The sequence below is a fragment of the Uloborus diversus genome, chromosome 8 (genome assembly GCF_026930045.1).
Source record: "Uloborus diversus isolate 005 chromosome 8, Udiv.v.3.1, whole genome shotgun sequence".
NCBI classification, from domain to species: Eukaryota; Metazoa; Arthropoda; class Arachnida; order Araneae; family Uloboridae; genus Uloborus; species Uloborus diversus.
In genome coordinates this window covers 50,972,044-51,116,222 of record NC_072738.1, presented here as the reverse complement: position 1 = coordinate 51,116,222, position 144,179 = coordinate 50,972,044, and the positions used below count along the sequence as shown (strand labels likewise).

The following is a 144,179-nucleotide window of genomic DNA, read 5'->3' as shown; positions in this document are numbered from 1 at the left end:
ATCTTCCCGTTTAAAGCGAGTCGTGTATTATATTATAGCAAAGTATAATATCACTAGAAAATCGCCTGTGAAAGTATTGAGAGGTGAAAATTGCTTCTACTCTTCTGCATTTGAACCTGTTGATGATATTTTTATAGTTGAAATTTTAACCCTAACACCAGTGGATTAACCCTTAACTCCAGTAGATAGCGTTAATTGTTTTCGTTTTTTCATTCTCCTGAAATGACATTTTTACCAGTAAAACAGTTAAGTTACCGGATCGAGTTCAGCCTTGTCACGATAAAGCTTTTCCCTGAATGATAAGCCTTACCAAAACATATTATCAAATTATTATGCCGTGGCGCGAGTTTCATTGTTGAAACACGCGGGTTACTCGATCATCGGCTATTATTTATGTGAAGATAGCTTTGCACTTTCCTGCGTTTCTAGGAAAGCTCCAAAAGCATTATTACAAACACGGCAAAGCTAACACGTAATTGAAAGTATGTATCAAGAAATTTACTCGGGTGCAATTCTTGCAAAGCTACGTAGTCCATGGACTAATTTTCACCCTTTGGACACCTTATTAGTCTGGACTGGTCACAATCGAATTGAAGCCGATGCACATTATAAATACGCTAAGCTAATCTTTAAACTGAGAGCTAAAAATATTTTTCACAACAGTGAGAAGTCTGCTTTAGTGCAATTTATAGCAATTCAGGAAACTTTTTAACAGTGATGCTTGATTTTTCCAGGAAGTGGATAAAAACCATAAAAATCCCGAAGCTTTACGCGGAAATACTCAGTAATGTTTCGGAATCTTTTTACAGTGAATTGAATTTTACCTTTCGCGAATGGGAATGCCGTTGTGTCGATCCCCGAATGCTTCTTGTCCAACAGCTTGACCATCCAGCAACTCAGCTTGTGCCAAACCAATGCAATCTACAAACCTAAAACCCAAAATTTAACGTCTTTCAAAATTAGGTTCATTCAAAATACTTATATATCTATATTTAAAAAAAATAAAACCTAAATGAAGAATTTTAATAACAATTCATATCAGTATGTTGTGATCAGGAGCGGATACAAGAGAAATATCATGACCCCTCCTAAACCGTTGACAAAAGTGAATGTTCACAATGTGTTCAAACGCTGAAGTCGAAAAAAAAGTGTTAGCGATTTATGTTCATTATTTTTTTTAAAGTAAATAGTTTGAAACATTCTTTTCATTGCTTATGAAATGTATTTTAAACGTTTATGCCTAATAGGGACCTTATTCCTTGCCGATTCGGTGATTTTTATTGACATCCAAGTAGTTCCAGAAATTTTTCGTACCCAAAAAAGTAGGTTCGTGTATGGGTGGGGGGGCGGTCATTGTTTAGCATGCCCCCCTAAATGGTAGTATTTACACTATAATTACTTTCGAAAATTACAAGTACAGTCAATGGCAATAAATTCAGACTTTCTTTATACTAGAATTTTTCGAGTGCACAACGTTCATAAAACGCGGAACATATTTGAATTAAAAGAATATCGAAATGTTGCTAAGTATTTTAGACGAGAAAGCCAACAATTTATTTGCTTTGTTTAGAAGAAAATGAAATTGATGGTCATGAAAAAATGAAGCAATTAGTTTTTAGGAAAAACGCTTACTAATATTTCAGTACTGTTCTGATTGAGCGAAATATATATGATTTTTATCACGTCTTGGGGCAATTTTGATTGTTAAAATTACATATTTCTGATTTTAAATCTTTTCGCGGTATTCTGATTATATCGAATTTGATGCTGAGGTAAAGATCTTTGAATGGCATTCATAAAGCAAAGATCGGATTTTCCCTATTCAATGGACCAAAATCATGCTGAGTATTATTTTTGTTGTTAACAGTTTGTCTTTTCGTTGTGAATTTCTCTTTGCCTGGACGCCAGCTCCGTTGCGGTCTTAAAAGCTATCAAGCAAGTCAAACAACAATTGAGATGTATGCCAAGTAATATAATATTGAGATATATGCCAAGTGGACTACTTCTTTTATTTAAACCCACAGTTGCATGCAGGGGTTTAGAAGCATGCTTCCAGCCGCCCTGAACCATAGACTGCTCAATCTGTTTACTGCCGATGTATTTAACCATACACAGGTGACGCTTCAACATACCATGACTCGCTGAAACATCGTTTTAAAATTCAATAATAAACTCTAATTAGTATCGAAACTAAAAAAAATAACCTTTAACAAGTATAAACCATTATTAGTTCCATAAATATAAAATACAAGTTATGAACGTTATAAGAATAATAATCAAACAGATGTGAACGCCTCGAAAACTCGGAAGAAATCTGAGTTAAAAACACAAATTTAATATATCAATGAATTATTTATGGTACTTTCAAATAAATACTACCGAACATGAATTTATGAAAGGTATATGATCCTTCTTTCAAAAAGCCTTTCGTTTCAATGTAATTTGGATTAAATTTTAAAGGGTGTAGACAAGCCTTGAAACAGCTTTCAAGATTCAAATCCTGATTCTACTGGGTGAGCAGAGCAATTTAACTTTCAACCAAGTGAATTTTCTACTCTGAAAGCACGAAGCAAGAAGGGGAATAAAACTTGTTTTACTGCAGTGCATCTCGTTCTATTCTGCACAAAGAAATACAAAATCACCTTAACAATCTAGTACGTAATAGTACAGTCCAAAGAAAACAAAATAATAAAGCAGTGCGATTTCGACCACTCCAAGAAGTCATGGTCAAAACCTCTTTCATGTGCACTGCCAAAATATAACCCTAGCTCGCTCTACTTAAATTGTAGCTCTGTGGTTAAAACAATGAAGCCACTCTTAACGCCAATCGCAGAATTCTTTACTCTGACATTTTGTCACACCCAAGCTTTTCCAAACCGGAATGCAGTTGAACAAATTTTTTGAACCACCCTACTCCGCCCTCCCACTCAGTTATGTGGACTTTTGCTCACTTTCGGAACAATAGGAAAGACCCCTTTTATAGCGAGTTGCGGCGCCAATAAAATATTCAAAATACGACTAAACATTTTGGCAAGAAAGAAAAAAAGCTAGTTGCCAATGAAGCTTATCTTTCCTATCTTGATTTGAAATGCTGTGGACAAAATGCAAAGCTATAAATATATACACCAAAAATTTTTTGAAAAAAAAAAAAAAGAACCGACTTCAAAATTGCTCTAAAAAGTGAAAAATGATTTTATTCTTTAAACACCATCGATAATACTTTTAAACATAATTTTTGAAGTTGGCGCAAAAACGATCGATAAAATCATTCACAGCCATAACTCAACTACAAGTATAAATTTTACCAGGTCCAGTTTCTTCACTACCACATGCATTACGCATTGATGACAGCATATTTGAGTAACGATATAACTGTTTCGTTCCTAACTTTGGATGATTTTTTGATAAAAATATGAACGAAGCATGGTTACAATGAATTTTATTTTTGTTTTTGCGCCAACTTCAAAAATTATGTTTAAAAGTATTATCGATGGTGTTTAAAGAATAAAATCATTTTTCACTTTTTAGAGCAATTTTGAAGTCGGTTCTATTTTTTTTTTTTTTTTCAAAAATTTTTTATTTCATTCTTTTTAGTGTAAATGTAGATATTTCAGTAAAGGTAAGAAGTTACCTAGTAAGAAGTTCGGCTCTATATCACTGTATTGCTTTAGAAAAGCCTTTATTCAAAATTATCATTACTATTAATATTACTGTTATATGGCACCAAACTTTTATAACATTTGTGAGTTTCATATTGTCGCGTAGATGAAGATAGCGAAGACAATGTGAAAGCCAAATGAAGCGAATACTCGTTATTCTCAACTCGAGATCTTTATTCAGAACCACGAATGAACGTTACATCTCCTTATGTACAACTTGAGAAAGTGCTGAAACTTTCCAGACTTGGAAAGATACAGAAATTAATAGAACATTCGAGAAAATACGGGAAACAGTAGAAACAAAATTTTAGTAAAATTCACTTTATCCTAGTCGGGATTTGAACCCAGGTCGCTCGTGTGGGAGGCGAGAATTCTACCACTGAGCCACCGTTATCCACGAATGAAAAGTGCGAACTTCGCCACAATATCATTTTAATTGCATAAAATTTACTGTTTTTTGCCCATAACTTTTTTTCTAAAGAACAAATATGGTCAAACAAAGTAATGGGACCTAAGTTGAGCCATCCCCTATCCATTAAAAAAAGAATCATCAAAATCGGTTCACTAGGTGAGACGCTATGAGTGGACAAACAAAAAAAAAAACATACATACGATATGAACTGATAACCGCCTCCTTTTTGAAGTCGGTTAAAAAAAAACATACATACGATATGAACTGATAACCGCCTCCTTTTTGAAGTCGGTTAAAAAATGAAGAGCAAATGGACAACTCAATAATAAAATTAAGATTTACTCACAACAAAGGCACGATGACCAAAAGAACAATAACAGCTTTCATCTTTGGTGGTTTTCTGCTCAGAGTATCAAAATGACAATGTTTGACACTCACCACTATTGGATGACATGAGTTTATTGAATTTTTTCTGCTATTTAAAGCAGAAAGCACGAACGCTTGTGTTAGTCATGGCAAATTTAATAAAACCGTAAATGTTGAGTTAAGCAACCGAATCGAATCAAGTTAATTTCATTGAAGAGACATGTGTAAAAACGACGCATGCAAGCATGCATGGTGTTTTATGTTTCTGCCTCATTAATATAATTTATCAGTTTCATCAATCATTGACTAATTCTACGCAAATAATCGTTTAAACATTGCCCAGAATTAATTTTAAAAATTTGAAAGAAAAAAAATCAGTTTTCTTCCTTTGTCATTCGAGAGATAATTAACTATTCGTTGTTGCAAAAGATACATTTACAATCTCCAAAATTATTTAGAATGCAGGTAGGGAATCACTGTAACCCCCCTTTTTTTGGACGAGGGGGGAGAAGGGGGAGTAGAAACAATAACTAAGTATTTTATGTAGCACTAGTGATACCCGCACGGCTTTTCTCGTATGAGAAAAATCAAAAGTTCTTTTGGTTCGCCTGTATATTTACAAATAATGTATGGTGAATTTTCTCGCCAGTTGGCTTGTTCCCATGTTACGGTTCCACGTTATGATAATTTCGTATCTCGCTAATTGGCTTGTGCCCATGTTATGGTTCCACGTTATGATAATTTCGTAATTTACTCGTCCATCTTATGATATTTTTTTTTCTTAAAATTGGAATAGAAAAAGAATCACATCGAATTTTCGATCCTACAGACATCCAGACATCCTCCGGACAGAGAGACTTTCAGCTTTATTATTAGTAAAAGATATACAGAGAAATTCGTTACCTTTTAGTATTCAGTGGTGAAAACTCATATACACTGGCATAAATAGGTAATAAGTAAAAAGTAATTTTCTTTTTTTTTTTCCCTTCTTTTGCAAAAATTTTTAGCAGTACTGTGCACTTCTTTTGAAGGAAAAATACTTTTAATACAAGAAATTCCATGTTCATCATCGCCCCTTTCGTCTTATATTCATTTCAGAGCGATGTCTCATTTGATATTCTTATTGTAGTTAAAAAAAAAAATGGTTTTTCTGTTATTTATTCATGGAAAAAAGTCAATTTTAGTAACTTTTTGATAATAAATTTTATGAAACACAATAAAAAACAAAATAAAGGCTTTCTCTAAACGGTCTTTTATTTCAACCCACTTTAAATTTCTTCCTCTTTCAGTTTCTAAACATAAAAATTGTAAGCATCCAATAGTTTAGCAAATAAAGATCCAACGTTTTTTCCTTGGTATAATAAATTCCTCTATAAATTGCCATTCGTTCGTTATTAATTTCAGAAAATGATCGTGTATTTAATGAAGTTAAAGTATATTCACAGTAAAAAAAAAGTCAGAAACGTTCTTTAAAGATGATGGTCGGCTGATGTGCCCAATTTCTGCCAGTAACATATCTGGCAAAAAACAGGAACATTTTTTGCTGAATGTCAGTAACCTTTCGGAAATTATAACTGAAACTATCTGAAGAAATTGGAAAGCTCCCCAATTAAAGTCATCCATGTCTAGGGAACCTTCAAGAAAAATTAAATACGTTTATTGAAATCTGATTAGAACCTTCCTCGTTTACCAAAAAAGCGTCAGACGCATTATTACAACTATGGCCAAAGCTACGACAGAATTGAAAGTAAGAACCAAGCATCTCCCTCATCCACAGTTTATGCCTTGCAAGACCCCAGCTATGATTTATTTGTTCTCAGTGGGAGATTAGTCAATATGAACGAGCCCTAACTGTGATGAAGGCTATACACTCATTAAACATCCTCAGTCAATCTTTAAATTAGTAGCTAAAACTTGTAACAATTCAGGAAATTTTTTTTGCAAAAAAATTTGATTTTAGGGGGAAATAGATGAAAACCTTTGAAATTCACAAACGTTCCATCGAAATAACTAGTGGCGTTTCGGAATTTTTTAAAAATGTATATCAAAACAATTCTACCGAATTTCTACCGAAACTCGTTTATAACTGTTAATAGTGTTCACGTTGTATGCGTTAGAGCGTGGTGCCTCCCAGTAGACGTTGATTGACATCTATTCCCTTTCTTTCTTAAAAGAAACAAAATTTGCCCGTTAGTGTACATCTATATAATTGAACAATTAAACGCCTAATATTAATTTGAAGTAAATGAGTATAAAAAAGCAATTTTGTCCAATCTCTCTCACACGAAAAATAAATAAACAAATAAAAGTGCCTTTTTTTACCCTTTCTTTCTCCCCCCCCCCTCCTCCTCACCGAATTTAACTGATTTGTATTTAAAGGGGCATTCCTATTTAACTAAGATTAAAGCGTACTTTAGACCGAGGAATGCCGATGGCCTTTGAAAAAAGAAAGAAAGGTGACAAATTTGAAAACAAGGGTGACTAAAAGGTGACAACAAAGTAACTAAAAGGTGACCAAAAGCAATTTGTTCAGAAATCAAAAAACAGAAAAGTCAGTTTAAAGGACCCTTTAAATTGACTTTTACAAAATAGTCTATATACTTTTTAAAAAGACTTTTGAGCATGAATATTACAGGGCTAGAAGTAGCAAAATAAAAATTTTAAGGCATTTTCAAAAAACTTTCGGTGTAAACTCAATGTAAAATTAAAACATTTATTTTAATTCAACATAATAAAGCTTGAAATTGTGAAGTAAAATGCAAGATGAGGTATTTATTGAACATACATTTTATAATCAGGGCTAGATTTAGCTTGTCGAAAAGTTATCAACATTATTTCTTTTATCATTGTAAATACGAAGCAGAAATATTCACTCAAAAGTATGAACGATAGCGAATGACTGAAAAAACAAATTTGAAAAATCAGAAACTTTGCCTGTAACAAAATGCCTACTTACAATGTAAAACTTCATTAATGTTGAAGTATGAAACTGAAAATATCAGTTCATATACCTGAAAATGATCATGTTTTTTTTTCTTGATTTTTTTTCTTTCTGTCTTTTTGGCAGGCTCAAAAAAATATTCAATGGCATGTCCATGGGAAGTATAAAATGTAGTAAATCAAGTTATTAAAAAAATATAGTAACTAACGTAAAAAAAAAGTTTATCCAAAGAAGTAATAATAACTTTCAAATTAAAATATATATATATATATATATATATATATATATATATATATATATATATATATATATATATATATAATATATATATATATATATATATATATTTGAAATGTTTACAGAATGCAGAAACACAGTTTTCTCTTCGGGGTGAGAGGGATCGTAGGGGATTTCATTGTAGGAGCTTGAAGCTTATAGGTCCAGGCCCAAATGGTACAAATCAAATGCAAAACAGAAGATTTCTCAGAAAGTAGTTTTTCATTCAAATCAGGAGGGCAGAAAAATGTTGCATTTTCATTATTATTTAGATTTTTGGATTTTTTTTATACTACAAAATGATGTGATAACATTTGATTTTCTTTTTTCTACTGTCATCTCTGAATTATTTCTACTTCTTTTTCCTTCACTTTTTTTTTCTGCCTGTTTACTTTCAACTCCCTCGAGCATAGCTTGAGCTTCTTTTGCTGCTTTAAAGTCATTTTTTTCCAGAACTTTTTACAGTTCCTGAGAAACTTCAGCAAACTGCTCTTCTATTGCTGCTTAGGTTTGAAGATGATGCTTTTTTTTTTTTTTTTCATTCAGAGGTACTTTCACTTTCAATTGATGATTTAATTTTTTCTATTTTCTTCATTTCCTCTTCACCATCCTTTCTTTTTTTGCTGATCTTTTTGCTTATGTTTCATATCCAATTCCCTTTTCCTTCCTCCGTGTGTGTATGTTGTGCAATTTGCGTGCGATTGTTGTAGACATTTAATCATTTCTGGACCAATTGACACAGAAAGCAATAAAAAGAGCTAGCTTATCAGGCGAAAAAACGCGATGCCCAGAACTACCTAAAACAAAGCAAGTAACGCGGCTGGCTAGGTATGAGCGCGAGAGATTCAGAGACTCCAAGGAATTTTATGAGCCACAAAATGATGATAACTGGGTTAATCATCGAGAGATGGCGCCACCAATTAAACCACTAATTCAAAGAATGGGCTCTCTTTTTCCGTAGTCCCGAATCCAATGCTTCACTGTGGTATCGACCAACTCATTTTATTAGTCAGTTTATGCAGTCAAACTTCCAAATCACACCCACTGCTGGGGCTTGGGCAAAGCGGGTAGGTACCCATTCTGCCTTTGTTTGCGCTAATTAGCTAACCACTAATCAGTTCAGCTTAGTTTTTAGTGGTTAGTAAACAAAAGAGAAAAGCGCCTCAAGGCAAGATTTAATTTGCATATCGCCAAGTTAAACTGACATATCAGTTGCCTCAGTCACGTGTTTAATGGTAACGGAGCCTGAAGTAACTGTTGTAAAACTGAGTTTCCTACAACACAACTCAACCTAAACCTACTGATTTAAATATCATTTTGTGCTGTGAGTTACGCTTTGGGCTTAACGCACTGGCAAAGTGGATTAAGATTTGTTTAATGACATTTGTATTTTAAAATATGTATTCACCTGAGTTGATTCTTTTAACGATGAGCATCACGGAAAATCATGAATAGATGCTAAGAAAATACCCTATGTAAACATAAACCATTTCTCTTTAGTAACAAATTAATGTACCTGATTGCGCTATTTCTTCTCTATTTCGTTGAAGTAAGTTTGAAACGAATACCATTTTGTAACAAATCCTAAATGAGCGCGGGCTTTTTCTACAGTAGACCGAAATTACCAACATTTGAGAGTCAGGGGGAATGTAGAATAATTTGGCATATTTGTCAAAATAAATATTAAACCAATGCAAGGGCACCCATGTGGTGGGGGGAGGAGTAAGGACTAAAGCGTCCCACTACTTAGAATTTAGAACTTCCTTTCTTTAAATACTTTTTTCTTTGCGAAAATGTAAAAACATTTATTCTTCAGCCGTTAATGAATAAGTTATTAAAAATGTCAAATTTTAATGACTCGAATCTACACTGAAATCAATTTCAGTGTGGAAAATATCCTGATAATCCATGAGAAAAATATCTTACAACTTTGCATATGGGTGCCCTTGCCCCAATGGCATGTACATTTTTATACATAGAGATGCCTTCCTTCACAAACTGTGAAGAACGGCTCACGTGAACACTTCTTAAATGGAACTGTTTTCGCTACGGGCTCACGTGAACACTTCTTAAATGAAACTGTTTTCGCTACGGAAACAAGAGCATTTGCTTACTTATTATAATGAAGTTTGATTTCTAACTGGTAGTAAGTAGAAATAAAGATATTCTACGAAGAATAGAAAAAATACATTTTAATTTTAAAGGCTACAAAGGTTTCGTGAAAATGTGTTATTAGGTTGAAGGGGAGTATATTTTGAAAGTCTAAAGTATTAACTCTTGTATTTATTTCATGATATTTGAAAATTGCCTAAACGCTAGTTTTATTCCTCCTTAACCTGTTCTGGTTTAGTTCTGCATAGGTATACAATATACATGCGTAGGTTTCTCTACGTACTAGCGACGAATAATATTAAAATGTTTTTGTGTCAAAGACACTTCAAGATCAAAACAAAAAAGATACGTACAAAATAATAAGTACGTGTACATATGCTCAGTTTTTAATTACGTAAGATTTAGTTATTAATTTTTAACTATGCTTTGGGATAAAAATTAAAAAACATTACATTGAGTAAACTGAGTTATTTAGAATCTTGTAAAAAAGTATACTAAATACTGTTTTTAATGCACTTGATTTTTTTTCCAATAATTTGCACTTTTGCACTTATTTTAATTGATAAATTAAAACATTTGGCGGAACAGTTATTTGATAAAAAATGTTTCAAAAAAGGTTGTTTTTGTCCACAACAGCCCCATGTCTTGGAGATAGTGTGGACATGATTGAAAACTAATTAAGCAATGTAAACAGGGGATTTAAAACATAAATAAATAAGTTTTAACCTAAATAGCAGATTCCTTAGCAAATGTTAACCATAACAAAGCATATTTTAATTAATAATAAAAGTTTAAGATATTAATTCGTAGCTATATGAATTGTCTAAAAACAAAGAAATTATTTTAAAGACAAATTAAAATGTTTGAAAGGTATTCACTATTGTTTAGATGAAAAAATGCTATTTTAATGTAGAAGAGATTTTTTTTTTCTACTTTATACTATGATTAACCATATCAGCATTAAATGTTATGCGAGATGCAGAGTAGAACATGCACTATAAAAACGATTCAGAGACGTTCCTGGAAATTAATGGGCAGCTCCATATGCCCAATTTCTGCCAATAACATCACTTGCAAAAACCAGGATTATTTTAAGCAGAAAATCAGTAACCTATTCTTTGAACTTTCTGAAGAATATGAAGATCCCTCCTTGAGAGATCAGCGCTAAATTGAGAGCTTAGTCAACCTGGACGGTCTATAATCACGCTTCAGACAGTACGCTTAATAAATATACTCAGTTAATCTTTAAACTGGTAGCTAAAAATATTTTTCACACCATTGAGGAGTTTACATTCGTGCAACTTGAAGCAATTCAGAAAATGTTTGTCCAGAGACAATTGATTTTACAGGGAAAAAAAGTGAAAACCCGTGAAATCTCGCAAAGTTCCACGGAAATAATTAGTAACGTTTCAGAATTTGTTTACAGTGTGCTACTGTTGTTTACAGTGTGCGGTGGTAGTTTCCCTACAATTTCATTTCACGATATTTGGGACATATATTTTCCGCAGTGAAAAAATAATAATATTTTGTGCTTCAAAGAACTATCTCGTTCACCTTTTCCCCCAGAAGAATTGCATAATGAAATCAGTTGATTTGCATATGGCCTCCATTGGTCCAACATAGTGCAAAAGCCTAATTCTTTCCATAAACTTGACCAACAAAAAGTCATTAAGGCTTATGTCATTGGTAATTTGAATTATAAAAAAAAATAGTTTAAAAAATGTGTGAAAATGACAGATTTCTTTGGTAAATTGATTTATCACCTTTCAATAAGCCTTTTTTTTTAGTAAGAAAAAGGCTTAAAAGCATGCAAAAACACACAGGATCCTTTCTAAATGTCCTCATTTTATCATTTTCAAAAAATCGTTTTATGAAGTCATTGCTAAAGAATAAAATCATAAAATTTAATATGGTGAATAAATAAATAAAATCATTTGTAAAGAACTCATCACTTTAAAGGAATCTATTTTATTTTGTAAATGAAACCTAAAATAAGGAAAAACAGGACATGAAATCCTTTGTAATTAAATGCATTTATGTAAAAATTAACCTAATCAGGCAAATAACAAACAATATATTATATTTAACGCCTTATTTTTTTTCTCACTCAAAGCTGCAAGGGATTAGTGTGTGTATAAGTCCGCAGAGGCATCATTACCATATGCCCACAGTAGCCCCATCACCGTGTGTCCACTCTAACCCCATGGGGCAGTGTTTTCTTTACCGAAAGATTATGAAGAAAAGATCACATACATTTAAATTTACAAATAAATTTCATCATTTAAAATCTCAAGAATCATGTGTATTTAGAGTAGTGGCTTAAAAAGATATGAAACGACTAATGTGTAGGGAAAGCAATGGAAGGTTTCAAATGTTTGAGCGAAAATTTATTCTTTAAATAGCTGTTTCGTGCAAATATTTTTAGAAATCTGCTATCAAAATGGTATTTGAATATTGGATTATCATTTAAGATTATGTTAAATTATTCTTCATACTTGATATGATAAAAGTTTAACGGTACATTCAAGTAACTTTTGCACGCCAAATATGGCATTTTCAAGATTTGTGAGGGACTTTCACACGTTGGCCTGCGCATAGCATAGGTGGCTATTACATTAGAAAAAAAGCGGAAAAAGGGGCAGGCAGGTTTGTTGTGCAAAAAGCAAAATTTCTTTTCGTTTAGAATCAGCAGTTGAATTTTAATGTCGTTATTGACTAAATGGACTTCACTAAAAGAAATCGGAACACGGCCTCAAAAATGGAAAATTTGGCCAACGTGAACTTCCGACACAAAGCTCCTTTTTAATTTTATCTCAAATAAGAACCTAAAGACGGGAAAAACACATACTTATTAAGTCAAACCTTCCTGCTTTGAACATGTGAGTTTATTCATCCCATCATTTATTAACTGATCGTTGATTTTGAGTCTAGAAAAGTGGAGTGGGAAGGCTTTTTATTTTTGAAAAAAAGGCTGGTCCCTCTGCCCCTCCCCCTTGCCTTTAGCTATAAACAAATGGGGAGGAGAACAGGAAAGACCAAAAGGGGGGGGGGGATTAAAAGTACAGAGAACCAACCCGTGCCACTTTGCGGTACGTGTATTCCACTAGGACAGTGGGCTCGTAACCTCTTTTTTAACCGCGAACCACATCTCATATTATGCTAATTCCCACTCGCCAGAACAGATGCAAGATTAATTGTGTTTTGTAAAGCTTTTCTGGATAGCAAAGAAAAATAAGAAAAATTAAAGATAATTACAAACCAAAAACTGCTGTCTTCAACTTTACATGTTCTACATGTTTTTTTAGGAACCACTTTATGACTACTTGATTTCAAATTTGCATGTTTAAATCTTGCACTCTAAATGAAGTATTTATTTATTTATTTATTTATTTATTTTTGTCGAGTAAAACTCAAAAATATGCTTATTTTCAGACACTAACTGCAGGAAAAACGAGCTTCCTACAATAGAGTATGGATTCACTGATTTGGATAGCATTGACTAGAGAAGCTGTCAGCTGCGTCACCGTCCAAGTTGGTTTAATTTGACTGCCTGCTTTGCCCAGATCCCGTGCACGCTTTTGGCCCAATTCACTGGAAAGCGGATTCTCAGAAGGGTTCAGTTTTTCGGTGATTTTTACATTAAAAACAAGTATTGGCCTGAATTTGTATTTTAAATATAAAAAATGGTAACTACTGGAAATTATGAATGCAGGAAAGTGCTTATTGTAAAAAAAAATATAAAGTTAGCGAACTTTATTTGAACGCACTTCCTTTGTTTGACGTCAGACCTGCTTCAAGAGTTGTTTCCTCCTAGGATGCAACCACAGCCCAGGAGGCAATTTTCTTTCCAAATCCAGGAGTCGGAGTCGGAGTCGGCCATTTTCTTTCCGACTCCGCAGTCCTGAACAGTATACGTACTTCAAAGACGTAAAAGAAAAATTTACAGTCCTTAAACATGAAATGCGTTTTTGAATTCTAAGATGTTCTGTATGTGTACTTTTTATTTTATCTATATATTTATTTACTGCTGCTATTATTACGTTTTCTACAAACAAGAAAAAAAAATTGAAACAAAGTATTTTTCCTCTTGAGAGATAAGGCATCTATCATAATGTTATGCTAATTTTAAATTATTTAAAGATTTTCTGAAGTGCCAAACTTTTAATATTATCATCAAAAAATATGCATTACAAAACAGATAAAAGAAAACATTCGTGCAAGCTTGCTTTTTTAACAAAAAAAAATCATATTTTAAAAGTTTTACAGTTATCGCTACCTTTCAAATACACTCTTATCGCTCTTTCAAATTAAATCTGGTAGCTCTAATAACTATCCTCAAATACATACTCAAAAAAAAAGCGGTTTACACTCAAAATAAAAGAGACATTTTATATCTATCGATTGATATGAGTTTTAATTCCAATTACCAAACTAAAAAATAAAAAAAAACAGACATTTCATGTCTTTCATGTTATGAGTTTTTATTCCAATTAAAAATGCGGTAAAACAATGATGTTACTTAATAAAAAGTGTATTAAATAATTAACCATGTTAATTGCAAATCTTTTCAGTAACTTCTGTATTTTAATTTATCTTCAGAAGTGGCTTAAATTCAGTTAAACTAATAAAGAAGCAAAAAAACCAACAAATCATCTCCTAATTTATTATTGAATTAAGTAATCAGAAAGACTGCACATTGATATCACTACTACCTCATCCTGAAAGGAGGAATAAACTATTGTCTTTGTAAGGTCAGACGAGTCACTTGACCACTTCTGTTGCGTACCGGATCCAGAAATATATTATCACAACTTTTTTTTTTTCAATTCATCGAATATTTGGATTTATTTTTCTACGATAGAAATTTAAAATTCTGTCCAAACACTTGAAGTAAATTTTAAAATTTAACCGATTTTGAAACTTTAATTCAAGAAAATACGCTTTTTCCACCATGACATTGAACCAAGATGAGAAATTTCTGTCTTTAATATCTTTTCACCATATAAGCATTCAAGTCTATGGGATAGAGCCGCGGTGTGCTAATCGGTAAAGAGTCGGGAATAACTGATGGGTTCCGGGTTCGATACCAGCCGGTATTAGATCATTCGTGTTCGCTGATGATGATTGGGGTACGTTAAATATATCGTGGTCATAAAGTCCTCCAAAAGAATCAATAGGTGCAGAACCAGGAGTTGTTCAGCTTCTGGTTTGGATCAAAACTATTGAAATGTTAATAGATGGTGCTTCTATCTTTTGTGCGCTATCTGAGCTAAATTGGACTTCCACCTTAGTGGTGCTCTATAAAGAAAAGCCGTACTTCTCTGCCTTAAGCCGGGTAGTATTGTCTACTCGGACTCGGATAACCGAGCTGTTTAAGAAACAACAACACCAGAATGTAGGAAAACTCAAAAAAATAAATAAATATATATATATAAATAAATAAATAAATAACTTGATCTTTTATTACAACCACGTGTCAAGAAAATGTCTTGTTCTGCGGTAATTTTTTAATGAATTCACACATTTATAGCTAAATAATATTTTTACTTCAACTCTAATTGGTTGTCTCTTTCTTTTTCCAAAAAAAAAAAGTTCACGGGAGAAAAAGAGCTCTTGCCATATGCACGTTATAAACTGGTTCGAAAAACTCTCACATAAATAATAGACGACGATCAAATAACGCGCGCGTTTCAACAATGAAACTCGCTCCAGGGCATGATAATTTGATAATATGTTTTGGAAATGCAGAGAAAGGCTTTATTGTGACCAAGCTGAACCCGATCCGAAAACTGAACTGTTTTACTGGTAAGACTTTTTCCTTTCAGGTGAATGAAGAAACGAAAAAGCGGTGAACTATGAACGCTACTTACTGGAGTTTAGGGTTAATCCACTGGAGTTAGGATTACCATTTCAACTATCAAAATATCACTAAACAGGCAATGGCTTCGTTCAAATGTAGGATCAATTTTCACCCTTCATACTTTGACGGGCGATTTTCTAGTATACAAAGACTTAATCAATCTAGGAGCTGGTTACAGTGTTGAATCAGAGAATGAACGAAAAATCTGGAGAAGTAAAGTAACATTTATGCAAGATTATAACATTCAGATATACGGAGTAATAACTTTGCTGCAATTCTGGATTGTCAAAACTTTCATTCGTCAGAAATAAGTACAAGTTTTTATTGCTAGTTTATACTAGCTGCGTTGCACGGGCTATCTAGAAATAAAAAACTTGTCAAGTGACGCATATTCAACAATCAGGCTTCATTAAAGAGGGAAAAAACTGCACAATTTCAAAGAAAAGAGCAGTTTTATGACTCAAAAGTTACCCTTTTAAAATCTTTTTTTTTTTCAATTCCAAAAATTCGATCATTGTTTATAATAGGAACTAGCCTGCGTACCCGGCGTTGCACGGGCTACTTAAAAAATGAAAGAGCTGTTCAATTGATGTTTTTGTATTATTCTGACATCAGTTTCTAAAGCGCTAAGGAGTAAATAATTACGCGTAATGCAAGGTTTGCAAAACACCAGTAGAGCATATTTTTGGCAAAAACCTCTTTAACGTTAATCATACTTATCAATAATACAAGTTATGAGTATTTTCAATTAGCACAAAAGATGAAAATATATGCATTCTCAACTATAATATGTGCTCACTTTAAACTGAATTAAATCTGATAGAATATATCTATAATATTTATGTACAATTACAATCAGCTTTTTACATAAAATGACACACACTTTTTTGTTGATTACGTGAAACTAAAGCACCAAGACTTATTAAATACCAATAAGCATTAATTTAATATCAAGCCATCAGATTCCAATTAAGCTTTAGTTAAAATCCTTAAAAACAATCTTTTTTGTTCAACTCTGTTTCACTTAAAGAAATCCAAACAATCTTAATTTAACATGTTCTTTTAACGATACAAACTGTATTGCAAAAATCGAAACAGGAAGGAAAAAGAGATTTATTACAATTCGAAAACTCACCCATGTGACGGAAAAAAGTCCAGCAAAATAAACATAATTAGTCGCACATCCTAAATGTACCCTGTACCCAAATATGAGGCCGGTGAATGATAAACTTACACTTCAATCCATAGACTAATAATAAAAGTAGACCGAGCTTTCTCATTCTTGCTGATAAAGAAAATTGGTTCATAGATGTGTCATGTGACTAGTGGAAGGGCTTGGCGAAGACTTTGGCAGCATGGTTGCTAGATGGCAGCATTATCTATAGTTTGGCACTCGACATGTATTTTAAGACTGTGTTTTCATTAAAAAAAACTTCCAGGTGCAGAGATTGAACTGCTTTTCTTTTAGTTATGCATTATTTTGACATTAGTAATAGTTTTTGATCAGTTTTCGGTAACTTTTATTTCATTTGGAGCTGTCAGCGTTGGCGTGAACGAAATGGCGTAAACGTTTTGCGTTAACGCAAAAATGGTACTAATCGGTATCTTAAATTGAAACTGTAGGTAAAAATTTTACCGTTTGCTGATTCCTCTTGGTCGCTTGCATCTTTTATTGCTTAGAGAGTTATTGAAATTGACTAAAGAAAATGCACAATACTATCTAAACGAAAAACTCACTATACTAACAAAATATTTACAACTTAGAATAACAAATTTACAAATCGGACTCCATAAAAGATCATTCTTCCATGTTCCATCAATTCTATTTATTTTATTTCGCGCTGGCGTTGATCGTCTGCTACGATTAACGCCCGCTGTTGCTAGGATATCCACCAGTCACATGGTTTGGTTTATGAGCAGCAAAAGGGTTGCCATAGCTCGGTCTACTCTTATTATTAGTCTATGCTTCAATCAATAAACATTACTAAAGAAACATTTTTCATATGCTGAAAAGAGTTAAGAACGTTGAATGTGAAAAAATAAGAAAGGACAGACGATAAATGTCCGAATAGAGCAACCAATTTTAAACTAATTAAAAATGAAATTCTAGATGGAAACGTTGTTTTAAGATTTGGACAGCAGCCAAAAAAATCTCTTTTGACACAATTATTAGAATTTTATTTGCTCACCCATATGCAAAATGGCAACAGGAAAGAAATAAAAATTCCTGAATAGCGTTATGTTAATTAACGTTTTAATTAATATCTCCGCTAATTAAAGTCGTACAATTATGAGATTGGTCCTATTGTTTTCTTTGGAAAATTTCGAATTGATCGGTATCTCGTTTGTCTCCCGATTCGCAGTGGTTCTCGAGAAGATCGATCTTCAGACAGACAGACAGACGGACGCGAACAGATTTTAATATTATAGTGGATAAACACTGTTTCGTGGATGTTCTGGAAAAAAAATGGAGCGGGGTTAACCCCCCAGGGGGTTGTAGCACCCAATAGGGAGACGAAAATACCTATGTGAATTCCTGAGCATCAAAGGACATTTGTGCCAAATTCCGAAAAGATTCGACGTAAACTGTGGACTTACATAATGAACCCTTTATGACTGAGAATGTTAGAAAAACACCTCTGACTGTCCCCTATAGGGAGGTGGAAACCTCCCACTGACCATTCCTGCGCATCAAAATACTTATGTACCAAATTTGGCAAAGATCCGACGTAAACTGTGAATTTGAGAAATTAAAACACTCCTATGGGAAGACTATCCCCCCCCCCCTAAAATATGAAAAACCCCTATGTGAATTCCTGAGCATCGAAAGACCTCTGTGCTAAAATTTTTAAAAATCCGACTTAAACTGCTAGTCGGTATAAAGAAAATACACACACACACACGTACAAATGAACTTCCTTTTATGTACTATATAGATTTCTATCAAAGATCTCTGGTTTAAATGTTATTTCCAAATTGCCTATTAGTAGTTGAATTTTTTTTTATTCCATCATAGTCTACTAATGGAATCTGTAGTGAACAATTTTCATTGCGAGAAAATTTTGTTTACTCATGCGTATCATTTTCAACTAAATGCAAAAACAATAAATAAATAAATAAAAGGAAATCATAATTTTTGTCACGCTAAATAACGTACTAATAAATAGACTAAATGAAATATCACGTTTATTACGAAATGTTTTCTAAAAATCTTTCAAAAGTGTGTCTGTTGTAAGAAAGTATTTCCTATATGTTGCTCAATTACTTTCGATTTGCTGTAGCTAAAGAAAATGAAGCATGTTTTTGAAAAAAAAAAAGAGATACAGTGAGAAGGGGGGAAAAGACTGAAAGTCAGATTTCGTAACGAAGCTCCTCAAAAGTATCTACGTCATTCAGTACAAAGCATTTGGCAAGATGAAATTGCATGATTCGCAATAAATGCTCAATTTTTTTAAACTTTATTTCCCAATACGTTATACCTGACTCAAACTAACGTACTGAATTAAAATACATAGTGTTTATTAAGCCTTGCACTGATAAAGAAAATATATTTAAAAAAAAAACTATTTAAGATTTAATATAATTTTCACTAAATCTCATCAAGTTTCTCGACACATCGGTGCATATGTTATAGGTATGCAGGTAGCGCCAGCTTTGAAAACTGAAAATAGTGCCTATGAAATAAAAAAATTCCAAAGAAATCCCTTTTAGGGTCAATATACCTCCCCTCCCTTAAACTTTTGGTTTTAACTACATTGTTATTTATTCTAAAACGAGACTTTTATTACCGCCTCATATTCTTTTAGTAGACAGATCAGCATATTTTTCATTTTTCCTTTTCTTGTCTATTGTACTTTCTCTTTATTGCACAATCTTGCTTATTTGATTTCCAACGAAGAAAAACGCGAAAAAAAAAATCTAATTTAACACATTTCTATATTGTTAGTATTAAATTTAAAATGCGTTTCTTCAAATATCTGTCGTTTATCTGCTCACAACAGTATTAGACTGTAATGACCAAATCCTCGCTCAAAGAAGGTAAATTCTGACTGCGCCAGTGCCAGATGTGAAGTTGAAAATCGTCTAAATCTTCACAGAGCTACGAAAGGTGCTCGAATTAACGTTGCAAAAAAAAAAAAAAATCTTGAGATTAGTATCAGAATAAAAAAAGATTAATGTTTAAATCTGAAGTAGTTTTGTTTTTCTTTTCGATAAAATTTCTTTATCAGTGTAAGATTTTATAAACGCGCTGTAGTTTGAGGAGTAGTTGTAGTCAGGGATGCGGAGTCGAAGTCGGACTGATTTTGTGGTAAAAAAGTCGAGAGTTGAAGGTTTTATGTTCCAAGCAGTGATATTCGTACAAGGTATATCTCCATATACGCCGTATACTCTCAAACATTTTTTAGAATTATAACGTATACCCTCAAGCTTTAAAAATTTTCATTTCTAGTTCAGATTCTATCATTGCATTTTAAAATTTACCTAAAGTAAAAATATACATTTACGTTTGTTACCACATTTTCCGACAAGTAACCTTACTTCTTAACACTTAATAAATCAACACCCTTTGAACGACTTACGGTCGCATACACATATTGATCGCACACACATATTGTGCATAATGGATTACTGGGAGTATACCCTCAGAAAAATTGATGGGAACATCACTGGTTCCAAGAGTATTAGTCGGAGTTGGCCAGCTTCCCTCAAAGTCCACAATTCTGTAAGTGCTTGTAAAGTCGGACTCGTACTGATTTTGGGATAAAGGAGTCTGAGTCAAAGGTTCTAAAATTTCCGGAATCGGTCTTTTTCCCTCTGACTCCGCAGCATTCGTCCAACATTATTTTCAAAATTATTTAAATATAATCGGAGTCTAAAATTATTCTTTATTAAGAGAAATAACCAGTCTTCAGCCTCGGTCACCGCCTTTCGATATGCATATTAAATGCTTAGAACCTCGTTATTGCATCCTACACTAGCTGAAGTAGTTGTGTGAGCTTTGGAATCTGAGTCGAGAGTCGAAACATAAAAAATTCCGCAAAAAATATTTTAAAATGTTTATCAAAATTTTCTCCAAATTACAGCAACCAATAAACCGACTAACTGTGCGGTTAAAAAATATCATTTACCAAAATCATTTACTCTTGTAAAATTTAAATATAAAAAATCTGTAATTTGGTTTTCTTGATAAAGGTAACGTGATTGCAGAAAAATCGTATCAATTACTTCTCCCTTTAATAAATCCTTTTATATATTGCATTTTTTTTCTCATGAAAGTGGGAGTTAAAGTAACAAATGTGAGTGATTTGTCAGTTGCATTTGCTAGAGTAAAATTAAAAATAAAAAACTTTTTTTTCTTAATATAAATAATGTTATAGCATTGAAGCTTATCAAACTCTTTTTACCCCAAATTAATTAAAAACTTTTTATGTATTTTTGGACGGAGAGTTTAGTGCAGAAGATGTGAGTGATTGGTAAACTGAATTTAAAAATCGAGCAGAACTTTTAAAACAAAAACAAAACAAAAAAAAAACTTTAAAATAAGTTGAATAAATATTAATATTAATAATAATTTGAAAATTTATGACTGCAAATAGATACGCTTAGCAAATACAATTCTGAATTTAAATCGCTCTAAACTTCAATACTATACAGGCAAAAGATCACAAATTACAGTGAGCCTATTAGTTTCCAGTTACCTTAAAATTAAAAAACCACAAAAAATGTTAAAATATAGTATTTCATAAAATCCCGAAAAAGTACGATATTTTTCGCTAAAATTAGCCTCCTAAAAATACAATAGTACCTAAACAAAAGTAAAAATATGTTTAACACATGCAAAATGCTTGTATATGTTATAATACAAAGTTTCATAATCATACATGGATATGAATTTTATGTAAGCGTACCTAAAGTTAAAAAAAAAAAAATGTGTTTTCTGAAAAAAGGGAAAACGTGTTGACCTTGATAATGCTGGTAAGCATGCGATACGCTTCCCAAACTGCTTGCGCCGAGGCATTTTCTAAGTTTACGTTATGTAAATAGAAAAAAGAGTAAAAGTAACTAAATCATGAAATATTTGATGAAAGAAAACATTAGTTTGTGTCAACATTCAATTCAGATACTATCCGTTAAAAAGGGGCGTGGCTTTTTTGTTTACATTTTAAAGTGTAAATTAATTAGCTTTCGGAATTTGATACCCACACAATACATACATTTTTGGAATCGGGGAAGTGTGCCTTATTTTATGCAGCTAAAATTGAAAAATCAATTTTTTGAACGTATAAAACGTCCCGGTTCCCTTAATGTCATTTGCAGTGTTTTTTTTTTTTTTTTCAAGAAAAAGAGAATAACCGCGCGGAACTAAACAACCATAAAATAGAATTTGCCTGTGTAAAATTGAAAGAAAAAACTGTTTTCTTTATTGAAATAATTTTATAGCAGTGAAGCTGTCTAACAGGAGCTTTTTTTCCGAATCATTTAAAATTTTACGCATCTTGTTGGATGGAGAGTTTAGTGTACAATACGTTCAATAGAAGAATCTGTAAAACTGTTTTCTTTACCGAAATGATGTTATAGCAGTGAAGCTGTATGAAATGAGATTTTTTCCACGAAGCGTTTCAAAATATTTATTGCACAAGATGTGGGTGATTCGTAAATTTTATTCTAATATCACAGAAAAAAAACACCCACGTAAAACATCATTTACAGTGCAAATTTAAAAAAGAAAGAAAGAAAGAAAGTTGTAGAAATTTGTTTTCTTCGTATAATCAATGTTAATGAAATCAAGTTTTATAAAAAATGATTTTCCCCTCGTGAGCCTTTTAATTTTTAAAAATATTTTGGGAGATAGGATTTTACTGCAGCAATTATAAATGACCAACGAAATATATTGGAATTTCATGTAGAACTAAACAAGCCAAAATAGTATTTGCCATTGTAAGATCCAAGAATATCTGTAAAACTGTTTTCTTGACCGAAATGATGTTAGAGCAGGAAAGATGGATGAAAGGCGCTTTTCCCACGAATCATTCAAAGTATTGTAAATTGGTTTCCTAAGTGGAATTAGTGTTATTGAAATGAAGTCTTATAAAAAAGATTTAACCCTCATAAAACCTTTTATTTTTTGAAAACTTTTGGGAGGTAAGGATTTTACTGTAGTAATTATGAATGACTAATGAAATAGTGTGAAATTTCGTGTAGAACTAAACAAGCCTAAAATAGTATTTGCCATTGTAAAATCCAAGAAAATCTGTAAAACTGTTTTCTTGACTGAAATGATGTTAGAGCAGGAAAGATGGATGAAAGGCGCTTTTCCCACGAATCATTCAAAGTATTGTAAATTGGTTTCCTAAGTGGAATTAGTGTTATTGAAATGAAGTCTTATAAAAAAGATTTAACCCTCATAAAACCTTTTATTTTTTGAAAACTTTTGGGAGGTAAGGATTTTACTGTAGTAATTATGAATGACCAATGAAATAGTGTGGAATTTCGTGTAGAACTAAACAAGCCTAAAATAGTATTTGCCATTGTAAAATCCAAGAAAATCTGTAAAACTGTTTTCTTGACTGAAATGATGTTAGAGCAGGAAAGATGGATGAAAGGCGCTTTTCCCACGAATCATTCAAAGTATTGTAAATTGGTTTCCTAAGTGGAATTAGTGTTATTGGAATGAAGTCTTAAAAAAAAGATTTAACCCTCATGAAACCTTTTATTTTTTGAAAACTTTTGGGATGTAAGGATTTTACGGTAGTAATTATGAATGACCAATGAAATAGTGTGGAATTTCGTGTAGAACTAAACAAGCCTAAAATAGTATTTGCCTTTGTAAATTAAGAAAAACTGTAAATCTGTTTTCTTTACCGAAAGCATGTTATAGCAGTGAAGCTGTATAAATGGAGCTTTGCCACCAAATCATTGATGTATGAATAGCTTTTCCCACAAATCATTCAAAATATTTAGCGCACAAGATATGAGTAAATTGTTAATTTTATTCTAATATTGAAAAAAAAAAAACGCATAAAACGTCATTTGCGGTGCAAATTCAAAAATAAAAAAATGGAAGAAAGAAACTTGTAAATCGGTTTTTTACGTGTAATTAATGTTAAAGAAATGAAGTTTTATGGATCATTCCCCTTGTCAAATCGCCTAAATTAAATCGGCCCTGTCATCATGTCTCCAATTTTTTCCATCATTTTTTTACGAATAGATATCTATGAGAATAGCCCAAATTATTTTTTTTAGATTTTTTTAATGCAAATTACGCTTTGGAGATTTTTTTCAAAAATTCGATTTTTGATCAGTTTTCGGCGTCACCGTTTTAGCATGAATTCAGAAAATCTCTCTAATTTCTTTATTTTTCAACCAATTAAACTGAATTTGGTATCAATTTCATGCTAATATTTTTCTCTTTCAGTGTGAGAGACAGAAAGTATTCTATGAACAGTAAGGTGTTACGACTCTTTATCTTGAGTCAGTTTTTATGTTTTTTCAATTGGGAGATGAAATAAGTTATATCTCTGGATACCTACTACGATCTGCATCAATTTTTTTGTAGCATATTTAAATCATTCTCTTGCTATGTAGGAAAAAGGAGAAGGGTGTTTTTTGTTGTTTTGAAATAAAAAAATAAAGTTTGTTTTGCAGAAAATACATGTTTTCTACTACTTTAAATCCCTTTTATGCTTCAAAAAAGCCAAAAACTTTTCAGAACAGTTAATACTGGACTCTTAAAGGATTTGTATCAATAGTTAATCCCTAAAAAGTTGTTTACTTTGGAAAAGAATTGTTCATAAATAAAACAACACTTTTGATTGAAAGTGTATAATTTGAAGAACAGTACAAAAAATATTTTTAATGGAATTATTTTGCTTTTTTTTGACATTAAAGGATGAAAATAAAACTGTTGAAAATTTTTTTAGCATAACTTGATTGAATTACGTTACACCTGACAATGAACTTCCACACTTACAGTAAGTACTCCACAACTCTAGATTTCTCTGAAGAAGAATATTTTTGCTGATTGATGTATATTTTAAAACCTCTTTTAAACTTATTGATAGAAATTCTGCCTTTTTTTATCTTCTGATACAAAGGAAATAGTATTTTTTTTTTAAATGCCGTCCGCAAAAGAATGCCTTTAATTTCCTATTTTATAATCGACGAAATCTATGTGTCGATTAACTTTCAAAGCGAAGTAAGAATGATGTGTATTACATGAAAATTGGAAGAGCGGAAGATCATTGTCAGGTGTTACGTAATCCAAACAAGATTAGCCTATGAAAACTTTTCAATAGTAATTATTCTTTTTTTTTCCACCTTTTATCGTCAAAAAAAAAAAAAAAAAGCTAAATAATGCCCATTAGAAATATTTTTATACTATTCTTCAAATTGTTGTTCTTAACTATTGATACAAATCCTCTGATAGTCCAGTATTAACTGTTCTGAAAAGTTTTTGGCCTTTTTTAAGCTTAAAAGGGATTTAAAGTAATAGAAAACATGTATTTTCTGCAAAACAAACTTTTTTTTCATTTCAAAACAACAAAAAACACACTTCTCCTTTTTTTTTCTACATAGCAAGAGAATGATTTAAATATGCTGCAAAAAAAATTTGAGGTACTCCAACTTATTTAATCTCCCATTTGAAAAAACATAAAAATTGATTTTAGATAAAGAGTGGCAACATACAATTGTTCATAGAATCCTTTTGTCGTTTACACTGAAAGAGAAAAATATTAGCTTGAAATTGATACAAATTCAGCTTAATTGGTGAAAAAAAAAGAAATTAGAGAAATTTTCTGAATTCATGCCCAAACGGCGACTCCGAAAAATGATCAAAAATCGAAATTTGAAAAAAATTCTTCAAAACGTAATTTTTATTCAAAAAATCTATTTAAAAAAATAATTTGGGCTTTTCTCATAGATATCTATTTGTAAAAAAATAATGGACAAAATCTGAGACATAACGGCACATGGCATTAGGCGATTTGACGTGAAATGACCGTTATAAGAAATGATTTTCCCGGAATTCTAATATCGGGAAAAAATACATAAAACATCATTTGCGGTGCAAATTTAAAAATAAAAGAACGGAAGAAAGAAAGTTGTAAGTTGGTTTTCTACGTGGAATTAATGTTGTTGAAATGCAGTCTTATCAAAAGGATTTTCCCCTCATGAGCCCTTTTTATTTTTTGAAAACTTTTGCGAGATAAGGATTTTACTGTAGGAATTATGAATGACCAATGAAATAGTTTGGAATTTCGTGCAGAACTAATCAAGCCTAAAATAGTATTTGCCTTTGTAAATTAAGAAGGAAAAACTGTAAATCTGTTTTCTTTACCGAAATGATGTTATAACAGGGAAGATGTATGAAAATAGCTTTTCCCACGAATCATTCAAAATATTTAGCGCACAAGAAATGAGTAATTTGTAAATTTTATTCTAATATCGAAAAAAAAAACAACACATAAACGCCATTTGCGGTGTAAATTCAAAAATAAAAGAATGGAAGGAAGAAAGTATTGTAAATTGGTTTCCTAAGTGGAATTAGTGTTATTGGAATGAAGTCTTATAAAAATGATTTTCCCCTCATGAGCCCTTTTTATTTTTTGAAAACTTTTGGGAGGTAAGGATTTTACTGTAGCAATCGTAAATGACCAACGAAATAGATTGGAATTCCACGTAGAACTAAACAAGCCTAAAATAGTATTTGTATTGTAAAATTAAGAAGGAAAAACTATATCTGTTTTCTTCACCGAAATGATGTTATAGCAGTGAAGCTGTATAAAAGGAGCTTTGCCACCGAATCATTTAAAAAATTTAAGTGTCTTGTTGGACGGAGAGTTTACTGTACAAGAAATTGAATACAAATGTCTTCCAAAACTTTTTTTAAAAAATGTCATTTGCAGTATAATTTATTTCAGAAAAAATATACATAGAATAAACACGCGGAACTAAAGAACTCTAAAATAGCATTTGAATGTGTAAAATCACAAGAAAAAATCTGTAAATCTGTTTTCTTTACCGGAAGGATATTATAGCAGTTAAGCTGTAGGAAAGGAGCTTTCCCTCCGAATCGTTCAAAATATTTATTGTATAAGATGTGAGTGATTTATAAATTTTATTGTAATATTGCAAGAAAAAAACATCTGAAGCGTCGTTTACAGTGCAAATTAAAAACTAAAATAAGGAATGAAGGAAGTAAAATGGTTTTATACGTGGAATAAATGTTATTGAAATGAAGTCTTATTAAAGATGATCTTCCTATCGTGAGCCCTTTTAATTTTTTGTAAATTTTGGAGGAAAAAAATTTTGTTTTAGCAATTTTGAATGACCTACGAAAAAGATTGGAATTTCATGTGGAACTAAACACTCCTAAAATAGCATTTGTCTTTGTTAAGTTAAAAAGGAAAAAGTGTACATATGTTTTATTTACCGAAATAAGTTTATAGCAATGAATATGTATGAAGGAGTTTCCTTCCCCTATGTGAATCATTTAAACCGTTTGGCTATTTCATTGAGAGAGAATTTAGTGCAGTAATTGCAAACTCGAATGTCTCGCTGAACTAACAAAGTCAAAAATGTCATTTGCATTGTAATTTTCAAGGGAAAAAAAAGAACTGTAAATTAGTTTTCTAGGTAGAATCAATGTTATGGCAGTCAAGTCTCACAAAAGTGTTTTCTTCCTTTAACGAATCTTTGAACGATGAGAAGTTTACGGTAGCAACTTTGAGCGATTACCGAAATTCATTCGAATTTCGTGCAGAATTAAACTTGCCTAAAACAGCATTTACCAATAAAAAATTAAGAAAAAAGTGTAAACAAGTTTTCTTTATAGAAATTAAGTTATGGCAGTAAAGCTGTAGGAAAGGCGTATTTTTCTCAGACAAATACTTTGCAAATGTTACATATCTTATGGGAGGGAGAATTTAGTGTAGGAATGGGAGAGAATTGTAAATTTAAATCGACTTTCATGTAGATCTAAACATGCCACACACACCAATTCAAACCTCGGACTCATAACTCAATGCTTTACTTTCCATCGGTAACTTTACCGAAAGAGAGAGAGAGAGAAAAAAGGAAGAATAATTATTATTTGAAAAATCTACGAATGTACTTAATGCAAATGCAGATTTTCATTTCAGAATAATTATGTCATTTAATGCAGATCAGAAACTTTTGTCGGGAAAAGTTGCGATATATATGGATTTACATTTCCTTTCATTTTCTCTGTTATTGTCACCCAAAGACATGTGTTAAGTTATTGCTGACGGTATTTGAAGTTCTGCTGAAAGAAGAGCAAACGCACTCAAAATAAAACTGATTATAATAGAAAATTGTCAAAAGAGCGAAATTTTCAAATGAAAAACCCAAGCTGGAGTGAATTTAGTAATTTATTTCTATGTTAAGCAATAGTCCGATTATTTCTATGTTAAGCAACAGTACTAGGCAGTGGAATATTGTTTATTTTAATTTAATGAGAGCAATTACTAACAAATGAACGTTTCATTCTTAGAAATAAGTGTGCCATTACAAAAATGAAGTTTTAAGAACGATCGTAATAGGAAGGCCGATAACTAATTATCTTGATTCCTTAGAAAAGGTACTATTGTCATTGTTAACGCAGCTAATTTGCAGCAAATATAACTGGTTTTGGAAAAACGCTTCGGCAACTGAAGGGAGAAAGAAAAAAAATGGATTACTGCTAACAATGAATTTTTCCTTTTCTTTCCATGTTACGGACAAAACAAAGCGATTACCAGTTTGTATATATTTTTGTTGATAAGTGTGAGGCACTTCGTACCCTACACGTGCTTGCTTGTCAGCTTAACTTTGTTTCGCGACTTAGTATTACAGGGTATTCCGCCGATAGTTGGTAAGATTTTTCAGATTTGAACCTAATCGTAGAAGAAAGACTACTCACCAAGCAAAAAAATGTACAAAGAATCAAATGACCATTTAAAAGCTTAAAAACATACATAGAGAAAATTTCAAGGAAACTAATTTTAATGTCTTCAGTATTTTAAAGTCTAATCTCTCTGATTTGCAAGCCGTTATGAATTTTTCTTCCTTCATTTTTCTTTTATTTCTCTGGGACAAGCGGTTGCAGCCTGTAGCTTTATCCAGGAGGCACGTATCTCTTGAGAATATCACATACTCCAATAGTATGGGGCCCTCACTAAATATAAACACATCTATATTGCAATGAATCAAATTTAAAAAAAGTTAAAATAAAGTTCAACTTCAAACACTGTGTTTGACTGTTATATAATAATTTCCAGCGTAAATGAAAGTACCTCTGAGAGGCAAAACTACTGCTGAAGCGCCTTTTGCAGCATTATTTATGGGGATTTCTATTTCGATTACAGCGTGCAGTGCCCCCTGTTGGAACTTTTTGTTACTATTTTCCAAGTTTCTGTACACGATTTTTATGCGTTTCACAATAAACATACACTTAATTTAATTCCAATATCGGCTTTTGTTTTCGTGATATTTAATTTTGAAATCAGTCTTTTCCTGGACACCTGTATGTATGACATTTCCGTAAAAGGCCATTTCCACGGTCACTTGCGGATACAATCCGACTCGATAATTTCACCACCATTTTGTTACAGATCTTAATATTTTAATTAATCAGGAGTAAGCACATTTTTAATCTTGACGTTTTATACGAAGATACTCCTAACACAGTATTATTTTTATTAAATACCTTTGTTTCTTAAAACTTAATTCATTTGCATGCGTCACGTTCGGGACACCCTAAGTCGACCTCTTGTTGTTTGCTAGATGCATTACTTAACTTTTTGCTCTATTAATATAGGAATGATATAAGAAATTGTAGTCTTTGAAAGCAATGGTTCCGACGTAAAGGAAACATACCCTCTTTGTTAAGAAATAATAATTTAAACTGTTGACAAAAAAATTATGTACATGGCCATTCCACTGGAAACGGCCATTTTGTTCCGCACATGATGGTTGTTATATTTCATAAAAAACATTAATAACTCTAGAAGGAACTAACAAATTTTTTCGCTAAAGAAAACAAACACACTTTTGTGATTTCTAACGCAAAAAAAATTTTTCATTACCCATTTAAATTATTATTTTTAAAGAAATGCATGAAGTGTCACGTGCGAAACAAAATGATTGTTTTCCGTGGAATAGCCCTAAAAGGTCTCACGAAAAGACTTTTTTTTTTTTTGAGCAATCACGAATTGCTTATTATCCTCACTTGACCAAAGTTGATGTTGCTCTGATTTTTCAGTTTGCCATGAAGATGGCTGTTTTTATTATTCATTTAGAGAGCGAGATTTTCTTTGTTATGGTTATAAATCGTATGCAGTTTGATTTTATTCATATTTTTTCAGAACTTAAATGAAGCAGACTTTGTATTGAAGTAAGAGTTTTTGTGCAAAATCACGTTTTCTCAGGAAAAAAAACATCGATTTAGGTGAACTAAAACAGTAAAACGTCATCTAAATACAAAATTTTCAGGTTACTAGTTCCCAGCATTTAAGATTGGTAAGAAACAAAATTAAATAATGTTATTCGCTTGAAATAATTTTTTTAATTAGTGTACTGTTGGATAGGTCATTAAATCTACTACCGCATCCTAATCACACTTTCTTTTTTACGGATATGCCGGGTATTACCTATTCTAGAAAATCACCAGTCATAATAATATGACAGGTGCAAATTTCTTGGCCATTTCCATTTCATTCCATTTGTAGAAACAAGAAACCCGACGAATAGGCTCCTATCGCAATTCGTGATTGCGAAAAGCATAATTTGAATTCAAGACTGCTGTTTTATTTATTTATTTATTTAAAGATTTTCAATAAGAGTTAACTTGAAAAGTAAAGAAAATTTGAGGCAGTGAGAAGCAAAGGGAGGCAGGTGGACATTTTCACGTTTTGAGTAAACTGCGTTTAAAGTTGCGGAGTTGGGTAGACTTTCATTGAAAAGTTTTAATCATGCTGTATAACAAGGCACCTGCTGCTGTACCATTAGCCCTGCTGTATAACATATCAGGGCTACTAGTACTATCTCTTGCCCCAGGACAGATGAGAGGTTCGCCAACCATTTGTACTGGTTATCTACAAATTTTTAATTTTGCAATTTACATCCCTTTGCTTCTCACTGCCTCATTTGAATTGTCTTTGACAAAATGTTTTGTAACGCGAATATATTCTCACGTATGTCGTGTATGTTTGTGTGAAAATTTATGTTTGAACAATAGCTGAACAATTAGAGTGAATTTTTAAATTTGTCACTTACATCCTTTCGGTTCTCACTGCCTCATTTAAATTATCTTTGACAAAATGTTTTGCAACGCGAATATATTCTCACGTATGTCGTGTATGTTTGTGTGATATTTTGTGTTTGAACAATAGCTGAACAATTAGAGTGAATTTTTAAATTTGTCACTTACATCCTTCAGATTCTCACTGCCTCATTTGAAATAAAATCTGTCACTTACATCCTTTTGTTTCTCACTGCCTCAGTTGAAATATCTTTGACAAAATGTTTTACAACGCGAATATATTCTCACGTATGTCGTGTGTGTTTGTGATAATTTATGTTTGAACAATGGCTGAACAAATCAAGTGAAAACAAACAATATCTCGTAGATGTAAGAGCACTTTAATACTTATATAAAAAAGAACAAATTCTGGTGATGAAACAGACACAAACATAGAACTGTATAAATTAGGCTGGCCCTCTCAATGTAGGCAGTGGCAATTACAACGTGGTTGGATTCACAGGTCAGATTGCAATAGGAAGAAGTTTTTCTTGAATGACTTATAATTCGATGCATTCACTTAGAAACAGAATTCGAAAAGGGAAGTTGCTAATTTTGAATTGCATGAAAAAAATAATTGCTTACTATACTTTCTAAATCGGCAAAACAAGTTTTTTTCATTAAAGCAATTTTTTTTTTTTTAAATGCAAGAAAATTAACTACAAAAATTACTTATAACTAAGATCAGTTCACTATTTGTGCTAGAGAATTCTTGAAGTCAATCACAGTTTTTCATTGTGCGCAATACAAGGAATGAAAAATTAAATACGGAAACTGATACAATCAGACAAAATTCTACCTCAGTTCATATTTGATATCACAACTTCCCTTTTGAAAACAAGAAATAACTACTTACGAGAAAGAACCAGATTTTACACTTCAGTAATGCCATCTAGTGGACAAAATATAAACAAACATGTTTTGGTGAATCATGAGGGAATTGAAATCTTAACAGATAGCTGTAATTCAAAGACTTTTGATTTAAATTTCGAATTAAAAAATATGAGGCAGGATATTTTTAAAATTTAATATATCTCATTTAATTAACTTCTCTCTTTGTTTTGTTTTATTAAATTGTAGTTCATGTATAAAACTCAATTATGATTCTGTATTTTCACTCTCGATAAGAAATATTTTTTATTTAAACTTATTTTAAGTCCTTTTTTTTAATATAGCCGTTAATTAAAATTTTAAGCAAAAAATTAAAGCTTATTTTATTAAATATGCATCAAACTTAAGAAATTATTCAATTAGAAATAAATTCCAGTTTTCAATAAATAAGAGTTTTTCTAAACGAAGTCGGTTATCTAAGCAATGGATAATTAGCATGTATTCTCAAACCGTACCAGCAAATAAAAGAAAATGTTTTATAAAATGAATGTTGATAGAATTAGTTAATGTTCCCAAAATTTTTGAAGCACAAAAAAATTATACAAAAGCTGAGCAAAATTGGTTTTAAAATTCTGAAAAAAGGTCGTTTGTTTATTCAAAATCTTTCTGACAGTTTTCAAAAATAGATTTTATAAAAAAAACATTAATTTTTCATGATGCATTCCTAAACATGATTTGTAGGGTTAATTATTAAATGCAAAGAATAAAATAAGTTTAGTTTATGTACAAGAAAAGGAAATAATAATTCTAATCATTAAAAAAGTATTAAGTTACAAGCAACAATAGATTAAAAAGGGTGTATCTGTGTATTTTTCTTTATTTAAATGCATAAACAATCATCTATGATTGACTTTCACTTCCACTGTACTCTTAAAAAATAATAAGGAATCTGGAGCAAATACAAATAATGCCCAAAATGTAGGACGTTAACGTAATGGTTTTTTAAAAAATGAGATTTCTAAAAGTTAGTAGTGGTTATCAAATGCAACTTCCTGAAGCATATATAAATGCATCATCAATGTTCAAATTATATTTTCTCATATAATTTGTGCAATATTAAAATAATTTTTGATCATTAATATTTGTTAAAATTAATTTTTAAAAAATGCACGAATTATTTCAAACAGGACAAATGATTTTGAATATTTTATCAATTGCTCATTTTTAGTTTAACTTTCATAGAAGTGTAACATTTCAAGCCATATCTTTCTACAATTCTTCAAAATGTGCACTTTCTTCCCAACTACCAACACATTAGCAAAACAATATACAAAGGAACATTTTCAATCACAATCCTTTTTGGCTACACTTCAATTACAATTTCTTATGTCCCTGTATCTTGACTCACATTCCATACAAAACTGCATTTTTCTCCACTTTCATGGGGGAAAATATAAAGGAAATATAAGAAAGAAAATGTTTATGCAAATGTGAATAATAAGTATTAAATGTGACATTAGAAAAGTAAGAGGAATGAACAAAACTACAAACATATGATTATTTGCCATAAAATATAATTAAGTTACATTGGTTAGTAAAATTATAGTAGTGTACTAACTGATATATTTCTCCAATCAGAGTTTTTTAAAAGCTTATGTGCATTAAAATAAGTTATTTATAATAAACTGAACTAAATTATGCTGTACAAATTTTAAAACTATACAAAATTTATCATAAAATATAATTTTATTTAATGGCAATAGTTTAAATAATTGTTTGTATAAATTCTCTCATTTTCAAATCCAAAATTTGGTTCGTTATGTAAAACATGGAAGTCTCATATTGTCTACTTTGGGCAATTCTGTTTCTCTCCAACCAGACTGCACTCCAGCAATAAATTTTAAAACGGCTCCGATTTCTAGTAAATGTTAATTTCAGTAAACAAACGTTATAAATAAATAATTAATGAATTATTCATTCATTTCAATGAATTATTCATTCATTTCAATGAATTATTCATTTTCGTTTATTTATAACGTTATAAATAATTTATAAATAAATGATTTTCTTAAATCATCGTTATTGGAATGAGAAGCTTGTAAATTGCATTATCATATAAAATTTTGACTAGCAAGCTTTAAATAATAGTACATCAAAAATGTCAGACAATTTGCACAAATATTACATAAGTGCTTCTCAAAATTTATAAATTAGAATTCTCATTTATGGCTGCATGAATTTTAACTAACACAGTCAGAAAATATTGCAAAACTATTCAACATTAATTAACCTCCATGCGTGTTAAAGTTACATCTGAATTAATTTAAAGTTGGAAAAGATTATTTAATTAAGATTAAAGGTCGTCTCATTTTAAGTAAACAAAATGAGGATTCAAAAGTATCATTGTTATTTTTTTTAGCTATGAAATTCGCTAAATTTAGATTTTTGGGAATTGAAAAACCTAATAATTCTTTTCAAACACCAGACTCATCATCAAAACAAACATGTGAATCAGACAATGAATTTCCAAAATGAGATCAAATATTTGTGTACTTCGACAATGATTCTATGTCCAGAAAGGCATTTGAAGGACAAAGAAAGTTAAAAATCAGTGTCGTATTCTTTTGAACACAGACTTTTAGTACAATAAGTCAAAAGTCAACAAAATAAATAATAACTTTTCATCCGAAAGCAATTACTCTGAACAAAATAATGTAAAAGTTCAACTTATTGAAAACATCAATAGTAATAAATTATGTAATACAAACTTTCTAAAAATTTCAAGATGTGATAAACTCTTACAACTTTTTGTTTCATATAGGAACAAAACATCATAAAATTAATAAATAACTTACGCTCTTATCGAATCAATTTCTAAAAATTTAAATAAATAGAAAACAGTCCCAATTAGCACCTTAATAGGTGATATCACATTGTTAGGAACGTAAACTTAGTATAAAAGAGACTGTTTCTACTTTCGCTAGCTTTGAAATTTAGCATGAGTTTCGTAAAATCAAGAGAGTTACATTCTGAAAAAAATCAGAGAGGTTATAAATTAAAATATACCAATGGTTCCCAAACTTTTTGAGCTCATGGCTCTCTCTAAACGTTGACTGACACCTATATCCCCCACCCCCTTTCGTCTTTTTAAAACAGAAATATTTCCCTTTAAAACAGAAACATTTCCTCTTAAAACAGAAGTACTTTTTTTATGAAGTTCTTTCTTTTTGAAATTGTAATCTGAGAGAATAAAAACACTGACAGTTAAATTAAGAATACATAAATTAATAAATAAATAAAATCATAGAATGCATAATTTGGCGATGAATGATGACATACTTCATTAATGCTCAACTGATGTGAGAGGAAGAAGCTGCTGTTTTTTTAATTTGTTTTTTTTTTTTTTTAACATGATATTCCTTGTCTGAACTCTGAACAATTGGTTTGGTATATTTGTTTTCAATCTCTGTAATTTCTGGCCTTTTAATTGTTAATATTTTCTCTTTTAAACATTCATTGCCCCCAAATCGCCCCACAAAAATTTATCACCCCCTAGATGAGCCAAATCGCCCCCAGGTTGGGAATCACTGAGATAGAAAGAAGTAAAAAAAACACTGAATATCTTTTCAACAAAAATAATTGAACAGTCGAGAAAAAAGTAATAATAATTTAATTGCTTACTTTTTTAAATGCAAATAATTTCACGTAATAATTTATTAAAAGACGAAAAGAAACTATCTTAAAAGATCTGGTTATTACATAACCATATCGCACGGCAGCCAGTGCACATACACCAAATCAAAACTATGCCGCTCCATTAGCACAGCTGTCACATAAATAAATCACCACCATTACATAGGCACTTGCTCTCTGGAACTTTAATGGACGAAACACATATAAATATACTATAAACGTACACATGCATACTAATCACAATGATTGTTACAACATTAAAAAGATCGCTTTAGTGGCATTAACAGCTTTTTTTTCTGATGAAGTCAAAAGGTCAACCTCAAATTTTGAAGAAAAACTACTTATCAGCCTTTTTTTTCCTCTCTCTCATTTTTAATCCATATGATAATAAAAAATATGTGATGAAAACATTGAAACAAAAAATTGAAAGCATGGACAAGATGGAAATACAGATTTAAATTTCAATTGTATATAAATTAACGATTTATATTTAAATCTAAAGCACAGAAAATAAAAAACGAGCTTTTTACACATAATCAAAAAATTACATCGCAATTTCTCGAAATCAAACTACAAACAAGTAAAATGTACTTTTAATTATTTTTTTCAAATCATGCTCTTAGTAAAACTTTCTGATTTAACAAGCAAACAGTGACGTAGCAAAATATTAACAATTCTGGGTTTTTTAATTTTCTGAGGTACAAATTACATGAATACATTTTGATGAATGCAATTTAAATTAAAATGTAGTTTTAATTTAGTAATACGTAAGATGGGTCGTAGATAACATAGATATATAACTGTGTTGAATATGAATATGTTCACTCAGAATATCAATAAGCAATGTTTGACAGAAAATTTGTTTCAATTATAGGGTTTGGCTTTTTTGATATAAAAATTGTTATTGCTCAGAATAAAACAAAACATTACATAATAAAAAACGTCCTTACAAATTCAAAAATTTGCTCAATATCTATCAAAAAATTAAACTACATTTGCTGCATATTTTTACCTCAATCAAATCCATACTTCAAAAAAAAAAAAAAAAAAAAAACTATTGTTATGAGTAACGAAATATTAGCATTGATGTTTTAGATGATGAAAGAATGATGCTGGATGAGAGTAAATAATTTGATGATAACATAATGAATGACATAAGTGATGCTGCAGCTAGCGCCATACTTGTGCAATTTCTTCTGTGAGAGATGTCTGGTTTGCAAGAATATATTCTAAAATAGGATATTTCTTCTCCATGTCAAGTCTTTAGTCACAACTTTTCAACCCTAACGCGAAAAGTTTTCTGTGAAAATACATATCTATAAAGTCTTATGGTATTTAAACATACCATTCATCAGTTTTGTTCTTTATATCACATAAAATGACACTGCACAAACACATTCATCAGTCTTGGGCCTGGATGAAAATTAACTGAATCATTCATTTGGCACACGTATTTTTTTCCCGATAATATTTCACATTTTTGTTCATGTATTGTACAATGAAATAAATCACAATACTTATAAAATAATCGTTAAAATTTTATGAACTCTATCCATCTGGATCAGCATCGCTGATGATGTGGACTGTCATGGCAAAATATACACTTCCTTATCCGCTCGAACCTGGTGGCCTGAGGCAGAGAGCATGATTTCAAACTGATAATATGGATCGAGGAATATAGATATCTCTTTGCGTTCAGCTTTCATGCTGTTTTCGAGTCCTTATTGAGTTCTTGACTGAAGCGTATGCACTGAAGGAAATTTCAGTAAATGCTATCGGTGGTTGGAAAACAAAATGGCCATTTTGGCGCTCCTATTTAGGTTTCCGAACGTATCGTAGAACTGCGTAGCCCAGGAATCTGAAGACTACGAGGAATATTAATAGGATTACGGTGTTGGCCCACATAGGTAACGCCTGCCCCTGCTGGTGGATGATATGGTCAATAGGAATGAAGGATGTGCTGTTGCTTTTCCGACAGACTTCGAATAAGGAATTTGCTTCGGCACATCTGAAATAAAAAAGAGTTTCGTAAATAATCTGGATTGAATTTACAATGCAGCTAGTTTTAAAGTAATACACCAATAATGCATGTAATAACAGATAAGATACGATTAGATACTGCTAAATTTTTCTATTTGCCTATTTTTATATTGGAACCTAAACTTCATCTTCATTCAAATGTTTGAAACATTTTAATTATCACGCAATAGATTGCCTATCTAGCAAATGCATTTATTTATTTGTAAGTAGTAATAATATTAACTTCTCTTCCTTCTTAACCTAATTAGCATTTTGTTGAACTTAAACCTATTGTAATTTCTCTTGAATCGAAGTCAATCAAGAGAAGTCAACACGTGTTCTCCAATAATAAAAGTAACATTTTTAAGACAATTTGCCTTTAAACCTGTTCTAAAAAAGAAAAATAAATAATAAACGGCCTATTTTTTGACTTAAAAATAATTAATGAAATTAATTATTTAACTTGAAGTAAAATTAACTACCAATTAGTTCAATAAAATGCATATAAACCTTCCAGCAACTAAAAATATTTATTGCTTTTTAGAAAGCTAAAACGGGGACATACTGTTTGACCATCGATTACATGGAAAGGCTGATATCCGTTTTATAGGCGGAAATGGACGTATCTATTAGTTTATAGGGGTGATTTGCTACAGATGTGCACTTTTGCCTCTCTATTATTTAGCCTTTGTTTTGTAAAAATGAAAATTTGCTCACAGCAACATTTTATAAATCTAAAGTATATTCGATCTATACTTTCACGGCAAAAATTAATTAATTTATTTCTTCACAACAAAGTTTTGAGCTTACCATTTTGCTTTTACGTTCCTGAACGAAATGAAAATATTTTCTTTTCTTTTTGTTGTTTCCATGGTAACTATTTTTGTTTTCCCTTATTTTATTTTAGAGAATGCAATAAATGAATAAGGCACTCTTACATTATGAAAAGCGTGCATCAAAATCCAATCGTCAGTTTCCCATCTCCCCTGCTAGATTAATTCAGATGGGATCGTCTTTACTTGGCAGATTGCCAAATTACATACAATCCGCGGTCAAACAGCAGTAGAGTTATTGAACGGCGAATTCACACGATAGTAGACGCATCAATTGTTACCCAAAACAGTCCAAACAAACACTCCAAATATGTTATATTCTAGTTTCCTTGCATGATCTTTATGAAAAATATAGATTCTACTTCTATGTAATGCAATTTAATTTTGAAGATTTCTCTAAACAATATTTAAATATTTGTTTCTTCTCAGTAACGGACGCATTTTGGAAGATATGTTCGTTACTGAAACAAAAGATATTACTTGAATAATGCTTCTGGAAGATTTAGAAATAGAACTCCATTTTGTAGAAGTATAGTCTATGTTCTTTATAAAGTTCATGAAATGATACTGAAATTAAACATATTTTGGAGTTTTTGTTGGGACTGTTTTGGGCAACAATTGATACACATATTATCTTGAAATTGCTATAATAAATGTATTAAAATAGAATCGCTCATAAGGAAACGGGCAAGGCTTAAAAAGAAATATATATATATATTCTTGAAACATATTTGTTTTTAAATTTTTAAATATGTAATTATTTTTTTCAATCTTTTAAAGAGATCACTCTAGATTTTTCACAATAAAACTAATAGTTTTGTTAAATAATCTTTCTATTATTAAATTAACAACATCAAACAGATAAACTAGTCTACTATTTTAGTATTACACACTGTGTTCATTGTATAGTTGTAAGCAAAGAAAGCAAAAACCTATTTAAAAAATTACCTTATAGGAGGTCCTCCACCAAATTCTATCATCTGCATATTTTGGTAAGCATAATGGACCATAGAAAAATACTGCAGCCACTGTAACCAAGATGGCAGTGAAGAAGCATAATAGCCTCCAAATAACATGGTTGACAGAGAGTAGAGTGCAGAAACTGTCACTGATACTTGAAGATCAATGCATGAAGCACCAACAAAAAGTCCAACACTCTAAAAAATAGAAATGCTATTATACAAATGCGTTTTGGAGAGCGCTGTATTACAATGATTTTATTGAGTATAATCAAATGTAATACACTTCAAAAGAAATGAAATGCAGAACTAATGTAATCGTTATTTATTTTTCATATTGTACAATTATATATTTTTTAAAAATTATAATATTGATAGCATTATTTTTAATTACTCAATTAAGAATAATTTTATAATGTAACTTAATCATCTCTTGTAGTTTGAAATATTTTTTTCTTGTTTTGCATTTCGAGGTAAGTAAAATATCTTTGATTAATTTTGGTTTGAAAAAACTTACAATCTAGAAAGGAAGGTAAAATCTTATTGAAGATATTTTTTGAAATTTAAATTAAGAAACCAAAAAAGAGGAAAATGTACATGGAATATTTAACAATAGTCTCGGATTAAAATTCTTACATTAAATATGAAACAGAAATTTTGAAGAGATGTAGGTTTTATTTAATAGTTAAAATCAGTAAATTTTATTATCAGTTAATACATAACCTCTGACAATCACTTTAGCATCAAGGAGAAAAAAGCACTGTTCGAGCTACCACATTTAAGCTGAATACTTCTATTTGAATATAATCGAACAAACAAAAAATTTCCATATGGTTGTTAAGTAATTCTAAAATATTTAATTTTTCTCCATACAAAGAAAAAAATATTTAAAAAAAAAATGAGTACCTAGAGCAATTGATTGAATAGTGTTTTAGGTTAGTCAAGATTTAATAAATTTAATTCAGATCATGTTAGAAATTTGAACTGAATTGCTTACATTGTAATGATTTTTCTCAATATAAGATTAAAATTGATGTGTGAAATATATTTAAACATATTTCTTCTTACCTGAGCCACAACTGTGCTTAATAGTAAAAATCCCCAAAGACTACAGAATGTTTGGATGGAATGGCACCCCATCATGGGGTATGAGATTAAGTGAAAGGCTGTTGGCAGTGTGATTACTAGTGGCAGTTCCCCTATCATTTTTGCGAGGTAATAGGCGGATAACCTGTAAGCTCCAGATGCTCTTTCTTTGTTGATGACTTCTCGTTCAGGAGGAACTAGAAGAAAAGGTTAACATTTTTAGACATTTAAATTAAGACAAGACACCAAATTCAATTCTAATTAGATTAATTGCTTTTGGAACGTTAGATAAAATGTTTTTTGGATTAAAAATTAAACTTTTCTCTTAGAACATAAACTAAGAGACTAATTATTCAAAAGGAAATGAAAATATGGTTGGAAAATTATTATTTATATAATTTCATAGCTTAGAGTTAAACGAAATTTTCAATAAAATCAATTTTTAGAAGGAGATATTTGATGAAAACCTTTATTACGTGATACACTTTTTGATATAATTTGTTCCACATGTCATCACCAAATTATGCACGAATACATTTCGTTTTAATGAAATGATTACTAATTTTCTTGAGGTTTTTACAGTAGTTATAAAGTTTTCACATAGCAGACCAATTTTTAGTTTAAAACAAAAAAAAAAAAAAAAGACTAAGAAAAAAGAAAATACTTACAAGATATTAAAGATCCGAAGAGAGCAAAAAGCATCCAATATGTAGTACCAAAAAACATCTGAAATAAGCAATTAAATAATATGATTAGGGAGGCAATAAACTAACAATACTACCAGCAACTTTCAAACAGATTTGTATGAATACACTCAAAACAAAGTTAATTGCTTTAGAGGACTATTTGCACTTACTCAGCACTATTTCAAGATAATTAGAGACAATAAAATGAACTTATGAAAAGTAAAATGATAAGTTTTTTTCGTTTTCAAATTCTGTTCTTTCACGGTTTGTTTATGAAATATTATGTTTCTATGAATTCATTCAATAACCTAATAATATTTAGAGACACCAATCAGTGTTCAGATTTATCGATCACATTACAAAACTTTTCTTTTAAAATATGAAGACTAATTTATTTTTTTCATTTTTCAAAGTCGGATCGGGAAACGAAAAAAGAAAAATAACTCGCAGTAGAGTATCAAAACTTATTGAAATTTAAAACAGCTGCTTACCCAGCCTCTAATATCGGCAATTGAAGATTCAGTCCTTGGTATTTGGAACCATATTAGACCACAAACAATTCCGAGTCCAATCGTCTGAACCCAATTCAACTTAGACAACATCCTCGACCTCGCTTCCATGAAGTTTCGCTGTGTGAGAACCTTCAACTGTGTCCAAAAGGAGGTAGGCCATTTGTGTTCTTCTTTTAAGTCAACCTCACTGCTGAATGTGGAACTAGCTGCTTCTGACCAGGAGGATCGGCCAGAGTCATCATCATCTCTCGATTCTGAGAAAACAGTACTTTTATAAAACATTTTGTATTAACGTTCGTTTACAAGAAATGATAAGGAAATGAAAATCAAGATCTAGTTTTTTTAGTTCAAAAAACGAGATCTAGTTTTTCTCATAAGAAACAATGCAAGTTTTTCTGTGCGTTTTCATAAACAATTTAACAATACCTTTTCTTAAATTTTAATATTTTTTACGTTATATGAAGAGTAAATATTTTGTGCAGTTTAAACATTATTATAAATTGATGAATTGATTAATTTTACATGCGCAGAAATAGGATTCCATTCCACATGCTAAGTAATACAATATTCGTTCTCTAAAGGTTCACTACCTTAAAACGCAGAAAAATTCGTGTTATAAAAAAGTAAAATGTAGGTATTTGTGATATGTATATATTACAAAGTTTGACTACGCAACACAAAAGGGAGCTGAGTTTTAAAATGGTATAAAAAATATGTTTGTAATAAAGTTATGCTCTGCGTAATAAACGTTCACCAGTGTGATGCGTAAAAATTAAATCCAGTGCAAAAAGTCCTTTTTTTTTCCAATTTCGAAAATGTAGAAGTAATGAAGTTGAAAAATTTAATATTTCATCATATTGGCTTAAATTATTTAATCACAATATATAATGATAACGAATGTATTTCAACTCATTATGCATGTGTAGCTAGCTACATGTAAGTATTTAAAAAAAGTTTTACGAACGCGGAGTTACTTTCAATAATGAATGCGTTCATTGAGCATTAACCATCATTTTTCAATACATTCTTCACATGCAGATAATGTGTAAAATTTTAAAAATCCACATTTAGAGAAGTTAACTCCAGAAAAAAAATTAATTTATTCGTGCATCTTTGAATTATATTTTAACTCTTTGTCCTAAATATATGCATTGCTTTGCACATGAGATCTTCTCAATGCATCATGCTAATAATATGAGCACGTACAAGCATCCCTAAAATATACATGACAACAAATTCGTTTCATCTCAACAAAAAACCAGCTTAATCGTTTTTTAATGAAATTATCTTTTTAGAACTTGTTCGTGTAGACATAGGGCATATTGGGTAAAAGTCGACCCGCCAAGCAAAAAGGTGGGAAACATTAAATCTTTATCGTATCGCATTTTACGGAAGTTCCTCCCCCCCCCCCCTCCAGCCTAATTTCTCTGATAAGCATAGACTTTGAAGACGAGTACGATGCTAATGCAAATGCTATATTGGATTCTCCATGAACTACGATTTACGAAAATTTAGTTTCAGATTCACAGCATAGTAATACGAATTGCGATATAATCAAGCTATTAATTTCAATTTTCGAAAACAAAAAAGTTCCGTGGAGTAACTTTGTTTTATGTAGAACGTAGATATATATCTTCTGTTTTAAATATCTGGAACATCATCGGTTTTTTACCTTTCCATTAGAACTTTTGAATTTCCGAATGTTTTAAGAAATTATCCGACGTCTACTACTTATGTTTAGTGATACTGTTGCAGAAATTAGTTTCACAAGATCTACTTATACTTAAGAAAAATATTATTTGAAATATGTATAAAAATTTCCCTAAGTTTATCTCGCAAAAATGTAAAAAATATTTTACATAATCAATTCATCAAATTGTTTTGAGACTGCACTTGTGTATTACAGTAGAATCATTTTTCTGTTTTATTGTCATCTAAATATCAAGGGCAAAGTGTGATACTTAGGTTTTTTTAGAAGAAAAACGTAAAATTTATTATTTACGTACACTAATACTAGAATATTTCGCTGACATTAAACAACAGCTCTTCAAACACAAAACTGTACAGTTTTTTGAACAAAAACATAAATCTAGTTATGAAGTAGTGAATTGAAATATTCTATTACTATGCTTCAAAATTACAGTAAAATATTAAGTAGATTTCAAAAAAAAATATCAAAAAAATAAATTAAAAATGTTTTAAGTAGTAATAATTGTGGGTACTTACTTCATTCAACGACAAAAATGATCTTAAGACTTAGTGTACAAATAAAATGTGTTGCAGTACTTAATTCAAAAGGTAACGAAACTTAATTGGAAAATCCTAACAACAAGCAATTGATTTATAATAAATGACCAAGCTTAGAACAAGTCATGATGAACAAGTATAAAAAAAATTGGTGTGTTTAAAAAAACTCCTTGTGTACAAACATTTGAGTTGAATTGTACATTATCTTTAACAAAGATAAAAAAAAAAGTCTGCTGTGTGTGTGTATCATTTTTTTTTTTTTTAGTTTTAGTTAAAAAACTAGCAATACAAAATTTATTATTCTCTATTTTTTATGATTATAATAACAGTTCTTAAAACAGTATTATTTTGTCTGACTTATAATTTTAAGCAAAACAAATCTACTGAGTTAAAAAAGGAGCTTCGTAACTCAAATAACCTGTAAAATAAAATCTTTCTTTGATCTCAACTAATACTGCATTCGTTATTTTGACAAGGTTTTTTCGTGAAAGATGTCATACTTTTGTCAAGCAGAATACATTATTAATATTATTAATTTATAAATTATAATTTAATTTATATATTAAATTTTAAATTAAACATAAATCAATATACATATACCACTAGGTGTAGGATTTTACAAAAATTAAGGAAAATTAATAAAGATGAGAGTGTGCAAACACAGGGTTTTCTGAATCCTTTCTTAGTAAGGTAGCAAAAGATTCACCATCTCATACGATGCAGCTCTTTCACCAGTACCATCAAAAGCACGGTGCTGACATATTGTCATTTATTAAAAAAGAATATCTGCTGGTAAAATAAAAATAACAAAAAATAAGCACATGCCAAAGCAAAACACAAGCAACAAGGAACTGAACCATGCAGCTGAGAACGTTAAAAACATTTTTGTAGCCCAGTTTCATTTATTATATTTTTAATACAAACTTTTAACTTCTCCAATGCCATTTCAGGAAGAAAAAAATTTTTGCACCACGCATAAATAATATTTTTGCTTCACTTGTTTTTTAATTAATCTTGCTGACAATTGGATTGGTGTTTTTCTTTATTTATGTTTGCATTCAAAATTACCATGTTTGTTTTTATGAGAGTGATTATTCTTTTTTTTTTCTTTGTGTTTACTTATTTATTTATTTATTTCTTGAATTACTATCTGAAATAGGAATTATCTGAAAACAGACTTTTTTAAAACACTTCATTGAGCGAACCGTAAGTTTGCAGTTATTATAGTTAGATACCAATTTGTTTTAAAATTATTTAAGCATCCCAAGATTATTAATTTAAGAAATTTAAATTAAACGGAAAGTATTTGAAATCCCTTTATGATTTTAAGTTTAATAAATGCTTTACGACAAATCTCTAAATATTAATTACATTAAAAACTATATATAAAAACAAAACTCCTACAAAACCATTTGCGATGTATTATCTAAAAACTGTTTAGATTAAATCTCCAATTACTCTCCTCAATTTTGCATTAAAAGTTTAAGCATCATTACACTGTGCTTAAAAAATTACACTATATGAAGATAATTAAAATATTTGACACTAAATTATGATGTAAACAAAAAAGCACAGAATTTGACAAGGTATATCTACTCTCAGCTGCATGATTTCTAAAACACTACAGGCAGTAGCACAAAACACACTAAAGCAAAAAGCAAAGTAAAAACACACATAAGAAATTAAAGATATTGAAAAAAAAATTAGATTAGAGAATAATTTTATTTTATGTAACTACTGAAAGAATTTTGGTATGAACGAAGTACAAAAGTTAAAAGTGTCTTAATTCACCTTATATTAGTCTAAAAAGATTTTATACATCTAGGATATTTAATTATTAGTTCACATCCAAAAACTGTTCAGTTTTGTTTTGAATCCAAATGAAAGCCACTGTATTAATTTTTATTCACTATACTAAAAAACATGCACATGCAAAATAGTTTAAATTACAAATAGCTTGAATTCGTTTAAGTTTCGAAAAGTCAAAATGTTTTAAAGATTTTTGAAATTGACAATTTAAATGAACAGAAATAAACTGACGGATATGAGGCAGAAAATTTCTAATTCTAACATCGTTAATTTTTAACTCGCGTTAAATACATAATTAATTTATATAGTAATAGGAAAATTTCTGTATCATGCATTAAGCTGTTTTTACTTTATGTACTAGTAAATAATCTTTCAATTACATGGAATAAGATCAGTTTTTTACTCGAAAGGTGCACATAAGAACAAAAAAAAAAAAAAAAATTTCACAGTGAAAATTAAGTAATAATTGAACTAAAGGAAATGAAGGTAAACTCGCTTTGTTATTCAACAAACAAAACACATACCTTTTGCAGCAAAATCCATAGAAAATTTAGCTATACAAAATCAGTAAGCAAAATAAAAAACTTGAAGACTTTTACATACCGACTTTGCTGTAAACTGTAGGAAGTTTCTTGTCAGGGTCTATCATAACCCTTAGTTCAACAGGTTGTGTATGGTCCATTGATTCTTGCGACATATTCCACATCAGGGAATGAGTACATGGTTGACAACTTTCTTCAGTTCTGAAACATCAGAATTACATATTCAGAACCTTAAAATACACTCAAAATATTTCTTAATTTATCATGGTGTGTAAATTATTAGATATGTGAATCTAAAGTATCTCACAATAATCTTGTACATAAATACACTTACAACAAGGCTAAGATCAAAAATGCCCAAACTACTTTAAATTTAACCATTTGAATTATATATAAAAAAAAACTCTCTGCAATAAGAATTTTTAAATTTTATTTATCTCCTAAGCTGTTTTTTTTTTTTTTTTTTAATTTTATTTTATTTTATTTTTTTATTGTTACATAAAGGAAAAAACATGCCTGACTGAATTTTTGAGGTGTATTTACAATTTTGCACGCTTTGCTTTTAAATATACTTTTAGATGCTTAAAAATATCGCTTTATACATGCGTCTGTATGTTTCTTATAAAGAAGTAAGTCTAAATTTAAAGAAATAAATACACAAAGTGCTATTTACTTGCAAAAAAAAAGAAAAGAAAAGAAAAGGATTAACAAAATAGATAAATGTAAGATTTATATGCAACACACCTGAAAGCATATAAATAAATTCTAAAGTTTTATTTTTCAAACACTGTAATTAAATAATAAAGAAACAGTTTAGTGCATTGAGGAAAAATACAAATATTTAAAAGAAACTGCAAATGAAATAAAAGTTTACTTTTTTTTTTTTTTAATTCTGAATTTATTTATTTGCATTGTTTGTTTATGTACTAATTTGATTTTTTGAGAGAAAAAATGTTAGAATTTCTTTTCTTTCCTTGTTTTTAGACTTCAGTTTATTATCTCCAAGTAAAACATTCCAGTCAAAGAATCAAAGACTAGAATGTAAAACAAGACTTTTAAGAAACAACCCAGTACTAAACACAATTAAATAAAAGTAAGTTTCTGGGGCTTTAAGGTATGTTGCTAATCCTATCCGTTATGTAGCCACAGTTTAAAACCTATTAATGTACAGTTTTTTTAAAAAAAAGTAAATAAGATGTTAAAAAAATATTTTACCCGTGATTCAATCGTTGCCACATTTGCCTATGGCAGTGAATGCATTCTACAGATTTCCCATTGCCATCATAGGGAGGAGAAGACTCAATCACAACAGACGGGCAGTAAAAATCTTCCTGAAGCTCTTTTGGGTAGTCAGGATCTTTCCTGAAAAAGTTTTACTAATTGTGAGACACTATTTTCCAGCAATAAATATTGATATTTTCGTTACGTTTTAGATTTAAATAATTGACTTTAAGATAATTTTTCATGTTTCAAGTAAATGATAATTTGTATATTATTCCTATTTCAAATACAATAAAACCTGTGAAGTTGAAAATCCTTGTAAGTTGACCACCTGTCTAAATTGGCCGCTTTTTTTCAGGCACGGAATTAGCCCTTATCATATAAATCAACCTCTGTAAGTTGACTGTCTGTTTAAGTTGACCACTTAAGTAGTGCACCGCGAGTGATCAACTTACACAGGTTTCACTGTATTTAAAAAAAAAAAATAAGAAATGTTAAACAATTGAAAAAGATTTTTGACAAAAAAGTTAAAAGGTAAAAGACTAAAACGAGTAGAGTTCATTGCATTAACTAAAAACCGTTTCATCAATTTATATACTGCCGCCAGAGTAATATTTTATAAGCTCTGCATATAACATGTAATTACACATTTGAAAGTCCTGCAATTTATCTAGCCTATAAATTCCATGTCTCCATTATATGAATATAGAAATGGTTGAAACCCACGTTAACTGCATTCTGGGTTTTCTGTATTCAATATTAAATTTAATGATCTGATCCAGAATATTTCTTTCCATCTTTTTTTTTTTTTTTTTTTTTTTTGTACAGTTAAATACGCCATCCCTTTGTGCATATTCAACAATGTTAAATTATGGGATGACATATGTGTAAATTTACAAACAGTCCACATTCAGTTTTGGTATATACAGAAGAAAATAGTTTTCAATAAGAAAAAAAATGTATGCACATAAATAAAATATTTACATAAATTTATATTTATTTATGTAATACATATTTAAAAAATTATAGTTTAAATAATGTAATAGAAAAGTTATATATACATAACTAAAAATATTTACATAAATATGATGGAAAAAACTTAATAAATTTCTTTTTATTATGGGTAACCTTTTTTTCCAAAAAAAAAACGGCTTTTCTAAAAAGACGATCAACGTTGAACAAAATACTAACCTCTGTTCAACAGCTGCTGCAATAATTTTTTCTTGAACATCTGTGCTCTTTTTCACCTGTTCCACTACGAACGAAGAGAAACAATAATTATGCCTTTGAGTTTTATTCTGCAATATGTTATCTACTTCAAAATATTAACAAATATATTTAAACCAAGCGTTTTAAATTAGAGAAATTATTTTAAGTATAATGCTTAGACGAAGGCTCATTGAAAATGAAAGGAAGTTTTTTCAATCATTAGGTATAATTATATAAAAATTAATTAGCATTGTATTATGTTTTAATTAAAAACATACTTATAAAATCTGCTGGGTTGTAATGTGCAGAAATTTGCATTCCTAAGTTGCTGAAAAAATCTACAACTTTCCTGGCATCACCAAAATAGGCCACCTAAAAAAGAAAACACAATTTTAATCACGGAAATAAAACATCTTGGGATGTATGAATCATTTTCACTAAAAGCGCATACAATGCCATTAGGAAAAAAATCTCTGATCTGTATTTCATAACGTGACAGATTAATGTATCTAAAAGTTGCAATAAGTGTTTGATAGCATTTTTAAAAGAACGTAAAATAAAAATTTAACGCGAAATTAATTTCCTAGTAATTTACACACGTGATCAAGAAGTGATTTTAAAAAACATTTAAATGACTATTTTAGCAATGACATTACAGATCATTTTTTTTTTAATTAGCTGTTCAAAGTTATAGTGTTAAATACCGATTTTTATACACATATTCTGAAATTTAAAATTGTTTGTACGTTTTTAAACATAAATATTCACCTTAACAAAAACAAACCCCACAAAGAAGCAACTAAATATTTATAAAACCAACAATTACTTGAAATTGTCAATGTTTATAAATTATTAGAAAATATTTTACGTTGGTATTTTAAAAGGACGTTACGGATCAAATAATATGAAAATAAGCAAGTAGCTCTAATTTCAAAACGTCATTTAAATTCAAATACTTCGTCGCCTCAGAGCAACAGTAAGATATCTTAGTGTTATTTCAGGGATTAGTTATCTTATTGTTGCTCTGAGACGACGACATGTTTTATAATTGAAAATTATTTCCAAGGTCTGTCAATCATAAATATCTATCTTAACAAAAAAATGTGATTTAAAATTAGCTTGAAACAACATTTGTGAGACTTCTTGAATAAACCGAAAGAAAAAATGCATAGTTTTGTATCAGCAATAATTTAAATTTGTTTTTCTCTTTCCAAAAACGACTTAAAAAATTTTACTGCTAAGAAAAAGCTTTCGAGTTCAAAAAATACTGCTTAATAGTTAAAACAAGAAAATGCAACAACTATTTCAAACATAGATTATTTGTTAGTAGTAGAATACTTACCTGTCCATTGCAAAGCAGCAACAGTTTGTCAAACATATAGAATATTTGACTAGATGGCTGGTGGACAGTAACAACCAATGATTTGTTTTCAGCAGCCAGTCTCTTTAAAGAGACCATGAGAGAATGGGCAGTGCAGGAGTCTAGTCCAGAAGTTGGCTCCTGAAAGTATTCAAAAATCATTCCAAAATAAATATTTATTTGGTTTTATTTTGTTAAATATGAAACAAGTACACTTATATTTTATTACTCAAATAAATCAATAAACTAATTTTTACAACTTTTTTTTGTGAATGAAAATTTAAAAAGAAAACTATGCTTGCAAAAACTGTTTGCTGCAGAGACAACTAAATGTTACTTTAGCAGTATTTTACCAGTAAAGAATAAATACTTTATGTATGCAATATTTTAGATGCAGTTAAACGTTAAACTGCTAATTCCTCGAAACTCAAAGAAAGAAAAATACTTAAACTGCAAAAATTCAACAAAAACTACTATACAAGTGCTTCTTGGTTATTCATTTCCATGTTTTCAAAGCGTACTTGAAGAGCCTGTTTGTATTTTTTACTCAGATTACATTTGCTTCTCATAAATTAAGAAGGAATTCTAGATCTAACAAAAGCAAAGGTACTCTTTAATAAGTTGCAAATATTTCTAGTGTACAGGTTTATTTTTTACCGAAAATATATGTACTTACATCAAGCAACATAAGAGATGGATTCTGAAGTAATTCGCAAGCAATATTGGCTCGTTTTTTCTCTCCACCTGAAAGACCTCTTTTCAGCATGTCACCAATAACTGAAAGAAAAAAAAGTATCTGTTAGTTTGAAACGAAATCCCACAAATCTGGGAAAATTATCTAATGACAACTATCAGCAATATCCAACTAGAGCTCGGATTATATGCTTACGTGAATATGCACATGCATATTTTTGTATCTTTTGACATTTATTATTATAGCTGCATGGAAACGACAAATTTTGAAAAGATAACAAAAAAGATTTTTTTTTCGTCAAAAAGAACAAAAATTGTGCGACTTGTGCGGTTTTCTTGGATCGCCTGATTTTGTTTGCATACTATTAATGTGCATACTACTTCCGTGCATATTATTGCCAAAAATTAAATTTTTCGCCAAAAGTATGAAAAAGGCAAGTGTAATGGCCATTTGCATTTTTATTTAGATGCGAACACTTTCATTTGCGTTAATAAAAATTTTAAGCGCATGGTTTTTAAATTTTTAGGGCATATTTTGAGATTTTTAGTGCATATTTGCATGCAAATTGAGAGGATTTTATTGTGCATTTAATTCGGGCTCTAGTAGTATCTGAACATAAAAATGATTCGAAATGTTTTTTTAAATATCATTTAAATTTTGCTTATACTTAGAAACATAAGAAGATAAGCCAGTGAATCTACCGTATAAATTATGAAGCTTCTATAGTGTAATAAGATAAAAATGAATAATGTAAAACCTGATAAAAATATGCTCAACTTTTTTTATACAAATATTATTGACAGTATAGATCAAAGTGAATTAATGAAATCATAAAGTCTTTCGATTCAAGCATAAACAATTTCTAATATTAAGACAGTGTGTGTAGTGTAGCAAATTTGGATGCATATATAAATTTTCCCTAACCCCTCCCCCACATGTTTGAAATACATGTTCGTTTGTTTTTCGTCTTCGATAAGTTTTTTAATCCTAAACGATCTTAAAAACTTATTTCTAAATATTTTTATTCAAACTATTTTCTTTTTGCGGTAACTATGAACACATTACAGAAAAAGATTGAATATATAACAAGGTCAAAAAAAAAAATAATGATTGATTAACGGACTTGCATTTAATGGATTTACTAACACATTTTACTGATACATGTTTTAGAAATAGAGTAAGCATAAAGATGATAAAAATATGGTAACAAAATTATATTCGTTTGAAAGATGATTAATTTTTCAAAATCCTTGAACTTCTTGAAAAAAAAAATTATATTTTTTGCGGCAAAAATCAAACTGAATAACTGATGAATTTTTACAGAAAAATCAAGGTTGTGTTTTGTTGTAGCTACTTAAAGATATTGAAAAGGGTCATGTCACATGTTTCTACCAATTTCAAATCCAGATTTAAAGCTTTGGTCGAAGTGAAATCAGAAAGTAATATGCTAAATTACTCAAAATAGACATGCATGGATTCCATTGCGACTACGTTTATTTTAAATTCTAAAGTAAAAAATATGACTGATAAAAGATTTTCATGTTATAGAGCAAGAAAAAAAAATACATAACAGAAAAATATAGTTTTACACTAAATTACTGCTTTTAAAAACTCATATTTAGGTATTAGAGTATTTAGGTATGACGTTGAAGTCTTCATCTGCCTGTTATTCAGCGAATTCAAATGATGATGCTTATCTGCATGAACTGGGATTTTGCCAAATTTGAAGAAGGAAATAACCTCTCAAGCCATTTAACTCAATCTAAAAACACACTAACCTTGGAAATAGCGTTGGACTTGCTTCGAATAGCGCTTTATCCAACGTGTAACAGATGATGTTCACAAATGTCATTTCAATTAGGAAAATGAAAACGAAAAAGCTGTATTTCTACTCCTCGGTTGAGTTTTAAAAAATCGGTTAAAAGTTTATATATATATGCACATTGTTTTTGGTATTGCTTATGTGGAATGAAAAAATAAAATATCATTAAATGTACAAAAAATATATCAGTGCACACTCTAGAAAAATTATCAATTTTTAAAATTCCTGAAAAAGGTGTGAAAAATAAACTTTCTTAACTTTACAAGTTTCTTCGTTTCATTATGCTTCATTTTGTTTGTTTATCTATTTTTTCCAAGATAAAACAACTTAGTTTTGAAGTTATTCATAGGAGGGAAAAACACTTTCTTAACTTTAAAAATTTTTTCGTTTCATTATATTTTATTTTATTTATTTATTTTTTAGATTAGAAAACTTTGTTTTCAAGTGATTCATAGTTTTATTACAACACTCTTTTTGTTCATTCTTACCCCATTAAGCTGCTTATCTGTTGCAGCAAATGTATCAGTAAGTAGTTTTCATTTTTAGTTCACATTTATAAAATACGTTTTGTAAAAAAACTCACAACCATTCTGATGCACACACACATACACATATTACAGCATCTCCTCACATAATGCTGCTCTACACCTTCTCTTTTAATTTACAGCAGCAGACATTCAGAAATTCCAAGTGTCCATGACCTCTAAAAGAAAGTCCCACTGAAATATTTAGACCGCCTCTCAACCAAACCAAACAAAAAATAATTCCACCTTTTTATTATAATGATGTTTCCAGAACACTCTAGTTTTGTGACCTACATTTCGGATTTAAACTAAACACTCGCCTGGATCAGTGTTAACTATTTCTTTAAATGAATAAGAAATTTTCATCTTCTGAAAACTATAATCAAAATAGTTGTTAGAACTAGAGTTGGTAACAAAAGCAAAGAATTCCTCCTTATTCTTTTGCAAACAAATATAGAGAACACTCTGCTGACTAATAAGGTAGTTAATGAGGTTAGTGACTTAGGGTGCATCATATTTAGAGAGGGCAGTATTTGCTTTTTCGTAGCTAGCCCAATTTTTTATCAGAGCAAATGTTATATTCTTTTTAGAGAACATCTACAGCAGCTTGTAGATATTCGTTGCAACTGTAATTTCTTTTAAAAAAATAATGTAATATGTTTTATCATTTTGTGGGTTCCTATAAGGCTTTTCCTGCAGTAATACTATGGAGTAGAATACCCCAGAAGACTTCTTTTGAACAAATTTCATTCATCTGTGCTTATACAGTGGCTGCCGCTTTATATGAATCACGTTAGTTCCAAACAGTTTTGAATCCATAAAGCGGCTGATTCAAAGAAGCGGCTAATTCAATAAAGCGGCTAATTCAATAAAGCGGCTAATTCAATAAAGCGGCTAATTCAATAAAGCTGGATTTTGTTCTGTTTTTGACTAGTTGATTCATTAAAGCGACTGCTTCAATTAACCGCTGATTCTATTACCGGCGTCTACTGTATTAAATTTGTGTTTCTTAAAGTATCGGCTGCAACAAAATGAAATAAAGGAGCATTCGTACTCGATCGAATGAAACAGTAGGGGCTTTAGAATTCCGTGAGTGAGGGAGAGAGAGAGAGAGAAAGAATGCGGGTTTTTTCTCAAATTCTCACAAAATGAATAGTAAAATTACTGTCACTTACAAAGATGTGATAACTCATGATCCGTTAATGAATAATTTACAACAAAACGTGAGTCAGATTCTAAGGACGGACAGTAGAGAAAATACATGTTAAAATTAAATATTGCTTAATTACTTAGACAGACGAAAAAACATTTCGTGTTGGTAACTTGCAAATAATTCATTACCAATCAAATAAGTTATGATATTTAGACCGCAGATAGTGCTTCACCTTTTATTTATTTGTTTAAGTATTATTTATTTAATCACTTTTCGTATGTATTTATTTCTGAATTTCATTTCTTTCTTTCAATGTTAATTTATTAATACTTTTATTTTATTCATTTATTCATACTTTTATTTCATTTATTTATCTATATTTTTTTATTTTATTTATTTATGAATATTTTTGTTTCATTTCTTTTTTTTTTTTTTTTTCAATTTTTTCATTTATAATTTTTGTTTTATTTATTTGTTTTACGAAAAATTGTAATAAAGTTGCAAATTTGAATTAAATTACAAGTTGAAAAATCGCAAAATGGCTTCAAAACCATTCAAGAGCTCGCGACACAGGTGATATGATGCAGGACATCTTCAAGAGAAAAATAAAAATAAAATGAAGCCTTGCACGCGCTAAATAGACACGATTTGTTAGCTCCTAGCGACAAGTACTTGGAAAGAAAAGCAATAAAAGGGGGAGGGAAGAAAGAAAAAGAAACAGGTTGAATGTAGCGCGTTAAACGTGTTTGACCTAAAAACCTTGGCCTGAAAAACTTCGGACTCATATTAACGCAAGAAAAAAGAAAAAGGGAAAAAAATGCTAAAGAGCAGAAGAGAATAATCACGCACGGTGCAGCTGAAGGGTTGCAAACGGAGGAGCCTTGAAGAAGGATTTTCACAAGTGACTACGAAACGCGTACGCAAGACGTTACGCAAACGGTCGTTCACACCGAAGACCATAAAAAAGCACGGATTACATTTTGTGGTTTTCCAAAGCCTTTGAGACACTAACTTTCTGAAGAAAGCCTTTAACGCGAATTACAATTTGCTTTGTTAGTCACGTAAACAAGGGGAACGGAGTAATTATGGGGTGTAACCTGTTATAATTAGAGGTAGTAGTGGTAGTTATAATAGTATTGTTATTCTAATTATTATTTTTGCTTCACAGTTCCAACTGACTGTTTAAAGATAGGCGAATCCTGCCTTTATAAAATGTCTGGGTATACCACTGTCCTGGGATGGACTGGCCCGCTGGCCAATAGGCTTGCGGGCCGATGCGCTTTCGAACCTGTGCGTCTTTTTTTTTTTTTTTTTTTTGCCTTCGAACCTCAGTCCCAGTCCGCCCATGCCACTGTGGTAAGTTCAAATTTCATAGCGTTATCGTGAACTTCAATTTGCCAATTCCAGGATAAATGAATGCATGCAGCATATTCAGACTCAACCCAATTTGAATGTCCTCATAAAATTTCTTTTTAAAATTAAACATTTACCTTTTATAATAAAATTTTATTCAACCGTATGTGGCCAACTTGCCTATCGCAAAAGCTGCCATTAGGCTGTCAGACTAAATAGTCTACCCCTAAAAAATATTTTCATTGGTGATGATCATTTCAAAAATTTATGAACATAATTTTATGTAAATTAATATTCTGCCTAATCCCCAAAGCTGCTTTTCTCAGCCTACACAAGACGAAGGAGATTTTGTGATGATTGATAACTGAGCAAATCATCCATCAAATCGTTTATAAAGAAAAAAAATTGAGAAAATTGATGAAGAGGATGGAGTTCTCTACATTGATGGGCACTCACATCACATTTTCTACTGTCTTGTAATTAGAAATATACTTACCCCAGACATGAATTTACAATATAGTACACATTAATAAAGGACTTGAATTTAAATTTGGATTCCTAAATGAAAACCTATTTGATTTGTGGGCGGTCAATTTTTCAGCCTTGAACTTGAACCTTGCTCGTCGTCGTCGACACAGGATTCGACTATTTTTTAATGGCGTCCCGGTACTGAGGAATTTACGACCACACCCCAGATATAAATTCATCGTTACAGAACTGTTTTAGAGCCGTTTCAAGTACAAGGCTTGAGGCAGTTATTCTATTTGCTCTACAAGAATCAGGCCGGCTTAGTTGCATGAACCTTTGCAAAAAAAAAAAAAGCCACCCAAGTTGCGAAGCAATATCCCAAAATATTCTACAGCGAATTTTCAGTTAGTTATTTCTTTCTTTAAAACACCTTGTTTTAGTTTTTAGATTGCTTTCTCGTCACTTTCCCCTCTACCTCCTACTCAAATTAATCTTGATACTTAAAACCGTAGCTTAAAAATAAATGCATTGCTCTCCTGAATGTCTTCTAAGTAGTGTTTCGGCTGCGTAAAATTTTCTACACATAATTACTTTGAATTTGCATTTCTGTCGTGTCTCAGGATTTTGAATTGAATATTATTAGAAGACTCTTGGGAATGGCACTTTCATTCGTTCCTCAATTTTTGAATTTAGTACTATCGCCTAAAAGCATTTACTAATTTAACTGAAGGTTTATCTAACTATTTCAAGTTAATTCTCATTCTAAAAGAAAAATTTACCATCATGACCTTGTTCTGAGTCAAAACATGTTTATGTTTCAAAAAAAAAAAAAAAAAAATAGAAAATCAAATTATTTTATAACTCAAATCTTTAAAAAAATCTGCGGGTACTCAAGTTCTTCCCCCTTTCAATCGTAACAATAATTCTTACTGCGTGCTTTATACTCGCAACTAAGTTGCAACCTGTTATCTTGTCTCAAGAAGACACGAGATGATTACCTTTTAGAAAAACCACTTTAAAATTAATAGTAAAGCACTCTAAAACCCTTTCCCACTACTCGGAGTCATTTCCATCTCCATAAAATGGCACCTTTCAGAGTTGACCTTGAGCCCAGTCGGCAAGAACGTCATAATGTCACCTGCAATGCGACCCCCCGGATTCCAATCTCGTCTTCTCTTGTACGAGGAAAAGAATATCTCAATATGATAATTTCTGGCGTCACGGAACCTTGCGAGACTCCCCCCTCCCCCCATTCCCATCTCTTTCCTTCTCTTCTGCTTCTAAACTCACAGTGACATGGGAAACAGGGCAAGGGGGTAATTTCTATCATTCTGTTACAGCAGCCGACTACATGTCCTGAAGTTAATAGGTAATATTTTTAGAGCTGATATTAAATAGTTCAATTTTTCCATTATCGATCAGTCAGGCGCACTGCGTCCTTCATTTTACTTTGGAGCATTGCCACTGGTTTCAGATTCATCTTAGTTATGCTTGACATAAGGATTAGACATATGAGTGTTCCCCCTGCTCTCCCCTCTCCCAACATCAAACTTACATGAGATGGTGGTGGTGGATGGGTGAGACAATGTCTGTGAACCTTGCAGTGTGGGGAGGGGCACTAACCTCGTACTCAACGATTTTTAATTAAAAAATAATAATTTTAGTCCTAAAATAAATTATAACCTTGAAGAAAGCTTTATTTTATCTCTGATTTGCAATAAAACGCTTGGTAAAACAAGTGTTTTATATGTGTTTATTTTTAAATATTAAAATCATTTGAAAACTGGTTGATAAAGATGAAATGAAATGTAATGGCACGTTTAAGATCGAAACTATACAATTTGCATTCCACGTAAAATAAAAGATTTTGTTTTTGTGATCGCGGTTTGGTAAGGAATGGCTTCTCGATCACGATTTTTGTCAGTTCTTAATTTTCTTCTGTACTAATATCATTAAAATTTTGCTTTTTACGTTCAACCACCTCGAATTTTCATGTGATTATGCAAAATGCGCAAGAAACGCAAAAGAGAAAATTCAGCGTTTCTTGCGCTTTTGAGATACTTGGTTTTATTGTGAAATACACTTTTTAGCGCAATTTTACATTGAAAATCTTTGTTATTAAGTTATGGTATGTGTCAATATTTATAACATGGGGTATTAGTTTAAGTGATTATTCTAAAACAACAAAAGTATTCAACTTTTCAAGAGTCGTTTAGTATGTAAAACATATTTTAATATTTTATTTACTTATTTGTTTTTTTTTTTTTTTTTTTTCGTGTTTCAGTAAATTTTTTAACTTAAAACCTTATTCATGTACTAAGTTCTTCGATCAACGTGAGAGTACATTCGCTAATAGCAAGCTGAACTTTCCCTAAATGTGAGATCAAAAAGAACATTTAATGTTTCGAGTATAAAAGTATCTAAACTTATTTAAATTAAATAACATGTAAACAAAAATTTCGTGTTACATTTCGGATCAGTTCTTTTTTCGACCCAATACGACAACATGCTTACAGATTCAATCAGCATGTTTTTTTTAAATTATGATATGCAATGCCGTAGTACACACGTTGCGTGTAAACGTTGCATCAGCTTCTTTTTAGACACAATAGCCTACACGTCAATACAAAACGAAGCAAAAAAAAAATAATACCACCGTAAAAATACTAGTTATCTTGACAAAGGCATTACATTTACAAATGCTTTAAAATCAAAACAAAACAAAGAAAACGAAGTAAACGGTGATGAAAGATAGCATCTATTAATTTTCTAACTTCCCATGACGTTCCTGAAATTTACTGCTGTAATTATACGGCCCCGTAAAATTCTGCCCGTCCTTGCACATTTGCAATAAAAACGGCCATTTGCATACGCGACTACAGTTCTATTTTTTCCTCAAAGCCTTTATCAATTTTAGTTTTTTATTCCTGACAGCCGAACTGCATAAAAGATAAGAATATCCAGACAATAATATTCTAACGACCCAAGAGAACAAAGTTTTCGAAAAAGTCGTAAAATCCCGAATGAGTTCTTTTTCGGCGAATCCTATCAAGATGGGTTATCCCCCCGCTCCCCCATTCGTACTTATATTTCTTTTACACCAACTGCGAACATAGGTTTAAAAAACTGTGCAAACTTCTTATAAAATAAGAAGTCGGAAATGAAGATGAATTAAAATTGCATTTTCTTCCTGATTATTTAACCGACTACTGCTGTTACATCTGCTGGATCTATTATGTCATTGGAGAGATAAAGGGCCATTCCATGGAAAACGGTAATTTTGTTCCGCGCGTGACGCCTTATATATCTCATTAAAAATAATGATTTTAAGGGTAATGATAAAACTTTCATTGCTTAATAATTTACAAACGAGTGTGTGATTTCTTAAGAGTAAGTACTTTTTTAAATAATTACTTTTTAATGAAATACATGAACCGCTTTGTGCGGGACAAAGTGAATACTTTTTCGTAGAATGGCCCAATACATAATTTCTTTCAATGGTTTAAACACTTTTTTCTCAAGAAATGAGATATGTTTTCTTTACATGGGAACCTTTGCTATCGAAAGCAACAAGTTATTTTAACATTAATATATTAAAAGAGCAAAAATATTAAGCAAATCATAAGCAAGTTACAAACGGTTGACTTTGGATGCCCCGCACGTGACGTGACGCAAGCAAATAAACTAAATTTATGTAACAAAATTGTTTAATAAAAATGTAACTGTGTCAGGAGTATCTTTGTATCAAAAGTAAAGATTAAAAAAATTGCTTACCCTTGTTTAATTAAAATATTTAGAGATGTTAATGAAATTTAAGCGTCTTTTCTTCCCGCACGAGACGGTGGAATGGTCCAAAACAGTTCATCGTTACAAATGTATAAATTTGGGAAAAATTGCTTTTATAATGCTTTTTTATTTACTGTTTCGAGGAATGACATTTATTTATTTATTTATTCTTTCGTGTTCTGGGTGAATTTGAATTTAAATTCTCATAATGTATCTTATTGCACGCAATCCTTACCATTAAAATTAATAGATTTTTTTTTCTTTTGAAAAACCAACAATTACAGCTCACTAATATTTGAATTTTCTACCACCTACTAAGACTCAGGTGCTTTTTTTCGTCAAAGTATTTTCGTGACACCTCTGACATCATCAAAAGTGTCTAAGGATAGTGTGTCACCCATACCCCTATAATCAGTCAGGGCTGCAGTTGGATGGAAAGTGAGGGAATGCCGTTCCTCTATATATTTCGTTTTTTATTGTAGAAACTAGTGGTACCCGCGCGGCTTTGCCCGTAATAGAAAAACTAAAAGGTCTTTTGGTTCGCCTGTATATTTACAAATAATGTATGGTGAATTTTCTCGCCAGTTGGCTTGTACCCATGTTACGGTTCCACGTTATGATAATTTCGTATCTCGGCAATTGGCTTGTGCCCATGTTACGGTTCCACGTTATGATAATTTCGGAATTTACTCGTCCATCTTATGATAATTTTGTTCTTAAAATTGGAATAGAAAAAGAACCTAATCGAATTTTCGAAAAATCGCTTCGAGGTGCACACCCCCATACTACAACGTAACTTAGAGCCAAATTTCATGAGGATCGGCCGAACGGTCTAGGCGCTATGTGCGTCACAGAGATCCTACAGACTCCAGATATCTTCCGGACATCCAGACAAAGAGACTTTCAGCTTTGTTATTAGTAAAGATAATGCACATTTAATGTAAATTGACTGCAAATTACCTTGTTTCCATAAAAAAAAGGATGTCTGCTCTTTAAACTCAAGCTGGCTAAGTAATCTAAATTGATCTTTTTTGACCTGACAAAATTCATCAATCATGGCATCTATCCCGTAAAAAAGATGCGTTCCTTATTTTTTACCTACAGCGCTATGCATTGTTCTTAAAAGCCAATAATAGCTCAAGGCTAGGTTATTAATATTCAGAGTAGTTTTAGAGATTAGAAAAACAGAAATAAAATTTCGGTTGGAAAAAATCAACTACAAAGACGTTCAAAAGATTATCTTCAAAGAAAATCTTACTTGTGTCTTGGCACCCTCTAAGATCCAAAATGTCAATTATACGCTCAACATGTCGAATCTTTTCGGAATGTGGCATATGATCTGGCAGCCTCAGCAGCGCTGAATACTGAAAGAAAAAGAAAACACATCAATGATTGTTCTTGACAATAAAAAGATAACAGAAATTGGAAAAAATTGTTTTGAAATGTAAAGGTTTTTTAAAAGTTATATTACTAATTTTGTTAATGTATTTTAGTTTAAAATATATTGTGCTATTCATAAAATAGAAAATTCTGCACAAGATAATCATTTCCTTCTTTTAACTAAATGGCACTACATCTTTAATACGTTGGCCATTGAGTTCATTCTTACGAATGGAAGCAACTGCGAGATCATCCTAGATACTATCCTTCTTTTTAATTTCTTAGGTGCAAAATACAATTAAAATACAATTTCTTGCTTGCAAATTTCTTTCTTTTTTTTTTTTGTAATGTTTTCCGAAAAAACGTTTAAAACATTTAAATAATATATGAGTTCTGACCAGCGAGACTCATCTCAACATCAAATGTGGCCCGCGGAGGGAGGAGGGAGCACCACTGCTTAAAATGGATACATCCATCTTTTACAATGAAATGACCACCATTGAAGCTTAACAAGTGCACGTACTAAAATAAAAAAGTTGGATCTTATGCTTTTTGTTTCTTTTTTTTTTCAAACAAAAGGTGAATTTCTTTTAATAAAATCTGTTATACAGCGGTTAAAGAAGAAAACAATATGAATCGCAAATATACATTAAGGCCACTTGGAAAGGGACAGTAATTATCTCTTTTCTGTCATAGAAAGTTTAAGCAACAACGCAAAAGTTTTTGAAACATAACCAAACATTGCAGCTATTTAAGTTTTTCTTTATTTTACATCGAATAATAGCCAATTTGGTTTAAGAAATGTATCTACTATGCAGAAGTAGAAGTTTTTGAAACATAACCAAATATAAGCTTTCTCTTTCTCTCCTTCTCTCTCTCCTATTTCTTTTACAAATTGTGGTTTTTTATAATCTTCTTATGTTTTTCCTCTTCATAAAAACTAGCATGTAGTCGGGTACTCTAGCCCAACGTAGATGCATAAAAAAAACAAATAAATACTTAAAAACGTAAAAGAGCAGAATGAAAAAATAAATAAAATGCTACTTGCGTTTACTTAGGGGCCGTTCATTAATTACGTAAGGGTTCCGAGGGGGAAGTGGGTTGGAAAAATCTCTACATGCCCTTACTTGGGGTGGGGGAGGGGTTCGCCCGATTCTCACGTAATATTTTCCAAGTCGATATTTTAAATTAGAAATCGCGAGGTCAAGAGGCTTGGCAGGAATCATATTTTATTTACTGCTGGAAGGTAAAAATCATATTAGGACGAGCTGTTTTTTACTTCTCTTCAAGAATGAATAGTTTAAAATATAATAAAAGAATCACACTGTGTATCTGCATGGTATGTCTTGTTGTTAATTAGTATCGCATTATATACAAAAACTTTTGTCGAAAAACATTGTCTAGATTCCTTTTAGTAAATATTTCTTTACACAAAAAGGTTTTTAAAGAAAATTCAATAATAGTGAATTTAAGGACGATTCCAGTGATGTAAGATTCGTAATTTTATTATTTTGAAAAACGAAATGGAATCTTACGTAAGATAGGGGAGTTCAAAATCTTACTTACCCTTACATGAGTGAAGAGGGGGGGCGCCAAAAATAGCCAAAATCATCCTTACGTAATTAATGAATGGCCCCTTATACTCTTTACTTCTCGGAGAACGTAGAATTTCAGAACCATAAAAAGAGAAAGCGATATACGAATTGTCATATAGTTTCCCTTTCTTTCTTTCTTTCTTTTTTTCTAACTATAGCAATTAGAAGAGAAAGACACAAAACTCTTTCACTTTCATTTTTCCTTGTTTTATTTGTTTTCTCTTCCACTAAAAGAAGTTGGCGCATTTTCCTTTTGAGATGTCAGCCGGCGTCAAGCAGACGCGGTTTGTTTCATAAATATAAATCCTTGCGCCGCCGTTCAGTTGCCCACTGACCCGAGGGTTTTTCTTTTTTTTTTTTTTAGACAGGAGTATAATAAACTTGAAAATGGCGCAGTGCAGTAGGACTGTGTGCCAGTGATGTTTCTTTAGCTGTTTCATCGACAAACTGGATAAAGTGTCTTTTACCAAATAAATTCCAATTCCTCGAACTTCAGTTTTTATGAGAAATCGTTAAACGTTTATTACTAAATCAACATTTTCAACAAAGAGTCAACGGGCAATGTTACGCTCATTGAAAGAATGACAGAAACTACGCAGTTCTTAGTAATAGGTAAAATTTCAAAACAAAAAATCTTTTCACATGAGCGCAAACAATTGAATAAATATTATTTCACGCTCAAAATAAAATTTTGTTCCAAGCAAATCAGTAAGACATAAGTCAACACTTTGAAAATGGATTTCAAAACGAACGAAATTTTTACTGAAAAGAAAAGAATTTAACAAGCAATTACACTGGAAAAACTCTTCCTGACTCATGAATGACAATGACAAAAACGTTCTCTCTCTTTTTGCTAATTTAAACTCGATCAATCAGGATTGGCAAAATAAGAACTGCAGCCGTCTAGCCAAAGAGAAGCAAAGGAAAGGAAATAAAAAAAAAAAGAAAATTCAATCCAGTCGTCAATATATAAGGCTATTTTCTTCTCCGAACTTTCAAAATGCAAAATGTTTATTATTATATTTCAAAACATTAATGCTTGTTACTATTCAATATGGAGTATTTCCCGAGTTCCTACACAGACGGTGATAAAAAATCAGCATTAGTATTTAGTTTGCCCAATAGTTTGAAATTGCTTGTAGTCTTGTCCAAATCATAAACAAAAATTTAACTACAAATGCATAGGTTTGTAACTATTTTCAATGCAGAAAATATTTTTATATTTGCATCATTTTTCAGGGATATTCATATTTACAGAACTAACTCAGAGCAAAGTGATATTTATCTTTAAGGTGAGCATCTACTTATTTAGTTTATAAAGATACAACAAGTTAGCTTTTACATTTACCCTCTTATTTACATTTACCCTCACATTTTCATACCCACACATTTACCCACACAGTTTTACATTCACCCTCACCTTTATGTTTCAATCCATTAAGATTCAAAGTGATCGTCGATTGTTATGCCAAAAGATTTTATCAATCAAAGACAAATTCTTTCTACAGAGTTAGCTGAAGGACCTTACTTTAAGTGCTTCCGTTGAATAATAATAATAATAAAAGCATTACGTTAGAAGATTTGATAAGAAAATGTGTGCCGCTCAGAGCATTATTATTGGTCAGGGGTATAACATGGAAAATTTTATATCTTTGTTAAAAAAGGGGGAGAAGGCTAATAACCAAAGCCATTCCAAAATTCAAAAAATAAAAATAATAGTTTTTCGTTCAACTCCGAAGGACACTATCCAAGGCTATAGCCCCTTCAGATTATCAGGCTATAGCTTGTCCCTGATTATGATGCAGCACTTCAAATATTTGATTAAACAGGGTTGTCAAGAACCTAGTCAGTTTGGTCAGCGGGTTCTCTCCCCCTCCCCCTCCTTAAACTTTAAAATTGATACTGGACCAATCCCAGGCCGAGCCTCCTCATCGGCCTGGTCCCTAGTTTCTGACTAGGCTGACATGGTCTCTCGTCGGCCCTGAGCATTAAAGCTACTCATATGGAGTACAAACCACTGCGCCGACCTTCATTAACCTTGAAAAGGGAAAAGAATATAAAAAAATAATTCTTGCATAACCAGGGAAAATTCTAGCGCGCGGCCAGACTAAAATCTCATCAGCTTAAGTAGCGGTCAAACACTAGTTGTCTAAACGTTGACCGATGGCGTTGGGTTTCCGTAGATGTTCCAAGCGACCTTGTAATTTTTTATTGCTATTTTACTTTGCCATGGTATCAGACTGGAAGTTCTCTTTCAATAATAGGAATAGTTGCTCCTGGCTGAATTCCAACAAAGAAACGGAGGGCTCTCTCTTTCAAAGGTATATCTTTTTATTATCGTTATTATTCTATCAGTGTCTTTATTCACGAGCATGAGCAAACAAAAAGAATGTGTGATGAATAGGGTTGCCTGTTAAGAAGTAATTTTCATTATTAAATATATTGAAATAAGTGCTCTATTGTGTTAACGTGTTGCAATTTATCCTCGACTTTAGCGGACAATTGCACACCAAGAAATTCGTTCTCTATTTATTTTCTTGATGTTTCGGAAACTAAGCACTTTTCGAAATAAATATGTTAGGAACGTATGTCATGCGAACATTTTAATTATGAGCACATTTTTATGTAATCAAGTTGATAAATAAATATCTATTCTAGCCCCATTTTATTAAAGCTTAGAAGCAGGTAAATGGACGTTAGAAGTTGAAAGCATTTGTTCATGTGTGGATAACTATTAGTTGTTTCTTTCACCGCAAAACACGTATCGAATCTACACCCTCTGTTCAATCCCTGCGGAAAAACTATGGAAATAACGGGCCGCAGCTACTGCTGTGCTTTTTCGGTCAGACCGTAATAGAGCGGATTTTTGTTCAAAAATACTGTCTTTTTTTCCATCTTTTCATTTTTGAATCTGGGGTTTATATTTTACAAGGAGAGGAAGTCAATTGTTCATCAGTAATGTTTCATTATTGATACGGCATGCATGACACCTTGAACTTAAATTTTGAAAGCAGATAAACTCTCAATTTGCTGCATTTTTCAGGTACAGAATTAGTCCTATTATATCTACCTCTTTTAGTTGACAGCATTTTTTTTTTTTGTTACAAAATTAGTCCTATATCATCATGTACCTCTAAAAAGTGACCTGCTGTCTAACTTCACAGCATTTTTCAGGTACTACTCGAAAATGGGTCCTATATCATGTATGTATATCTAGCTCCATAAGATGACCACCTGTCTAAGTTGATCACTAAAGTACAACACTGAAAGTAACCCAAGTACACAAGTTTCACTGTATTTTTACAAGAAAATTAGTGCCTTTCTTTGAAGGAAAACCTAATCGAAGGTCCAGTATCCTCTAGCCTTAAATAGGATTTAAGTAAATACCAAACAATCCTCCACCTGTCCTTCAGTAAGAAAATTGTGTTTTTGCTTTTCCCATTCTTCCTTCGGATGATCAATCTCACTCGATCTTCAAGCTAAAAGCTCAAATTCCCTCAACTCTTCGGTTTCTTTTTCTTACCACAGTCAGTGTAACAGTTTTGATTCATTTGCATACATGTCAGCTGGGGTTAGTTTCGAAAGAAAGACACTCCCTTTGACTGAAAGATTCTACAAGATGAGGCGAACAAAAATAAATGAATAAAGAATGAAAGGATAAAAAGAAAACAAGAATTCAAGGGCATCACTTTAAATCTGAAGGGGAAAAAATAAAGGAAAACGTCTATCTGGAAGACCAATTCGTTCCACTTTCTAATACAGCCTTCTAATTTTGGAAATAAATTACTGCTGAGACATCTAGCACATAAAGAAGTATTGCATCTCAAAAGATTTTTTTTTTTTTTTTTTTTTGGACAAATTCTTGCCTTGACAGAAATGCGGAGAAAACAAAGTTCATTTGTTTTATATTGCTAGTTAAAACATTAAATTTTCATATCATTTTTTTTTTTTTTTTTTGCATTTATTACTTATGTGCTTATTATTTATTCATTTTTAATTGTCAATTTGTAGCTTTATTATCACCATTATCAACAACAATATTATTATTTTTATTGAATCGCTTCATGTTAGATACAAATTCTTGCCAAAAAAAGAATGGAGAAAGTTGAGCTCATTTGTGTGAATAACTAATTATTTTGCTGTTACTTATTATTTACTTATCCCGTGTTTATTACTTATTATTCATTTGTTTCAGTTGCTTATTTATTATTTTATTATCATCATCATCATTAGTATTATTGTTGAATGTCAGACAAATTCTTGCCGAGAATGGAATGCAGAGAATGCAGAGCTCATTTTTTACTTCGTTCTTGGTTCATTATTTATAAATTACTAGTTATTTATCTATTACTTCTTATTTATTTAACATTTCTTTATTATCATCATTGTTATCTATGTTATTACCAGTTTTACAAGTTCTTACCCCGAAAAGAAAAGGGTTATTTTTTACTTCGTACTTGTCTTGTTACATGTGTATAACTAATTTTTTATAGCTTATAATGTATTTCTCTTTTGTTTGTTATTAAGAAGTCATTTTTAATTATCTATTTTTATTATCATTATCATTGCAATGCTATTATTACTGAATCATTTCATATCGCGCATAAAATGAAGAAACAGCTGAAACGTTTCGGTCATTTTTCTGAACATCAAATTGTATGTCCTTTATAAGGAATGAACGTTGTGCTGGTACTCTTAATATTAGTTTAACACATTACAGTGCATTTAAAGTTTGAAACAAAGATCCAGAGAAGCACGTGTTTAGCAATGAACTAAAAAATAAAAAAAAATAAAAAAATAAAAATGTGCTTAAAAAAATGTTCAACGGCATGGGGGGGGGGGGGGACGTGACCAGCATTTTTAAAGCAAATTTAAAAGAAATCTAGCAGATGTACTGCAAAGTACACAACAATGCAACAATTAGTTATTTTAACATTTTTTTCCCTTTAATAAACACCTTTCAGCAACTGCGTAGAAAAAGCAACGGGTAATTATCAAAAACACTTTCGCGTACTTCAGGATCCACGTTTAACTAAAACGAAAAGTTCTTTCGGGCTAACATAAAATAAGAAAAATGCCTCAATCTCAGACGTTTAAATTCACGGTAACTCAGAAATAACTCCAACGTTTAAGGTAAATACACGAGTAAATTTACCAAAACCTGGTGATTTGAATAATCTTTATTTTGAGCATTATATTCAAACCACATAATAACCGCTCGCATAACATGCCGTCTTCTCAACATAATAATTTCGACCAACTAGAACTGGTTTAGGAAATAAAAAATACGATCAGACTAGCTCATAATCATCTCCTTAGTCTGTTTACAATATAAACCAACACAACTCGTTATTTGTTATTTTTATTTCATGCGATTTTCGAGCTATTTTTTCCGCCATTGTTCTTGCCTATTCTTTGTCATATCTTTCACGTACTAAGTTTTTTAATATTCAGACGAAATGAAAAGTACCGAAAAAAAAACATGAGTAAATCACATGGCTAATTTTTTCCATTTTTGCCATCAGTCACAAAAACTAGAATAAATTTAAACTTGGAAATATTTCCTTCCTCATTCCTAAAATTGTAGTGCGTGTGTTTTTTAATAAAATAAATGAAATTTTTTGACTTTTCAACGAGAAATTAAAAAAACGGGTGGAAATTATTTTACATCTTAAAATATTTGTAAAATCGATTAACTTCTGATGTATTCCGATAACAAAATTAGAAAAAAATTTCTTTATATAGTAAAAAAAATGAGTTGAGAATTGAAACTGAAGAGGAGTTTTATTTTATAGTTATAATTTGTAAAGATATCTTAAGCAATTTGAGTTTGTATTTTCATACAAAGGAAAAACGCAAGAGTCATAATTTTTAACTTGTTACCATTGTGATCCGCGGTCAAATCATGTAATCAGAAAAGAAATTAACTATTAATTTTATGCAAAATTGCAGATAAACATAAACCAAATTAGCTACCGCCTATATTCATTTGTTTCTGCTTTTGAAATGATTAATTTTAGTTCATATTTATTTGAAATTAATAATTATATTTATTGCAGATCAATTTAGGATGTTAACTAGAAATGCATTTACATTTCACAAAAGAAAAAATGGATTAAACCTTTCTATCTAAAATCGGCATAAAATAAAAACTACACATTTTTACGGTAAGGCATTTTTAATCGAATATTCTGTGTTCGGCCGAACATTCGAGTTTAAGTGTTTTTAAGTTTTGACATTGTTAAATTTTAAGAGTTGAGCACTTTTAAACGAATAATACGTAAGAGTTTTGATCGAATTCAGATTCGGTAAAATATTATTATTTGGGTCATCTCTAATTAAGAGTATACATATTTTTCAAAACGGGAACATTTTTACATTTGTGAGGCCTAATTGAAATACATTTTGTGCCGCTAAATTTGTTTGAATCTAAATATGTAATTCCTCCTTGTATTTCTTTCCTTCTTTGATATTTCTATTTGATGAAAAATTAGTCGTCTAATCGTTTCTTTTACAATCAGGTATTCAAATATTTATGCGACGGACATTTAAAAACTGGAGGTAGTTTTTCACTTCTGTGTACTTCACCGATAGATTTTGCGTATTTAAATGTGATTAATATTACAAGCAAATTTTGCCACTCTCTAAAATTTACCGCTTCAAGTAAATGCGTATTCTGCCTGTCAACCTTGATATTAAGAAATAAGAATATATATTATACAAATTAAAATAAAAAAAAACATTTAGTTACTGAAACGTCTTTGTTCATGAGTGTAAATAACGAATGTCTTATACACTGAATAGTAAATGAACAAAACTGACTATGTTCCTACATGGGGGCCCCCTCTTAAGAGCAAGGGCGCACCCCCTAAACATCGTAAAGAGCCCCAAGTAAGAGCCCTCCCCCAAATGAGAAAAATACCCCTCAAAACACCCCCTCCCATTAAAACGTTCAATGGCGCAGTCTGCGCCATGACCCCCCCTCCCCCCAAGGTGGGCACCCCTGTGTTCCTGGTTTTAAACTAAATTTGGAATCATCCTGCAATAACCTCTTTAAAGTTGGCTATTTCATGATCATCAAATTCACAACTTTCTTGGAATTAACACAAAGAACTCCTACATTTCTCATAAAGATAAAGAAACAAAGGAATTGTTTTCGCGGTATGGAATAAAGAAGAGGACGTAACAGTGACATTAATACACTTCTCAGAACAATAGTGGGTCATAGTAACTCTGTTTACTTTTCCCAGACACGATCCAACAACATCAGAGACGTTAAAAAACATTTTGAAATTAGCATAGTGTTTTGATAACCGGAAATAAACACATCATTTTTCAAAGGTTTTTTCCCTTTTTTTTTTTTTTTTTTGTTTAAAAACAAAATATTGTGAATTGAGTTTTCTGTCTGGTAAACAGAATTCCTTTGTTGTTCGGTGTTTTTTTTTTTTTCCTGATATTTTAACTGAAAAATATTTAGACTGAGAAATATACTGACATATCATTAATCCAGCAGTATATGAAAGTGATGTAGCTGGGAAAACATATTTAGCGGAACTCACCTTGGGGCTTGAGGGAACTCACAAAAAGGAAGGGTTTCTTAAAATCAATTTACATTACATTTGCATTATTTTTACAATGAAAAAAGAAATATTTCAGGGAACGGCTTCCCCCATCTTTCTATATTACAGCATTGGTTTACGGATAGTTAACCAATGTATAGTTGATGTCAAGTCCCAAATCCGGAATCCACTGGACTTTAAAAATTTCTTTTCCAATTCGCTATTTTGAATCTCAGATCATTCGTATTTTTCCTATCACAAAATTAATCTACCCATCCCTCGCACATTTTTCCACGTGTCATTTACGTCTGGTACACATTAGCAAACATGTGCGGGCTATACAAATCAGATATTTTAATATATATACTCTATTTTTAATTGAGAAAGAAAAACAATTTTTAATCACCAAAGACCCTAAGGAACATTTAAAGTGTCTACACAAAACATGCCTGTTATTTTGCGATGGTTCACAAATTTGCATTTTTCGGCAGTAGATTTTTCTTTTATCGATCTGTGACTCTGTTAATGCCCAACGTATTGTTTTGGTTTCGGAGATCCATGCGGAATGACTGCCAGCATTTCTGAGATAAACTACGATAAACGAGTAAAGGGGAGGGGGAGGGTACATTGGGAGGTAATGTCTATGGAGAAGTATGAAATTCAAAGGGATATATAATTAATAACTAACAGGTAAAGAATAGTTTTTTTTTTCTCTCTCTAGAATATTTCAAATACTACGTCCAACGCTATTGTGATAAAATTTCTACCCCAGCTTCATCTTGAATGTTACTATGAAAAACTCCTAAGTAACCAAGAAATCAACAGTGGATCTAGGGGGGGAGGGAGGTCATGACCCCTTCCTTTATAGCGATGAAAGATAGCTTTAATCTTAGTCTTGGGAATATGGATTTCATGGATTTCGAAAAATTATCGGGGGATAGCTCCAGACCACCAACAGCAGCCCAAATACTACACGTATGACCCCATCCCTTTCTGATTCGTGTGATCGTTTAATAATGACACCCCTCCTACCCTCCCTCAAAGAAATAAAGAAAACAAAAGCTAAATACGAGATTGCCAGATAGAAAAGTGACATTTATTTTTAATTCGAAGTCATTCAAATGTAATACTTTAAAAACTTTAAATACTTCCCCATTTTCCACGGTCCTTAATAAAATAAAATAAAATAAAATGCAAAGCGTGAAAATACTTTTGACTAAATTTTTGATACATATTTCCGACTTTAAGTTCGTGAAATACTCATGTAGAGATGTTAAAAATGCATCAGGAAATTGCAACTAAACATGATAGCGTCTTAATCCGCTAAGTTCTATTTCAATTAAAGTTATTTTGCTTTTTGGAGAAAAATTAAATTGATGATTTACTCGAAAATTCACAAACAAAAGCTAGGCTTAGGTTTCGCATTAAAACCATTTTCCGGCGTTTCAATACTTGTCAGCGAATATAACAGTTTAATCATCAGATTACAAAAATATAAAGATTTTCTGTGCGACTCATTCTTACCGACAGTCCGGTCATTGACCTAAGGGGGGGAGGGGTCACCTGTCAGCAAAGATCCTTCGCAAGAAGCGCAGAAACCCCGCCACACAAACAGCACAACAAGCAACTACAACAGCACAATAAGACACAACACACACATGCTTTTCCTACCAACACCCAATGGTACGGAAAAGATTTTCGAGAATTCCTACTCCCTCCCTCCCTATTTCCTTTCTTTCACAGAAGAATTTCCGATGTGCCGCCCTTTCGGAAACTTTCTCCGGTTCCAGGAACGGAAAAAAGAAAAAGGCGAGAGTGAAAAAAAAAAAGTAATAGTAATAATAATAATAGAAAATCCCAGAGAAACGAAAGAAAAAAAAAATATGTCCACCTCTCACTTTCAACCAAGGGGCCGAAGGTCAAACCCCCGACGAATTCGTCGCTCGAGGGAGGCACCTGTTGTTAGGATTTCTAAAAATAACCTTTCACTATAGTTAGAAGTCCATTTTTCCGCAGACGGTTTTTATTTTTGTTATTTATTTTTCATTCATGTTATTACTTTTATTTTTACAGAAAGTCTTTTTTCATATTTCTCGTTTTCCCCCGTTTACCGCTTTCTCCGCAGCATTATTACGGTACAAAGTTGGCATAATCTGACTCCAAGTTCAAGTTAGAACCGCTATTTATAAGCACAACAAAAATGATGGCAGCGGAAATACCACCTACAGAGGGAAATATGGAAGAATGTTTTGTTGGAGATTTCTGCAGGCTTTAAAAAAGATTTAATGTCACGAAAGCGCGTTCGAAAATATTATTATTATTATATTTATCTACGTATTATTATTGTTGTCTTTTTTATCTGTAGATTCATTATATTTCATCCCCTATAATTTTCCTAACAGTCACCGAAGTGTTTAGAAAGCAAAGGAAGAAGATATGATGTTACCTTTACTCTTTTGAATTCAAGCAGAGTGACATGAGATCATCAACAACCCTTAGAATTATTTGCAAAGATTTATGTTCGAAATAAAAATATTCGTAAAATTAATAAAATAACTATTGTGAAATAATATTACTAATAAAATGAATGCAGCAAAATAGTAATGATATAAAGAGAATTTAATTTAATAAAATGTTACAATTATTAAACATGTAATAAAATGTTAATATTATTGAACTTTTAATAAAATGTTAATATTGATGAAATTGTAATAAAATACTAATATTATTTTAAAATTTAACCAAACCTTAAATTACTAATGACATTGAAAAAAAAGCCTTAATAATAAAAAAAATTAAAGTAAAAAACGCAATAAAATATCATGAAAATGAAATATTAATAACAACTGTTCATGATGAAATTTCGCAAAACTATGTTTTCTTAAACGAGTTCCCCGAACCAGGCAAAAAGTTAATAAAATTGAAATAATTAATAAGAATGATTAATGTATAAAAATAAAAGAAAATGTAAATTTTTACTAAAATTAAGAAATTTTCGAACTTATAAGCGTCAACTAGGAAAGTTTCATGGTAGGAACTGATTTCCAAAAATCATTGTTTCCTCCAACTCGGGCATGATTGGTAAAGATTAAAATTACTTTTATTTTATTTTTTCAATTTGTTATATGTCTGCATGGATTTTGTCTACACATTTTACATAGTTAGCACATGATACACAATGTAACCTACTTCCAGCGTATGTTTACTTTTCCCTCATTATTGTTATTTTTTATAGCGACTGAGTTGAGAGAAATAATCATCGTAATAATCAGGGCTCACTTTGCATAAAAGTGCAGCTCGTCTGCTTTTTTTTTTTTTTTTTTTTTTTGTGTGTGTGTGTGTGTGTGTGTGAGTGTGCGTGTGTCTGTGTCTGTGTGTGTGATTTTTTACACGTGAGAGAGAATTTAGGCTATTTAACACATGAAAATAAGTTCTGAAGACTATGGGGTTCCCTCATGTCTCTTATTAGAACTTTGTAATGCCCTAGTCATACAAACAGCAAACATTTGACTGTCTCTATCTCGCATTCATAAAATAAAACTGAGATTCTGAAATTAATGCAAGTTCAGAGCAAAGTGCCTGGTAAGGAAAACCAAGAACTAATTCAAATGAGGCAGTGAGAAGCAAAAGGATGTAAGTGGCAAAATTAAGAATTTGGAGATAACCAGTACGCATGGTAGGTGAACCTCTCCTCTGTCTTGGGGCAAGAGATGGGACTAGCAGCCCTGGTAGCTGCTGCTATACAGCATGATTAAGAAAAACATTTCAATGAAAGCCTACCTAGAAGCGAATTTTTAAACGGGTTCTACTCAAAACTTGAAAATGTCCACTTGCATCCCTTTGTTTCTCACTGCCTCAAATGATAATGATTAAGCAACGAAATTCACTTACTGTGAGAGTTTGTTTAAGAGTGAGATCTGTGAAGAAGACATCTTGTTGCAGGACGTAACAGATCTTTCTTCGTAGTTGCTTGTTGAGTTCTTCGCCGTTCATTGTGACCACTCCTCTGTCCATACCAATACGTCCACCGATAGCGTTGAGAAGTGTGGTCTTTCCAGAGCCTGATGATTAAAATAATCAACATTTAATAATGTCCTATTTGTCAAATGAATACAGTAAAATAACTTAATTTTTAAATTATCAGCTTTAGGGTTTTAGCATAGATGATTTGTTATGTCGAATTAAAGTAAGTTAGTGTTTCCCAAACTGTGGGTCGTTGACTTCTTGGTAGCTCTAAAAGAGACTCCAAAGCTCTGTTAGTTTTACCGTTAAAGGATTATTTTGAAATTTATCTTTATTTCGAAAATAACGTTTCAAAACAACAATGCAACAAACTGGAAACCGAAATACTTGCACATTTCTTTAAAATGTCATATTTGTCTTCGGTTTGACTAAACACTACATATTTGATTATTGAAGATCTGACTTTAAACAAATTTGGCCTAAAACAGGGCAAAATATTTTCTGAGTATATTAATATTTTTTATCCATAAAGTTAATACTTGAATTTTTACGCAAAAAATTTATAAAATAGCAGATAAAAAACTTTAAAAAATAGAAGGGTGGAAGATACATAATAGATATAAAAATCAATATTCCGTAAATAATTAGCATTGCATCTTAGCTGCAACCCCCTCTCCCCATGTTTTAAAATCAGTTTTTATTTTAATAAAAAGATAATTTTAATTTATTAATATTTAAGAAAATGTAAATTATTGCGGGAAAATAGGCAAAATCAATATTACCACTGGGTCCCATGATAGCAAGCAACTCTCCAGGCCTAACAAGGCCACTGACATCCCTGAGGATTTGTTTACCATCGTGTGAAACACACACATCTTTAAAGACCAGCTCGACGGGCTTCTGACGACTGGCGGGCCCACCGTTAGCCCCATCGGACCCTGTCACGCTTTCCAAGGGGCCTAAAGATTCCTCTGTCTTTAATCTAGAAATAAAAAACAAATCATTAACGACCAGTCAACAGCCGTGAGGGACATAAAAAAAGCAAATTAGGAAAAATTATTAAACATAACTTTTGACTAATAATTTTAAATTCAGTTTGTTTTAATCGACACAAAAAGTTGAAAGTATATTCGTTTTTATGAAAACCAAAACTTGTATTCGATCTCAAAAATATTTTTAAAGAATAAGTGAATGTTACAGATAAGCAGATGAAAGAACAGATACATAGTCTTAATAGATTCACACATCGTCGTCTAAATGCAACAGTAGGATATCGTCCTGCTATTCCTGGGATTAGATGTCTTACTGTTGTTTAAGGCGACGAATAAATATGAAACTAGAGAGACGAAATATAAGTAAACAGATAGTTTGTAGATAATAGACATAGAACAAGAATCCACATATCAAAACTTTTACCATTATCTTGATCCAAAACAAGTTGGATTTTGAAAAAATAATCATTTGAGTCATGACTTCATGACATAATGCGAGTTACACATTAATTTAGAAGAAATCAAAAACGCTCTGGAAAATTTCATTATTTGTTTCGATCATAAATCGGAGTCATTTCTAAGACATGGTTAATGTTCATTTCATACTACTCTTACAAACCAAAAGCAATGAAAAGCTATGAAAGAGCTATCTTTAGTAAGAGGGATTGTTCACAAATTTCTTATTATTTCGACAAATCAGATCTAAGTTCATGTATAAAATAAGCGTCAAAAATCATCGAAGCATACCGAGGAAGGGTCGAACAGGTAGCATTTGTTCGATTTCCAGATAAGAAAAAAAAGGAACTTGGAGGAAGGAAAAAACAAATCAGTGTGATTCGTCGTGCATATCAAAGTGAGTGACAAAAAATGCGTGATGTGGGAGCGCCCCCACCCCATGCGAAATCATACAAGCCTCAAGCGCTGCCAAATTTACTTCAGTTTTGATGTTAATCAAAGTTAAGTTGATCTGACAGGTTTATGACATTTTAACACATACATGGTAAAAGTTAGAAAGTTTGCACAGAGTAACGAATAGACAGCTAGAGGGATCTTAAAGGAGAATAGCAGACATACAGATAAGAATCAATGTAAGTAGATAAGATTAATAGCACAGCGGGAGGGGCGTTGCTAAATTTACTTTATTTTGATGAAAATAATAGTTACTGTTTGTGGTGTAAACACAAGGTAATACTGAGAAAGTTAGCACACAGAGTAATTAATAAACAGCTAGAGAAATCAGAAAAAAGACAAGCAGACAGTGATAAGATAGCATCTGATTAAGGAAGCAAGAAAACAAAATAGAAAGAGCAACGAAAACAGTTCTGCTTTCCTAATATTTAGCCAGGATTCTTGAGGATTTGAAATGAAAACAAAATGCAAAAAGTAACATAAATAACTCTCATTTTCTAATATTTAGGCAGGATTGTTGAGGATTTGATATGAAAACAAATTGCAAAGAGCAACATAAATAGTTATCACCTCCTCAATATTTAGCCAGGATTGTTGTGGATTTGACATGAAAACAAAATGCAAAGAGCAACATAAATAACTCTCATCTCCTAATATTTAGCCAGGATTGTTGAGGATTTGATACGAAAACAAAATGCAAAGAGTAACATAAATAGTTATCACCTCCTCAATATTTAGCCAGGATTCTTGAGGATTTGACATGAAAACAAAATGTAAAGTGCAACATAAATATCTCTCATCTCCTAATATTTAGCCAGGATTGTTGAGGATTTGATACGAAAACAAAATGCAAAGAGTAACATAAATAGTTATCACCTCCTCAAATATTTAGCCAGGATTGTTGTGGATTTGATTGAGGACGCATGAAAACTATGTGCAAAGATCAACATTAATATCTCTCAACTCCTAAATGTTTAGCCACTATTCTTACATACAAAAAGTGATGTCCAAGCCGAATTTTACCTAATAATTTCTTCTGTACAAACAAAACGACAACTGTCAAGCTTTTACGATTCACTAGTTTCAGCTTTGTACCACATTTTTTTGGGGGGAACATCACTCTGGCTTAAAAAACTATATTGGCAGCCTTGAGAAGCAATTTTACGAGTGCTAAAATAAACTTTTGAAAAGAAAAATCATGAAATATTTTTCGACTACGTGCCTTGCATAATACAGCATACTTTCAAGAGTTATTAATTGATAAAATTTCAAGTATTCTCGATCAGTTATCTTACCAAAAAAGCAGCATTTGTTGTTTAAATATAAATTCTGAGTAGATATTTATCTACACATATAATGACAGATAAATTAAGCTAGATTAACGCTGGCGGGGGAAAAAGCCGTATCAGTATCATCTTCTTTCGTTTGACAGCTTATAATTCTCCTCGATAACCTTGGATAAAATCATTACAGAATTCTTAAAAATCCTGTTTACTAAAAATTTATCTGAGACTTTTTTTTATGAGAGAATGCAGTAAAAGACAAAAATACGAGTATTATTTCGCTTTGTTAGGCCATTTATAATTCTCATTGAATACCGGATAAAACAAGATATAACTGAAAGAAAAAGGAACACCTGTTTTTTTTAATTTATAATTATATTTCTGTTCGGGGAAGTACACTGTAGTATGAGAGTTGACTAATAAATAAAAGATACGAGTTTTTGTACGTAAATGAGAAACGGCACTTTCATCATTGCTCTCTTTTTTTTTTTTTTTTTTTGGTAGCTATGATTTTATCTTGAAACTTCTCAAAACATATTTATAGAACTCACAAAAAGCGGCATGCTAAAGTCCTAATAATGATTGTAAAAATCGCATTTGGTTGGTATATTTTTTTTTTTTAGCTTCGCCAACAAACCATCAATGATTGTAGAAATGGTATCTTCATTGGAATTGGTGAGCATGCCATACTTCCATTATCCCTGTAGAAAATGGCATCTTCATTTTGTAGGAAACTATTATTTTTTCTTGAAACTTCTCAAATTTTTTTATAGAATTCACAAAAAGAGTAAACTTTTAAATTAAAAGATTAGTTTTTAACACGCGAAGGATAAAAAAAGCAATCACAACAATCACTGCAAAAATGGTTTCTTCATTAGAATCGATAAAGATGCCATTTTTTTATCTTCTAACGGAAAAATGGCATCTTCGTCACAACTTATCTGTCGCATGATAGCCTATTAAGGCTCTTGCGCCAAAAAAAAAAAAAAAAAAAAAACAGTAGAACCAACAAACCATCGCAACTTATTTGGTTCGTAATTATGAGGCTTCGGCAAAAAAATATTTACTGACCTCACAAAAATTCCGCTTATAAATTTTTTAAAATATAACAAAAAATATAAAAATAAGAGAAGAATTACTTTTGGGGTGCAGTGCGATTACCTATACTCAGAACAACATAAAAGAGAAGTTCATAAAAACTCACATTCCGAGCAAGGTTAGATATTATAAAGGAAACGCGAAGGGGGACAGCAGAGTTAAACACCTCACCCAACAGCATAAGGAAAAATTGTAACGCGGGGTGGAGTTACCACATCAGACGATAGCAAAAAAAAAGTAACTGCTTTAAAGATCAGAAAGTAGGTTAACCTGCTGTTTCAGCGAAAGTAAGGCACGATACTGCTATAGGAATTCCCCGAGAAAGAAGAATAAAAAAGTCTTCTATTTACCGGGTAAGAAACATGACCTAATTGAAACACCGGCCTTCTTCACCTTCTCTTAATAGCCAAGATATTAAATCATAATAAGAAGACAATGAAATAATAGCGTCGACAAATCATTTCTTTGAATAGAGTTTGCGTAACGTGTAACAGGATAATAGCCATTTAGATGCAGGTGTTGTTGATGGGCTGGATAATATTCATTTGGGATTTAAATACCTGTGGGAATTTCGTTTCTTTGGAGTTTAATTATTTCTCTTAAACGATGACGAAAGAAATGTTGAAACGATTTTGTGTTGGAAATATTCGCCACTGAGCAGTTTCGTAAAAGTAACGCAAAAGTATAGTGAGTGCAAAGCAAGTGCAGAGAAATCCCGTTACAACTAATGTCAATACGACGAATTGTCTGTTTCAGCGAAATAAGTTTTCAGTCTCAATTTACTGGCCTTTACATTGGTTGAATTTCATTACCACGAAATCCCGTTACAATGAACGAACCATGAGGTTCCTTGAAGTTCGTTGTAACGGGGTCTCACTGCATTTATTTTAGAGTCAAGTGAAAGCTTAATAGTAGAATTAGTGTTGAGAATTTATTCACAAATGCAGACCGGCGCCTTTCAAAAATTTTCAATTCATATAGTTTGCACGAAACACAACATTTATTTGATCCATAATATGACGCTGAAAATATAGTTGTAAAGAAACCTCTTATGGAGTTTTATGCTTAGAAATTCCACTAATTATGACTTTTTTGTATTTATTAGACTTGCGCCCACTTTAAGGTCGACTATATATTTTTGAAGAATGTAGAAAGCTCTATTAAGGGAAGACCTTAAGAAGTGCAAAAGGAAAGTGTGTTGAAAATATATATATATTTCGTGGAAAAGAGGATTTTTTTTCCCTTTGAAGCATTGATGATAAATATTATTTGCTGAAAACATTCCTTTGGGTAGAAGATTTTTTTAACATAATTCAACATAAATATGTTAATTGAATACGTTGAAAATATGTTTCACTTTTCAGTAAAGGACTTATTCTTTTTGAAGCATTAACAATAAATATGCTAATTTAAAAAGTTGAAAACCAAATGCCTTTTTTTTAATTAGAGGACTATTTTTAAAGCATTAACGACAAAAATATTAATCATACGAAATGTTCATAGGCAAACGGTATCTATATCGATTTTTATCAAAATCGATAACAAACATTTTTCGAACAGAATTATCCTCAATAGTTAGACCCACGTAATAGTGGGAACTTATAAAATTCACTATATTAGCATCATCTAACTGAACTGTTTGCCGAAAACGTCAAAATAAATGCAATGTTTTTTGGTTGAGTTTTAAATATATTTACAGCATTTTTTTCTGCTTTCTACAGGTCATTAACTTACGACAAGCAAAGTTTCTCTCAGCAGGTGTATTAAAGCAAGTATTCCTTTAACTTATTGTTTGGAAAAATTCATTTGAAAAAAAAATATTTTGTTTTGATATTATCGTTTGGGGGGGAGGTCAGATTGCCAACGACTTTATCCAAAGTTCAAGAAGTTCATGCACTTTTCTTACATAAAAAATAGAATAGAACCCTTTTGTGAGCGCTTTTATCAAAATGCAGGTGATTTTTTGAATAAAAAAGATTTCCATACCCATATGTTATTTCCTCATCATCAAGTAGATATAATTTGGATTTAAACTGATAAGAGCAAAGTTGAACAGACTTTTTCTCGTTAAAAAAAAGTCTCTTGGCGCCATGTCACAAAACTGCAAAAGTACCGTACATTGAAATAGCAGCTGTAAACATACATCGCTTTTTGTCTTATTCCTCGCCTGCGTTTTATGATTTGAGCACGAACCCTAGCGTAATAAAAGAACGGAGACATCTGTGTAATAATAACTTACTATTCAGTTTTTCAAGGTCACATTTCAATCATCTGCTACTGGAAGTGAGTGAATGACCTAATATACTTACCCTTTTTATTAGAATTTTTCCTCTACTTATTTTTTTATTTCTTGTGAGAGTCGTATGTGAATAAGATTCCAAGACTGTCACATACGACAGAGACCGTAGCAGGAGTTGTGGGAAGGTGGTTTTGGAAGAAGATCCCGTTTGGAAATTCGCTTATGCCTAACGAAAGCATAAAGAACTAACGAGTCAAGAATTTATGAGTAGAATGGGTTCTTTAACACAGCAAGTGCCCTTATGGAGAAGAAGGGAACGCCTTTTTATGTTCCTAATGTGCTTCGAATAACGAGAGAAATGAAAGCAGCCTGATTGGCTTTTTTATTTTAATATTATAGCAAGAAAAACCAAAAATACATCGGAAGAGGGGGGCAATTTGTTTTAATTGCATCTTTTTTGAAAGAGGCGGATTTTTACTTTGTTGATTTTTCTTTTGATCTGTTTGTAATGCGTATTTTAATTATGTTCCTTGTTGGTGGGAGAAAAAAATTTTTTGTTTTGTTCTATATTGGTTACGTCTTCAATGTCTATGCTGGCAACGGATTTTAAACTCTTAGCACGGGCATTGCCGTGCGGGTATTTCTTGTTTAAGAGCAAGATGCGTACGAATAATAAGGGAAAACAGAAGAATATAAAATAAATTAATTATACATGGGTATCGTATTTTTTTAATGCATAGATAGAATGGCAGGTAATTTATGAATAAAACTTAAAAAGAAAAAGAGAGTACTGAAGTTAATAGATACAAAAATAAATTATGAAACAGGAGCAGTTAAATTTTTTAATGAAATGACAAAAGCTAATTTTATATTTCTTGTGAGAGCAAGAAACAAGCAGATAGATGAATAAACTTCAACGGGTAAAGAGACAAATAAATAGAGAAAAGAAATGAAAGATTTTGATTAATTTAAGAAATAGAGAGATACGGGGTTATTTCCACAGTTCAAGCAAAAAATGTAAGCAGGAATAGAAAGGCAAGGATAAGAGTTATAAATAGAAGCTTAGAAAAAAAAACATGCATGACACAATTGCCTATATTGATACGTGAGTACAAACATTCGTTAATAAATGTTTAAAATGAGAAATCATGCTTATACAAAAAAGATGTAGATGTGTAAAACATAGATATGTAATTTAATAACGATTTTAAGTAGAGTATTATTATGCTATAAAGAAAAATAAATCTTAAACGCCTTTGAAGCTAAAAGAATAAATCGATTTGAATATAAATTGATAGTGACGAAAAAAAAGCTAAGAGAAAAAATAAACATAACACAGTCGTATCTATATATGCAAGCAAAGAAATGTTTTGATTTTGTCAGGAATAAATATTGAAATCGATATGATACTTAAAGCCCCGGTAATAGATAAGAAGACAATAGATAAAATTCAAGTGCTTGCTATCTTTAACCTCCACCCAAACAAGTGATGTTTCCTGGTGCAATTCGGAAGATACAGTAGTGTAAAAAATTGTCATCTCGAGGGGGTTAATATTTTTCCTGCTAGCCAATTAGCATTAGAGATTGCTTAGAAACACTTTTTGTGCATGGAGAAGATAGAAAAGGGGGAAATGTATTCATTTTATTATTTCGTTTGCATCAAGACAGGAGCAAAAGTAAGCCATTGTGTTAAGTTGTACTTGAAGGATGAATTAGTACAGTGGCGCAATCGTATTTTTTTCTGGAGTTGGTATTTAAAAAAACCTCATATCAAGCGTGGATACAGACTACCATTTTACTGGGGGGGGGGGCATTAGGGTGGTTCAAAAAAACTTTTTTTCAGCTAGAGTTCAGGACACCCCCCTGTTTTTTTTTACACTTACTAATAGCATTTATTATGCTGTAAAAGTTTTTGGTTCTTACTCAAATTTTAAGATGGTGCTAAATGAGACCCATTAATTTAACATTAGCCGTATCAGAGAAAATGCCGCAAATTGAAAAATATTTAATTTCCCCAGCTGTTTTTTTTTTTTTTTTTTTTTTTGTAAAAAATTATTTTATTGCAATGTATATGCATATTTCTAGTGTATATTATAATATCTAGCATTGTTTTTTTCAGTTCGAAGTATTTTTAACCCCCCTCCCCATACTATTGAAGTTTGGGGGACGGGGTTGAGCACCCTCTTTCAGTTGAAATAGGAAGCTAAAATTCTCCCAGTATAATGCTATCCCCAAGTCTAAGTCCCGGTATCTAGGAGAAACTTTTTTTTACATGTATTTTTAACCGTCGTAGGGGGGCATGTTGAGGATGTGTATAAGTAAATTTATATTATTGGCCGCCTTACACACATTTGAAAATTCATAAAATTTGCGCGTTGACATTAAAACATCAAATGTCCACCTTTGTTATTTAGAACGAATGATAGAAGACGTGGACTAATTAAAACCAGAGAGAAAGTGTTTCTAAAAATAAACAAGGCGCAAGAAAAACCTTTCTTTCAATAAAAGCGGGAAGTTTCCTGAAAAGTATCAGACGATTTAATGCGGCCCACTTCCACAGCATGTCCCAGTTCGGCGTGGGAAAAAAATACGACCACGGCCACTTCTGCGGATGCCCATTTCCGATCGTGGAAGGGCATTGACCCACATGTGCTGACGAGTAGGGTCGCTATAGACAAGTGAAAGTGATTGTTACCAAAGAAACGATCCTTATCTACACACGTGAGGCAGGAATGTCGCGCCGGCGCTCTAGCTGCATGTAACTATAAGGCGGCAAAAATATCGCACCTGTTTTTAATAATGAAAGACGCAGGAAGAGTTGAAATTGTTTTAAATTTGATTCAGCTCAACTCCGCATAAAGACGCATTCTATGACTGAGAGGATGGGCACGTGGCATGACTTCCTCCCAAATCAAGTTCAGAAATGGAATTAGTATTGTGTGGTTATGCACGCTTGAGCAGTTCTGTGATGGTGAGGGCGAGATGGGTAGGAGGTGGAAGAGTAATTTGTGTTTGGTGAATTGTGGCAGTGAGAAGCAAAGGGATGTAAGTGGACTTTTTTGAGTATTGAGAAAAACGCATTTGAAGTTTAGATCCTGGGTAGGCTATTATTGATTTCCTTTTTCTAAATTATGCTGAATAACAGAACCTACCAGGGCAACTAGTACTGTCTCTTGAACCAAAGCAGAGGAGAGGTTCTTCTACCATTTGTACAGGTGATATCGAAGTTTTTAATTTTGGCATTTACATCCCTTTGTTTCTCACTGCCTCTGGAAATTCCTAAGAATTTTATTTCCCGGAACACATATTATACCGTTTTTGAGGAATACACATATAAACACATACATAATTTTTATATGATTTTTATATGATTCTTTACTCCACTAATGAAAAAAAGTCCTGTCAATAATACCCGACTCCTCCAACTGCGTTTATGGTTTTATCAAGTCAAATTCTCCTTTAGTTGGCATTCTAATTGTCTTTGCTCATTTTGGTTTGTTACTTATTGAACGCGAAGTAAAATTGCCGTTGACTCTGCACTAAGTTCATGATACTGAGAAAAACACATGATTATGTGTTGCAGACCCCAAGCAATGAGTCGATACAATGACATTAAAAATTTTACTATCCTAAAAGAAAAAAATGAAAGGGTAGCCTGAAAACTAATATTGGTACGAAAAAACATACTCAACGAAAGATATTACAGAGAAATCTCTGTAAGTTTGCGGTGCACTACTTTAGTGGTTAACTCAAACAGGTGTGAACTTATAGAGGTTGAATTTTATGATATAGATCTAACTCTGTGCCTGAGAATAGCGGTCAACTTACAAGGGTGGTCAACTTTACAGGTTTTCCTGTACCAAACAAATGTAGCCACGAAAAAGCATCTGAAAGAGCGAAGTTCGTGCATGAGAATTTCTGCTTTAGATAAAAGAAAAATTTAGGCTGCATTGGTGGAAAAATACTTAGATATTGAATGTAAAAACAAAAAGATCGATGTGATCAAATTCAAATACATTGCTTGATAAACATAAACAGAAAGAGAATCAATTTTAATAACGATTGCTAAGGCGAGCGCGATATAAATAAAGCATTTAATTTACGTGCTTTTGATGAAAAATGTTGATGAAAATTAAAAGTCACAAAAACATGCATTTAAAATGAATGTAACTAAAGAAACAACATCTGTGGCTGTATTGAGCATAAGTGCTCAAAGTAAGAAATAATGAGTTTAAAAAAAAAAAACCTGGAAATGAAAATTCAATTTCTTTTTATAATCGTTAACTGTTCAAGATTGTGTCGTACACGAAAACAAAAGTTGCATCAAATTGAAAATTAGTGCTACTAATGCAAATATTGCAAAGAAACCAACTACTAACCTTCTGCTGCCGAGAGAACTTTTTTTTGCATCAACTCAGTACACTGCAAGCATGAGAACGCTCCCCCACAAGTGCTCCCAATTGACAGAAGAAACTGTGGGAGTAACCTAGTTTGAAACCCACACCCAGGTACAATCCGTGAGAAAATACAAAATTTGGAACGGGAGATTTTTAGAAGTGAATTTTCAGAACAAAGTTTCAAAGTTTAACCGCATGAAAGATTAAAATTGCTAGTTTGAAACCATTTAGTTTACATTTGTATTTTTAAAGTAATTTTCAGTATTGAAACAATAAATCTCGTTTTCGGAAGTTTTGAGCCTAAATAAACACGTATACATGAATGCAACTTTTTAAAAATATTTAAAGACTCCAAAAAAAAAACTAATAATTCATTTATAATGACATTGCCATTTAGTTTCACAGAATATTTCGCTCTACATTGTTTTCAGAAAAAAATGTGATCATAAAATTATCATATATGTATACGTTACGACCAGTGTTATTTAGCATTAATAAATACCCGCAGTTATTCAAAATAACCACCAGTTGTTTTCAATAATTGCAAGGTTTAATACCTAATTATTACTAAAATTCACCGATCATTAATAATAGCTAGATTTATCAATGAGCCATAACAACCCCATTCCATTAAAGAAATTTCATTTACATTAATTTACCAGTGTTATAAGAGCGTGAGAACCAACCTTTGTATATAACAAACGTTTATTCGCTCGCCTCTAAAGTAATGATAATATGACTTACGTTAGTCTGCCTTTGAGGTACAGAACTTATCAAAAACGTATCGAAGAACATCAATTGAAATGTAGTTTATTTATAAGTTTTCGATACTTAAATCATTTTAAGACACATAATGAAAAACAGCAGTGAAGCACCAGTTATACGTTTTTGAAGGGACTGTATGAAAAAAGCGTACAAATAGAAAAACGTATAATAAGTATAGGTTAATGTGTATTAGACTCTGCAGGGACCAATTTAAAAACGTATAATTGATAAAAACGTATGAAAGAGAAACGTATAAACGGTAGTTCACGTATTTGAGATGAAATAATAATGTTTCTTAAAGCAAATATTACCTTTCTACCCAAATAAACTTACTGCACTTTTTTCTTTTTTTGAAAAAAAAACCGAGAGCACTTTTTTTTTTTTTTTTTGGAGAGGGGAGACGTAATGATACCCTTATCCTCTGCGTGGGTGTAGTTTTTATTCGTATCGTTTTCAACTCCCTCTTTATGCGGAAGAGTCCATTTTTCCCTTGTTGGTGTTATTATTTCCTGTACGGAATTTAGGTCAAGCGTATGCCAACAGAGGGGGAAGAAAGATACCAGAGAGGATTTCCAGGGATATTTATATAATGAGTGTTCCCCCAACATCCGGGTATCCTAACGAAAAGGACTGTTCAAAGTTCGATGGACGCGGATGGAAAATTCAGAGAAAATCCAGTCTTTTTTTCTCTTCCCAGTCATTGAACTTCACAGGAGAAAGCCCACAAAAATATCCACAAAGATAATTACTTTTATTTTAATTTCCTGAATTTAGTAAACTTTGCAATGATTTTTGTTTTATTTCAAAGTACTCGAATTTGTTAAATCAAGTTAATTAAAGAGAGTGCCAAGCCTTGGATGCTGTGGATGGATTTGGAAAAGTAGTTCGGATTTGTCTAGAAGTGATGTCAAGCTTTGAGGGGGGAGGGGGGGCAATAAGAATTGTGGCATCACACATTTCTTTCCCAAAAACATATTTATAAAAAATAGCGTGTCATCTGTCTAAGGCAGGAGAGGGAATAGGTGAAGTGTAACATTTAGGGACAAAGAGGCGAGGAAGCCAAATGGTCGAGATCCTTTCTGAAAAAGGATTATTTTGAACCATTATATGATGTTTTCCAAGTTAATTTCATGATTACTTTTCGTAATTTTCTGTGATTTTTCTCAACTATGAATCTTACTTTTGAATTAGCATAATAATTACGATATTTACTCATCTTTACATTTGGATTACTGCTGTTGGTAAACCATAATAAGATCTTCCGAATGTTTTATGGAACAATTCTTTCACACCCCGTAAAGTTACTTTTGTGAAAAAAAGAAAGAAAGAAAAAGAGAAAAAAATATAATCAAGTCGTGATTTTTTTTTCTGCGCTACGAAATCGGTGGGAAAATGACCGACTTCAACTCCGACTCCCGAATCCGACTCCGCCACCCCAAAACCAGTTCGACTCTGACTTCGTAGTCCGGGCAGAACTAAGGGAAAATATCCGACTCCAACTCCGTGGCCCTGAACGTATCACAAATTTTTGCTTGTCAGCGGATTGAAAGAGGTTAGAAAATTCTGTAGTTTCTAACATCAGCTCACAGAAGGTCACTCGTGACTGGTATATTTTGTTCTCACGTGCAAGACTAAAATATACAGGAAATCATATTCTCAGTAAGATTTGAAATTTTTAATAAAAATTTGAAATCAAAATCGAGTTGTCAGTCTAGCTTATACAGAAGGCATTCGACTTAACCGGAAATTGATTTGTAACATATTTTTCAACTGAATTTCAAGAGTTTTAATTTTTCTCAAAGATTAATTTCACAACGATGACAAAATATTTTATATTTTCAAAAAAAAAAAAATCATCATTTTTGAAAATGATGGAAAGAAAATAATTAATTTGCTATGATTTTTTTAAACCTTGAACCGAAACAAAAACTGAGGCTGATGGAAGTTCAATGCTTCACCTTAGAGCGGAAGTATTTTTTATTTATTTTCCCCAACCCTCAATGTGAAAGGAAGGGAGGGGGGGGATCCTCAATTTGTAGAATTTGTAGAAAGGAAGAAAAAAATAGCGGAGACAGTTCTAAAAAAAGGACACCAAACCACGTTATTAGTGAAACGAAAGCGAAAGTTGAAGGGGAAAAAAAGGAAACAGCTGATTCTCTTCTAGGAAAGCTTCCGTTATTTTCTTTTCTCTTTTGCATGAAGGAAAAAAAAATACGCATCCAAATGGCATACATATTGTGGATCCTAGGTTGCCATAAACACATCGTTTCAAAGATTTATTGAGATTTTTATTTCAATTTAAAAGAAACATAGAAAAAAAAAGTCAACACGTTTTGAAAGATATAGATAAACAAAAACATATTGCACTAGAAAAAAATCACTTTAATTAAAAAAAATAAGTCGGTTATAATGAAACCTGAAATAAAATATATTGTAGTAGATATAACAAAGCTCTAAAGGCGCCGTAGGAGAAACTTGTTCATGATGCTCTAGCGTACAATAAGTATTCTTCAAAATACTAGTTTGAGTATCAAAAATAATTATTTTTACCTTTTGGAAATGTTCTCAATTAACTAGATCACTCTATAATTATATTTTTCAGATAAATTTCCAAATATGCTGAGAAAGACCAAAGTTGTAAAACTTTAGGACCCAGGAAAACAAATTTAGGCACTAAATTTTTTCCCAAATTTAAAATGAAAATTCAGTATAACATGGCTTCTGAAAGTTTCTTGTTCTGGTAGAAGTAGCCACTAAGGTATTTTTATATATTTGCCCAGAAATTGTCGAGACCCGTACACAAATATATGTTCCACACTATAAAAAATTATTCTTTGAAATAACTGTCACAGCTTTTTGAACGAATGCTAATGAACGCCATGTAAAAATGCAGAGAGGTTCCTCGGATGTTAAAACGCAGCCCTGAGGCTCTAAAAGAAGAGGAAGAAGTGAATCACGATTCAGAGGACTTTGATAAAACAATTTCAGCAATAGAACGCATTTCTGCGCAGAACAGAAGTGCGACTTGTTGATATATCCAATAAAAGTCGACAAAGAAGGCAAGTGGAATTTTAATGAAACATTTTTTTAATGTCCTCAGAACATTGAACCCTAAGAGCAAAACTAAGATACCACGAAAGAACTGGAAACCTCGTGAGCTTAACCTCACACTCTTAAAATCTCCGTGAACCCTAGCTCCAGACTCTGAAATCCTCGTGCACCAAAGCTCACAAGCACCAAACAACTAAACCCTGCGGAGAAAACAACCTTAAAATGCTCATATGAATTCCACTGGAGTAGATTACTAATCAGTGAGTCCATTAGAACATTTTATCCAAAATTCGAGATAAGAACAGAGTGTCTAAAATGCCTCGGAAATGGATGGAACATTTATTTTCTTTGCGTTCATGCCCTTGTTCGACATGAGAACACAGAAATTTAGTGTGGAACATGCTCTGCGTTTAGAACCTAAAAGTGCAACATAATTCAAGGCTGTTTTGATAGCTTCAAGGATTTTTTTTTACTCCCCACGTATACCTATTGTGCAGACGTGAAGGTCAAGACGTGAATAACATAAGCCCATACAACAGCAGATAAATTAAAATGGGAAGATAGACAGTTAAAGGTTTTTGGGCGTTTTAAAGTGTTTCAATGTTTTAAAAAGGTAACTTTTTGGCGAAACAACCCGAGATGAAATCTATTGTCAAATAAAATTGTAGTTCATAAATTCCACAAGCTCATCAAAAATGTACGTATGTTCAAGAAAATAATCAACTAGACCTTTTTTTAAAATCTTTTAAAGTACTTTGGTAAGGTTTTAATCACATAAATTCAAAAGTAATACATAAATTGTTATTCTTCAATGGCAAACAATAAATTAATTACTTTTATGAATAAAAAAATATCTCTTTTTAAACACAGTTAACGTTGAAAATTCATGAAAATTAATTATACTAGTTTAAATCCATTAAAAAAAGTATGATGAGTTACGATGAACACACAAAGAAAAAGTTTATTTTTCCCTAACGCAAAAAAAAAAAAAAAAAAAAAAATCTGTAGGAATATTCCAACAGAAATTTAGACTTTTTTGCTGAAATCTTGGATTATTCAACTTAATATATCGCCATGTTTATCTAGAATCTCAGCGCCCCCCCCCCCCCCCCCCCCACACACACAAAAAAAAAAAAAAAAAAAAACTAGCACAGCTTGCAACAGAGTGTTAAATCACTAAAATGCGAGCAAGCGTTATTTTCCACTAATTCAATTTTGATGCACTTTCGTCCATATTAAAACATAATACAGTTACAAATGCTTTAAATACATACATGTAACATAATTTTACAATCGTTTAAAATCTATAATGTGCTGCTTTATGGCCATAAAACTTTTAACCATTCCTAATCCTTTTAAAAGAAATAATTTAAATTATAGTTGGATAATGAATTCATCATCACAAAATTTGCGCAATGTATTTTTTCTGAAGATGTTAAGAAGAAATGTCGAAAGCTTTTGCAATGTTTCGAAAAATATGTTAACGAGTTCAAGAGAGAATTAATATGTTTAGACATATTGAAGAACTTTTAAAAGTCCCTCAAAGCACATCTATTATTTTAAACAAATTTCATAAAGAAAATTATTTTTTCTGCACAACATTGTTTATTACATTTTTGAAATAATTTAAATTAAAATAATAAGAATGAAATTAAAAACTAAACAAATGGTGCATTGTTTAATTTTTAAATAATTATTCTTTTGCTCCATGCAATGAAATATTTGGAATATTTAGTTATTCCAGATGAAGAAAATTTTTATGCCTCGCACATTTAGACTATATGCGATACATGTAAAGGGCATTTTTTTTTACACTGGTGGATTTCTTATAACAGCTAGGCCCCAACTTTTTCAAAGGAGTACATAAAATGAAATGGAAGTCTTGTCATTTTAAAGTTATTCATTGTTAAATATCTAGGTCAGAAAGAAAGGTCTAGAGCGAAAACGTTTCAAAAAATTAAACACAAAAAAATGTTTAGAAAAAAATCATTGAAAAAAAAAACACAGCACGGCTGACTCAATGAACATAAAAGAAGTGAGTTCTCCTTATCACTCTCGCCTTGAATAAATAGGAAAAAAATAGAAGAGCAACAGGATGATAAACATTTAATACAGTAAGATATTTCTTAAAAAGGAAAGCCTGTACATAATTTCAAAGCCAGCTGAATATCGGTAAAAAGGTTGTTAGACAATCAGTTGAAAAAAAAAGGGAACGAACTTCTGCCACTAATATTTGAGAAAAAAAAAAAATTACAAGATGTGGCATCTTGACTCAACTGAAGTGAAATGAACTTTCTCTTCTCAAGCTCGTTTTTTCTTAGCGGTCAATGAAAAAAATCTTTTCAAAGAACACAAAGTGATAAAAAAAAAATCAATAGAAAGTCATCTTAAGCGTAAAAAAGCACGACCGTAATTTAAAAGCAGCCAGCTGACCAATATAGGTCAGTAGAGAACGTGACCCTCCGCTAACTATTTTAGAACGGTTTTCCGAAACTGAAAGTAATCTATGAAATTGAACACAAAATAAGTTACGCGAACAAAAGCCCAAAGTGAAATTTAACTTTCTTCCGTCACACTTTCACTGAATAAAGAACATGAAGCAAAAAAAAAAACCATATTCCAAAACTACAAGAAAACAAACACAATGGAACATATTCAACGACCTCTGTATACCTGGAACAGATTTTATACCGGCAATTATGTAAATGTAGGGCAAAGTTGTTTATAAGTTTCCTGCGCCACAAAAAAAAGGGAAATTTTACACGAAGAAAGATCTTTTGTTGTTCTTAAAAAGTGAAATTTTTCAATGGAAATTTGCCGACTTTCTAGTGCAGAGGAAGGATCGAGCATCAGCCAGAAGGGTGCTCTTGAAAATTCGAACGGATATCCGAAAGTGAATCTCGTCTCACACCTGGTCAAGAGGGAAATTAAACGAAAGTGAACCAATCTCCTACTAACCTAATAGGAGGCAACCATCTTTTATCCACGACAAATATTTCAGTAGGAAATTTTCCTTTCGTAAATATCGTAAATCACAATAGGATATTACGGCAAAGAGGAAGAGGAAAGAGGTGTAACCAAAAGTAGGTCAGTTTTTTTTCTAAATCGTCTGCATGCTAAAAATTCACTTTTGCCTTGCTCTTGAAATTCGAACGGATATCCTAAGGGCTCGGTGACGTCATTGAAATTTTGCAAGGAAAATAGATCTTTTTTTAAGTTTCATGCACGTGCCTGGTGTATATCATCACTTTCCCCTTACCACCTTGTGACCTACTATTAGGAGAAGACAAGAGTGGGGTAGGGTATGGCAGAAAACATTTTAAAATAAGGGGCAATAACTTTCAATGGGACAAGAATAGAGTGTTTGAAAGTAAGTCTACACGGATACCTTATTTTCACTTCCTTTTGTGCATTTTAAATCTAAATAATACATTCGAGAGTGACATACTTATACGTAGGACATTATCCACGTTCTTAGTTGCGTCACTACTAGTATAAAATAATCAAAGGAGCATTTTGGGGCGCGATTCTTCAAAATAGAAAGCAGCTGTGATGAATCATTTCAAACGATCAATGCTCCTCAATTCTAAAAGAACATAAGGCTACTTTGTGCTTTGAGCTTTATGTATATAGCAGTTTGAAAACTTCTGCTTCAATGCCTTGTTCTTAACACATTATTCTCTTCAGTATGAAAAAGTCCGAAAGCAGTTTTGACCTATTTCAAGTTCGATTTGTTATAGCGAGACTTGATGTACAAATCTAAAACCTAAATTTCGGAAAACTCTTGTGTCGCGGATAACAACGAGATCGAAATTCGATTCTTAAAATTTCAAGAAATTATATTGAAATGAAAATGCAATTCCCAATGCGTTTTACAGACATTTTCAACATTTAAAATCATGACGTGCTTCTGATGCTATATCTTTGTCAAAACATCTGATAACTCGACAATGTTTTAAAATTATTTTGCCATGATAATTTTCTATCTATTTAATTAATTGAATTTCAAATTCTACAAAGTAAACCCAGTTCAATAAAATAATAATCTAAATTGTATCACACGTTGCAGTCGGCACTTATTATTTCTTTAAATATAGAAACAAAAACTAACGTTATAGTGCACCAGTACTTGAAAAACGTGCATTTTGAGAGTGATAATATTTTTAACTGAAATTTAGAATTCTACGCCATTAAAGCTAAAAAAATGCTTCTCATAAATGAACAACGTGGTACTAGTTCTTGTCGAACTACAGTATACACAAATTTCGAGCGATACTAAGACAAATATTTGAACAATTTTCCTTATTTGAAGGCTGGATTAACACGAGTCAGAATTGTCCACTGAAAAACCCGAAAAAAGAGAGAAAGGGAAGTAAAAAAAAAAGCAATGAATGAACGGTCAATCCCAGAAAATTAAAACAAAGAAAAATACCACTTAGATAAATCGGAAGATTTTACATAACAAAATAACTTTCCCCAGAAATCAAGAGCAAAGGTGAAATAATGTATTCCTTTTAAATTAAAGTCATGAAATAATTGTCCAAAGTTATTTATTAGCAGCCATACGTGTTTGTGTTCGTGATTTGATGTCATTGCAATTATTGTTTCACTCAAAAAATAATAATTTTTCATTCTAAAAAACAAATTAATCACTCAACAAAATTTTGAATTATTTAAAAGTATTTACAATATGATTAATGACAGACATCAAAGTATCTATAAGGTTTTTTCCATCAAAAATTAATAACGGCTGCGCTGTACATATGTCGCATATTTTTTAAAAATATTATTTCATAAAAAAATATGACCTAAAACAGCACGTGTCAAGGATACATGGTGAAAACGAACAGGAAAAAGAGGGAAGAAATAGGTAGGAAACCCCGATTAGCGCCAAATAAAAGGCCTTGGTTAAATCCTTTACCTTTAGGGAAACCTGTAACCGTCCCTGAACTTAACGAACGATATTTCTCATATGTATGTCAATCGAAAAGATGTCCTCTGCAATATAATACTAAAAAACACCCTTCAAGCTTTTGAAGGTGGATGAAGGGTGGAGGGAGATAGGAGGGCAAATTGGATTTTGAAGATCAAAAGTTTGGATAAGGAGAAATATATGTTGTGGGAAACTATTTTGTCAAGGCTGCTGGAATTAGTTATTTTTATATTTTTACAGAAAGGGTGCAAACTTACTTTTTTTTTAATTGTAGGGGGAGTTAGGAATTTTTATTTAATGTGTGGGTAAAGGAAAAAGTTTAAAAAATATATAAAACTTTCTAAATAATGTAACATTTTGAAGTAAATTTTTCATTGATGAAAAAAGTTTTAAAAAGTTGTTTAAAAATTAACTTTTCTGAGGCATTTGTTAATAAGTGAAGCACAGATTAAAAATTGCAGCTTCTCCGCCCTTTAACCACACTTTTGAACATCATCTTTATGGTTCTCAATTGTAGTAGTATAGCTTCCGAAACCATTGTTGCAATTTTTTAAAGGCATTTTTTTTGCTTTCCCAATCACTATTTTTCAGCGTTAGTTAAAAAAGAGACAAATAGTGGTTCACTTCACAGAAAATCAAACACACATAACATCTTCATATTTTGTATCAAAAGTTACGTAAAAATGTAAAAAGCAAAGCAATTTTAGTCTAAGAAATCACCCATACAAATGCAATTACTAAGGGAACTTTTTTTTTTTTTTGGTTCATCTCACGTTTTGAAATGAAATTTAGCGTTGTTACGTGCGGGACAAAAGTCTGTTTTTTGTGGATTGGTCCTGCAATGTGGCCTCAGTTTGCTCCGAGATTTTTTTTCCCCAGAACGATTTCATAAAACAAAACGCGAGGATTACAAGTTCAACTGTTCCACGGAACGGAAGATGGGGTGAGCCGGCCATTCGGAGGACCCTACCCTTCCCGTGGGGCACACCTCTTTCTCCCTCGTTAGAGGGAGCTTTCATTTTTTCTCTTCCTCCCTTCCCCCAGCGACATCCCTTTCGCAGTTCCCAAGGAGCTAGGAGGGGGCGAAAAGGAAAAAAAATCGAAAAAGCTTGCAAGGGGGGAGCTACTAAAAACAAGAAATAAAAAGGACGAAAAGGGATAATGTGAAAGACCTCTATGGGAAAAAATACCTATCACAGTACAGTACCCTGTCGATGGTACCTTTCTGAATACCAGATGTTATACAAAAAGTTAATGTTTTTAGTTAGTATTCGAAGTGGAGAGAGGAAAAAAGGGTGCACGGGTCCCCCCCCCCACGACAGATGCATCATCATGAATAAGAGGCCCCCCACACCCATAAGTACCAGGGGTAACGCCCGGCTTGTTTTTTGTGCATTAGAGAGACCCTGAACACGCAAAAAAAAAAGGGGAAAACGAGTAAGACCTGTTTATACAAATATTTAATCTGTAAACTATTCCAGGTTTAAGATATGGAAAATGATAAAATGCAACCAGCATTAAGAAACAAGAAGATAGAAAAGAATCATTTTTCTTATTTCTTTCTCCTAATCTTTCTCAAGAACTAGCAGCTGGGGTATAAAGGGGCCAAAGGGGTGTTACAGGGGGCCCCACCAAGGTCAACGCGATTTTTCAACCTAAAATTCACACATATCGAGCAGATGGGGAAATTTTACGTTTCCACGATTTCGGAAACGACGCATTACTCGCAGGTAAGATGGGGAAATTTTACGTTTCCACGATTTCGGAAACGACGCATTACTCGCCAATGACTCTGACGGTTTGTTCAAGCGCCAAATAACCATAACCAAGTATTAACTCACGAGAAAAATATTACCTGGTGCAGAGCAACATCAAATACTGTTATAAAATGTTTTTAAATATAATTACAAAAATTGTGCCGTAAAATTGTGTTTTAATACAAGTGTCAAAATTGCTTCGACAAGTACTATTTCCAAAAAAAATATTATTTGGGCATTACAAAGGTTCATTTTACACGACATGAAAGTAAAACATTAAAAAGTTAATCTCTAAAAAATAACGATACTTTGGGAAAAGATAAAAGAAAAGCTCCCTTTTTAAAAAAGTAAATGCAAAATTGAGCAAAGTTTTATACTAAGGAATAAATAATTAAGCGTGATTTGAGTCGGTAAGTTTTTGCCACAGGCGAAAAAAAACTGGTTAAAACTTCCCACGCAAAAATAGGTTTTTGACACCCTAAGTGGTAAAAATAGAATTCATTGAGTCATTCAGTCTTTTTTTTTCGTCTCAGGTTAAAAGTAAACTAAGACATCAGACGAAAAAAAAAATTAGTTAAAAATCAATATTATTTTTCTTTATTCGAGAACGAAATTAAATAAGGAAAAAAAATACATATATAAAATTAGAAACCTGCATTTTAGTTTTAAAAAAAAAATCAATTTTATACAAAATTAGAAATGAAACAACACCCAAATTTTATAGTAAAAAATTAATAATCAGAAAATTTAATTAACTGTTTGTCTTTTTTACATCATAGTTGTTCATGGTATTCACGCTATAAAAAATACTGTTAAGGTTAAAAATGGAAATAGTGCTTTTTGAAATGGAAATATAAATGAACAGTCATATTCTAAATTGTACTTTTTTTTCCTTTATTTTTTACGCAAAAAGAAAAACAATATTTAATCTTTATTAATTCAGCAGTTTCCATATTGCATCCGGTATTTTTAGCTTTAAAATTGCATAGCAATGGACAAGTTTAAAAGAACATTTATCGAATTTATTTCAAATTTTACCTTGAACAGAGGAAAAGTTGGAGTCTTTTAGCTGCACTACTTGTTTCAAGTAGTAATGGCTTACATAAAATTTAGAGTTCTAAATTTAGTGTATATCAGACGTTGAAAAAAAATACTGAGCTATGTTTCGTAAGACCTAACAAGGATCATATAGCATAAGAAAACTTTTAAATACTGAAGCAGCGTTTTGTTAAGTTTATGAAGTACAGTTTTCGCTAAACTTCTTCAAAATTAGAGAGAAAAAAAAAGTCGCGCAATAACTCTTTTTTAACTTTTCTTTAATATACTAAATGCATGACTTTTAAAAACAAAATATAATTTAATGAAAAAAGGAAGTGCCCATTAATGATACATAAAAACTTAATCAGATTTTACATAGAGAGAAGAAAACTTTTTTATCGAAGCCTAAAAAAGTCTCAGTTATTTTATGATAGTCTGCAAAGTTAAATTTAAGATTCGTTAAGCGCAAAACATAAATTTTTGTTCATGCTCGAATAACCTTGAAGATCGAATCTTTTTTACTGCTGCGTGCTGCGGTATGGGTTCGAATGCTATAAATAAAAGACTCAAAACAATGCGGTTTCGAAATACAAACAACTACGAAAACAGAATCACATTAAATCAATATTGAAAGTAATTGAGATGTGAGAAACCAGACACGAAGCAAACACATACAAAAAGTTTATAAATAAATCAGACGTTTGTGTTTTGTTTACAAAATTCTAACGCTTCCCTGACGTCAAGGTCAGAACATCAAAAAGGGAAAAGAAATAACTTGGATATCATGACATAAGTCCTTGAGTGTCTTAAATTTTTGAAATGGAATGGCTGTTCAAATAATAAAAAAAGAGACCTGAAACAAGAAAGGCGGCTTTATTATTATTATTACGAACGTAAGCTAGACCTTGAGCTGAAGCAAGGTTTTTGACACAGCTGATAGATTAAAAACGCCGCTATTATTCGAAAATGCCTAACGACTGATTAAACAGAGAACTCGATAACAAAACGATCATTTGTCACTTATTTATAAACGCATCACGATGTCAGAGTGCGTATTCTGGTTTATTTTTAATCATAAGAAATAAAAAAATTGATCTTAAAAAATCATGAATAAACAGAATCAAGTTTTCTGAGCTGGTCAAAAATTAGAAAGGCGATAGACTAACGCTGGAATTTTGTTTAGTTTAAGGCATGGAATCTTTTTTCGTGAATAATACATGTTCAAAAAGGTGGCTGATGCACTTAATAGAACAAAAGGGCCGAGTTATAATTTTAGGGAACCTTAGATAATGAAAGTGCTAAAGTAAGGGAATAAAAATGGCGATCATTAACCATTTGACACAATTTTACTGTGATTAAAACTTTTTCTGCTGTTTTCGAAAATTAACGAAATGAGTAAATTCTTTTTGGATACTTCAATATTAAGCTTTAGTAAAATCACAACACTGAGTTTGGAAACCACAAATCCAATATAATTTTTATTGCTGTGTACAAAACCATTTTCTCTAACTCCATTCTGTTCAAAGTTGCTGTTTTTTATTATTATTATTGTCATTATTATTACTATTATTAATAAGGTGCAAACCAATGTCCGAAACAGTTACAATAATTGGAAACTTTTTTCACGTTTTTCTAAAATTGATATATGTTGTTATACATCAAAATTACAAAGCTCTCTTAATTTTCGCAAAGAGAAAGAAAACGCTATTAAAGAGTTCCAAAATAGTAAATTTTTAACAAAAAGGGATGGAGTTCTCAAGAGAGGGGAAATTTCTTAACACTCCTCTAGAAATTCGATAAAAAAGATGGACAAATTTAGCTCTTCTTTCTTAAAGGGTTTCAACATTTTTTCGACCTGAAGCACAGAAAAAGAAGCCAGCAATTTCAAGGTTAGGTTCTCTTTTTGATTTTTCTTTCTTTTTCAAAAACTTCTTTCGTTTTCTCTCTCGTAAGCAGCACACGTGCCCTCACCTTCTCTATCTAGATAGAATGAAAGGGATAAAAAATCGATGATGTCATCGCTACTTGCCGCGAAAGCTCATTGGATGATCCTGATCCAGGTAGGCGTGGAAAGAGGAGGAGGGTTTTGTGAAAGCACGTGACCTTGAAATACTCGCGTTCGTTCTTCAGAAATCAAATAATAAAAGTAACCCTTTCCACCTCCCAACATTCCCTCCACTTTTTTTTCGGCTTGCATCATGTTATTCGTTTTTTACAAAAGGGTTTTACTAATGTAGCAAAATCAAACTAAAATTTACTCCGATCATTAAATACTTATTTCTCTTTCGCTATAAAACAGTTAAATTAGGAAACGCAATCACGACTGAATGTGATTTTGCCTCATATTAGAATTTTCTACAGAGCCTTTTTATAACCGAAGTTTTAAAATTAATGACAAAATGCAAGAATTTGAAACATTAAAGTATAATTTATGTGATATCATCTTGATCCATTCTCCTTAAATTCAAAATTTATATACGTTGAACAGACAATAAATTTAAAATAAACAATTTAAATTAAAAATTTTAGATTTGATGAAGAGCGATTGCAATGACTATGCCTTAGAAACTTTTCAGAACTATTTTTTGAATATTTTTTACTCTCCCTCACCTTCTGTTTCTAAGAGCAAACGATTTTTAAAATAAGTTATTTTACTTTTAAGAAAATTATAACTTTACATTGTAAAACCATGCGAATATTTAAGGCTATATTTCTTAATTCGAACGATTAATTTAAAATGGGTAGGTTTTTTTTTTTTTTTTCAATAAATGTCTGTTTCAGTCTTTTCCCCGAGCATCTTGGTCATTTCTCTATTTAAAATAAAATGATTTCAAATGCGCTTATCCGGGAAAAAATCACACAGGTCGTAATTTAAAATTAAATAAGCATTCATTGCACTAGTATAAATATATCACGCTTCATTTTCGTAACAGTGAAAGTTGTTAACTTAAAATATTGGCAAATTTCTGTTACAACAATATTTATTATTTTGACTTTTAACAAATGTGGTTCAGTAAACGGTTCAGCTATTTTACTTTTTTTAAAAAATAAATACGTTAATACTTTTTCACCCTATCCTTTTCTCTTTTTTTTTTTTGGAACATAAGTAACAGCAATTTAGAAAAGTTGCTAAGAGAAGATGAAATTGATAAGCGAGAAAGCTTGTTAATCTTCTATTTTATGATCAACTAACTACTAGTTACTATTGTTCTTCAACTTCTATTATTATCTTTTTCTTTTCTTAAGACTTAAAAGTACATTTTAAATCTTCAAAGCAACAACGAGATCCACGTTGCTCTCAAGCGGTGTGTGAAAAGTAATAAATCAAACTGAAGAGGGAAAAACAACAGATTCAAATCTAGATATTCAACCAATGTTGAAACATTGTAAAACAAATCAAACACAAAAAGCTTTGCGAGGTATCACTACACGTTGTTATTAATAGCTTCTGCGAAAGTCATGAAGTTGCCTTGAAAAAAGATTGATTGTTGAAGTACAGGGACAAACGTAAGACTCGAAAGAGTTGGGGAGGGAAAAAAAACATAAAATTACAGAGCCGTAGAAGTTTGACTCTCCACTATCAACTTTTAATTTCCCTTGGCAATGATTTGAATTCCATGCAAATGCTAATGTTTTGGGAGGATACTTTTTGCATGGCCAACGTATGCAACTTTTGGGCTTATGCATATATGTATGGTCTAGCGTTTTTGTCACGTTTTATCATAAGTAACAAAAAATTGATTATCCTAACCTTAATAAACTGACGTACCTATTATTTTTAAAGGTAATGGAGTAAAGAGTTAAGCATCTCCTAGAAAACGAAAATTTTCTTGATAGAGTCTAATTTTATCTTTTAATGTGCGTAAATTAGCTTTTGGGCAAATTCTATTTGAATGGACGTGTTAATTGTTGCCCACACAGTTCAAGGAAAAGACTCGAAATATGTTAGATTATTGTTTTATTGAATGGACTGAAAATCTCTTTTCATCTTGTAACTCTTTGGAAACTTCTTTTTCTCTGGTAACATACTTGAAAACTACTATGAATTTTCTAAAAGGTTGCATAACTTTCAAAACATAAAACTAAAGGGCCTTCAAGGCCATGAACTCATGGATAAATTAAGCCATTCTCATCAGGCTCTATCAAATCCTGCGTGACTGAAAAAATTACCTTACGACTAGTTCCTTCAGAACAAGAATCTTTCAGAAGTCAAGTTACACTAAATTTTCCTATAAACTTGAAGGAAACTAGTTGTCTGGCGCTTTTTTTTCCTGGTGCCTAAGATTTTCAACTTTTTTCAGTCTCTGCTCATAATAAATGCAATTAAAAACACCACGCTATTACAATTAAAATTTAGACATTTTTTAGATTAGGAACACGTTTTGCTTCTGTTAAATTTTTTAGTTCTAGCACAGATTCCTGATAGTAGAAGAAAAAGGGTGATGACAAACGCGCAGTAATTTCTGCTGCTGGGACATCACGTAAGAAAAAAACGGGACTTGGAAAGTGATTTCAAATTCGATGAACGTTTAACAACGCCACACCCATTAAACACTTTCAAACTTTCTCAACATCCACAGATATGTGTTTATATGTAACAAGAACACTTGAAGAGGAAAACAAAAATACGCACGACCACTTTTAACCAACCAGGAAACACGAATCCCGGTCTGCACTTATTTTTGATAAATGGTTTTTTAGTTGCGAACTCGCAACATGTCTTATAGACGTTATTAAGAGAGAGTGAGTATTAAATGATCATTATTGGCACTAATGTTAATTACAGAATGAGGAAGGAAGAATAATGTAACAACTGTTCGAGGGTGTTGGCAGAGTTTAAAAGCGTAACTGAATATAGTTAGTTGTTATTTTTAATGCAAAGAGCTTTTAATTAACTTAACTGGAAAAGAACTTTGCTACCATAAATCCTCCAACTTCTACGAAGAATTGAAGTTTTTTTTTTCTCCTAGGTTAAGGAAAATTTACTCCTGTTCTACTGTTTTATCATTGTATTTTTAAAAATAACTAATTAAAGTTATTAATTTCAAATTTTTTAATAAAAAAGATTTTTTGACACTTAAAACTAAATTTGTCTTTAGGAAGTCGACGAAAATCGAGTGATAAGAGTGGATATTTTATTAGTAGTAGACACACATTAGTTGAACTTGTTTTAAACGCAAAGTGCAGAAATAATCTGCCAGAAGGACTAATTGTAAATAATTATTAGTAGCATATTGATATGATGATGAAATTATTGATTAAAATAGAAAGTTCAATTCCAAAAATAATTTTAAAAAATAGTCATATTTAATTTTTTAAATATCTTTCAATATTCATTTTCTTTGACACCACAATTATATTTTTGAATTTTTACTAGCACAGCTAATATGCAGGCTTTAAATCCAGCAATAAATAAATATGAATAAATAAATAAAAGAGATAAAGAAGGGGGGAAAACAAGAGTTCTTTATTTTTCAAAACTTTTCACGTTCCGAAATTCAGTTCATCGCCTGAAATTCCCCTATTGCGTAAAAAAAAACATTGAAAAGAAGTACAAGAGTTGAGTTTCTGTGATCTTTCATATAAATTAATGTTTGCTGCAGTATGCCCTTTTAAAAAAGAAAAAATATTTTGCATTCAAACATTTGGAATTGTACGCAGAAAACACGTTTCAAAGTTTTGCGTCTTCTCTTCATTTTTTTTTCCTTTCTTTTTTTAGTCCATCCTCAAAGAATTTCAAATCGCACAATGAAAAGTGTTTCAAAACGCAAACTCTTCATGGCAAAGTGTTTAGTGGATTATACTTTGTTCATTAAGTTATATTGGATCCGAAAAAAAAATTGAATTTTCTACCTTTCTTCTTTTCATCTGTTTCCACAAGCATAAGATTTGACAAACAGTATTTCCATGATGTATTCTTAGAACTTGATTTTAAAAAGAAAATATATGTCTATTACATAAACGCCTCAAAGGATGTATTTCGTTTCAAAGTAAAATAATTTTATTTCAAAACATGTGTTTCTCGATATATGCCAGCCGTAGAAGTATACAGTAAAACGTGTCTACAACGATACTGTTGGGGCCTAAAAAATATTGTTATAGACAGGTTATCGTTATAGACAGTTTGATTATTCATGCTAAAATTTTGCTGGGACCAAGGGAAATATCGTTATAGACAGGTTTATTGTTATAGACAGTATCGTTACACACAGGTTTCATTGTATTAACCAAAAACCTTCTGTTGATGAACTCCTGTTTAGTGCAGTTATTAATCTTAAAACGGTTAAACTAAATAACTCATACAATTTATAGTTCTAAATTTTCTTCCCGGTGTAAAATTTTCAGACACTGCAGCAGTTTTCAATGGATATTTACTTCAATAACTGCCTTTCGAACATACAAAAAACAAAAATGTGACAAAAACATTTAAAAATTTACGTTTTTTTTTTTTTTCCAAACACGAACCAACCCCTGCAAAGACGAACATTGTCTTCTAAAGGATGTTGAAAATTCAGAACGGCAGAAAAATTAGCGTAAGGGGCTACTTACTCCACCCCCCCACCCCACCCCCCCCCACCCCCCCACTCCCTTCCAACAAGAAAAAAAACTTCTAAATTGTCAATCCGTTATATGAAAACAGCACACATTAAGATACTAAATTCACATTGGGATATTTCCATCACACTCTGTCAGTGCAGTAAATTGAAATTCGACTCGAGAAAATTTATAGATATTCCGTTACGCTACGTGGCATTGGTAGATTGGAGCATGTACTCACTCTTGCCCAATAAAAATAAATGAAAGAAAAAGAAATAAATGATCCCAGGGGGGAGGGGAACCTAGCGGTAAGAAAATAAAAATAATGAATCCAAGTTGGAGATACTTAATCTAGCCAAGATAGATGACTGCATGAACTTATATGCTTGGTGGAATTACATTCCCTTCCTCTCCCCGTTACCTTGACGATCAACCATGACCTTGGTTGCCATGGATAACAAACTCTTTTCTTCGATGTATCGTCGTTGCCAATTGGTCTCAACATAATTTTTTGGGTAAAAACATGACGCCAATTTTCGGTGAGTTAATTTCACTTAATAACGCGTTTTTATCAATTTCAGTCAGTCACAAGGAGATTTGTAAGCCGCAAAAAAGAAAACTGAACAATTTTTATAATTACTTTAATGCACGTATTTCGGAGTCTCGCTAAGCCCAGTTAAAGAGGGAAACTAAGAATAATTTAGAATATAATATGAATTTCACACTCTCATTATTACATAGCTTTTAAGAAAAAAACACATTGGGGGAAGATTTTTATAGATGAACTTGACATAGCTGGTATCAAAAATAAACTGTATTTAACTTATCCAAAGCAAATTACAAGTTCGACAACTAATCAACCTAAAACTACCTTAACCGCCTTAAACATCAATCCAAATGGTGTAACACGCCAGTCCTAATTATATATTGGTAAGTTCTCCATTATCAAAAGTTTTAATACAGATGTTTTTTCATCGAATAAAAAGTTTCAAATACATTAATTATACCCACAATGATTACGTTTTTTTCACACCAGTAACAAAACAGTATTAAAAGAAGCAAAATTTTAAAAATAGAAAGTTGTTCTCTATGTTCAGAAGACACTTGTCATAATTTCATACGCGCACAATAAAATGTGTACAGTTAAGAATATAACTGACCGTATTTTTCACAGGAAACATCGTTTCAACAGCAAAGTACTATTTGAAAATAAAAGGAGTTTCAAAATTTAAAACCTAGGCAATCGGAATTTAAAAAATGCAACTTTATGCAACATAACTTTCAAACTACTTTTTAAAATAATAATATGAAGATACTACGTTATATTAAAATTTTTCAGACAACTAATGGCCAACTCAGCATGAGTCTAACAGTGCTCATACCAACTGTACTAAGTTATTTGTGTTATGTATATTTTAAATTAACATATGTAAATAAAAATTAATGAAATGAAATCCATAATTAAAGGCTGATTTTCTGCTTGGTGCTAAACTAGTAAAATGTCTTTTTTTTTTTAAAGAAGAGTAGCAAAGGAAAAATAATTTAGAGGAACAAAACTGTATGTAAAACTTTTTCTCTCCTAATGAAACTATTTAAAATGTAATACCACAATTTATCAAACTTGGTGTTAGAACAAATGTTTGGAGCAGTAGGTATAAATTCGAAAGAAAAAAAGTTAAATCATTAGTGCAAGTAGCTACGCGAAGTTTAGTAAAGCATGAAAATCCACGGATAAATGAAAAACATGCAATCGTTGTTTGAGTTGTAGTACTTAGAATAAATATTTGTTTCACACTGCGTTGTTTGAATATTGTTGAGTAGATTATCATTTTAGATTAAATGAACTTTTTACTCATGCTTCTAATACGCCGTCGAATAAATAAAATATTTTCTATGAAGTGATATTGCAGTTCTACTATGTCGATAGCATTCGATTTAGATTTTAAATTATGCACATTTATCTCACTTTTTACTCTTTCTTTCTCTTTCTATCAATCTCTTTCTCTCTCTCTCTCTCTCTTATTGCAAAAATTAAACATACTTCTAATTTCCCAAACCCAAAATTAAAGTTCAGCTTACTACACGACGCTGTTTTGAAAAACCAATGACGACTAAAACATCTAACACCTGTATAAACTCTAACCTAAACGTGATGATCGATAGTTTTACGTTAAAAAAAAATACTTATAATTTTCATCCTTGCAAATGATTTTAATTTAATTGATGTGGTTAGTTAAGTATCTTTAACATAAATAACTCCTAAGTTTAATTTTTTTAAATGAGGCAGCTTTTTATAAACAACATGCAGTTTCATGACTTTTATAGTTTATTGGTATTTCAAAACCATCTTCGATATTTTGTTACACTGCCGGTCCAGAACAAACAATTGAGAAATAAATGTATACGTAGCAATGACGTTTCATAATTTCTATTTTATGCAACAAAAAGCTGTTATGTTTGAAATAATAAATGTTACGCCACAAACGATGCGTCGTTTTTAAATTAATGAATCATCGTCAAAATTCTCACGTCTCTTGTCGATCATAATAGTGACTGAAAAATCATAACTAATTACCAAATAATACTAAGAACAAATAAATTACAATGTTTTGCTGTAACATCAGTAATTTTTCCTTTTTTTATTTGCATAATTTTGCCAAAATATTATTAAGACAAAATTATTTTTTACAATCCAGTCATTGTTGACAAAATTCGTCACAGCTTCGCTGAAAAGTCTTTAAATCGATTAATCTCTAGAAATTACCCAATATTCAGCTTAATTAATTTCAAAATAAAAATTAAAATCAAGAGCCAATAAAACAGTTTTTAGCACCTCAGAGTATGATTAATAATAAATTCATTTTTCAGTGCGGTAATATTATATTGTGAAATAATTTTATCAACGGGAAAAACTGTGGACAAGACCATATTGTACAAAGATTAATACTTTACACTTACTCATTTACTCATTTTCAAAAAATAAGTAAAGAATATCCGTAATATATTATAGGATAAAATTTATGGAGAAAAATAATTTTACTTAAAATAAAGACTTTTTATGAGCTTCAATTTTAAGCTGCATCAAGTAAGAGAAAAAGTTACATCATCTTGAGTCCTTGTATTCAGTTTTAAAACTTAAATTTTTAATAAAATTTTCTTTTACTAATTTTATCACAGATATAGTATAAAGGTAATGAATCACCATTAGTTGTTACCGGTTTTATATCGACATTATCTCGTCTGAAAATTTAATTGCACTACTAACATGTCACATTTATAAAATGACACATATAAGAAAATAAAAAATATTGTTTGAATTTTTTAAACTTACTACACGTGCTCGATATATTTAAAGTGAAAAATATTTTACAAATCCAGACAATATTACATACCTTTTTGGCGGTTCTTGTGGCCTTATTGCCGGCCGATTGTGATGAGGATGCTCCAAGAAGTGTATTACTTCTAACCCATAACTGAGTGGTAACATAACTAAACCAGTACTTCCTATTTAAATGTCTAAAGTATAAACAAGACCCGACACACCGTGCGAGTTTTCTTTTTTTAAAAAAAAGGAGTAAAACGAAAAGGAGAAAACAGAACTAGTGAAAAACAAATAAATAAAAAGTATCTCGAGAAAAGCACGCGGTATGTCAACCGAAGGGGGTTGCACCGCGGCTGGAAAATGAAGGGACGTCTTGTCGCCTCGATGCGCACACTTCTACTGAGTAGAGCGACGGGAGAGTTTGGGTTGGCTTGCGCCAAGTTCAATGACTGATAGGCTTTATCTGGCCAACAATTCTAACACCAGGAACTACGCTGGCGCAACCTGTCTGGATTTTGCACCGCCATCTAGAGGGGAAAATAGAAAACTTTCTTTTGGATTTTCTATGGGTGCGATTAAATTCACGCCTTCTTAATAAAAAAAAATAATTAAAGAGTGAAATGTATTTTTAATCTTTACTAAATATAAAAAACATGCTCTTGTTAAGATTGCAATGCTTTGCTGTAGTTTTTACTAATTAAAGAGCAATGATTGTTTCATTGCGTCAATTACAACTTTTTTCTTTCTTTAAAAGAAAAACAACATTAATAAATTATTTATTACAACTGATGTTTTTGTTTGCTAATTTAATTTATTTTACTCTTAGTCCTCCATTTTATCCGAATAAAAATGAAATGTTCATTTGAAAAACAACATTTGTTCGGCATTCAGAAATATGCAATTATATTTTACCAAAGCTTTCTTTCTTCTTTTGAAAAGAGAAGTTATTTCAGAAGATATTTTATTTTATTTTGTTTTTACATGAAAGAAACTAAAATAGTGAAGATGAAAATGATTTTAAATTATTATTTTATGGGCTCTTTTATTTTCTATTATATCTACATTTTTATTTATTTTATATAATTAATATTTTTATCATCTATATTTCATATTAGCACTAATATACCATTAGAAGTATTTACAACTAGTAATACGTAATTCTGCTATTATTTACGCAATTAAACCGTTATTAAAAGAAAGTAACAAAGCAAATGCTAACGAACAATTTTTTCATGAATTTTTGAAGTGAAAAATTTAAAAAACATATTTTCAAAACAGCACAGCAATTTCAGGCAATTGCAAAATTATACAAAAAACTTCCATTTTTGATGTTCAAAGTGAATAAAAAGCATTTACGTTTTTCAAACTAGTTTTTGCGGCCTTGTAACTTACATTGGATAACTGACATGGTTTTAAGACTCCTCACCTCGATTTGCTGGCGATTCCCAGAAAAATGTATTTTGCAATTAGAAATAGCGTTTGTAAGATGGATAAGTAAAAATTGATAGGAATAACAAAAGTCATTTTAATAGTAATATAAATTTAATTACTTAAAAAGGTGTACGAATTTATTCCAAAAAAAAAAAAAAAACAGTGAAAGCAGTAAACAGATTGTTAGTTTTTCTTTTCTACAGCAACATTTATTAGTGGTAAAAAGATTTCAACAGATAGAATTTTTTGACCGAATTTTTTCCTTAGTATCCTTACTGCAAAGCAGCAGCTTCTATAGTTCCCCTGAAGAGCTGAAATTATCTTTGCATGGTGAACAATATTTTTATTACATTTTTTTAATATGTATATATAAAAATATACATATATGTAATAGAATATTATTATTATTACAAACAGAAATCCATTTCGCCATCAAATCACCATTGACGGAGGTAACATCGGTGATTGATCGGTGAATTTAATGTAATCTATGTTTCATCCAAAAGGAAAAGCTACGATAAAATTTAGTTTTAAAATCAATAATTTAATTTGATGGTTTATTTAGTTGTTAACTTTTATTTCACCCCTTTCTAAATTTTAAATAATACTTTTGAAATGTTCCTTCTTTCGGCGCAATGAAGGCAATATTTCAAGATAGAAAATCTAATGAAATGCAATGCAAATGGAAGTAATGTAATAAAGTGGTGACAATCTCCAAAAATGAAATACCGAATCCAGTGCCTGTTAGACGATATAGGCTGTGACTACCGAGATTCCCAACCAACTCCATGTGTATGCTCCGTCTTGTCTCGACAATCTCTGTAAAACTGTTTTTACTGCATCGATCCGCAGCATCGCAGGACTAGGAAGTAGGTTAATCGTGATAAAAGCAATTAGTATATTTGAATAATAAATGACAAAAAAAAACAATTTTTTGGATTTTCTTTTCCTTTCGTAATTTTTACGATTATTTGCTTGAGGTTTGATAGTCTCGTATTGGTAGCATGTGATATGGATTACTCTGTTGACTTAATTTTTCCAACGAACAGCGCTGTGCTTTTTATTTGAATTTCTTTAAATACAATTAAAACTATTAACATATGTTTAATTAAATATGTTAAGCTATTTTAAATAAAAATAAAGTTATTAAGAAAAGCGAAATTTAATAATAATAATAATAATAATAAAAATTTATTAGAATTTTTGAAGTATAATTTAATAACATGCTGTAAATATATAAATAAAGTTGTACCGACAAAAACTTAACAAAATAATAAAAATATTGATATGAATTTCGACGTATACTTTCTTACGCTGTTGTAAACTATTACAAAAACTATCATTATTATAATTGTTATAGCAGCAATTGCAGAATAATAATAATAATAACAATAATAATAATTGTTATTATTATTATTACTGTTATTGTTATTATTATTGTTTTTATTATTATTATTGTTATTATTATTATTGTTATTATTATTATTATTATTATTATTATTACTATTATTATTATTACTGCAATTTCTGTTATAACAATTATAATAATGATAGTTTTTGTAATAATGTACAACAGCGTAAGAAAGTGTGCTTCGAAATTCATGTTATTATTTTTATTATTTTGTTACGTTTTTGTCGTTCAACTTTATTTGTATTTACAGCATGTTATTAAATTAAACTTCAAAATATTTTATAAATAGTCAATAATAATAATAATAATTATTATTATTATTATTATAAAATTATAGGAATTTAGCAGCATTAATTGTTACGCTGCTGTTGTAAATACAAAAAAAAAGCTAAAATCAAAAATTCACTCGAATTAAAAATAAGAAGAAAGCTTTTGGAAACGTAACAACTTACACGCGTTCATGAGCACACGTATCCATCCCTACGTATCTTTGTTCAGCAACTATTAACGTTTACACTATTACGAAATTATTATTTACAATAAATCATACAGAAAAGGTACGAAATTTTACATTGCGGGAAATGGTTACAGCAGTTTTACAAGATATTTCTCTTATAATGGTGCTCCCAATCATTGAAGAAAGAAAAATTGCTTGAATAATGAATTTCAAAAGGTTCCCGACAAAAAGTTCATTAAAAACTAGAACATACTGTAGTATCCTGCCTAATACTTCGAGAGAGGAAATTTTATATCGCTTTTATATATACGAATATTTTTATATTTACATAAAAAAAAAGAATATTTTGATTTCTGAAATTAGTTTAAAATTTTAAAAAAGGGCAATAAAAATAAATTTAAATCTAAGAAAAAATATAAACATATTTATAGGATTTAATTTAATCGATCTTGGTGCACGAAAAAGTAAGTTCATTTAATTAGGGTAGAAATTCTTGTTTAGTACATAATTTAGTTATGAAAAAAGGAATAAATAAATAAATTAGATCTTATTTAATCCATGCCGGTGTAAGATAAGGTAAGTTTATTTAATTTCGAACGAACTTCTTGCTCAGTACAAATTTAGTTAGAAAAACATTAGCATATAAATGAAGAAAAAAAGATCTTATTTATATGATGGCGGTGTATGGCAAGCTCATTAAATTATGGAAGAATTTGCGTAGTACAAAATTTAATTATGAGAAAGTAAAAAGTAAGTAAATGGAATAAAATGTCGTTTAATCAACGTTGCCGTACGAGAAAATAAAAACATTTAATCACAGAAGAACTGGTGTAATACAAAATTAGTAATAAAAATGTAAAAAATAAATAAATGAAATCATTTTTTTTAAATCGATATTGGCGTACGTTTAAGTAACTACATTCAACAATGGGAAACTTCTTGCAAATCCCAAAGTTAGTTATGAGGATCAATAAATAAATGAATGAAATAATATCTTATCTAATAGATGTTGGGGATCGAAAAAGTAAGCTCCTTTAATTGTGAAGGAACAGCTTGTCAGAAAAAAAAATTAATTATGAAAAATTACCTAATAAATAAACAAAATAAGATCTTTTTGAATTTATATTGGTATACGAGGAAAGTAAATTCGTTTAATTATGAAATAACTTTCGGTTTGAAACGAAATATAGTTATTAAAATAATTAACTGAAGTGAAATAAACAAATTAGTACAAAAGCGCCCTCTGTCGGTTAGTGGCACAGAAGAAAATGGCTTCGGAAGAGACACATCAATGCCCTCGTATAGGTCACAAGAGCGTCGCATAGCCTGCGGACGCACTATTTTAGTTGATCATTTTATCCAGATGTTTATGCAAAGAGTGAAAAAGAATGCGTAATGACAGAAAACAACTTCCGTGTTTTGGGAGATAGCAGTTAGCAAGTTGGAAAATATATTCGCTTTTTTTTAACAGAAACTGTATCCGGATTCGTTTATTTTGAAATGTAAAATATATTATCAGATATTGTAAAACATTGTGAATAATTTGTGGAATAAAAGCAAAGTTGTGAAGGTTAAACTACTGTTTACTAGCAAAAACCTTTTATCAATTCTTACGTTTTTAACTAAAAAAGAATATAAGAATACTTGTATTTCCGTTTACATTAGAAAGGCACAAAAATTCTAAAACATATTAGTTTACGTAAAATCTATCTATGAAAGAGTGAATGCAAAAGACGTAAAGAAAAGTAAATTTATTAATTAATTAGCATACCCATCATCAAATATTATTGTGTTGGAAACGTTCCCGAAGAATTGTCTCTGTTATACTAAACATTTTAGAAGATTTCGCTTAAACACTTTGAAAATGTTTAATTCACTCTGTATTTATGCAAAATAACGTTATCCCGCTAATAAAGAGTGTAAATCAATCTTTTAAAAATTAAATACATAACTAAATGACCAAATTTTCTTTAAAATGTAGCACTTACCAAAAAAGGGGGGAGAGGAGAAGCTTGCTTAAGAATTAATTTTTAAATTAGCATCATAAAGACGTTACTAAAGCCTTTACTGTATTTTATTGTTCATAGTTTTCTGTAAAAAACTGGTCAAACAGTAACTTAAAATTTTACTTCCATCAAAACTCTAAATTCACTTTTTAGAAACAGAACTTGAGTGGCATTTCTTCTAACACGCACACATGAGCACCAGCTTCCATTTTTAAAAAAAATATGTTTATTATTTTCATAATTTACTTTTTATTGTTCATGTTTATAAATCATGAATGGGTAGTAGCTCACTGAAGATAATTAAAAAAACGCAAGTTAAGGTCCCAGCTTCAGTAGAAAACTGGAATTGTAAAAGCGTCTAATTATGAGTAGGATTTTACAATCCAGTAAACTATCCTGATAAAAAAATAGCTATCAAATGCTCAAAATATTTTCAAGAATACGTTAGTAACTCAGAATTTGCGGTTGTTTATGCTCATTAAATAACTCCAACATGGAAAAAATAACAAATCTACTTTTGTGCAAAACACATCAGTGCTTAGCATAGTTCATTGCATTATGCAGAACCTAAAAAAACAAACCCGCTTCGTGCATCTGACACATGTAACATCTTAAATCTCTCTCTCTTTTTTTTTCTCATTCTGAATTATATATAACGTTAAATGCAACACACTTGTGCATCCCCCATCTAACAAGGCTTTTAAAAAAAAAGAAAAGAAAACAGGTGGTGCGAAGAAAAGCTCCAGATATACATGGCTTTATTAGCATTTTTTTCAAGCAGACAATTTTACCCTCTTTAAATTTGGAGGGAGGTTTAAGTGAAGATAGGGGTACATATTTTTTGATTCATTTAACAGTCATTTTTTATGCCTGTCTATTTTCTCTCTTTATTTTTAAAAGCTCCTATTGAGCACTACTAACCCAAAAGGGTTGTGTCTCTCTACACGCTCTATCCCTTTTTTTTATTTATAACCCCAAAAAGCAGGTGTTAGTGTTAAGTTAAAAAATTTCTCACGCTTTTAAAGGGTTGATTTAAAAAAAACCTTATTTGCTAACACACTAACCGATTGCTCCCCCTATCTCGATGACTACGGCGTCAGCTGTATTTGTCACCGATTTAAAAAATGCAAGGGTTCTTTTTTTTTTTTGTATTTTTTTTATTTCTCCTCTTATCTAACCCCCATCCACCCTTTTAAGCCTCAAGACCTTGGTAAGCTGACCTTGAAAAAGCTAGGCGGAATTCTATTTTTTTCCCTTTTTTACCCCTTTCCCTCTGCTCCCCTCCGAAACAGGGTTTTTTTTTTTAATTAATGACTTATTCTTCTCGTTTCTTCTTTTTTCGTGCAGTACAACTGCTTAAAATGAACTGTTTTTTACGTATTGGTTTTACGTATTTATGATAATTTGTTCCATAAAAAAAATTGGTTAAAAATAAATGACTTTATGAAATTTAAAACATTGCAGCGAACGTAATTGAATCTCAGGCAGTTTGTACGAGGAACTCTTACGTGAAGTATTTCCTGAACATCCCTTAAAAAGTTCGGAGAAACTAAAGAAAACAATACTTTCTTTTTAAACTTTTCGTGTTAATACTGCATAGTCTAAAAAATAATGGATTCAGCATTTTTATGCAGTTTCCATTTATGATAGTCACCTAACTATTTTGCTTTGTTATTACCAAGAAAGTTTACATTTCGAGAATTTCTTTTCCGTCTTCTTTTTTCTCTCTCATTTTTTTCAATTTTCTTTCTTTTCTTCTTCTTTTTCTTTTTTTTTTCTTTTCTTTTTTTATATGTGTGTGTGTTTTTGTATTTTAACAAACGATCTACATCGGCTGTCTTTAGAACTTTGAAATTGTGTTAAACGTAAAAAATTAAAAGCAATGAAAGAACTGTAGAAATATTTAAAACTTGTTCAAAGGAACAAGTTTAGAAAATAACAATAGAACAACAAAAGAAAATTATTTAGAATTTTGTTATGTTATTAAGTGTACATTTTAAAATGTTTGTAGATGTAAATGTTATAGACCGTGAACTTTTTTAGCGATTGAGAATTTTGCAAACTATACTTTAGAAAACGTATAGCGATAAAAGGCAAAATGAAGGAAATATGGAAAACAATAATTACATGTCATAGTCACGAAAGATTTTTTTTTCTTTAATAAAGAAAATAAAGTTCTTAATTTTCTTTTCTTGTGAATATTTATTTGTGTAAATAAATGCTGCATATGTTTAATAGTCACCCGTCTCTGTACACTTTGATCGCTTATCTTTAATAGCTTAAAGTAAATCAAGTGTGTGAAGCAAAAGATAACTTGTCCAAGTGCTTATTAATTAAATCCCTTGTTTTAACTAATTTTACATGTGATGTTACTTTGATAAATTTAATGCTTATTTTTGCTGCGTTTCGTAATATTAATGAGAAAAACATTAAAAACAGCATGAAACTTTTTAAAACAATTTTATAGAAATATCTTAAACTACCTAACGTTGCAATAACTATAGAAAAATATGATTTTTAGCTAAGTTAATAGTTGTTTACCTTTTATGATTATATAAAATGGCATTGCTACCCACACATTTATTTTATATTGCATTATAAGCAGTAAAATATTTTAACCCTTCAATATTTTCAAAATAAATATGTATGATAGTATTGAAATTTTTATTGACACGAAGCAGGCACAAAAATGTAATTCATGACCGTGGTATAGCATTCTGTTAAAATATAGAAATGAGCGAAACACTAGGTTTTTCGTAGAAATAAATTATTATGATAAACAATCCGAAATAAAACTTTTATTTTAGAAAACAAAACTGAAAGTCAGGAATCATATAATTGAAGCACAATTAATGGAAACGGAAATCAAATCTGAATTCAAATGTTACTTAAAAGTCACTGCAAAACAGATTTCTGTTCACCCCAGTGAACAATATAAAATAATATATTATAATGATCCATATTAAAATGAATATTCCCGTGCAAAGAAGTAAAAATATCATTAAATACTGCTTGAAATAGAACAGAACTGCCTGCACACGCGTATTCTTTTTTTTTTTTTTCTTTTTTGTGTTAGCTTTTTGTAAATGTTGACATTTTTGATTTTTTTAACAATTTTTATTCTTTACTTGCCCTCCCCCCCCTTCACAAACTTTTTTTATGCACAAGAGTATGATTTTGCACTTGGCAATCTTTTATTATTTCCTAAAAAGCTTTGATTGAAAATTCATACCATTATGTTTTCAAATTGAACATTATTCTTTTTTTTCTAAAAAAAAAAACCTGTTTTATAAGAGCTATCAAGTTTTTTTTCGTACATGCTCAGTAATCGCATTCAAATTCAGCTTTGTGAATATCGTGCGATCTTCCAGAGTGCTGAAATAACATGTGACGACAAAAAGATGTCAAAATCCAGCGAGCAGTGTATCACTCAAAGTCAACAAGAACAAAGCGAAGGCGAACGACGCATGTACGCATGCATAATAAAGGAAAAAGTGCAACGGTATTTTCTTAAACACTCGCCACGCATTTTCTTTCCCTTCACTCTACCTTTCGATTTTATCCGATTCTCATTTTTATTCTCTCTCTCTCTTTTTTTTTCCTGCCATCATTTCATTTCACTTCTCCTTTCACTCGTGCTCTAGTGTTTGCTCAGATCTCCATTCAGTTTGCGCAGACGATCTTTTCCCCGCTAATTAGAATTGCAACTAAAAATGTTGACCTTGAGTTGGCTAATAAAACTGTCTTTCAATGCTCGGAAGTTGATTTCTGGGTGGAGTTTGCTGAAGAGAAGAGTTAATGAATCAAAAGTTTTACGGGCAATTTTGACGTTCGTTTAAGAAATAAAATTGCACTTAGTATTCTGGGATCGGACGTTGAAGAGCAAATTATTACGTGGATCACTTGGTGATTTCTTTCCAGCAAACGTCACTATCTTCAAGTGTGTCAAGAGATAAATATTTAAGGCAGCAATCATTCGGTTCAAAGATCTTTCTCAGATGAATTTAAACCGGTAAAAATGTGAAGCATAATGAAAGGAATTTAGATTTGGACGATATTTTTAGAGATGTGAGGTGTTGTGAAACGGTATATGAATTCCGTTTCGTGAATAATTATGCTTCATAAATTATCAAGCATCTTCAAGCAGTTATTTGCTTGCAATTATATCGTCACCTCCGTGCGACAGTAAAATGTTTTACTGTCTTTCTGAGGCTTCGATGTATTATAGTTGCTCTGAAATGTCGATATGATTTTCTCATAAAAATTTAGAATCATGTACACAAAAGTACTGCTCACGAAACTCCGTTTTTTTCTTTTTTTAATTTTTATGTCTCAGGTGTAATGAAGTGTCAAAAAGAAGTTTTGTGCTTGTGATAGAAGAGAGCATCATATTAGTTTCTTTTTAAAATCTCGAAAGCTTTTTAAATACAATCTTATAACTTCATTATTACACTTTTTATGAAGAAAAAAACTTTTTTTTTAATGCAAAAAGAGTAGGACATAAGTGCGACGTTAAGGGCTTATGATTTTAATTCTTCGTAAAAAGCTATTATTTCTACATTTAATATTAATCGGTGACGCAAAGAAAATGGCAGAGGAGGATATCACCCCCCCCCCCCCTTTCAGTCTTTAAAAAAAAAGGATTTATTTATTTATTTATTTAAGGGGGAGAAATCCTAAACCACGAATGATTTTCGAAACAAAAGTGATTATTTATTCTTGTAGAGCTATTTTTATGAATTATATCCTAGTTGGCAATGCAGAACGGATGAAAGAAAATGAAATATTGTTGGTTATATTTGAACAGCACTGCACTTTTGACGAATGAGTGTAAGGATAAATCGTGAAAAATTTTAATGGCATGTTACGTTTTTTTTTTTTTTTTTTTTGTAGAGCGACTTTTATGTGTTTCATTTTAACTGGCAACGCAATACAAATGACAGATAATAAACAATTTCTTTTCGTCTTATATATTACTAGTGGTACCCGCACGGCTTTAACCGTAATAGAAAAATTAAAAGGTCTTTTGGTTCGCCTGTATATTTACAAATAATGTATGGTGAATTTTCTCGCCAATTGGCTTGTACCAATGTTACGGTTTCACGTTATGATAATTTCGTAATTTACTCGTCCATCTTATGATAATTTTGTTCTTAAAATTGGAATAGAAAAAGAACCAAATCGAATTTTCGAAAAATCGCTTCGAGGTGCACACCCCCATGCTACAAAATAACTTTGCAAAATTTCATGAAAATCAGCCGAACGGTCTAGGCGCTATACGCGTCACAGAGATCCTTACAAACAGAGAGAGATCCGGACAGAGAGACTTTCAGCTTTATTATTAGTAAAGATATACATGCATAATTCAGGAGAGATTTTAACACTAGTGTAATATTTGTTCTGGCTGAATCTGTCTTTCTTCGTTTAATATTTATTGAAAATGCAAATTAAATGACAGGCGATTTTGTACGTCTTTTCATACATGTATGCGAAATTTATTTTCTTTTCTCAATAGTGCCGAAATTATTGATATTTTCAACAATAAATGTCATAATAAGTTTCCAACTAATATCTAACTCCTCTAACTATGATCTGCTGTTTATATTGTGGATCATACGCACGGAATATTTTCAATTAATGAATTTCACATAACATGTTGTTTTACCTATCTCTGTTCTTATATTTTTGATTGATTTTATTTATTTCGCGTGATGATCTTCATGTGTAATTTGCCAGTAAATATTTTTTTACTACTTCCTTCTCTTGAGCCATCCTTGACCATCCTTCTCTTGAAGAAAAAATGTTTTAACTTGAATTTTTTTTTTTTTTTATTATATGAAAATGGAGTTGTATTTAGCAACAAAACGATGTAAAGTTAAACAATTGAAAAGCTTCTTTTTTTTTTACTTTGCATGCATTTACGTTTTAAAAAGGAAAAATGAATTGTTCTTTCAAAATATTTATCATGTATTTTTGTTTTAACTATCATAGCACTTCTCCAGGTATTTTTCAACAACAACTCTCATCCAAATAAAAACATAAGTTAATAAAGAGAGAGAAAAAAATAACATTCTTTTCTCCTACAAGAACCAAACCACTTCTTAGAAGTAAACAAACATCCCTTTAAAATATGCAAAAAGCAAACGAGAAACAATAAAAATAATTGACCTATGCGTTCAAGTTACAAATTGGCATGAGCTTTTCATCTGATAAATCTAAACCTCTGAGCATTTTTTTTTCCTTCTTCCGGATCAAAACGTCAGCCAATGGGAGGATGTTATTGCTTAGGAATAAAAAGGTGCGGCAACAAGAGAAGGGGGCTGCAATCAGACGGGGGGGGGGGGATTAACTATCATACATTATGCAGCATCAGTTACTGGGTTCCTTGTTTTATTTTTAAATCGAAATTTATTTATTCTAGCAAAGTAAATTGGGATCGTAAGCACTTAAAAGCTGAAAGGAAAGATATGCAATTTCTTTCAAACAATGGAAATGCTGTTAATTTCTTGTTCGCCTAATTTCACTTGTAGTCTTAATGAGATTGGTAATAGTCATAATGAGTTTGGTAATCACGAAGTCATTGTGATAATTCTAGAGGATTAGATATTCAGAACATCCTATTGGATAATTGGGGTCAAGGTGACTCCCAGATTTTTGAAATGCGTATTGTTTTGAGAGACAAAGTACAGGGTGAGTAAAATTAAGGCATGAAGTGGAAAGGTTTATTTTCAAAAAATGGTTATGCAAATTTTAAACAAAATCTCGTTAGCATATCACTGCAGTCATTTTCCTTATGTGACGTCAAGTCTTTCATTGAGGGTTTTTTTATTTTTTTTTATTTTTTTTATTTTTATTTATTTATTTATTTATTTACTTTTTTTAACAACCGTCACTTTTAAGCTCATATGCGACAAGTTTCGAAATACTACCAAACTAATGAGAAAAAAAAGAACTTTTCCAAAATAAAATACATGACGCAAGAAAATGTATTTTTAACAGCGTAATTCAGTTCTGCGTAACTTTAGCTAAAATACAAGATAATCTTTAGCTAAAATAAATAATACATTTAAAAAATAGGAAACGTATTTTTCGCATTTTGATGTTTACCACACCTTGTTAAGAGGCAAAAAAATAAAATTTCTTTTTATTTTTTTCTAAGTTCATTTAATTTATAAGTTTTTAAAAAATTCCATGTTTTTTAAGAATGTCAAATGTCAGGGGAAAAAATGTTGACTAGCTGGCTAAGCATTATTTTTGTTTCAACTAATTTAAATTTTTTTAACGTGCATGACATTTCTAGTTAGTATTTCATTTCTCTATTAATAGATATGTGAAATCTTTGAATCGGTTCACATTGTAATGATTAGGAAGCAGCAAATGCAATTTTCATTACTCTTAAAATATTTGCATGAGACAAACAGAAAATGTGTTATAAGACTTTTGCTTCCCCCTTTAATTATTTTTTGGAGATAATTAATAAAATACTTGTTCAAAAGTAATTTTATTACTCATTAATAGGTTAATTAAACATATACAAAATATTTTGATTAAGGAAACTATTTGAATGAAATAAATGTGTCTTGTATGCTTGTCAAAAACAATTAATCAGGTATCAAACTATGTGTAGTTAAGTATTAAGGGTATTAACCTTTAAAATAATATAAATTGATATTAAAAAATAAATTTTATATAATTAATAAATATATAAATGAATAATTACTATAAACTTTCAAGAAAAACATAAGGAAAAGAACATTCTTATTATTATTTTATCCATGCATGATATTTTTACCAATACAATTACTATTTTATCGTTTAAATGATGAATATAAATAGCAACATAGTATTTTTGTATATAGAAAGATAAATTAAACATACACCGTCGATGCTGTTTATCAGTTCGATAACTTACAGAATGCTGTAAAAATAAACTAACGGCTGCAGAAACGAAACTTTTATGCGTTGATGATAGATTCTGTACTCATACAAGTGCTAAGACGAAGACGGTGGAATGCTTTTCTCGCTCAAGAACAAATAACTTATTTTAAGAAATATTGATAGCTGGTTCCGTATTTCTAAAATTTTAAACGTAAAATTTTTTCAGTGCGAAGAACTTTCTTTTTTCTCTATTTTTTCTTTAGTTACCTATGAAAGACTTCATTTTTGTTTGCCCGAAATGGCGGTAAATGTATAATTATATGTTTCAGCCGATTGGTAGACGGGATTATAATTGATTGAATCTAGTAGAATTTTGTGAATTCTGTCAATCATAATTATCAACCACAACAAGATAAATGTGAAGTTCTCTTTTTATGTTAATGGTAATTATTTTTTTTTCACTATATAAATGAAGAAAAATATATCAGTATTAGTTTTCATGCGAACTTTTAATCAATAGACTTTTAATGTGTAGATAAGGTGGGAGACGTCATTTCTTTCTTTGACTCAAATGCTGGAATGTTTGGTCTTTGAGAAGGAATGGAGGTATTAGCGCGACTGGAAAACGTTACTTAAAAAATGTTATTCATTTAACAGTTACTTTTTTCCCGTTATCATTGTATCTGCTCTGAAATCACTTTGTACGAAAAAATTATAATTAGTTTGTTTAAAAGGATTTTGGAAGAAATGGGTAGAAAATATTGCTGCATTACTTTAGAAGTGCATTAAAATGTTTAAAAAAAATTTTTTTGCACATTTTAATGAATCGTTATTTTTTATTATTAACTTTTTTCATCTTTAAAAAAAATCACATAATACTTTTTACTCTTTTGTAAATTTGTTCTTGAAGAAAAGAAACAGCCTACTAATTAAAATACACATTTATTTCTCAATGATTTGATAGCACTCTTTATTTTTGTACTTAAGGAGGCTAACTAAATTTCATCTAAAAATGATTTTAAAAAAATGATTAAAAAAATAAACAAAGGAATCGATTAAAGGAACTTTCCAGAACAAAATTTTAAAAAATATTTTTAAAAATGCTTGAACCATGTTGTTTTTTTTTTCGTTTACATTTCTGCAAGTTAAACCTTTTACATTTTAAAGTTCTTCAGTTAATTTTTTTGAAGGTGAAATTATGTAAAAATGAAACCATCATTTATGTAGTAGTTTCAATTTCAGTTGGGAATTTTTTTCCTTAATTTTCAAGTGTACCAAACTCATGCTCATTTTAAAATGTTTACTTGTTTTTCTTATGAACACAATTTTCTTATTACAAAACGACAATAGTCAAAATATTTTTCAGCGTTACTCAATTTTACAATACCAAAAAAGATGACTTATAAATTCCCGGTCGTTCACTCCGATGGCATTAGTAATCCGAGAAAGAAATACAGCTTCCTATTAAATTTCCCAGGAAAAGCAAATAATACTTAGAAATAGTATATCCGTAAATATTTGTACCTAGGTATATGGTGTTAAAAATCAAGTAATTGGAGGAAGCAAAATCTGCCGAGTTAACCGCCAAGTTCATCGACCTCAATGTGGCTACTGCTACGCGCGCGTAAACAAGACTGTATCGTCTGCTACGTCTGTCCCGTGTTTGTGCACGGGTAAGGGGGTGACCAGTGTCTGATAGGGGTGTTTTGCAACTGGGCCCTCCCAAAATTCGCCCTATCGAACGGTTTCTAAAGAACTGTTTTTGTTCCGATTAGTTCCCAGCAATTGCCAAAAGGATTTTACCAAACAAAATAACAGAAGTCGTCTGGAGCTAACGGTTTAAAGGAGGGATGGGCAGGGAATAACACCTTTGTGAAATACGAAACCTTCTATACCATGTTTTTCATATTTCAGATTTTTTTTTTTTTTGTTAATTTTTTTATCTTATTCTGTCAATTTTCTCTGTTTTTCATATTTAAGTTTTTTCTCTTTAATTTATTTATCTCATTCTATTAGTTTTCTCTCTGTTTTTTTTTTTTTCTTTTTTCTTTTTTGTAAATTGATGAAGCTCATTCTATTAATTTACTCTCATTCTATTAATCTTTCTCTTTTTTTTTCTTTTTTTTAAAAAGGTTTAAGAGTTGTTTTTCATTATTAAAAGATCTCATTCTATTAATTTTCTCTCAGTTCTTTTTTTTATGCTATTTATTTATTTATTTATTTGTTTTTTTTTTTTTTTTTTTTTTTTTTTGTTAATTTAAGCATTCATTGCTTTTTATATCTTTATCTATCATGTGATCATCTCTTGATTTTAAAAAAGTATTGACCCTTAACTAGAATCTGCGTTGTGGACTTCGATTTCAACGATTTCTTATTAACCAACGATCATCCTAAATTTTCCCGGAATCAGTAGAAAATGGAAAATTTAGCACATAGTGCACATAGGCTTAATTTGCGCGGGAGATCACAGGAATTCAGCTCCGGCACTTATTTCCTATTTTATTGAAATTTTCTCCTAATCAGCGTAATTCAGGCTATTAACACACCGGCAAATGTTCAAGGTGAGAAACAAGTGCAGTCATCAAATTTTAGAAAAAGATGAAATTTTTGAAGTTGTTAATTTTAGTTTTTCAATGCTTCTTCTTCTTACTTGATGTTTTGCAATTTTTTTAATCATATGTTCCTGAAAAAAAAATTTCACTTTTTCGAAATTTTTAAAACATTATTTTTGACATTTATATGAATTATCTTAAATATTTTGTATCTTTTTTTATTCAAAGTGTTAATTATTACTTTTTTAGTTAACTTTGTTTGCATATTTTTATATTTTTAATTTTTAAGTTTTTATAAACCGCTTTTATTGCAAAACTTAATTATTCAAGTCTTTTATTTTTTCGGTTGCAAAACAAATTATCCTTTTTAATCAGTTTTTGACGCATATCATGAATATATAATTCATTAGAAGTATAAAATTTATTTGCGTTTCAGTTAAATGAAAAATGAGATTTGAATTCGTGATTAAAATCTTATTTAATGACATAGATTTGGGAAATGTTGAAATGAGAATTCCATTATTTTTTTTGAATCGTTCTTCTTCGTTTCTTCTTTTTTTTTTTTTTGTTCTTCTTTTTTTCTAAAAACTAAATTTTTTTGTTTGATATTTTTCTTTATACTTATTTTTTTTTATTCCAGACGTATTCATTCCCGCTGCACATATGTTCAGATGTTTGCAAAGATACATCTTTATTCAATAAATCATGTAAAGATGCACATTTTGAGCCTCAAGTAGGATTTCTTTTGTGACAACTCAGCCTGGGCTCCTGCTACCCTTGCTAAGTACTCTTCAGTTACAATCCCTCTTTTTATTCCAGATTTTGGATAAATAAACAAAACTTTGCGCAGGTCTGAAAGGAATATACGTTGTGGGGAGGGGATGAGGGGAAGCAGAGAAAACATCGTCTGCTTTTTGAAACTTCCGTTTTCGGAAAGTGAGTTAGGCACCGACCCGGCATGATTTGCTGAATAAACTAATCCATATGCATACGGGGGTGCGGCGCAATGACCTCGCCGGAGGGGTGGGTGGGTGAGAAGTGTGGATTGAAAGGGGAGACATGCATATTCCTTTCAATAGGCAAACATTTACTTCCGTATTCGAATACCCAGACTAATAGACTACATGATTTTTTCAGCAAAAAATATTTTTTTAGACTAAAATATGCAAATCGATTGATTTTTGAACAGTAGTCCTCCTTGCAATCTAATTTAATTTAATCGAAAAAGTATCATTGAACAGAGATTGCGGCCCATAACGGATACAGTTCAAGTTTCAAAGGATACTCGAAGCAAACGCTTTCAACCAGTGTGGCCAAACTTACGGTCTGCGGGTCACTTGGGGCCCGCAAAGCTGGTCCATGTGGCGGGCTGTTATGTTGAATGATATGCGCCTGAAACTATGTTCTGGAACTTTTCAAAATGACCGATTCTTCATTCGGTTTTGAGAATGATTGATGCAAATTTGTAGTCTAACAGCCGGCACTTGGCTTTAAAAAACGAATGGAAACTTTCTATTATTAAAATAAGCAAGTGTTAATAATAACAAAAATTTTGTTCACTATTTTCTTTTTTTCTGAGTTTTCCTATGCTATCAGGATAATTTTTTTACGAACATTTAATTTTTTTGCGAACTCGTTTGCGAGATTCATCTTAATAGGTGATGCAGCCCTCATGTAAAAAAGATTGATCCCACGACAATTCAAACGAATCATATATTTTTGGCATAGGGGATGTATCTCAAAACAAGATAAATAATTGCAGATTACCAAACTGATAACAATGAGTAGGATCTATTCAAGGTGACACTAGCGTCTGTAGACATTTAGAGTAATGCATGAATAAATTAAACACATTCTTTCACACCAACATACGTTCACACACATACACACAAAAAGAAAAGTATCAGATTTATGTGCAACTTAAATATATAGAAACTACTAACCGTAACCGTCTCATTGCAGTACTGTCATTGAAAAGTACAGTGCTGGCCAAATTATTAGACTAAGACTGTTTTAAAAGCAAATTCTTTATTGATTACATAACTATAGACACATTAACGAACAGTGAAATAATTATCTTATATTTAGTATGCATTCCCTTGTTCTTGATGAGCATTTTAAGTCTTTTTGGCACACTTTTCACAAGGTTTACGCCATTGCTTAACTTTTAAAAAAGGAGGTAAAAAATTGTTTATACTCACTATTATATATACTCACATACACATACTCACTAATTACCTAAAACTAACTTTAAATGTAACAGTGAACTAATAAAAAGAACTAGTGAACTGTTTAAGCTTATTGAGGTTATGTTCCTGGTAAGTAGATAAACAAAGAACATAAACAAAGCAGACAGTGCTGCCACCTGCAAACATTAAATTATGCTAAAATAACGTAACAATCAGTGTGCAGTATGTACTGTACTTTAACAGTAAAATAAATAGCATTTTAGTACAAATAGTGTACAAAAAACAAAAAAAATTCTTTAGTCTAATAATTTGGTCAGCACTGTAAAATAATGAAAACTATTTTCGACACTAGGAAATTATAATCCGCATTGGGATGCTGAAAATCTTTAGTTTCCTTGTCAGGTAGACGTAAGTACTCAGATTAAAATTCTTCATTAAAGTTATCAGAGATATTAAATCATTGGTAAAAAAAATAGGTCGTGATAATTATAGTGTAAGGAAATAAAAACCTCGAAAAATTAGCGATTTGAATGATGTAGAAAAATATATGAAAATACTTGAAAATTAAAAAAAAAAAAAATCGCCACCAAGTTTGCGAAGAGCTCGTTAAAGTACCATAATGTACTTGACACGTGACAGATGTTGTGAAGTGTTTCTGAAAGAATTATTTCAGAGGCTAGATTTTAATGTTTTTCTTCTTCATCATTAGAAAAATATGACGATTAATAAACTTAAATGCAAAGACTAATTAATCAGCAAATTAATTTTTCGCGGACTTTAATAATGTAGCAATTTAATGCCGAGTATACATTCAAACAGTTACCCACTTTCGAATAAATTGTCGGTTCTGCATTTGTAAAAAAAAAAAAAAAAACGTATGCAATGTATCGGCATCGTTCAACCCTTTGCTCTCTGCTTGGTACTTCCGCTCTGCAGGGAAGCTTAAATTAATTCCAGTGTTGCCATTCGGATGATTTAAAATTTAATCGCATCGAGCTATGAAATTTATTTTGCAAATGGCTGCATAGGAATTCGACATTACCGGAGTTCATTGTACCTAAATCTTCAGTATAAATTTAGGCTTCAGACTTAATTATTTTTTATCTGATTCATGCGCACGTGCAATGTGACAGATACACTGTAACTTTGGTGGCTAGAAATTGAGAGCTACTCAAGCTACAAATGGGTTTTGAGTTTGTTTTATTTTTAATGGTTATTCTGATTAATTAATAAATTACAAATATTTTGCAAAACGTTCGTTGAATAGAAGAGAAAACAAATTTTAGTGCAATTACAGTACATTTTAAATTTACTTTAAAAGAAGAAATTAGCATGAAAATAAGTTTTGCTCATCTTTTTTTTAAGAGAGAGAGAGGGGGGAGGATTTATAAACATCACAGTAATTATTACACTATTATTGGGTTAATTTTTGACACTCTGTTTTTCTTATGGAATCTCTCAGAATGTACTATATTTTTATTAAAATGAGACAAAACTTCAAGGAAAACGAGATGCTTATTCGATGAAAATTATTACTATGGCATAGTTAACGAAAAGAAAATTCCATGTCAGTTATAAATTTAGATGTGTAAGTATAAGAGAAATACTGCACATTCCATTTTATACAGCAGAAGGTTAAATGTATGAGACTTACGTGTTAGTTTTTAACTGCATCCGTCTTTATTTTTCAGCGCTTTAAAACTATTTTAAAGAACATAACAGTGGATAGATATTTACAGCTCTGATGCTTGACCGAATTAAAGTTCCTAAATAGCATTATAATAGAAAATAAAACAGACAGTATTGAATAAAAGAGGAAGATTAGGAACGCGTGCGAGTTGATTTCCGGATTTTAAAATCAAGTTTGATTTTTTTATTTAGCCATTTTTATTCTATGATGATAGAAAAGTAAAAGGATAGAATTGTGTAATAATTCGTAAATTTTCAGATAAACAATAATTTTTGGTCAATAACTTTTTTAATTTTTTTTAGATAATTCATTTAATGGACTGATACATTTTACAAATGAACTATGTCTGTTTGGCTAATGCATAACAGCACGAAATTATTGGTAACAAACGAATATCCCTTACCTTAAGCATTTTAATTTCATCCTTGTTTAATTCTGCATCTATGAACTTTTCTTTTTTTTTTATCTTCAGTTTTTGTATTGTGTCATTCACGGTTGACATCCGATTTTACGAATTTTTGGAGACTGTGAAAATTTTTCATGAAGTCGAATAGCATTATTCTCATAAAATATTTTTTGGGCCTGCAAACTGTTAGTAAAATCGTGATTATTCGTAAATTAGAGGAGCGAAAAACTATGCGTCATTTGTATTACATATCATTTTAACGAAAACTAAAAAAACTTAAAAAGAGAGAGAGAAAAAAAAAGAGATATTCAAAATTGACATAGTAACTTTTAAAAAGGTGAGAAAATTTCTTGCAAAAGCAAAATGTATGGAAATGAAATTTTAAGTACATGTGTAGCATGTGTATGTATAATTACACACACACATATATGTGTGCACACAAAACGCCTCATAGAGTTATTAGTATTCTGAGAAAGTTCTACAGGTATACATGGGTGAGGTATGTATTGCCGTTTTCCATCGTTTACAGCTATTTCCCCCTTTTGTCTGTCGTTTCGTCACACGGCTCAATGCTTCTGCATTATTTTTCATCCGTTAACGCTGGCTTCTCCTGCTAGCACAGAGAAGCGAATTTGTGTGTCAGTGTTGCGCCTGCGCTGTGTGGGGTCACTGACCGGGGCTCGGGCTCTGTTTAGTCACGTGACGTTTCCCCGCACAAACTCCTACTCTTGCGAAACTACTTCTACTCGCTCAGTCAATCGGCCAAAAGAATTTTTCTTTTCTCCCGAAGAAACGAGTTATTTGTATCTTGTGTTTTATTTGCCTTTCTTCTTTATACGCCGCGGTGAAAGGGATTTCTTCTTTGTTATTTCAACAAACGAATAGTTAGAGAAAGACAAACTTCAAACCACAAAAGATGACATTTTACAAGGAGTTAAGTAGGAGTTTCTTTTTCTCCTTCATATTTTTGTTGAAGGTTAAGTCAATCCATTGCGCAATTCATAAGTCGATGTGAACTTGACATTTACCTGTATTTATTTTTTGCTCTTTGCAGTGTTTTTGGAAAAAGAAATGTCAAAACTCTTTAATAAAGATGTAATATTTCTATAAGTTAGCAAGCTTTGGAACCTTTTCGGGAAATGTTTTTAATTTGTACCTGACAGGTAAATGGGAATGTATCCACTGACTGTATTAGAAAAGTGCTATTCAAAAAAATAAAAAATAAAATAAAATAAATAAATAAATAAATAAATAATAATAATAATTTAGAAAATTGTTTTCCAAAATGCAAACAATTAAACGTTCAGAGATTATAATACACAAATTTCCAGTTAGGAATCCCATTAACGACAGTACAGTAATTGAATAATAAAAAAAAATCTTTGAATACATGTAATGGAAAGTTTCGGTTTTGAGATATGCTACCCTTTACTTCCCAGGCAGATTCGTCCAGATGTGAGGTCACGGGAGGTCACTGCGACTTTCCAAATATTTTCTTATTTGCCAAATTTGGAAAAAATATTGTTGAAAAAAATGATGCCAAATGTATCTTTGCATCACATGCAGGCACGCGTGCATGTTCGTGTTTTTTATTCGGTAGATTTTGAGTTTCATTCGGTAAATAAAACTCTTCCTAATTAACCGGGCGAAAAATGTAAGTTCAGGTTGGCATTTGATACCAGGGCACAGAACTATACCTTTTCATTAATTTTTGGGTAAAGAAAACTTTCTGTTCAAAACAGAAGATAATTTGTGCAATACGGAGAGAGAAAAAAAATTATCATCATTCACAAAAAAGTTATTATTTACCAGATAATTTACTCCTGGTGAACGTTAAAAACATGATTTGCAAAGTTAAAATCCGGTCCGAAATTCTTACAACGCAGAACTGATGCCAAGCCTATTGTACGCAATTTGGTTCTGCGCATTACAGTGAATGATGGACAAAAAATAATTTAAAATTTGCCATAAAATGAATCAGGATAAAAATTATTTTACTAGAAACAACTTTTGTAACATGTTCTTCATTTAAAATTTGCCTAAGCGCAGCGTGTGGACTCAATATACAATATTCAACTTATATAATGCTCTCACTTTACAATTATATTTTTAAAAAATCTAGCACACATTATCTTTTTCAAAACCACAATCAGGAGGAGGCAGGAGCTCCATTGCCCCCCCCCCTCCTGACTCTCCCTTTGAAAAAGATGTTTTTAAATCATTTTTAATTTATGATCAAATCTCATTTTACCTTTTACCATAAAACTGGTACCTTTCTAAATATTTCAAAATTATTTTTATGTAGAAATATCAGATTTTTAGAATAATACTCCCACCCTTAGTCGTGGGAATTGCGTGGGTTTCAGCACATGCCCTTATGTCCTCTGGTGAACCCGTGAAAGGGTCGGGCATGGAACAAAAAAGTGAATATCCCTTTAAACGTGACAAAAAAAAATCTTTTTTTTTTTGGTAAAGCAAACAGCCAATGGGAGTTCGCGTAAAACTCCCCTACTGTACGCTATAAGGGTTGAAAAGATATATTATTGATCGGCCCGACCGTTAGTTGTTACTTTCACTAGAATTCCAGCCTCCACCCCCAACTGTCATCTCCCCTCACATGATGCTGGTGGTTATTGGGACCGTTGAGCCCCGAGGGTTCGGGATGAAAATTACATTTTGATGAATTTTCGTGAAAGCTATTGAAAAGCTCTGAAACACTGAATTCCAATTAACTTACTGTCGTTTAGCGAATAATTAGATGTCGTTATTTATTGTTAAATAAATATTATCGACGAGTTCGTTTGCATGATTTATAAATGCAACTTTTGCTTAAAAGAAAAAAAAACTCTCTCTTTATGAAAGCTTCAAATAAGTAAAGATAAGAAATGCTATTTTTCCCACCAACACAATTATTTTTGTTACAAACTACGTGCCCTGTGAAATATCGAGACGAAACTAAATAAATCATTTTTAAAATAGTTAAACTTGGTATATTTCATGTAGTTCTGACTTAGCCGTGCCTTAGGGGTAGTAACTTATTGCTAAATAAACTAGTTTACTTGATATGTAAAGATGCTTAAGTATTGTTTCCGGGATTTTTAAATGCAACTTTTGACTCAGAAAACGAAACCTCACTCACTCTCTATGAAAGCTTCAAATAAATAAAGATTGAAAATGCTAGTTTTTCCCCAACATAATCACTTTTGGTACAAGCTACGTGACCTGTGAAACATTAAAACTAAACTAAAGGAATCCTGTTTGAAATAGTTAAACTAATCTAGTTTAGTTGTTATGTGAGATGCTTAAGTAGAACAAGTTGAGTTGAAGATAAGTGTTTCAGATATTCAAGATAAGCAAATGTAATTACTGTTTGAAATTTTTAGCGTTTGAGCTAGCGGAGCAAATGTACTTAGTAGTTGAGAGTTTGAAACATTCAAATGCTTAATTAACAAAAGTCTTATCGAAATTTAAAAAAAAAAAAAAACATACAATTAAAAAGTGGAATTTTATGTCAAAATGAAGCGAAATTGAAGTTAAATTTAATTTCATGTTGTCTGAAATTCAATGTGTCCAGTTTTAGAGAAGTCCGGGTTTAGAGAAATGTACTATTTTCAGATAAACTTTGCCAACAGTGAATTAAACTATATTTTTAAAACATAACAACTGAGCGAAAAAAAATATAGAGGGAGATTAATTTATTTATTTTCTTTTATCTTTTTATTATTGTTATTATTATTTTTTTTTCTTTTTAAGATTTAAAATGAAGAAAAAAACACGCACGACATATACGTGTACATATGTATGTGTCTTCTTTTGAGAGAGGGTTTATTTTTTTCTCTTACAAATTCGCTTGGTAAAACTAAATTCAATTTGGAATTCAGGAAATTTTAATCGTCATGGTGCATTTCAGGTCCCGTCGGAAATTAAACAGGGAAAAAAAACCACAGACGGGGCAATAACCCCCAAAAACCACCTTCGCTACCACGTTAAAAAAATATATTTCGAACATAAAAAAGCACCGATCGAAAACCTACCCCTCGCCTCTTTTTATTTCACTTTTCAGGCTTTGAGTTTAAAAAAAAAAAAGTTTCCAAGGGGTGACAGAAAACGAACCCCTAAAGTTGAACTTCACTGCGCAGTCTCTATTCACTCCCTCCCCCGCTTCGTTGATCGATCGAATAACCCCGAGGGGTGGGGAATTAAATGAAAAAAGAATATCCCTCCCACCCTGGTGATTTCCCCGTCCCCCGTGCAACCGATAATGTCCAGGACTTACGAATACAAGGGCTAGCTCGTTCCTTTGATCTTTTCATCCGCCGCCAAATGGACAGCGAGAGGAGAAAACTCGTTTTTGACGTCATCGGGTACACTCCGCGGGACAATTTCCACAGCGTATGCCCAAAGAACTGTGGTATGCCTTAGCTAAAATAGAATTTAAGAATTTTTACATTTGTACAAGGATTGTTGAAGAGGCAGTTGAAGGGGCCGAGGCCACTCCCAGACAAGGCTAAAAATCACTCATTAAGAATAAGGATATGAATATTGTTTTTAAGGTTTGATTTTAATTTGGAAATATCTCATAACATTTGACTAGGGCTTCTTCAGATCCTGCGCTAAATCTGTTGACAGGTTATTTTCCCTTCACGTTATGCTAAAGTAGACATGAAGGTCACATTTTTTAGAATCGAAAATATTTGTGGGTAATTATGTTTGAAAGTATTGAAAATGCCTTCACGTGCTGATGGCCTAGTTACTGAAAAAGTTCTAGAAACTTAAGTTTTCCCTCAAGATTGTCAAAGAGCTCAAAACACACCCAAAAAATTAGAAATACAACCTTCTTTTCTGTTTTGAAATGCTTTTTTTTTTTTTATTGAATACTAACTTTGAAGTTGCTTCAATAAATAATTGGGGAAGAATTTTAAAAAGTTAAGATATAGAGCAAGACAAATTTTATAAAATGTGGTGTGCGAAGTTATTTTTTAATGCAGGATTTGGTTTTACCCTGTCACAATGCAACTTTATGATATTTAATTAATTTAGTAACTGCACTGTGAGACCGTAATAAATTTCCTTCAACCGTAAAATTATAATGCATTTAGATGTAATGCACGAAATTTCTTTATAAATATTATTCAATAGATTTAACTTAACAATTTCTTGAACACAGTATCCCCATGCTTAAAATATATAATAATTCGCATTGATGCGACAATGACTTAAAGATGGGAGAAGGGAGATGGAAAATGAGCACTATATCGTGATTATCTCAATCGTGTATTTTTTTTTAGTATAGGAGCTTTTTTTCTGTGATTATTTAAAGCTTCTAAATCAGATACATTAGTGTTTTTATGATAGTACAAAAGCTAGGCCATTTAATTGTTCTTCTGTATTGAAAGACCAATTTCCTGACCCATATAAAAAGGCTATTGAACTTTTTTCTCGAGTAAGAACTTATGGAAGAATCCGATATTTGAATGAAAAACTTTCTGAGGACAAAAGGTAAGCCGGCAATTTTTTTTTTTTTTTTTTTTTTTTTTTAGATGGACTTTATCACAGAAGAAAACTTTGTAGAATATTCGGAAAGATTTCATTTATTACTGTAACGTAATGTTTTGTAGAATTCAGACATGAAGAAATTTTTCAGTCTACAAATAAGTTAGCTTTATAAATTTGGTGATAATCATTGAAACTTAAAATTTGGTTTACGTTGCTAAATTTCAATATGTTATTTTTAAATTGAAGTAATTAAAATACTGATTAGCAATTTCAGTAAACACCTATTAATCTGGACTTCGCTTTATCCGGACAACCATTTGAATGTACATACGGTGTAAATAAAGAACGCGTTAGCGCAATAATGTATTTTTGTAAGGCTGTATTTTTATTTTTTTAACTTTTTCTAATACAGCTTTATATTTCATTCTCTTGAATTAAAAACACAATTTTTACTGTGTTCAAGTATTTTACTTATGTATATTGGTTCATTTTATAGGTTATTTTGCTTAATTCGTTTTAAACAATCTAGAAGACCTGGATCCTCTCTTAGTCTAGGTTAATGAGGTTCTACTTCAGTTTTCAAAAACAACGTTTGTTAAGATTCTTGGTCAGAGCTATAGTTATTCGTAAAAAAAAAAAAAAAAAAAAAACCTTCCTCTAAAATTTATCGGCAGTATTTATATTCAAAGGAGGTGTCACGAAATTCAAATATGTTTAGTTACTCCTTATATCTATCTTATCTCTTTCATTTTCTTTGAGACAAGTTTGAAATAAAAATATTATTTTTTTTTAAAGTCTAAACTGACAAAATTATGTACACACAAGAGGAAACTTGACAAGCATAGTAAATTATTTTCATTTCTTTATAAGCTCAATTTTATTGTGCAAAATTTCCGCTTTCTACCCCATTAAAACACGCATATTGGATAAAGGATATCCATAACTAAGCAAGAGAAACTAAAAATTTGTATTGTAGATTTTAATTATGTTTATAGTTTTTAGTATCGCTTATTAACTTGTCGATGGGACTCAAAACATTTACCCTTGTATTTCATTTCTTTTGAAGCTTAACCTCAAAAAACTTTTGAACATAAAAACGGGAAAAGAGAGTGAAGAATTACGCGCGCACTCACTATACAAAATACAAATGTCCCAGATCGAGTCTACCCAGTGACGTCACTGGCACTTTCCCCCTCGTTCCTTCTTTCGCGGCGCTAAGACCCAGCCCTTCTATCTTCTATAGTCCTGGATAATGTCTGAGGCATAATGGCGGCTGAAAGGAGCCGTGATGCATTTTTGTCAGTGAAAGGCTTTTTTTTTTCATGCCCCTATAGGGGCAGGGAACCAGAGGGAACCTATCAGTTCGGCATTTGTTCGGTTAATGCATGATGAATAAGGATTTAGTCACTTGAACTTTCTAAAGACTTTAATTGGGGTGATAATAAATGCTAAATAACGGCAAGTACTTGTGCGATCTGTTTTATCGTGTTTTTGTGCGGATTCTTTGGGGGCAGCGATTGCTGGTGTGATCCTAGGGTAAAAAGAATGCTAAAACAAAACGAATAAACTGCCGGAAAAAGATATGTGCAATAACTTCGCAAAGAAGGGTCTTACTATCATTTTGGAAATTGTTCGGTTGCCAAATTGCGATTAGAGATTTTGTCATTCGAGCAAAGGCGGATCCAGGGGGGGACGACTGATTTTTATTACTTACTTTTTACTGTGTATACTGATTTTTAATTTTTTTATCACAAAGGTTTTGGACTTCAATTCCGAAACAATTCCGAGATAATGTCCCAAACACAAAAATCCCTTCTCCCAACATCAATGAAAATCGTCTAAGCTTGCGTTTTTTGAACTTCATTTTCGGAAAATTACCGGTGGAGAGTCCTTCAAGGGTATCCGTCCCTGCATTCAAGTTTTCCAAAGTCGGAAGAATAAAATTAAACGTGACATAAGTTAACAAGAACTCATAATTTGATTATCTTTCAGATCCGCTCAATACATAAAAAATGAAACCAAAAATTTAAATCATATTGGAGCAAAAGATGTTAGTGTAGTAGGCAATCTATCACTATATTTTCTAGTTACTCATTGCATGACGTCACTTAAACTACACATTGGGAGCAGTTAATTGCAGTGGCACCATCTGCTGAGTGTAAGATAATCAGAGCAGTACATCGCATGCCACACTGATATCTCTTTGTACAAATAATCTCTTAATTTTGAGTTCAATTGAAGGAAACAACAAATTATAAAAACTTTTACAAAGTGGAAACACAAAGCACTTAGCAGTTGCACTGAAAATCCATGTAAATATATCTATCAGAAAATTAAAATACTTTTTCAGTAAGTAGCCTAAATGATAACTACAAAATAAAATATGTCTATGAATGAACTTACAGATGGACCTATATTGTAAAGAGCGTGGAAATTAAAATGTCATTTGACAGTCAAACTTCAAAAAATGTAATAGATTTTTCCTCTTTTTAAAAAAATAAAAGCTCAATCATAACGACTAAATATACTATTCAACCTATAAAAATTCTAATTTGTAAAGTAAGCTACCCAAACATTCAACTACTTAAAGTTACAACCATAAGAAAAAATGAATTAGTTTATTCCATTATAATATACAGCTTTTCTATCTAAGAAATTCAAATTTATCACAGATATGTTGCACATGAAATAAAAAATTCACAGACTTAACACTAAATCACATTTTATATCATCTCATGAGTTGTTCAAAAGGACGCCTGCATTTTTATTCCTTCTTTTCGCTTAGTAAAATTGTTAAAAATAAAATCCAAATATGAGCAAACTATGTATATTAAAGTGAAAATATTCGAATTTGCCAACGTCTATGAAAGTATGTCGACTTAGACGCGAAGTTTAGCCATCACAAGGTTATGATTCGATGAAGTTGACGAATTCGATAGATTAGCATCTGATGTTTTTTTCTTTCAGTTTTTCAATCAAACAGCAATCAAGGAAAACACGCATATGTCAGTTTGTCTACAAGCCTGTCAGCTGTAGGTGAAATGGGAAAGTCTGAATTACTGGGTTATCATTAACTTGTCAATTCCTATTCAGGTATTTAGGCGATAATGTTTTGCATTTTGTTAAACTAGTTTTATTACGCAGGCTTACATTTTTATAACCGCAAATATTAGTACTCATGTCCTTGAAGAAAGATCTTGATAAAACATATGGTTGCTTACATATAAGTGAGAAGTCTTCGTCAGTTGTAAAAACTAAAGGTAAATACTGAAGAAAAGTAAATTCTAAAAAACTAAAAAATAAATAAACAATTGTATGAAAAAACAGGTAAAATCAGATAAACCATTTTTGAATAGAAAAAAAAAAGCATATCGTCCCCTCAGAGCAATAGTAAGACATCTAATCCTGGGAATAACAGCAAGATTTCCTACTATTCCTTTGAGGTGACGATATGGATATTTGAAATAACTCGCATTTAGTTTAAAAAAAAAACAAGAAGAAGAAAAAGAAAAAAAGAAAAGGTAAAGACAGAAAGTAGACAAAGATAAAGTGAAAAAAAAACGAAAATTCTTTTAAAAAGCTTTAACGAAAAAAGTTGCATTAAAGTTATAAAAAAAAATATTAAAGAAGAAAAATTTTCTTCACATAAAACTCAAAAATGCAATTAAAATGCAATTGAAAATACATTCAACAATAAATATTGCGTTGAGCAAAACGAAAAAAAAATAGCGACAAACGGGGAAAAAACGAATAGTAACTAAAGTAAGAAAATAAACCAGGTAGGAAAAAAAATGTATTTAAAATAGCAACAAAGAAAAAGAAAATCTCCTCGGATTAGGGTAGGGTAACATGTACTTAAAATAGCAACAATGAAGAAGAAATCCCTCAAAACGGGGAAAAAAGCGATATTTAAAATAACAAAAGCGTAGAAAAAAAACCCAGCAAACTACACACTTAGAAATCATTAAAATGAATCTCAAAATACGAAAATTCCTCTTAATTGAAATATGGATAAAATGTATTAAAAATGGGAATACCTTTCGCTTCGAAAAAAAATCTTAAAGTAAAATAAGTAAAATTTATAAAAAAAAAATAGTAGCTAACAAAAAATATATATATATATATATATATATATATATATATATGAAATAAATATTGGCAACTGTGGAGACAAAAATATATTGAAATAAATATAGAAGCAGGCTATTACTATTTTTTATAGTGATCTTCTGAGCAACAATTATTATGACATTTTATTCTAAGCTACTTACATCTGTTATCACGTGTTACTAAGTTTTCTGAGCACCTGTTGATCTTACGCAAGAAGAATCAGGCAAGCGACCGTCAGTCCCTTCTTTTTATTTTCTTCCATTTATTTCTTTTTTTTTAACCGTTAGAATAATCATTAAAGTGCAATTAGTGAGGAAATGTTCTCTGCTTGCTATTCACGCTCTGCTAAACGCAAGTGGAACGAAAACCCCTTCTCGAAAAATCGTTCATTGGCTGAAAATTGCAGATGGTAATTTCATTTTGGTGCATTTAATTTTATTGTTATCTAATGAAGTCATCGAGTTTTGCTCATTTCTTTGCGGAACTTTAAGACTTTAATTCAAACGCCGATTAAATTATTGTGTAAATCTTATTCACTAGATCAGCGTATTTTAAATTGTGTTCCGCGGAACCCCAAGGTTCCATGGAAATCACTCAAGGGTTCCACAAAACTTTCAGTCTTTTTTTTTCCAAAATGTTTAAATTAGTCACTCAAAAATAAGGTTTGGGTGAAGCGTTTTATCAATATTTTCCGAATGAACAGCGGAGAAAATATTAACTTATTGGATTAAAAAACAGATATATTGCCAATGTATGGCCTACAATTATGTCACTTCTGTAACATGACTCTTACTGAAATATCATTTGATCTTTACTTGCACCAGAAATTCAAATTAATGCCATTCATTGAAACTAGGGGCAATTTAAAAAATGAACGTTCTCAATTGTCATGATATTTCATGTTGGCACTCTTGTCACTTGCAACGTACACGTGCGTATGATCATTTCGTATCAGTAGATTTAAAAAAAAAAAAAAAACGTTAAAAATTTGTTTGAAACGAGTTGGTTTACAGACGTTTGTAGAAACTTTGTGATAAGTTTGAAATAACTTTATTTAAGTCAATAAATGTTGTTTTTGAAAAAATCAAAAAAGACCTTTTATTGCAAATAAACCACGCCTCGAATTTTGCACTAAAACTATACTGTTGAAACACAGAATAAAGTTGACACACAAAAAGTTTCCACGTGTCAAAGTAATTACGAAACGCTCCTTAGATATAAAATCGAAACAAAAAGATGATAAGAAAAGAAATCAAAATCGGAACACTTTTATATTCCCCGAAAACGGAAGGCATGTTTAACTCCTTCCGAAATACAGCCATTAAAAAAAGAAGAGCAAGAAAAAACGAAAGACAGAAAGATTCTGTAATTGAATTTATGTTATTTATTTATTTCATAGAAACGAGGATTTAAAACATTGTATTCAAGGAGTAGGAAAGAAATGTAACACCGAGATTTAAACACAAAAGAAGAAAAGAAAATCCCAGAACCTAAGGAACAGATAAATAGAAAGCGTAATCGTGTAATATAAAGAAATAACATTGTTGAATTTCGAATGCTTTCGAGATTTGAGTATGTGCTTTAGTGTTTTTATTTATCAACGATTTGGACCTTCATTTTCGTGTTTTTGAACGAGATAGGAGTCTTTCGGGGAAATAGAGGAGTGGTTATAGCTATCTTAGAAACTTGAAGAAAGATATTGTAATAAAAGTTATATATATATATATATATATATATATATATATATATATATATATATATATATATATATATATATATATATATATATATATATATATATATATATATATGGTTTTTTTTAAATGTATTTCTTTTTACTTGATTTCAAATTTGACTCACAAAGAATCTAGATGGCAATATAAATAAACACCTTAGTGCTGAAAAGTAAAGTAAGAAATAACAACTTCAAAAAGCAGCTTTTGTCGGATGTCTTTTCATCCATAAGCTCATTCCTTTTTGCATTGAAAAAGGCGTTCCTTGTAACGCCGAAACACGTGTCTGCAGTAATCTGCAAATTGCGCTTTTTGACGTTGATATTTCTTACTTTATTAATCTAGATGGTAGTTCGAACAAACAATCACATTTTAACAGTTAAAGTGTTAACTTTTGTGTGAAAAGTTAAGCGCATAAAAATAACGCTTAAAAAGTAAAATAACAACGAAAACTACACACGCGTGTTTTACGGTTAATAGCTACTTTCTTTTTTTTCAATTAAAATATATGCGAGCTTAAAGAACAGATACCTTTTTTCTTCTGTCGGCTACCGTTTTATCTATAAGATTATTTTTTTACATTGAAAATTGGAACCCTTTGTAGTCCCGAAAAATGTGTCAGCATTTTTTTTTTTCTTTGCTATTTAAAGATTTTAAACGCTGTTTTACTGTGGTAATCACACTTTAAAATTAAAAAGATGTTCGACTGAAATTCAGTTATTTTTCGCGAGGGGAGAGCTTTTTAAGCTCTTCAAAGAAGATGATTATAATATTGAATAATTAATTTTTCGAGAAACAGCTTCACTTTTTTTTTTCTTAAATTAGCTACAATATGATGCTTTAAAAGGATGTATGACGAAGTTTTGCGCAGTTTACTTGAAATTAAAATGTTAATCTTAGTAATTATTAGTAATGAGATGAAATATTTGCACCAAAATAATAAAAAAACTTCTTTGATTGTCTATTATAATTATTATCTAAAAATGACTGTTTCGAATTGTACGAAATATTTATGAATAAATGAAAAACGATTTCTTTTTTGAAGTTTTTTCTTTGTTTTAAAACGAACTTTAATATTCAATTAATTATTCAAAAAAAAGAAAAGTTTTCATACTCAATTAACAGTTGGGTGATCGAGATCATAGAACAGTTTTTCAGTGAGTTCGACTTTAAGAAAAATGAAAATCATTTAAATATTGAACATTCCTGATTATTTAAAATGTACAATGAAGTGTTATTAGAAAAAAGGCATCATGTCTTAAAGGTAGGGGAAATGTTAACATTAGTTGAATGAAAAAACAACAGTTAAAATTTCAGCACTGGATCAGCGGCTGCGCGGTCAACGACCCTACTCCCAACAAAACGTCCGAAACGCTACCACCAACGTCACATTTGGCAATTTATCACCCTTTTGGCCTTCATTGACTCAAGTTTCGTATTCATTTTTTTACATTTCCTTTGTTATTTAAGTTGTTTCTTCACCGCAATTCTTTCCCTTTGCGCGCAAACAAGCGTTTCAGGTTACATAAGAGGAGTTTAGTTGCTCAAGATTCAGAGCAGGAAGTGTAAATACGTGCATTTGCATTTAAATGGAGTTCTGGTCAGTTTTTAGTTGGGCAATAAATCACAAAGCCGGTTTCGAAAATTTCTGAAACTTTTAAAATGTGTAGTTGCAACATTTCCTTTGTGGAATTTTAACAAATTGGTACATTTTATTAGTACAAAAATAATTCTGTTTTGTTTTAATTATTATTATTATTATTTTGACGAAAATACAAAATAAACTGGGGAAAAAAAATAATGTCAGAGAATTAATAAAATAACTTTAAATATTCAAAAAAAAAAAAAGAAGAAAGAAATATACTTGATAAATATGCATAACACTAGCCTTTGAATGTTGTACTGCCTGAATCAGTTTTCAGCTTAGTAAATGCTTTGTAACTAATGGCGTTTAAATTATAATTTCATTTGCAATTATGACTTGAAATGGGCAGTTTTTTAAAACAGTGTGAATTTTTTTTAATTAAAATCGTAAAAGTTTGTAATTCAGTTGAAATACGTTGCATTATCACACAGTTGAAAGTTTTATTCAGTTAAGTACGATTTATTATTTATTTATTTTTTTAAAATTAAATTACACATTTTTACTGTGCACTTCAAGTTAAAGCGACAACTCACAAAAGAGACAACTAATGTTTTTCCACTGAAAGGGTTGAAACGAAAATAAAAAATATTCCTTAGTCCGTCTTTAATCAGTATCTGACACTGAAATAAAACTATCCAAGTGTTAGTTCTTTAGAAACAAAAAAATATATAAAAGTCAAGCCTATACACATCAATAAATTCATGTGCATAAGACCTTGTCTTGGTAACGAAAGATATTTTTCTAGTTGATTGCTCATAATTATTTTTACTTATTTAAAAAAAAAAATGTACGAAATCATGAAAGTATGCCGAAATAGGGGTAAATGTGTGTATTTGATAGAGTTTTGTGTGAAACTTATTTCTAGAAACCTATTCATATGTTACTGGTGACTTAGAAGCGTGAATTTTGAACGACCAACCTTACTAATATTGTTTTGGTGTCACTACTAATAATTTTCAGGAGTTAATACTTTAGTTCATGTTAAAAATATATGCAAAGAAATTTTTTTAAGCGATTTTCTAGTTCAAAGGTTTTTTCCTCTTTATTTTTGCTAAGGTTTTATTTTGTTTCGACTTATAACCTTTTGCAGATGCGAAGAACGCTACTCTAAAATAATGCTTTTTTCGTCGCCAAACAACAATTCCCTTGGCGACGGTCGTCAATCACTGGCAAAAACATAAGAGACTGCAACCCTGTACGGGAATGGTGGGAGAGTGCAGAAGAGAGGGGGGAATGGTTGTGAGAATATATGTCAGTAGAGGCAAAATTCCAGGCTTGCCATTTTTCGGAAATACTTGTTAGACTCGCCAAAATGGCCGAGGGAATCCGCGGAGAAAACTATTATCCAGACAAGATTTGTTCTCTCGCGTTTTGTACTGCTCATGTGTTTGTCGAACTGTTATGGGAGATATCAGAATGATTCTTTCAACTCGTGTGAAATCACAATTTAATATTTTTTATTTAGATAGGATCTTATTGTATTATTTATTACAGGGGTGCTTTTGCCTCATGTCCGATGGTACATAGGCGCCCATATAGGGGGGCAAGTGAGGGCTCAAGTTCCCTCTTTAGAAATTAGTACTTCCTTGCTTTTAGTACCTTTTTCTTTGCAAAAATGTAAAAACATTCCATAAAAATGTCAAACTTTATCAACTCTAATATATACTGAAATCGGTTTCCATGGGGAAAATATCCTGCTAAACCATTGGGAAAATATCTGAGCTCCCCCCCCCCCTTAAAATTTTGCATATGGGCGTCCATGTGGCTCACCCCCTCCAATTGCCACAGAGCATCTTTGAAGGACGAGAGCGAGACCTCATAAAAAGAAACTGAGAAAATCCTAAACGCCCCACTGAACATTTCAATAGCACTCGTGAGCACCCTATTTTATAACATTCGTTACCGATTCAGAGCTGTAAATCTATTTGTGCAATAGTTTCTCAAAATTACTCAACCCAGGGCTTAATTGGTATGAGAGCTCACAGGAGCTCATGTTCTATACTTCATTCAGCGAATTTGAAGAAATCGGACCGCAAGCAGTGAAGCTCATCGATATCGCGCACCACAGTTTCAGAAAAACGATCAAAAATAAAAATAAAAAACGTGAATGAAATATGTTAATAATAATAATAATAATAATAATAGTAATATTATTATTATTATTATAATTATTATTATTATTATTGTTATTATTATTATTATTATTAATATAATAATAATAATAATAATAATAATAATAATAATAATAATAATAATAATAATAATAATAATAATAATAATAATAATAATCATAATAACTATTATTATTATTATTATTATTATTATTATTATTATTATTATTATTATTATTATTATTATTATAACTGCTGTTATAATAATAAGTATTATTGTTATTATAATAATAATTATTATTTTAATTATTATTATTTTAATTATTATTATTACATTTTTATAATTATAATTGTTAATTAATTCAATAATAATAATATTAATCACATTTATAACAATAATAATTGTAATAAGTTACAATTTTGGAAGACCATAGGCAGAAATTTAAAATTAATCTATTCAAAAAAAATTTTATTCAGTTGCAAAATTAAAATAAAAATAATAAATATCAAAATCAACTTTCATCATAAGTTATATTCCTGATAAATCTGAATTGACGAAAAAGTCACCTATTTTGCGCACCCTTATTTTTACATCCTTTTACCTATTAATTGACAGTTGTCAATTAATTAAAGTGTTAATTTATATTCATATTACGTTTCTATTTATCGCACTAGTTATCTGTTGAAGTATCGTTTGTCAAATTAACCTCCTCTCTATTCATCTGTGCATTGCTCAATTCATTATACCTATTAAATCATTAATTCATCATCTTATGCATTCTTAAATCTACCTTCCTTTTCAAAGTGGCACAAGGAGGATATTTACCTACATTAAAATGACCAATTTAACAATATTTTTCCTCCGATAATGAGGAATATAAAATGTGTTTTTCCGTTTTCACTCACTCGTTTAATATAATAAGTTCGTTAGTTTAAGTATTGCCCGAACAAGACTTACACATTTTTCATTTTTCTCGGAATGAATTATATTTGTTTTCCGGGGATGAATCTGTTGATGGTTATATTCTTTGTATACAAATATTTTATAACATTTTTCTTTCCAGTTATATTATTTTTTAAATACAGTTAAAAGTTGTTTTAAGTGCCTAAGTTATTTTTATTTTCTTGTTCTTGATCAGTTCTTTTCTCTGTTCTAATCTCTGAACTGGCTATTTATCTAGCTTACCTCGCTATTTTTTTTTTTTTTTTTGCCTAATTATTTTATTGCACCCTCCCGATTTTCTTATTGTATTTTCTACCAATTAAACGTTGTATATTTTCTATTCCTGTTATAACCACCCAGACAAGAAACGATGTTGATTGTTTCTTCTATCACTTATAACACAAAAAAAAAAAAAATGATAAAAGAAAAGTATAAAGATATAGTAAATAAATTTTGCAAGTTTCTAAACTAATATGCTCTTGAAATTATTATTCATACATGTGAAATATTTTTAAGGAAACATCAAATGCATCGAAAAATACAGGAATTTTTTCAAATTGCTAATTATTTCATTTTCATTGTTATTTTTATTTCCCGCTTGAGAAGTTTTCCTGCTTTCTTTCCTTTTTTTTCCGGTACCCCTGAAAAATTTATTAAACAAATTCCTCCCTTTTCATTTTGTATTATGAACCGTTAAAACTATGTGAAAACTTTAAAGTGCCTTTCATACCTTCATTTATTTTATTTTAATGATAGTGGAGTTTTTTTCTTGACACGACATAAATAATTTTCTTTAGTTTCTTGAAACCATTGATACAGTGATGTATTCACTTCAGTTCAGTTTAATAAAAAAATGGAAGAAAAATATCAAATGAAAATATGAAATATGCTTTGAAATTTCTCTAATTGCTGCGCATTTGTTGATAAGCTCTTTCAAAATTAAGGGATATTTTTCTGAGCTCAAAGTCACTAATGCTATAAGTTCTTTATTCAGTTACGCAATTCTTTAACAGCCTCCGAACAGCTGGAACTTTTATTTACCAGAGACAAAAGCTCCCGAATAAAACGAGATTCATGAAAGAGGCAATGTCAAAATGGCGCCACATCAGAGAGAATATTTCGACCTGCGGAATTAACCTTTCTTTATTGCCATCAGTCAAGGTCGGAATCGCGAATTACGCATGAATGAGTCCTAATTAAGAAAACGTTTCCGATGTTATTCTCTTCATTTCTCTATTATTTTTTTCAACTCCATTTTAATGAAAGAAACAGTCCAACGCAAAAGAATTACGTTTTACTTGGGTGCTGGATGAATCGTCCAATTTTATCCTTCGCTCCTAACAAGTTTCGTTGTTTGTCGCTGTGGATGTTTCGTCATACGAGATTCAGCTTTTTAAAATTTCTCATGCATATATGTAATATACATATCCTGAATTAACTTGCTTTTGTTTCAGACTAAACAGCTAATCACAAATACCTATTCTTTAACAAAACTTCCTGCCTTCTTTAGACACTTGTTGCGAATCAAATTTCAAACATTTGATCTCCAATTTTTTGTATCTTATCACC

At 31.0% G+C, this 144,179-nt stretch overlaps 1 protein-coding gene across 1 annotated transcript; it reads right to left on the bottom strand.

Annotated features, from left to right (window-relative positions):
* Nucleotides 1-37,263: 37,263 nt before the first annotated feature.
* Nucleotides 37,264-106,864, bottom strand: LOC129228220 (uncharacterized). Its single transcript, XM_054862885.1, has 15 exons — nucleotides 106,623-106,864; nucleotides 75,014-75,213; nucleotides 74,160-74,329; nucleotides 60,993-61,098; nucleotides 50,611-50,711; nucleotides 49,917-50,075; nucleotides 48,853-48,946; nucleotides 48,557-48,620; nucleotides 47,360-47,506; nucleotides 46,206-46,345; nucleotides 41,526-41,800; nucleotides 41,017-41,074; nucleotides 40,331-40,545; nucleotides 39,252-39,460; nucleotides 37,264-37,459 (listed from the first exon to the last, which is right to left on the bottom strand). Exons 1-15 carry the CDS (start codon nucleotides 106,715-106,717, stop codon nucleotides 37,264-37,266), a joined length of 2,229 nt encoding a protein of 742 aa, XP_054718860.1. The 5' UTR covers nucleotides 106,718-106,864.
* Nucleotides 106,865-144,179: the final 37,315 nt, after the last annotated feature.

Excerpts from the sequence above, each read along its gene's own strand:
- LOC129228220 (XM_054862885.1), bottom strand. The coding sequence starts at position 106,717 with ATGTTACCACTCAGTTATGGGTTAGAAGTAATACACTTCTTGGAGCAT. Across the intron at positions 50,076-50,610 it reads CATCTCTTATGTTGCTTGAT|GAGCCAACTTCTGGACTAGA; the intron begins GTAAGTACATAT and ends GAATACTTTCAG. Across the intron at positions 39,461-40,330 it reads TAAGCACAGTTGTGGCTCAG|AGTGTTGGACTTTTTGTTGG; the intron begins GTAAGAAGAAAT and ends TCTATTTTTTAG.